Source organism: Podarcis tiliguerta (genome assembly GCF_965153285.1).
Source record: "Podarcis tiliguerta genome assembly, chromosome: 11".
NCBI classification, from domain to species: domain Eukaryota; kingdom Metazoa; phylum Chordata; class Lepidosauria; order Squamata; family Lacertidae; genus Podarcis; species Podarcis tiliguerta.
Genome location: NC_139544.1, coordinates 26,900,850 through 27,023,254, shown reverse-complemented (window position 1 = coordinate 27,023,254; position 122,405 = coordinate 26,900,850). Strand labels below are relative to the sequence as shown.

At 41.5% G+C, this 122,405-nt stretch overlaps 2 protein-coding genes across 3 annotated transcripts; one reads left to right on the top strand and one right to left on the bottom strand.

Annotated features, from left to right (window-relative positions):
• Positions 1-805: 805 nt before the first annotated feature.
• On the bottom strand, positions 806-12,846 carry RIOK2 (RIO kinase 2). Of its 2 annotated transcripts, none has more exons than XM_083404066.1 (10): positions 12,604-12,846; positions 11,783-11,921; positions 11,134-11,250; positions 10,807-10,982; positions 9,597-9,685; positions 6,938-7,129; positions 6,599-6,691; positions 4,698-5,219; positions 3,659-3,755; positions 806-1,038 (listed from the first exon to the last, which is right to left on the bottom strand). In XM_083404066.1, exons 1-10 carry the CDS (start codon positions 12,667-12,669, stop codon positions 877-879), a joined length of 1,653 nt encoding a protein of 550 aa, XP_083260192.1. In that variant the 5' UTR covers positions 12,670-12,846; the 3' UTR covers positions 806-876. The 2 variants fall into 2 exon arrangements, with proteins under 2 accessions (XP_083260192.1, XP_083260193.1); XM_083404067.1 differs by lacking the exon at positions 12,604-12,846 and adding an exon at positions 12,408-12,562.
• Positions 12,847-13,233: 387 nt separating this feature from the next.
• On the top strand, positions 13,234-72,608 carry LOC310659940 (uncharacterized protein). Its single transcript, XM_083404150.1, has 14 exons — positions 13,234-13,288; positions 19,578-19,646; positions 21,292-21,407; positions 23,608-23,745; positions 24,771-24,820; positions 25,377-25,476; positions 26,505-26,593; positions 34,320-34,434; positions 38,508-38,627; positions 48,644-48,874; positions 59,064-59,222; positions 69,593-69,740; positions 69,933-70,076; positions 70,914-72,608. Exons 4-14 carry the CDS (start codon positions 23,620-23,622, stop codon positions 71,381-71,383), a joined length of 1,752 nt encoding a protein of 583 aa, XP_083260276.1. The 5' UTR covers positions 13,234-13,288; positions 19,578-19,646; positions 21,292-21,407; positions 23,608-23,619; the 3' UTR covers positions 71,384-72,608.
• The last annotated feature ends 49,797 nt before the right edge of the window (positions 72,609-122,405 follow it).

Genomic DNA, 122,405 nt, shown 5'->3' with positions numbered 1-122,405 from the left:
GAGGGTCGCACAGAGCTGCGCGGAGCCCAGGAGGGCAGGCAGCTCTGCGCGACCCTCCGGAGGCTGGCATGGCTTCGCGCCGGGCTCCGGAGGGTTGCGCAGAGCTTCCTGAAGCCTGGAGAGCCAGAGCATCTCACTCTCCAGGCTTCAGCGAAAGCCTGTATTCGCCCCATAGGACGCACACACATTCCCACTTCATTTTCGGAGGGGAAAAAGTGCGTCATATAGGGCGAAAAATACGGTATTTTACGCCTCATCTAATGGACCCTACTATCTGAAAAGCACGTTTAGGTGGATTGCAGGCTTACATGGGCATCTAAGCAATACAAATCCTATGCACCTAATCGAGGGAGTGTGCTAAACTGAACTCACTGAGCCTTGTGTCTATACGCATAGTATCAGATGGGTTATATTTTCAGTCTAGCCACCTGAAAACTGGGAGTTCGCTGCCCTAAGTTTGCTTTCTCTGACAATTTTATTGCCTGTGGAAGTATTTGGGCTTCTGTTTCTGAACGAAGCGGCATAGTAAATTGTGAGTGGATTCCTCTAGAAGCGGGCTTCCTGAAAGCCAAGTAACATAGCCAGCTGGCTCCTGGGGCAGGCAGGATCTGGGCCACCATTCAAGATGGGAGCCTCCTGCTCTCAACAGGCATAGTGAAACACTCCAGTACGTGTGAACCATATCAAGGAAAAAAAACAAAACTAAGAAATCTCACTGGGCGCATCTGAACTTGGGTCTGCCAGAGTGTAGGCCTTGAAGTCTTGTCTCAGGCTACAACAGAAAGAACACAACTTGACATGTTGGTTAAGCAGAAAGCCATCTCTTTCATTGATTTGCAAGGCATGGGGAAAGAAGGAAGATCTTTCTGTAGGATGTCAGCCCCAGAAGCTGGCTGTGTCCAAACTCGACTTGATGTTGTGCATGTGTTCCCGTCGCTGTTTTGTGTAAACGTTTGCTTCCCCTTTCTGCAACCGCCGTCTCAGAGCAGCTTTTTGCTGTTTCGTCAGCTGGCGCTTGATCTTTTGTTTTATCAGCTCCTGCAAGACATTTTCAAAACCCAGACGTTAGGTCTGGCTTGCAAGTCAAGTGACCCTTTGAGAACTCAAAATACAAGGAGTGACATGGCACAAAACAAATGCACGGTTTAACAAGCTTTAACAGGCAGCGGCTTTTCTGGAATTAATGAACAATAGTTTCTCAGTCTAAACAACCTGGGCAGGGTAAAAAAACTGGCCAGTGGCATTGTGCAACGACAGAGGGAAGACACGCAAAAGCAAGCTGGAACATTTTCGGAATCTTGAGAATTCTGAGCTAGTTTGGAAGAATACTACTCCCCCTTGTGGCTGAGACAAGTAATGAATTCCTCACAAACTGCACTGATCTACGGTAACTTGGACATTTGTTTGCACGTGTCAGAGAATCAAGAGTTGGAAGGGACCACAAGGGTCATCTAGTTCAAACTCCTGCCATGCAGGAATCTTCTGTCCAATGTGGGGCTCAAACCCACGACCCTGAAATTGAGAGTCTTATACTCTACCAACTGAGCTATCCTGAGTTGAATGTGTCAATAGAAGCTTTAGGTTGACTACAGAGCCGTGGTTCATATATGAAAAGGACAGCCCTACACAGGCAGGAGCCAACGGGGCATAAATTATCAGCATGCAAGACATTGGGCGGCTTCAAGGCCCCACTGCCACAAAGCTCACAGGGTGGCGTGGCGTTGGGTCCAATCACCTTCCTTTGCAGGCAGCTGCTGCTCATTCACTGCCTAGTGCTCCTTGGAGGAAGGATGTGACCTTACAGTGAGAAATAAATTGATATAAGCATCCCTATCACCCACTGATGCAAACAAGAGGATTGGGGGAAATGCAAGTGACCCAGCTGTCAGCTGGACCTGTATCCAGAATGGTGAGAAGACGGGCACTTTGCTGGATGGGGTTAGCAAGAAAAAACTTATTTCAATATAGCTTGCCATATTCCTCAGGCTCACAGGGTGGTTCAACACAGGTGTGGACACATGAGCATGGTTCAAGGGGTAAAATCCAGCTCGCAACACAACCCCCCGTTCATTACAAAGAGGACTAAAGGAAGGTATTTCTACAGAGTGAAAGGGAGGGGAGCATTTGATAGGGCAGATTCTGTGCCCTTTGCCTGCATTTTCCCAACCTGCCTTTCTGTCCCAGTCTTTCCTTAAAAAGATCTGGTGTGCAAGCAATTGTTTTTGAGTACTGTTTTAAGGACACTTAAGAACAGTGTCTATGTGCAATTAGAATTCTAATATTTTTGAGTTGTTGCTTTCCCCTCTTTCTGCAGAAATACTTCCCTCCTTTTGGTCAGTCTAGCAGCAACCATTTACTAGGAATTTAAAGTATTTGGAAGACAAAGAATTGTTTTCAGACCATCCCTTTTGTCAGCAGATTGCTGGGCTCCAGGAGTGGAATGCGCTGGCCCTTTCGGATTGTACTCTTAAGGTCTGGTATACTATTCCCAGTTGGTAATGAAAAAAGAAGACAGCAGTGCCTTTGTCAGACAGAGTGCTCTCAATCTAGTGGGGGGGGGGGGGAAGTGTCCTGGTGGGTGTCCAAGAAAATAAAGAATCAGATTCTTCCACGCCCCTCGGATAAAGTGGAGATTCAATCTGACCGACCAAGGTGTGGGACCCTTCTGTTTATATTCATGATCTCTAATTGCAAAATTCAATTTAGCTTGGATGAAGTGGGGGGGCTCAACAGAATTCTCCTGTTACAACTATGCAAGGCTCTTTTAGAACCTGTTAACAAATAAAAATATTGCTTGATAGCCTATGTTAAAAAAGATAATGAAATATGAATCTCCGCACCCCATGTTTTCTATAACCTTTCTCCACCCAGTATCCCAATGTGCTGAATAACTTATACAAGCCACATAGAGGCATTTTAGGATAAATGAAACCACTACAGCTCAGTAAAGACCTATGGGAGTATACACATGAAGCATCAACCAAAGCTGCTAATATGCTGTTTGGTGTCTGGGGAAACTCCCCACACCCCGTGATTGTATGCAGTATACCAGCTGCTTGGAAAGCAGAGGTGGCAGTGATTCAAAACTGGGTTACACACAACAACGGCTGAAGCACTGGAACCTTGGTATTATGCTTTAAGTGGAGCAAGATAATATTTTAATTTTTTTTTATATCTTTAACAGCAGAAACTAATGACCTTCAGAGACAATGACAACAGTTCATTATCTTAGGCTTTCAGGAGAAATAACGGATTTGACTAGAAGGTAACAACTTTTGCAAGTTTTAGAATAATTCTAATTGCGCTTTCAAAAATCCCCAGCCATTTGCACTTATGAATACAGAGAAAGAACCCTGTTTTTCTTCACCACCTGATCAGTATCAGGTGAAAGAAGGGCCATAGCTCAGTGAGAGACATAGCAAGTTAACTGAAGGCAGAATCCACTGGCCTGCAAAGTCCTAATGAAATAAACAGCAGCCGTGCTGGGGAAGATTTTGTGGGCCTGAGCTCAAAGTCTTGGAGCATTATATAAAGTAGGAAGGTGATGTTGAGCTACAACTTCCACCAGCCCCAAGCTGCAAGGCCAGGGATGATGGGAGCTGCAGTCCAATGAATTTCTGGAGGGCCACAGTTTTCTCATTACTTATGTAGGACTTACTGGAGGAATTGTTGAACGACTTCCCATACTGCCTACTGAAGTCATGCTAGTAGTTCTTGTCCTGTGGTCATTGATGTGACATAGGCTTTCCTCATTTCTGCAATACAGAACAGATGCTTGTAGTCAGCCATTTTTAATCCAAGTTTTACCAATCAACTCTTCCAAGATGATTCAGTTGCAACATTTACATTTAGAAACAGCAACTATTTCACCCAAACAGATATTGATAATGGACACAATCCGTCAGGATATTCACCTACACAAAACTTGCGAGAATGAAATGGGTTTGTTCCACAGACCTTCCAGTCTCAAGGACGTTCGTTTTGTATGGCATGAATATTGTTGACCCAAAGGGGCTCTTGAATCTTTATTGCTTGCAAACAGCCACTAAGATTGACACAGGCTCACTCTCTGCCCTAGCCTGCCATGCATTGAGCGACTTTACTTCCAACAAAGGCAGCGTAAGGACATGTCAGCCTCCTTTTGCAATCTGTTTTCTATGTAAGAAGCCAATAAAAGTCTCATTTCATTAAACAAAATGCAGGCTGGGCAGTGTGGTTAACTACTCAGCCTAGGCAATTTTGTTAGCGAAGGTTTTCCTGGCCAACAGAACTGATGAAGAGGGAACAGTATCTGAAAGCAGCAATAAGGCAGGGCCAGCACAATCTGGTGCAATGAATAATTTGTGCTCCCTCCACTAGCAGAGCAAATCAAGTAGGAGCAAGTTTACATGAGTACAAAATGTACGAGAGATTATAGCTGTATCATTTTAAAATTTCTCCATGAGGGTCAAAGCATGCCAGTGATGAATTAAGTAATGTATAACATTTCTGACCAATTAGTCCCAGAATATTACATTGTAATAAAAAGGTCATTACACATGCTACTATTTAAAATGCACCCACTGCTTTGAATCTGATGGAAGAGTTTCGGAAAAGAAATATGCTCAACGCTTGGGGAGCTTCCGTTTTGGAAAGAGGAAAAACAAGCCAAAAACCCAGTATCTGAAGAACCCTGAATGATCAATATAAATTCATACCTGAAAGGCCTGAATTCTCTGTTTAATGCTGACAAGTCAACCAGATCACGGCATTCATCTTCGCAGTCCTTGTCAGCAGGCTCTCCTCCCTGACCTGCTTGATCTTCAATTTTGGTAGATTTTTCAATTTTCTTTTCATCCTCAGAAAAATCAATTGCAGAGCAGCCTGCATTAGCCCTGTCTTGAGCAGCAATAATTTGCCCTTCAGCTTGTTGTAAGGCACAGGCGAACTCCCGCAGATCTAAACTCTGCTCACTTTCATCTGCGCTATCATCTTCTTCTTCGCTGCTTTGCCCCAAATCTTCGGTGGCATCTTCAACCTCCTCTGTGAAGTCCCCTTCGGTCTTTTGATCTGTGCCGCTACATAGTGTTTCTCCCCCTTCAGAACCTTGCGCATCAGGGGAACACGCAGTTTCATTGCCCTCATCATGAGGGCTGGCTGGGTGAAGAAGCTCATCATCTTCCTGCATTTCTTTGGTGTAACCGCTGGCTGCAATTTCGACATCAAGAGAACATGCCCTCCTGGCAATGCGGGAAAAGAGAAAAGTCAAGCATGAACTGAGTCTCCATTTAATGCAAGTACACTTGTAGAACAAAGTTATCAAAGTAACGCTGGACTTGTGATTTTATACCCATACACTGAAGCACATCCTGATGTGATATACTTTGACAAAAAAATGCCCTCCCCCCTGCCCCGGTAGAACTGGAATCCTAAGGTGCGATTCTGAAGCAGCTGTGTTCTGTAATCCAATAAAAAGATTAGCTGTCTGTTGCAAATAAATTCAGCTCTTTTTTAAAAAGGAGGGAGAGGAGGATCAGATGCTGGAAGGGATTGGATAATAACTGGAACGAGGAACAGTAGGAGACATCCTCCAGAACTAGAAGAGAGCCTTTATTGAAGAATAAGACATTGAAGAATAAATATGAAAAAAGATGGCAGTTCAGTGGATTGAAGCGCATCCATCCTTTCACGATTATCAAACAGCACATGATGCAAAACAATTGTCTCTCTGCCATACAGCTTGATAGCATCAGAAAATGACATATATATTTAGCGTAAGACAGATGCATACACAAATAGCAAACATTTATCTGATCTGTATCTGGCACTAAAGTGACTTTACTTGTACTCTCTCCAGAGACACATTTGGATGGGAATTGTAATGCGTGACTCAGGCCTTCAAATAGAAATAGTTAATGCATGTTACTGTGATAGTCAGTGGGACCCGGGTGGTGCTGTGGGTAAAAGCCTCAGCGCCCAGGACTTGCTGATCGAAAGGTCGGCGGTTCGAATCCCCGTGGCGGGGTGCGCTCCCGTCGCTCGGTCCCAGCACCTGCCAACCTAGCAGTTCGAAAGCACCCCGGGTGCAAGTAGATAAATAGGGACCGCTTACCAGCAGGAAGGTAAAAAGTGTTCCGTGTGCTGCGCTGGCTCGCCAGATGCAGCTTGTCACGCTGGCCACGTGACCCGGAAGTGTCTGTGGACAGCGCTGGCTCCCGGCCTCTAGAGTGAGATGAGCGCACAACCCTAGAGTCTGGCAAGACTGGCCCGTACGGGCAGGGGTACCTTTACCTTTACTGTGATAGTTAAAGACATGCTACTGCGATTGCAGAAATCATGGCTGTAAACTTGTGTTTCTATCCACGAAGCCTTGGTTCAGGCTTAACTTCCAGGAGAACAAATGCCTCTCTGGGAACAACCTGAATGCATTGTGAAGAACAGCGTTTCCTATACTTGGGTCTCCAGTTGTTTTGGGACTACAACTGCCATCAGTGGTCAGGGATGATGGGAATTGTAGTCCGAAAGCAGCTGGATACCCAAGTTTGGGAAACACTGGTGTAGAGGTAGAATTTGAGGTGCGAAACAACTCTTGGTTTTCTAAGCAGGCCCACAAACTTACCTAACGTCCTTGAAAGTTGGATAGAGTTCACTTTCATAGCTGAAACGTTTCATAAAGAAGTCACGAATGCATTTCACATCTCTGTCAAAGTACCTGAACAAAAGAAGTTTCACAGATTACTTTAAAAAGGCGTGTTCAATTTACAAACATCCCACTACTGTAGGTTCTTCATTACTCATGAATCAATTCTGCTTTTCATGTTTTTGAACTCTGTTCTGGAATTCGTAAAACAGCCTGGTTTGCACGACATGCTAAGCCAGGATTACCAGGACCCCACAAACCTGCTCAATGTCATCAAATGGCCACACCTTGATAATACAGAGGCTGCTCATCACATACCATTCAGCATTTGGGTGAGATGTTGACACCATCTGCGGGAAATCAATCATTGTGACTCGATCTTCACTATCCAACATGAGATTGAACTCATTGAAATCACCATGGATCAAACCGTGGTTGGCAAGTTTCACGATTAATTCCATTAGCTCGCTATACAGGGAGGCAGGGTCTTCAAGATGATGGACTTGACACCTACGTGATAAAACAAAGCCACCAGAATATTACGGGTACGATCAAATGGATGCCCCAACTAGGAGGGAAAAATCAATAATATAATGCCAATGTGATCTATTGGGTAGTCCACTGAATTTGCGTGAGATCAAAGTCTAATTCGGCTGAAAATTCACTCATAAAACCTACTCAGTAGCTGGCCATCTGGAAAGTCAGGCGAAAGGCCCCACAAAATCGCACTTTCATGAAGAAGGAGTGTTAGGGTTACATGTGGGTATTATTTGTTGATTTCACTGATCTACACAGCATGCCTGAAAAAATGTGTGCAATGACAAATGTGTCCGCAATGACACAAGCTACTTGTAAACATTTCTCACATTTCCCTGGCATACTCCTTTGCTGGAAATAAGGCATGTTTGAATCTCTCAAAGAATGAGTAACACAAAGACACCTTAAGGCACAAGTGTGCAGCATGGGCTGCACCAAAGAAGGCAGTTGTGAAAAGAGAGTTCCCCACACCTTCCTTCTCACTGCACCACACAATATGTGTTAAAGATGCATCTCCTGTGCACATGCTGTTTCACACGTATTGACCTTAATCACCTCTCTGTTGGGGGTGGGGTGGGGAGCTGACTCCACAGTAACATAATTACTGACTGGCCTCCGAGAATTGGGAAAGTCAACAGTTACGAGTTGGACATCTTCCTCTGTGGAGAGGGGCTCCTTTCATTTGCTCCAATCCAATGGAAGCTTTAATTCCCATTGACAAAGGAGAGAAGAGAGGAGAGACCATTTTTAGTTATCCTGTTTCTTTCTGCAGCCCCTGTGCCATGTACTATTCAGGAAGGTCCCCAGCCCTCTGAAACAGATTTTGGGCAGGGAACAAGGGAACTGCAGAGGGACTTGAAAAATGCCCCCCTCCAGTTTGTGGAGTTCCATCAGAATCAAGTCAGGATCCAACCCCGTATTTTCACCTAACAAAGCAGTTTCTTCAGCTGATGACTTTGGATGATTATGGCTCACAGGTAACAAAGGTCTCTTTTTATGCTATCAAGTCATCCTTTGTCTATTTTGCAATACCTTTCCTATATCATCTTTAAAATTTAGTACAAGAACTGCTGAATACTTCAAAAGGAATGCTCTTTTTCTAATTCATGTTTAATTAATTCAAGTTTTGAAATAGATTCGTTTTTGATTAGGCAGCTCATTTCAGATCCCTTACCATATCACATTTATAATGTGACCTTGTTTTTCGGCTGCAGCCCAATTTAGTTTTGATCCAGGAAGACAAATGAAGGTCAGATTGGACGCAAATGCCTTTAGCTGTGCAAATACACGCAGTCAGCACGTTAGTGGGCAAACGTCAGTGATCTTGTATTGTTTAAAAAATAATCATCCAAAAGACAATTTAAAACCAGTGGTAAGTATTATAATTTATTGTCTCAGTAATAATACTAGTTATAATAAAAAAAAATGCACAATGCAATAAAATTCCAAAAAAATAAGATAGTTAGCCCAAGATTTCATAGGCATATGGTCAGTGTCAGAACAGGATGATTGGCTAGGCGGACCTTTGAGCAGGGCCCTTCTGTGTTCTTACAACAGTACATTTCTGACTTGTTGTGCCAACATCTAAATGTGTAGAACAGACATACCAACCACATCAATTTTTGTAGATTGCAAGGCTATGGGTAGAGGTTTATTTAAAGTTTTTAGACATTCCAATTAATCAATCAATTTGAAGGCATGATCTACCATTACAAAGAATTATATTGATATTACTGACAGATGTGTTGGAATAACTGTTTTTTAAAATACCCCAGCCTGGGGTTGGGGGGGGGGGGCGTGCAGAGAGAGGGAGAAGAAAAAAGTAATACCATGCTGCAGTCAGAATTTCTTTGGTAGTATTTTGCTCAACAGGGAAAGAGCTCCATTTATTTCAAAAAGGAAATTACTTCTAACACATGTTGCTTTATATGGCCAAGAGAGATCGCCTAGAAGACCCCTTTAAACCAATCTTTTCTGCTTTCCTTAATCATCCAGGGCTAATGGAAATAATTACATGCTTTCTTAAGGAACTGTCTCTTCTGCATGCTTTAGTATGAAATGTGAATATTTCCAAGTAATCAGCAATTTCAATAGTGCTTAGATTTGGGTAATTCTTAGTTTTATTATTTAAGAAACGGAAGCCAAGGGAAATATACAGGTACAGCTTGCTTCCCAGTTATCAAAAATATAAATAAGGCCCTGTCATGTACAAACTCAGACCAATGGCTTTTAACGAAAACCAATTACAGTACTGTCAATCCCTGCCTGCAGTGATGTCTAAGGTCTTTCCTACAGGGGTTTTCTTAACTTTAATACCTAAGAAAGTTACTATTATACAGCTGCTGCTTTGTCCAAACATCTACTACTAGCAATCTATAAACTATAAATCTATAAATCACAGTGAACAGAAGCACCCCTGAGAAAATACCTCCATACTTACAAAGGGTAACCATTGACAAGTTCCATTACGACTGCGTGTCTATTGTAGTCATATGGTTTTGGAACAGGAAATTTTCTATCATGCAAAGCCTGGCCAAAAGAAGGGAAAAAGGTATTTTTAAAAATCAGTGCATGTCCTTCTATTTGAGTTATGTATTAATATTCAAGTGTGTTAATGTACTCACTCAGCGTTTTAATGCTGAGTACTAGTTTATGGCACAAATGAAATGAGCTTCATGTAAAACAAATAAATGCACACCAGATAACAATAAAATAAAATCCATTATATTCTAAGAACGTGATGTGGAAATAAGAGGCCTGCAGGATCCGACTACAGTTCAGTATTCAGTTTCTGACCAAATGCTTTGAAGAACCGCAAGCAGGCCACAAAGGCAACAACTCTCCCTTTCTCATACCCCTTCAGAATGTTCCACTTAAAACATGGAGGTTCCACTTAGCTATATGGCTAATAGTCACTGATAGCTTTATCTTCCATGTCTACCCGCTTTAAAACCACCTAAAACAGACTAGGTTCAAAATACCTGCTCAGACATGATTATCAGAACTAGGCACACGATCCCCAATTGTAGTTGCAATATAGACTTATGTACGGATAATAGAATGCTGCCAGTTTTAATTTTCACTGCCTTTTCTGGTAACCCTTATTACGGAATTCACCTTTTTCGCAGCCAACACATATTGAGTTGCCACTGGGCTAGCTGCTGCTTCAAAGATGGTACAGACATTAAAAAGAGCCCATGGGTAATCTTAGAAATTGGATGGGGACATGTGGAAGTAGTACCGTATTTTTTGCTCTATAAGACTCACCTTTTCCCTCCTAAAAAGTAAGGGGAAATGTGTGTGCGTCTTATGGAGCGAATGCAGGCTGCGCAGCTATCCCAGAAGCCAGAACAGCAAGAGGGATTGCTGCTTTCGCTGCGCAGCGATCCCTCTTGCTGTTCTGACTTCTGGGATTCAGAATATTTTTTTTCTTGTTTTCCTCCTCCAAAAACTAGGTGCGTCTTGTGGTCTGGTGCGTCCTATAGAGCGAAAAATACGGTAATCAGTTAAAAATGGGTCACGCCCATCATCTTGACAGGTGAGAATAAAGTTAGAGGAAGCCTGTGTAGACCTTTCTGTAACTTCTGGCTGAAGCCTAGTTACGATGGGCCCAGATTTAGGAGAACCAGGGGAAAAACAACCAACAGTACCTTCATGTAGGCAAATTCCTTAATTGCAGCAAGACGTGAAAGGTATAGCCAGGACATCTTGTTTCTGTGCTTGTGGTAATCACGCTTGTTTTTTAAGTTCCGAAAGGATGTCCTCCCAAGTCTATGCAGCTTCAATGCAAGTTGCTGCTCTTCTTCATTTGCAACAATATAAATATCTTTAAAACAAAGATTCAGTCCAATTAGAAGCATGATAAAAAAATTTAGCCTTTAACACATTCAAAATTTACACTTTAGTACTTGCCTACTTTTTTGATATATCTGCTGCATTTCATGACCCCGTCCCCCAATCATGAAGCTTGAAAATACCTGATTCTTTTCCAACGCCCATCTGGTTTCCAACAGAACAGATAACTTGTCGAGAAGAAAGAGTTTTCAAGGCTAAGTAATCATATCCTGCATTAGTTAATCGATAACCTTGGACAGCTGCAGAAGTAAAAGAAGTGCATCACATCACACTGTATTACTGTGTGCTTATCACCATTATGCAATGTGTCCTTTTAAAACACCAAAAATACTTAAGGAAAGTCAGCAGTCCTCTAAAGAGAACTTTCCCCCCAACAATCCCTGTGATCCATATTGTTCAGGCAAGAGGAATTCTATATTCAGAGCAGCAACCTGGAATTAAATGTGGGGATGAGTTGAAACAACTTATTTAAGGCACCTCGGTTGGCAACCAAATATTGCTGGTTTCCTCTAGTTTTCAACAGGTGATACCCAGTGGTTCCTGTCTGCAGGTAGAACAATTTCTGCCCATGCAACGGGATCTCTCCTTCCTCTCCTTCCCACTACATGTGCTTGGGGGTGTTGGAGAACTATTTGCCGTATGTTTACGAGAGGGCACAGTGGGATGAGAGGAAGGGGAATTTCACTTGTGCAATGTTGGCTATCAACCAATGGCGGCATTCATAAAAAATGCACTGAAACAACAGTGGGCAGGAACCCCATTTATACTCACTTTTAGTTCGTTCATAAGCCAAGAGCCTGTGCTTTGCTAATTCTCTCAAAATTTTATTACATCCCCCATGTTTGAGACTAGCAATGGAGGCAATCAAGCTGGCAGGGACTATTTCATGGTTCTTCATGCCCATTTCCACCTGTAACAGCAAAACATAGCCTGATAAATACTCTTTATTTTGATAAGCATAGTTTCCTACATCACGCCTCCTGTTTTTGAACATATAGCCTCCTTTCTGGTGCTTGCATTTAATACTTTTAAATACTGGCTCATGCCCTCACAGAACAGGTGTTAATATGGATTTTTCAAACATGAAGACATATATGCAGTTCTGAAAAGTTTGTCATCTAAAGGCCACCCCATGTCTTTCTTCAATTAGATGCAGAGAAGGGTCTCATATGATGATTTTAAGATTCAGGCAGATTCAAGTGGGAGCAATTCTGTAGAAAGACCACAGAAAACAAAATAATAAAGTGGACTTGCACAAGGTATTGGAAGAAGAGAGGAAACCACTTGGATGAAAAACTAAAGTTAAAGCATAATATTCAGCAAGATAATTAATCGTCGTATTTTTTTTTATTTACATAACATTTCCTTATCTTTGTTGCTTGATGGATAAACTTACCCATGTTGAATGTTAATGTCAATTTGCGTGTTTTCAGAAGCGCACATGAGGTTTGCAAAGACACCCGCGGAAGCCATGATTTCCCAGATCTCTACCACCCAGACCCGGCCTCAACCTGTTTTTGGCCACCAGGGACCAAGCCCTGGTCCAGGCCTCTCTTATGATTCCTTGGAACCGATCGCCATGTGATCCTTACCGCAGTAAGTACTCTGAAGTGTTCTCGAGAAAGATAGCGAAGCAAAACGACGTTCAGCTTCCCCATGGTTTCGTCCACCTAAGCACCCCCTCTTGAATGGAATGTCCCAGCCACGCTCTGGACCCAACCCGCCTGTGAGTCGGCCCGTAGCTTTTCTCCTCGTTGTTCCGCTTACGCACACACGCAGCCTCCGTCGGCTGTTGCGCACGCGCAGAAAGACGCACGCAAACCGCCTCCTGCCATCAGGGCGGAGTTAAGTTCTTCGATGTGGGCGTGGTCTCTCTCTCTCTCTCTCTCTCTCTCTCTCTCTCTCTCTCTCTCTCTCTCTCTCTCTCTCTCTCTCTCTCTCTCTCTCTCTCTCTCAGGTCCTTGCAGCTATGTAGACGCTATATAGACGCTAATTCTTTCCCCGCATCGTTACCACTGTACGGCACGTTTATAATTCGAAGTTCTGGAAATATAAGTACGCGGGCACCTCAAACTTCCCGAGTTCTGTCCCCCCTTTAAATACGCCGCGAATGCTTGTATGTACCTGGCAGGACCCGCTGCCTAGGAAACGCGTCGCGCGGGAGGAACGGGCTGAGGAGAGGGCTTGTTGGCGGTGGCCTCTTTCGTTGAGAGAGCCATGGATTCGCGCGGCGAGCGCCCAGTCCCTTTGCCTCGGGCCGCGGCCAAGGTAGCGTTCGTGGGAGAGTGTTTTGCTTCTTGCCAGGAGTCGGTGGAGCAGGCGGCGGCGTCGCTTTCAGTGACACAAAAGCTGTGACTTTACCCGCCATCCTTCAGGCGACCCGCTCGTCTGAACGATGGACACGTGTCAAGAGGCAGTCCAGCCCCTGCGCATGGGCTCACAATCTAATAAGCACGATATAAAAAGGAAAATGAATGGAAAGGGAAAAGGAAAGCAAGCTGCACCTTCACTGGCAACAAGGGTTACATAGGACTCCCTTTTTTCTGTCAGGTGCATCCTCAGATGCAGGGAATTGGCACCATTATTATCTCTCTATTTATACCCCGACCTTTCCCCCCGACAGTGAATGCAGCCTCCATGGGGCCCTAGGTTTCCTGGCCAATGGCAGAGATCAGGGGGTGCCTCCCCTCAGCTCTGTGGTGCCAAACAGAGGCAGCAGCATGTGAAGAGAAGCATTCTCTCTGGCGGGTTTTCTTGAATTTCTGAAACAAGTCAGGTATGGATGGAGTGCTAAACTCAATAGGAAGGGAGGCCCCCTTTAGCTTAAAAAAATATAAATTACCTCCTTTCGTCTTCTATATGGTGATCTTTGCATCTTTGTGTCCTCTGGTTGCTTCCCCTTCCCCCAAACAAAGTTCAAAGTCAAGATTTGCTATGTATGTTTGTTTGTTATGTATTGTTTGAGAAAATTTCAGTAAAGAAATCTTTTTTTTTTAATGAAAAAGGTACCCCCTCCCCCGCAAATGACATGTAGCACCCAGCACACACTCAAATTATGGCTGTTGTTCATTGTTAAGCAACAAGGCTAAGAGGTGAGCCAAACGAACATGACAAATAAATCTGAGTTGTTCTGGAACCTGCTGTAGGCTATATAATGGTGTGTGTATTCATATAATATTTTCATTAGAATAAAAGTGAAAACCCAATTTAGAAAGTTAACTCACTTTTAATTCCTAGATACTCCCTGCTGGCTTCCAGTGCAGAGTTAAACTTGCTGTGCCAGAAACAAGTCCTTTTAAGTTCAATGGGGCTTACTAACTAGTAAGTTGAAAATAGGGCAGCAAGTGCAAATGAGGGGAGTGCTTCATTCAAGCTAAAAACAAAACAAAAAGAGGGTTTCAACTTCAACCGGTTGCTTGGCACAGCTATAGTTCCTTCCAGAGAACAGACCCAGGGGCCTGGGGTTGTGCATCCTGAGCGCTTTTGTGCTACGTAGGAGAAGATTATTAAATAGCAGAAGGTAGATTATGTAGGATGTGGTCCCCAGAGAATGTGGCTGCTGTTCAAAGTTGCTTCTGTCACACCAGCAATGCAAGGTTTGCACTAGTCTGCATTCTGTTTGAACTGTGTATCTTGATGCCCGTATTTCTCAGTTGATACTCCTGCTTTTTGGTCACAAAAAATGGAAAGGAGAAGCAGGTTTGTGGTTCCACTGGCAATACTAAAACTGCTTAGTGTTGCTTCTCAAGGACCATCGTTCAGTGGTAGAGCACACACTTTTAAGAACATAGTAGCCTTATACTGACTCAGACCATTGTTCTTCTAGCTTGGCAGGGTTTCAGGCAGGAATCTTTCCCAGTTTTACCTGGAAATACAGGGGATAGCCATTTTCTGAACCTTTTCCAACTTCGCGATATACTTTCAGAGGTGATGTTACTAGATTGTATACACCATTCTAAATGCAGCCGCACCAAATCTATGGTGAGGCTGCGTTACAATTCTAGTTGCATCATTGTCCTAGGTTAGGATAATAGGGTTTGGTTGGTTCAGGCTCATCCAGTGAGCTTTGTGACTGAGGGTGATTTGTATTCAAGTCCAACAATCTAGCCACTCATTTTGGAAAGAGAAATATTGAAGAGTGGGATAAAGCTCTTTTAATAAAAAATGAGAAATAAAATGCATTAATAAAAAACTGAGGCTTGCATTCATATTCCTATTTTAAAATACTGTTGAAGGTATATTTGGCAATGCAGTTTCTATTTGATTGGTGAAAAATAGAAAGTGGTTTGATCAATTCAGTGGTTTTGGGCACAGTGTAAATGCATTTTTTTCTGGTGCTGCAGTAGGTCAACTTAGAGCTGTTTTTTCTGGCTCAGCTGTCTGATACATTGAGCCAATTTTTTTTGTATTTTCTAGCATTGAAATGAGAACTACTTCTGCCTTGTTATTTAATAAAATCCTCAAAATAGCTTTGTGTGTTAAATATAACTTGCAGGTGTCGGGCAGTAACACAAATTGTGTACATAACCTTAATTCAGAAACATTGAAACACACTTTGGAAGCTATTTAAAAGAATTGCATGATTCCGATAACAGACAAGATACACTTTACCATACTGTTTTCTATTCTTGTAAAAACAAAAATAAAAATAAAACTGACAGTATCATAATGTGACTATACAAATCTATGCTGTGACCACATTTGAAATAATATGTAAAATTCTGGTTACCACACCTCAGTATTGTAGATATCGGGAAAGGTTCAGAAAAGGGCAGGCAAAATGCTCAAGGAGATGGAGATAAAATACAGTGGTACCTTGGTCTACGTACAGTCCTGTTAATGAACGATGCGGACAAGAAACTTCACAAAACTGGAAGTAGGCATAGCTAATTTTGCCCCAGAAGATGAACAGAAGCTGAACACCGGTGGCGGGAGGCTTCAGTAGGGAAAGCGTATGCCTCGGTTTAAGAACTGACCTCCGGAACAGATTAAGTTTGTAAACATAGATATCACTGTAAAGTACTTCTTCATACAGTGTAAGACAATCTTTGTTTTTCACAGGGGTTCTGTTTCGGAGCCCTGTGTATGTCAACAGAGCATGTATGCCTGCTCTGCCCTGTTCCATTCCTTTTCATAACAGCTTTGATGTTTTGGGGCTACTTCTGGGTTTGGTGTAGTTGCGCATCATTCAGACATGCCTAAATCAGGAGTTGCCTCTGTAGTTAAACTATGGAACTTACGCAGGAGGCAGTAATGACCACAAACTTTGATGGCTGTAAAAGAGGATTACACTAATTCATGGAGGACAACCTATTAGCTACGATGGCTACGGTATGTTCTACCTCCACTGCCATTCTGCCTCTAAATACCAGTTGCTGGAAATTGTAAACGGGGCAGAATGCTGTTGTGTTCATGTCCAGCTTCCAGGCTTCGCACAGGGATCTGGTTGGCCACTGCGAACAGGATACTGGACAAGGTGAGCCATTGGTTTGATTCAGTAGACTCATTTTTTATGTTTATTGATTGGCGCATAGTGCTAATAACACCAAGGTTGCAAGTTTGATCCCCGTAAGGGACAGCTGCGTATTTCTGCAGTGCAGGGGGCTGGACTAGATGATCCTCAGGACCTCTTCCAACTCTACAATTCTATGATTCTCCTATGATTTGGATGGCTGAGAAGGCTGAGCTTGATGTACCACTGGTCTACACTAGAATGACAGTTCTTTGTTAACAAATTAGGTATCAGTTTTTACGCAGGTTGGGCCAGGAGCTACTTCCTGGTCTACCCATGAAATGCAGAGGAAAACACGTTCATATTTAAAATGCATAGTTAGTATTAAATGCATATGAGAATTAGTACATAGAAGACAAGATAGATTAATTGTTCCATAATCAGGCTTCTGTTGACCTACAGCTTTGCATCTTCTTATAAATTCTTACTATTTAGTAAGTATAGCAAGTTGCTAGGTTCCAGTGGAACAGTAGCATTTTTTCTGAGTTGAATGGATACAGATGCCAAGGACTGTAGCCTAGACTTATGTAAGCTGCAAAACTTGGCATGAACACCAAAGATGATTTATAACCTTGTTATTGAAAGTGGCATCCATAACTGATATAAATCAGTTTCTACTGGTTTAGAAATATTTAGTCAGCCTGATATTTAATCACACTAAAACTTGAGTGTTTTGACAATCTGGTTCTGTGAACCTAGGCAAATTTTATTCATAGTATAGTTATCTTTTCATTTAGCTTACTGAGAATAAGCATTTCAATCATTAGTGTACAGCTGTCAATAAAAATCTAAATATGCAAGGTAATGAATTTATTTTATTAAAGTACTGTGAACAGATATATCCACAGTTCAGCCAATAAGGGCACATTTAGACATCTTGGACTCAGGCCACTGAATAACATTTCTGTATTGATGTCTCATGTGGTCTGCCAGAAGGCATTGAACCTGTGGCACAATCACTGCCAGAGGGCTGCTACCCTGCTTTGCCTCACATGGGACTTAAAAAAATAAAATAAAATCTAAGGTGTTGAGCACCCGCAGTCTCTGTGTGAGTGGCTTAAAACTCATTTCATAGGTGAAGTGGTAATTAACTTTTGTGTAACTTCTCCAGTGCATAATATGCAGTATACCTTAGAAATGTATGGTGTAAGAGCATGGGGAAAAATCTGTCCCAGTCTGCCTTTGATTTGGACTTCAGTATGTTTAATAGCTGACAAGGTTTTTGTTTTGTTTTGTTTCCGCAAGTTGGATGTAGCTATGAAGCAATTTGGAGGAAACAATGTCCCTCTAGGGATTCTGATTTCGTTTAAAGATAAGGAAACTATGACTTCCAATGCTTCTGGTGGTACAGAACCGAGCATCTTTTCACTGCTTAATATTTTTGAAGAAAGGATGAAGCAAGGCATCCTTTGCAGTTATTCTTGTAGCAGGATTTAGGTCTAGCAGTATACCTTATTTGTACAGGAAATATATTGCGTTATCAAAGTCAGATGGTTTGTCAACATGTCAGAAAACCCTTAGCCAACTAATGTGATACCAGATGGCAAAAATTGTAGTAGGAAAATTTCCTGAACCATGATCAAAAGTATGCTGATATAATTAATAGAATTCATTTCTAGAAAAAATACTGTAAACTGCCTCTCTCCCTTCTCTACTCTGGATTTCTTCCATTAGTGATAGAAAGTATTGGGTACCATTTGATATATTTTTGAAGAGGTGACTTGATAGCCAGTATTCCAGTATTTATAATCTGGGCATGTGCTTTTGTCATTGATTGGAAATTATGGCAAATTAAGCTCTAATACCTCTTTGAATTGATGATAAGTGATAGAATCTCGAGGTTTTATGGGGCAAATATATAAATGATTATTAAATGTGTCAAACCAGTCTTCTGATTCTGTGGAGAAATGGGTAAGATTCTTAGGTTACTACTACTAATATTAATTCATTTTTGTAGCACACCCATCTGACTAGCTTGCCCCAGCCACTCTGGGTGGCTTCCATCAAATTAGAAAACCACAGTAAAACATAGTGAATGTTTGCATTTTGGTTGTTACACTTTTATCTTAAGCTGCTCAGAAATTTTATTATATTAAGAAGTACGGTATATTTAAAAATAAATAAATAATAAATACTGTAAAGTATTTTGGAATTCCCTGTTACAGTAAAAACAAAGGAGCTGAGAAGGTTACACAATTTTCCCTTGCAAAATATTTCTCTAGAGGGCAGCACTTCACTCTTTAAGATTCTACTGAAGGATGCGAAAAGCATAACCTAAGAAATGCTGTCTGACTTCTGTATGCCGAAAATAGAGAAAATATATTAAATGCAGTGTTAATGACAGAAAGATACGAAATGCTGTAATGCTATGCTGCTTTCAAAAAACAAAGCAAAACCTGGAATGAGAAGCTAGGATTTATTAATGACCCCAGGTCTGAAAGTGTGCTGCTTCAAAAAATAGTTAGCTTATCCGTGTTCAGACACCATCATAAAGATGGTGCCCTCTAAGCCCCCTTCACTCAGTTACCTGGGATTGGGGCCATGCTGATTGTCCTATTGCTGGGTGTGCCACTGGCTTCACCTCCTGGATGTGAACATGACAGGGCAAGAAACAGCACAGATTAAGCCTATGTGTGAGAAATCATGCAGATTATCCTTCATGTGATACAGTATATTATACACAAATTTCTGTATTCTTCTAACTTTTCCTTATGGTTTAAAGAAAGCAAGAAATGTGTGTATTTGACCCTCTGTGTTTTAAGGTCCTATAATAAAATGATTGCTGCAATTAGGAACCACAGTTACTTATGTAATGTCCAGAACAGCCTTTGCCAAGATGGTGCCCTCTAGATGTTTTGGAATACAACCCGCCTTAGCTACAGGCAGCTCCAGTTAAGGATAACAAAAAAAACCTGAGATAGGTATAATCATATTTCACAGCTGGACAGCAGGAGTGGGAAACCGCTGATTAATTATGTTGCCGCTGCAATTTTCTGTTGCTGCGCTGACCGCAGAGACAACATGTTCTCCTTTTCTTTATGCCGGCAGTGGTAGGCCTCGTTCTGAGGCTGCCTCTCTTTGACATCCAAAGTGAACTGGTTTTGGCTGCAGTCACATGTCATGGTAAGTGAAGGTTGCTAGCTTACCATGAATGCGCAGGTTGCTCTCCCTTCACTTCTCTCTGCTAGTGAGTGGGAGCATCAGACCATCATCCTTGGCTTACCTTTGCATTTGAAATTGAGAGCATCATTTGTTTCACTCTGGCCAAACCACAATCTGAAGCCAATTAGAACACACCCTGAATGTTGGGCCATACTTAGCAGGTTTGGATAGTGTTGGCGTATGGTACCTCGTAGAGTTATACAGTTGGAAGGGACCCTGAGAGTCATCTAGTCCAACCCCTGCAATGCAGGAATCCTGCCCACAGCTGTCCCTGGGTGGGCTTGAATTACCAACCTTCTGATTAACATCTGGACGTGCTAACCCTCTGTGCCACCAAAGGGTATCTTTCTTTGAATTGTACTTGTACGACACAAAGCATTGTGGCAGGTAGAATGCTTTATTCCTTATTAATTGTTTTTCTTCCTTCCACACGTTGTTCAGCTCTTAATAATATGTGTGGAGATTCTTAAATGTTTTGATGTACACTATTTGACTAACGACATATTGGACAGTTAGAATCATGTTCAAGCTTCTACCTCTTGTTTAGTCACAATGTTAATAACTTGCCATTCAAACTGTTTCTGGTGCTACCCTTCTATTAAAGTCTTGTCTTTGCTAATGAGCTTTTTATAAATGTTCTTTAAAAACAGAGTTTGTTATGATGTTCAGGGAAGTTGCCACATGCTTTCATATTATAAATACTGTTAAAAGGACAAAGGTTTCAGACAATTATCTGTATTCTACAAATCTCCTAGTTTTGTTTTAAATAAGTCTACCAAGTAATGTGGTCTATCAGATTTAGTCCCGAGTTGAGATGCCCAAGAGAAAAAACAAAGAGCAGCACCCTTTCCTATAGCAGGCATTTTCCTGTTCATTGCCAAGTGTACGGTTCACTGTTCGGTCACTGATGTCTGTCATTTTAGCACATTTAAAGCAGTTCTCAGTGCCATTCTTGTTCACAGAAGCTTATTTGGGTGCTTCAGACATTGCCTAGCTCATTATTCCCTGTGGAAGGTTAAGGCCTTTTCTGTCAGACCGGAACTATTCACTAATTAGAGACCTTCGTTTGACACTGAATGTGTCATGCCTGCAAGCCTTCCTACTGGGATCAATGGCATTTGTGTTCACTACCATAAGTGTACAATAGATGCAGACCTCAGTGAAAAACTACCTACATAGCTTATGGAAATGAATATGCGCCCTTCTAAAATGGAGGCATTCTCATAACGAGCAAAATAAAATAAAATGCAACAGTTGGTCAAGATTCTTGCAGGGCTTGTCACTAAGCAATCTGAATTATTTTCTGTATTCAAGTTTGTAATCTTCTGTTTTCCTGATCTCCTTTAAATTCTCCATGTCTTAGATCACTGTGCAAATGTCAGATTGGTTTGTGCTACTTGCTAAAGCGTGTCAGCATCTGAACAATACTGAATGCTTTGTCCTTTCTTTACAAGGATAATAACTGCTCCTCAGACTCCAGTTCTCAAAATTCAAATTAAGTCTCCTTAAGCTGGTTAACTTGCTAGTGAAGATTTGAGTCTTTCCTGATTATTTTGCTCTGAGAAGTAAACACTTTCATCCCTCTCTTTAACCTCCCTGTAACTAGGAAGAGCCAGGAGCTTCAGACTCTGTTTAAGGAGATGCACTGTTCTCTCAGAGACTGAAACAGCTGGTACCAACTTTGAAGACCAGCAGCTGGAACAGTCATACAAGCAGCTTAAGGTCTCAGATGCTTTATTCTGAGCTCTTCCCTGCTTTCCCCATGAGCCTTTATAAATTGCTACTGCTTTTTAATAGAAATTTATTATCGTATTGTTATGTATCAGTTTTCATTTATTGTTCTTCGTCTTGAAGACCAATCATCATTCAGAAAGGTGGGATATGAATATTGCAAATAACGTTGGTTTATTTGTTGAATTAACTTGTTTTTATCCTGTATTCTGTGAACCGTCTTGAGATCTTATGGTGAAGGGCGGTATAGAAATCTAATAAACAAGCAAACAAACACATAAATAAATAAATAAATAAAAAAAATAAATTATATCCAACAAGGAGCTCAGGGTGGCAAACAACAAGCAATAATAAAACAACAAAAGCTTCTTAAAAACAGTACCAATACAGATGTGGACTGAGAAAGCTTTCAACTTAAAAGTTGTGTTGGAAGAAAAAGGGCTTTAGTAGGCACCAAAAAGATAACCAATAACACTTGTCTAGTATTTAAGGGGAGGAGACTCCAACAGATAGATGCTAAAGGCCTGATTCCTATATTATGTGGAACATGAGGCCATTTACCTGCAGAGTACAGTGATATATAGGGATGAGACAGTCTTTGAGGTGTCCTGGTCCCAAGCTGTCCAGGCCTTTATACACCAAGACCAGCATCTTGAACCTAGCCATGTAGATAATAGGTAAATGACTTTAGAGTAATTCTCTACAGCAGGTCCAGAGAGATGTGCCATAGCCCCAGTGCTCCGTGCTCTAGTCACATCCAGATTAGACTACTGTAATGCACTGTATGTGGGGCTACCTTTAAAGCTAGTTTGGAAACTTCAGCTGGTCCAGAGTACATCTGCCACAGCCCTGTTGTATCCGCTCCAATGGTTTCTGGTTCATTTGCACAGCCAGTTTAGAGTAACATTTAAGGCCTTAAACATTGGGTTCAAGCTGTTTGTTGGACTTCCTGCATGTTTACCATCCTGTTTGCATGCTGAGATCTGCATTGGGACCCCCTCCTGGTGGTCCATCCCCTAGGCCAGTGAGGCTGGTGGCCACAAGGAAGAGGGCCTTTTCCGAGGTGGCCCCATGGTGGCCCCCAAGAACTTCCTTGTATCAGACCTGCAACTAGCTTTCATTTTTCAGGGATTCTGGAAAGCTTAAAGACCTGTACTGTATTTTCCAACAGGCCTTCAATGAATCATGGTTAATTGTTTGTAATCTTTTTCTGTTTGTAGGTAATAATAATTGATTGTGGCTATTTTCTAATTATGTTTTATTGGCTTTTCTGATCTTCTGTGGTAATTGGGTGCTTTCTTTTTTTCTTTTGCTGTGTCACTTTTTCCTTCATGCTGTTTATTACAATTTTAAACCATTTTGGAAGGGCATCCTCCAGAAAAGCATCCTAGGAATACCTTAAAATAAAAAAAGCAATTATCCATCTTCTGATTGAGGAGCCTTCTATGTTTTTGAGGAATCCAATTTCAAAACCACTACTTTAGGGACATAAAAGGAGAATTAAATGATACTTTGTTAATCTGTAATAGATGAATGCACATCCATAGGCTTTCTCACTCCTTTTTTGTGATCTTGTTAGAAGAGATTATTCTCATTATTCTCAGTTTTCCTATCACCGTGGATGTGGCTACGGCATGTCTGCTTAGTAAATTGTAGAATGATGTTAACAAAAGAACTCAGTGCAAGGATGGGATGAGCATAATATTCTTCATATTGAAGAAACCGTAATACATTTATGCTGGTGGGGCTCATTAGTAAAATTATTTAGCACAATGGTTAATCCAGCCCTGCTCACTGTAGTTGGTAATCCTTCATAGCTGCAGCACAGAGCTAAGTATGGCTCAGTCATTGTTTCAGATAAACGTTTATCAGGATTCTTTCACTGATCTAAGCAGAAGATTATTACATACTAGCAGAATAACTAGCCTGCATTTTAAAACTGATACGATGTGTGCATATTAAGGTTTACTGTACAAATTTTTCAAGAAATGTAGCAAAAAAGAAATGGAGACACAAGTCATTTTAAAGAAAACCCTTATTAATTTCAGGAGTACAATTGCTTGAAAGTGCTCCCTACACAGATTGGCTAATGTTGCCTACTTTTCTTGATGTCTGTGTTTGTGAAGTCCAGTTGTTGTTGTTGTTTTTTTTTAAAAAAAACCATTAAAATGTGGCTGTGTTTATTTTAAAGGTTGGAAGGCCCATGGCCAAGCTCCCTGCAGGCAGCCTCACGTCTCAGGGTTCAGCATGTCAAGATAATTCACTGTTGAGAGGGGACAAACAGAACAATGAACTTCACACTCCTTTTATGAACAGGAGTGAGCAAAAGGTAAAAAAGAAAAAAGTTTGTATTTGTATACAGTTGTTTGCATAAAAAAGCATCAGGGCTTGATATTTTAGCAAAGTAGTATTTTCAAATGAGTTGCGTTTCAGCTGGGTTCTTAAAACATAGGTTGAGATCCTACTGAGGATTACTCAGATTAGACCCATTGAAATGAATGGTTACTTAAATCTATTTATTTCAACAGGTCTGCTTTGAGGATTAGATGTCACCCATAATATTATGGGATTGCAGAGATATCTGGTGTGCATGGAAGGAGATCCAAGTGTAGATGTTATAAATTATTAGGATTAGGGCAACAGTTAATTATACTTCTTTTCCAAGTCTTCTCCCTGCAAGAACTTAATACATGAATTGTTCTCTGAGAACGCAGATTTGTATCTGCTTTATTTTGAGTTATCATTGACATTAAAGTAACACTGAGGTCTTCAGCAAATCTTTTTAGATGGTGCTTTATGGTGTTATTTTTTATTTCACCATATGTGCCATATTTCTCCAGTTTGTGGCTCACCCTTCATCTTTTATTTCCTTCTATTGGGTGAAATCCAATGGTATCAGTAGTGTACAAGCAGAATGGATTTCTGTACTGCAATAGGAATTCCCTTCTTCCTGCGTTCTTCCTCTGGAACAGATTTGTATGGGTGCAGGGAGGAGACAGCAATTTTTGTTGCATGGGGGAAGCTGGAATACATGACGTTGAACTTTGATGATTAAGTTTAAACTTCTTTTATATAAATCTTTCCCTTTGGGATGAAATAAGGGTCTTTATAAACTGTTAACACATGCTTGTGATAATAGTTATATGTGATGCAGTCATGATTACATTCATATAGCTTTGAAATCTTAGTTTACAATACTAGTTGAAATAATTTTTTTGAGTGTAAAACGTTTCTGTTTATACGTGACAAATGTTTATATATAAATGAATATAAACTACTGTTTGTGTAACTTAAAAATACTATTTACAAGTCCTAATAGTATATTTAACCATAGTGTTTTTTATTTCTTCTTAGAAACTGCAAGAGGAAAATCTAAGATTAAAGTATGAATTAGAAGATTTAAGGTACTGAAAGAAATTGATAACAAAGCCCTGGATTTATGAAAACAGCTTTTGTTTTATCTGTGAGGTCATGTATTGAAAGCTAAGGATGACAAAATTATAGCAGAGAATACTGAGAAATTTATAGAAGGAAAATTAGTTATTCCGTTCTTGTGTGAGCCCATAATGTTAGAAATCGGTTTGAATCTCCCTGATCTATGATTTATATAGCTGCTCATTTCTTTGCCAGCATGTATTTGAGGACAAAAGTAGTTAGTATTTGTGTATTCAGAGTTGCTTCCCGCATGGAGGTGGTGAGAAATGAGCAGATACGTCAGAAACATTTAAGGCTTTTCAAGGCAATAACTTATTTGTAGTACAATAAAACAGATAGAAGGCAATTTTCAGAAAAATAACAGGGTTTTGGAATAATTGGCTAAAAGCAGGAGACAAAAAGAAATCTCTTTTCTGCGTTTAACATCATTTCCAGTTGTTCCAATAAATTGTACTTATTAAATATCAATGTAGAATTATGCGTTTGTTTGATGTTCTTTATAAGGAAATACATTTTATTTCTTAGAAGCCAATATGAGCAGCTCATAAAGGAAGGGAAGAACGAATGCTTTGAGGAAAGACGTGTTAATTTTCTGAAGGCTCAAGTACTACAGCTAGAAAGGCAGGTAAAGTGGTATACAAAATTCACCTCAGTACTTTTTGAAAGTTATCAGCATATATATATGAGACTGTGAAAAGGGCTCCCCCCCCCCTTTCAAAAATAGGTGTTCAGATTTCCTGGAGCTGTGTGTGTGTTTCACTTCACGTACTTTCCCCTAACCTACCAACATACATTGATAATTTGATTGAGGGTTTGGTTGGTAGTGGGATGAGAGAGGGAGTAGTTGAGAGTTTCTTAACTTTTTGTAAAATACACCTTGTTAAAATGTATGTTAGAAAGTAAGTGTAAAGCTCTAATTGAGGGGAGTGCGCATTTTAAAGGGGCATTTGGGTCAAATGCACGAACTTAAAAGGTTTGCATATAGTGCAGGCATGAGATTAAAAGGAGGGTATGTAAACAGGACCCACCATTAAGGAAGTCCAAGTGGAGTTGCATAGGAATTGATTAAAGAAGGCAGATATGTATGTGCCTGCATAACAATTCTGTTCCAATATTGACAGTTGTAGGGGAAAATCCCCCGTATTTGAGGACACCCATCTTTGGGTCCTTGTCCACATGGTTTCCCTCTGCTAGGGCTGTGCTGTAATCTGGGCGATTATCGTTTTGCATGGAACATTTCATTAGTTCACTTGATTTGTTTCTACTGAAGCCAGACCCAGACATTATGGAGATTTCAGCCCGAAATAGATACCTGGGTGCCTACATAGAAGGTTCAGTATGTAGAATTGGGCGGAGTAGACCAGAAGGTTATATGAAGCATTGAACACAAAAAGTCGAACCCAAAGAAACAAAGTGAAAGACACATAAATCACCAAGGGCAAAAACAGAGATAGCACAGGCACACAGTTGCAGATATTCCTCCACTCTCCCATTGTACGGTCAACACACACCTTCCATTTAAATATCATTTTTCTTTTGCCAAATGTCACCATAGTGTGTAACTTCATTTTTTTTTAAAGTAAGATTTTAACAAAGAAGAAAGAGAAACTGAGGTGATTTTAGGAATAATTTTGTATATGACTTCTTCCACAGGTGCTGCTGCTTACAGAAGGATTAAGTTCTCGAGCTGCTCTTATGTTGCAGTCAAACAATTCTTTAGAAGCACTTACTGACAAGCTTAGGTAAGCAGTAGAGAGACATTTGATATTGTGAATGAAATTGATCCACAAGGAGATAACCTGAATAAAATGGTGACCAGCATCTGTGTTGTGTTGAGGATTAGAGGATTATGGGGTCCTGTTTTTTTATTTATATAAAAAAGTAAACTTACATATCATTCTTGAAAGCTACCAAAAATACTCAGAGAAATTATATCTCTTACTGCACAGATCCTTAAACTTGTGTCAAAAGTGACCCACAGAATTGAGGTACGTGGTCACCATTCCTTCAGTGTTTTGATGACAATTGAGTGCTTATCCTACCCTCCTGCCCCAGTTTCCCTTTTTCCTTTCTTAATATTTCCCCCCTTTGCTAAAAGTCTGGGAATGAATGGGGCTTACTGAGGGAAAAGTGGGACTGGGAGGTCTGGTCTACTAAATGGTCAGCATGCAAAATAAGGAGTAGGGGGTGGTGATGAATGGAGAAAACAATGATCTATGAATACGAACTTAAATGTGGGTTGTCAAGTTTCATTACTGCAAATCCTAAAATGATATGTAGTAAAAACCTTTTGTAATAAATGGGACAATTTATTCAGTTTTGCTTGTTCTTTGGACGGCTGAGAGGCTTGCCATTTAAGCACATCTCGCGTATTTGATTTCTGTGAGCATTATCTGACAAAGGTATGAGTGAAAGGAGAACAATGCACACAATGGGAATTATTTGAAGCTTCTACTCTATTTTTTATATTTTTGAATATAGTCTGAGAGTAAACCTTTGGCTGCAGGAAATTCCAGATCCTGAGCCCACTTGCTGAGAAGGCTCTGTCTTGTGCCCTCATTCACCTATGTTTTAAGGGAAAGGGGGGGGTGCAGAGAAGGGCTTTGATGGTCACGAGCAGGCAGGTTCATATTGGCAAAGGTGGTCCTTAAGTTACCAAGATCCCTAGCTTTTTAGAGCTGTTTCATTACGCTGCATTAAAAAATTAATTGGAGAGGAGAGAGAAAATAAGAAAATGAGTTTCAGGTGTTGTGATGGGATGAAGAGCTGCTTGTGCGTAAACTGCAAGTCCCTCAGAGTTTGATCAAGTTCTCAAACCTCTGCCTGTGACGGAGCCCCTCCAGCATGGCTGCGTCAATCGCTAGCAGAATCCGAAAGTGGTTGCTTTCGGAATCGTTTCCAACATAAAAGCTCCTTAACGGAAACACGTCTTCTGGACTCTCGGCGTGACAGTTTCCGGCGGGGAATAGGTGTCCCTATGGGAGGTCCTGAGACCTCCCCGCTGTTTTCGCTGGAAGCGTCTCTGAGCCATTCCTCCAACTCATCTTCCCTTGAAGTTCCTGCTCTCCCCCTACTGGTTCCCTCTTCCGCTGCTGCGTCTCTCTCAGCCTCAGAGAGCCCTTGCACCTCCTGTCCTTCCGATGGCAGTTCCCTGACATCCACCTCCCCTCCAGGGCCCCCTTCACCCCCTCCCGTCTCCTTCCCTACGGGTTGTGAGGAGGTAAAACTCCTGAAAGAACCTTCCTCATCGTCCGAGGTTTCGAACACCTTCCTCCACTGGTTGCTGTTCCTGGTCTCTCGATACTCCTCGTCATCGGAGTCCATTCCCTCTTCCAACTCCGACTCCGCGAATCCTTCCAGTTCCTCTTCCTCGTCGGTGGTGCCGAAATACTCCCTCCTAAACCTTGCTACCGGCTGTGGTTTCCTCGGGAATCTTTGGTGGAACGTTTCTGTTAAAACCTCGTCATTAACCTCCCCTGCAGTCACCCAGGTGTTTTCTGACTCCGGTTCCCCTTCCCACGCCACCAAATACTCCACCTGATTTCCCTTCCACCTGGAATCGAGAATTTCCGCTACATGGTTGCTTCTTTCCCTTTCTTCCAAGGGTGGTCCCCTGGTGTGCTCCCCTTCACGTCCCCCCCTGTACGGTGACAGTAACGACCTGTGGAACACTGGGTGCAATTTCATGTGGCTGGGTAACCGGAGTTTGAAAGCCACTGGGTTGACCTGCTGAATGACCTCAAAGGGTCCCAATCTCTCGGGTCTTAATTTTTTACAACCCCCTTTGAACGGCAACCCTTGGGTTGACAACCACACCTGATCCCCCACCCTTATGGTTTCACCTTCCCTTCTGTTCTTGTCTGCCTGCTTCTTATATTGAGCCTTGGCTCTTTCTAAGTTGAGCTGGAGCTGACGATGGATCGCTTCCATCTCCTCTACAAAATGTTCGGCCGCTGGGACGCTCCATCTCTCGCCTCCCTCCCCTGGAAAAGCCCTGGGGTGACACCCGTAATTAGCCAAAAAGGGGCTCATCCCTGTGGACACATTCTCCGCATTGTTGTAGGCAAATTCTGCCAGCGCCAACTTTTCGACCCAATCGTTCTCTCTGTCATTGACATAACACCTCAGATATTGTTGGAGGATGCCATTTGCTCTTTCCGCCTGCCCGTTGGTTTCAGGGTGCCGGGCAGTCGAAAAATTGACTTCCACGTGCAGTAAGCTCATGAGCTTCCTCCAGAACCTGGAAGTAAATTGTTTTCCGCGGTCTGAGATCACCCTCAAGGGGGCGCCGTGCAGCCTAAAAATGTGTTCAACAAACAACTTAGCTGTCTCTTCCGCTGTGACTGCATGTGAGCATGCTACAAAGTGGCACATCTTGGTTAACAGGTCTACTACTACCATGATGGCTGTTTTCCCCTTGGATTTTGGCAGATCCGTCATAAAATCTATTGATACCGCTTCCCAAGGCCGTTCTGGTGTGGGTAATGGTTCTAATAACCCTGCCGGCGCCCTTCTTTCCCCCTTGGCTCTCTGACATTGGTCACACCGTCTTACATACTCCTTTACATCTTCCCTCACCTTGGGCCACCAAAATTCCCTGGTAACCATCCACATGGTCTTGTGTTGTCCAAAATGTCCCGCTGTGGGACTATCGTGCAACTGCTTGAGTACTCTTCCCCTCAATTCCCCTCCTGGTATATACAGGGCCCCTTTGTAATACAGTGCCCCATTTCTTTCCTCAAAACCTTCGGGACTCTCCCCCTCTCCCCTGAGACCTCTGAGCTTATCCTGGGCATACTCATCATTTTCCGTTTCCTCTACCAGTTCTCGTCGCCCCACCAGCGCCGCCCCACACACCCACCGGTCCTCAGGGATGATATGTCTTTCTTCGATTGCCCCCTCCCCCTCTAAATACTCTGGTTTGCGTGAGAGAGCGTCCGCCCTGACGTTTTCTGGGCCTGGCACATAACAAATTTCAAAGTGGAATTTGGAGAATTCCTGTGCCCATCTCACTTGTCGTTGGTTCAGTACTCGAGCCGTTCTCCAATACTCCAAATTCTTGTGGTCGGTGCACACTTGCACCTTGTGTTGTGCCCCAATTAACAAATGTCTCCACCTCCGGAACGCTTCGTGAATGGCGAGTAGCTCCCTGTCATACACCGTGTAGTTCCGCTCGGACTTATTCAGCTTCCTCGAGAAGAAGGCGCACGGTCTCCACTCTGACGTATTCCTTCCTGGTTGAAGAAGTACAGCCCCTACCGCCCGGTCAGACGCGTCTGTCTCCACTCTCATGGGTTTCCGTAAGTCCACATGCAGAAGTTGTTCTTCCGAGGCGAAAGCCCTTTTCAATTCTTCAAATGCTCGCTCCGCCTCCGCCGTCCAAACAAATTTCTTCTTGCTACTGAGGCAGTCGGTGATGGGCGCCGTCAAGTGTGCAAAGTTCTTGATGAACTTCCGATAAAAGTTCCCAAACCCCAGGAATCTTTGCACATCCTTCTTGGTCTTCGGTGTCTTCCATTCCAGTACCGCTTGGACCTTGCCGGGATCCATGGCCAATCCTTTGACAAGCGGTACCCCAGGAATTCCACCTCCTTGGTATGAAACTGGCACTTCTCCAGTTTCACCCACAGCTGATTGGCTTGTAGCCGGCCCAACACTTCTCGCACGTCCCTCACATGCTGCTCTTCATCTTCCGAATACACCAACACGTCATCTAAACAGGCCACACAATTCTTGTAGAGCAAAGGTCCCAAGACGTGGTTCATAAAACTTTGAAAACATGCTGAGCCTGCTTGGAGACCGAAGGGCATTACGAGGTATTCAAATGCTCCCAAAGGGGTGAACATGGTGGTCTTCCATTCATCCCCCTTCCTTATGCGTATCAGATTGTACGCCCCCCTCAGGTCCAGTTTTGTAAAAATCTTCCCCTTCCTCACCCTGGTCAGAATGTCATCAATTCGGGGCATAGGAAAAGCCAGGGGGTCCGACACGGCATTTAGGGCCCTGAAGTCAACTACAAGTCTCGGCTTATCTGTGCTTTTTTTGTCCACAAAGAACACTGGGCTGCCCCCCACCGCTCGGGACTCTCTGATGAAACCTCGCTTCAGGTTTTTGTCAATGAACTCCCTCAACTCCTGCATCTCCCTGTCTGACATGGCGTACAGCTTGCCCACTGGGAGTTGGGCCCCAGGGAGTAGGTTGATTTGACAGTCAAAGGGTCTATGCGGCGGCAGTTTGTCTGCTTCCCTTTCGCTGAATACGTTGCTCAGATCTGTGTATTGCGGGGGCACCTTCCCTTTATCCATTACTTCCATCCCGGCTAGGGTGACTCTGGCTCCTCCCGGGACCTTCCCCTGCTTGCAGTGTTCCAGGCAATGCGCTGATCCAAAGGAGACCACCCTCTGATGCCAGCCCACTAGCGGATCGTGTAGCGCCAGCCAGCTCATCCCCAAAATGATGGGAGCTCCTCCCAAGGTGGCCACATTAAACGCTATCCGTTCGGTGTGCCTTGCCACCCTCATTATCATGGGGACTGTCTGTTGGTTCACTTCTCCTCCCAACAGCTCTCTGCCGTCAATCGTGGTCACCTGCAGGGGGTTACTTAAGGGGATGGTCTGTATCTGGTGCTCAGCTGCAAACTCCTTACTCATGAAATTACAGGAGCTGCCTGAATCCAAAAGCGCCTTGATCTGTAGTGGGTGTCCGTTTGGCAGCTCTAGCAACACCTCTATCACTAAAGCAGGTCTGGGAGGTTCTGGTGTGGGCACTTTCACTGCTTTGTGGCCTGGCTGCTGTGCCCCGACGGTGGCAGCCAGGCATTGGCTTTTACTTGCTCCTTGCTTTCCTCCTCTTCTCCCCCAACAGCTCCTGCCATCCCTTGCCATTCCTTTCTCTGTGGACAGACTCTGGCAAAGTGTCCTGGCTGTTGGCAGAGATAACATTTCTTGGCGCTCTTTCCCTCCTTCTTCCGCCCTTCACTGAGGTTTGAAACTGCGCGCGCCCGCGCTGTTCCAACTTCCATCGGCTCTGCCGGCGGGAAAGGCGGCTCTGGAATGTCTGGAATGCGGAGCTCCCTCCAACGTTCTCCTTTTCCTTCCCGCCTTTCCAAAGCCCTCGCTTCCTGGCGCGCTCCTATGGCCAGCGCGGATTTAGTCAGCTGGTCCATAGACTCCGCCCTGGGGCCCCGGGAAAGTTCATCTTTAAGGGACGAAGAGAGACCCTCTTCGAAAAGCATCTGAATGGGCTCCGCTGATAGGTCCCACCCCAATCTATGAATCAACATAGTAAACTCAGTCCAGTACTCACGGACAGACCGGCTTCCCTGTTTGCAAGCCATTAACTGCCTTCGCACCACCCCCTGCTCAATGTCGCTGGAAAACATTAGGTCCATGGCACGAAAAAACTTCATCGTGTCCTTTAGGATCTCATTATGCGCTGCCATCAGGGGTCTAACCCAGTCCTTCGCCCCTGATTCGAGATGGCTAATCACAAAAGCCACTCGCGATTCCTCGTCGGGGAAGTCATCAAACTGCAGGTTGAGAGCGTATTGCATCTCTGTTCTAAAGGCATGATAGTTTCTGGGGTCCCCCCCGAATTTCTGCACCAATCCTGGCATCTTTCTGGTGAGCGGGGTGGTTTTCTCCTTCCCCTTTCCTGCATCCTGAGCCCTCCTCTCCTCCAGCCTCGCCGTTTGCAAGGCAAGCTGGATCTCCAACGCTCTGTACCTTTCCTCCAGGCTTGGACCTCCTCCAGCTGCTCCTGCTCCTCCGGTTCCGGCTGGTTCGCTCATGATGCCTCTCCCTGTCACAAGCTAGCTTTCGGTGACTTTCGGATTGCTGTGATGGGATGAAGAGCTGCTTGTGCGTAAACTGCAAGTCCCTCAGAGTTTGATCAAGTTCTCAAACCTCTGCCTGTGACGGAGCCCCTCCAGCATGGCTGCGTCAATCGCTAGCAGAATCCGAAAGTGGTTGCTTTCGGAATCGTTTCCAACATAAAAGCTCCTTAACGGAAACACGTCTTCTGGACTCTCGGCGTGACAGTTTCCGGCGGGGAATAGGTGTCCCTATGGGAGGTCCTGAGACCTCCCCGCTGTTTTCGCTGGAAGCGTCTCTGAGCCATTCCTCCAACTCATCTTCCCTTGAAGTTCCTGCTCTCCCCCTACTGGTTCCCTCTTCCGCTGCTGCGTCTCTCTCAGCCTCAGAGAGCCCTTGCACCTCCTGTCCTTCCGATGGCAGTTCCCTGACAGGTGTGTTGCAGGGTGTTGTGTTTAAAAATAAATGAGACGTAACTGGTGAATAATTTTCTTAGTGTATTTCATGTTTCCAAAACTTGTTTTGCTGCAGTTACAAAAAAAGAAACATTAATAATAACAGCAACAAAAACATCATTCTGAAATGCAGGAAGCGAGGATTGGGATGCCAAGAACTGTATTTTCTTGATGCGCTGTAGTTTTTAAAATCTCCTGTTGCTCCCTTAAAAGCTGCACTTGAGGTTTAGGGGGTGGGAATCTTCCAGATTAATTTACTATGCAGTAAATTATTGCATTTCTTGTGTTGGTATTTGTGTGTGTATGAGGTGGGGGGGAATGTAGTCCATTAGTGGTGGTAAATTGCTACCTCTCCTAGTTGTGTGTAGAAGTGTACTGCCCACATCTCTTTGCATCTTGGCCAAGGGAACTATTCTTCAAGATACCGGAGTATTTTTATTTCCAATTAGTATAGGTATGCTAGCATATAGTGGTAAAATATGCCTGGCACTAAAGGAAAAAACATTTCTTAACTATTGCAAAGGCTCAAGGAGATAACTTTTTAAATAGTAAAGGTAAAGGTAAAGGTACCCCTGCCCGTACGGGCCAGTCTTGACAGACTCTAGGGTTGTGCGCCCATCTCACTCAAAGAGGCCGGGGGCCAGCGCTGTCTGAAGACACTTCCGGGTCATGTGGCCAGCGTGACGAAGCTGCTCTGGTGAGCCAGAGCCGCACACGGAAACACCGTTTACCTTCCCACTAGTAAGCGGTTCCTATTTATCTACTTGCACCCGGGAGTGCTTTCGAACTGCTATGTTGGCAGGCGCTGGGACCGAACAACGGGAGCGCACCCCGCCGCGGGGATTCGAACTGCCAACCTTTCGATCGGCAAGCCCTAGCCGCTGAGGCTTTAACCCACAGCGCCACCCGCGTCCCTTTTTAAATAGTAGTGAGGTATGTTTTGAAAGCATGCTTTCATAATTGGTATTCAAGTTAACTTAAAACACTGGCTATATAAATGTGCTCTTTGAATTCTTTGTTAGTGCCTATTTCACTATTTCACTTTGTTAGTGCCTATTTCACTATTTCACTTTGTTAGTGCCTATTTCACTTGCAAAATAAGCAAGTAAAAAGCATGCAAATAATGAAAACAATTTGTGTTTTTCTTTACGGTATTAAAAAGTAAAAAATGTGACTATAATAATGCATTGTACTTTACATAGTTTTTTTCTCAGTGCTGAAGGATCTGCAACTGAAGTAACTATTCCACGTCCAGAACTTCTTCAAGTAATCGAGATATGTGAAGCAATGAGACTAAAACTTCAAAGAAACCAGCAGGTGAGTTACGACAACATCAGGTTTATATATGTATATTGTTAATGATTTTTTAAATGTGTGATTTCCTATCTTTCCCTCATCCAGCTGGAACTCCCCTACCTCTCTTCCTCCCTGAAGCTCCCTGTTGTTCTGGAGGGTTGCCTGACCCTCTGGAGCAGATGAAGGGTGGTATAGTACTACTACTACTACTACTAATAATAATAATAATTAATAAAGAGTGAGCTGTAAAAACACTCTTCTGCTCATGCTCTCCAATAACTGGTATTCAAAGGCAGGCTGCCTCGTAACAGTGGAGGGAGGACATAGCCAATGTGGTTAGCAGCCACTGACAGCCTTACCCTCCGTAAATTTGTCTTTTCCCATTTCAAGCTGCTTAAAAGGTTTTTATATTCTTTTACATTAAGCAGTCTATAAATAAATATTCTGTTTCCTTTACCTTGCCTTTTTTGCCAAACTAAAACAGCTGAATGCTGAATTTTTTCCTCTAGTTGCTTGATCATTTCAGTCGCCCTTTACTGCATTTCTGAGCATGTAGTCCATAATCCAGCACACCTAGACATAGGGGATTATCTTGCCTAGTGTCCTTGCAAGCATGGAAATACAAAAAGAAATCTATTCATTTTGTAGTGTCCTCTTTGTGGGCTTCCCATAGGCATCTGTTTGGACATTGTGCCCAGACTACCAGACTATGGTTTGATCCAGAGGGCTGCAAATTAGTTTGCAAATAAATATTTTTTGTTGGGTGGACTGGGATCAATCACTATCTCATCCTAGGCTACTATGGTTGTTTTGAGGATGAAATTGGATAGCTCCCATATACACAGCTCCAAGAAACACCTTTGGTGTGGATCCTGTGGCTCTCTAGGAATTGCTGGATCACAACTCCCATCAGCTCTAGCCAGCATGGCCTATGGTCAGGGATGATTGGGGCTGTAGCCAATAAGATTTGGAGAGTCAAAAATTCCCAGCCCCTGTCTTAAAGGAAGGGATAGAAATGTGGTAAAGGAAAGAAAAATATATTAAGAATACAGAAGGAAAAAAACAGGAAATATTTTTAATATAAATCTTAATTAGCTAGCCTTATGAAATGGTTTTGGAGAGAGCCCATTTTAGTTCCTTGCTTACATTGTGCTTTTTCCTGTTAAAAGTTTTATAGTTTATCATAGTACAACACATAAACTTTAGCGTTTCTAGCCTGACAAATTTTCATTTCTCTGCTGTCAATCAAGCAGGAACAACTGTTGTTGTTTTTAAAAAAGAAAATCTAGATTTCTTTCAGGAAACCCAGCTCAGTTTACTCTTGTCCTATACTGGAAATCACTTTTTCATAGTCTGTGTCAAAGTAATTGAATTCTTCAAGAAGCAGCAGGAAATGCCTGGTGGTTCTTGTGTAGGTTAATTTGGTGTAATATCACTTCTCGGTGTATTAGAATCTCTCATATCTCAAATGCACCCCAAAAACTCAATTAGAAAAAGAAAATGGAGACTGTAGATGTTAGTGAGCCTATAGGAAAGGGTGAGAACTGAAATAAATTAAATTCTATAAAATCATTTTACAGAAGCCAGTCTTTCTTCAGAAGTGTGGGATGGAAAATGATTAAGGTGATACACATTTTTAGCTTATGTATAATAGAGAGATACAGAGAACTCCAGACTAATTAAGTGTAGGCTAGGATAACTGTGCTTTGAATGTTAAATTTAGGTTTTTTAAAAAAATGTAGCTATACATAAAAGAAGAGGCTAGATTATGGACTAATTTGTATATAATTGTTCTTGTGATGTACATATATGTAGTTCCATGTGCTGAGAATCTGAGAGCATCTTTATCTTGGTTATTAGACAGTTATTCAAACCCGAGCTCAGAGGAATGTCTGGTACAGATGTAACAGAATGTCACAGGACACGGGGGGGGGGGGGACGGGGAACTGGTGCACAGAATGCAGTATTAGGAGTGAAAGCCTGTGGCTGGGTAGGTCTGAACAAGCAGAGAGCTTCTGAAGACTTCTTTCCTCTCCTCTCTTGACCCAAGTGGTCCATGGAAAGAGGTGCAGTGCCAGTGGCATAGCCACAGTTGCAACCTGAGGTGGGCAATCTTGAAGGCAGCAACTGGAACCTCATTTGGGTTCCAAAGAGCTATGGTACTAGCTCGCAGGAGGGTTTGAAACTAGTTCCTATGAAGAATTAAGCAGGCAGTTTGTTCCTGTATTGTGGGCAGGTGTCTGGGTGGGGTGCTGTTTAAAGAATAAAAGTAAAAAATCAGTTGGATAAACCCAAACTCCTGGGCTGGCTGAAAGTACATTTTGGGTTTCACCTTCATCTCCCAGCCTTTCTGCAGTTTTCCCCAACCCTCATAACTGGCGCTTGGCAATATCCTTTCTTTTCTGGGGTACAGAAATCCTCTTGATTTTTGTTGCAATGAGCTCTGGTTATCTTGCTTGTCACCCACAGCTGAACCTCTCTGAGACCTGTTCCTCCATATTGTATTTTTCTCCTTTATAGCAGCGTTTTTTACTGCTACTTCGCCTGAGCTTTTAAATCGGGTATAAGCATTTTCTACATGCTGTTTTTAGTCACAGAAATGTACAGGCATTTTCATTACTGAAGTTCTTATTTTTCATAAAATCAAAGAACAAAAAAGTCAGCATGGACATCAGTGGACCTAGTGGGAAAATGACAGTAGTAAAGATGATTAGCAGGTTACAAATTATCCTAATAAGTTTTAAAGTAAATACCACTTTATTAAATGAGTCTACAAAGAAAAAGTACTACAAAAACACAGCATGCCCTATTTCCTATCACATAATAGGGCTGATATCCAACATTAGCCACGCTTAGAGTAAACCCATTGATACCAATGGACTTATGATGTTAGTCTATTTATTTCAGTGGATCTACAGAGAATATGAGTCAGTTGGAAATATTAAGTTTGGAAATACTCAAACCTACAATGGTGTGTTTGGGTGGGGGAACTTTTTAATAAAAATAATAATGAAGTGATCAAAATTGTTAGATACAAAAAGTTCACTTTGCCATGAATTTAGGAAGTTGATCCAACCATCTTTTAAATCCTATTTTATTTTCTACAATAATAGTATATCAGATATATTATTTTGTCTTTCTTTCTCCCTTTGAAGCAGCATGGCTGTTGCCATGGTTACAGCTCTGACTTGACAATGTGGTTGTCTTCAAGGTTTGAGTTTCACTTGCCCTGATGCATACTGGCTAGCATAATGACTGTCATGCAGTCACATAACAACTAATTCCAGTTCCGCAGGCAGAAGCAAAATAAAACACAATAGAAGCATATGTTCCACTTACATTGGCCAGGTAAACACAGCTTGAGAAACCAATGCTCCGTATGCCTACCCACAGCAGCAACAGTCCCCACCCCGCTAGGAATAAGCACTTGGGCAGTGGAAGTTGGTGATTTTTATATTTAAGAAGCAATCCAACAGCTTTGGACTTGTTCAGGAACTTCTAACTATAAAGGGCCAGACCAGATGAAACCTATTCCTGGATCTATTCCATGCCCTCATGATGCTCCTGCCTTGCTTCTGATAACCCCAGACATACACCCAAGGGTATAGCATTTGGTAGGACTTGTGTGCAGGCCTATTTTATGCATTCAATACTCCTGATGCATCGGCCGATCTGTAGCGGGCCTCGGTCACAACCTTCTCTGGCTGCCACTTGAGCTGGGCGATATATTGGTAAATTGTCCGAAACCGGTATGGTATTCAGGGTCGCGATACCGGTTTCAGACAATTTGAGCTGGAATACATTGCACCAGCTCAAATTGCATGCAGGTGGCAAAGGGGGTAAGCAGGCAGGCAGGCACAAGGAGCCTGAGAAGAGAAGGTTCCAGGCGTGCACCGTCTCAGACTCCATCCTGCCTGCCTGCACCTTTTTAGGAAGCCTCACCCCATTCTTCTGGCTCCTGTCAGCTGGAGAGGCATCAGGGCTTGCTCAGCTAAATTGAGATGAACTAAACTTTGGGAGGGTTTAGCTATGAAATACAAACTTAATCGATGTAACTGTTTTAAAAATTATTTCCTACTGTCCCTCTTTTTCAGATTTCTGATCTGTCCAAACTTGCATTGCCTTGGACTATGGGAGGGAACCTTGTTACACAGCCAATTACCCTTTTGGACGTCTGCTATGGCAAAATAGAAAATTTAAATCTGAGATATGTGGTAAGGACTTAATGAATTGAAATACAAGGAAGAATGCTTCATTTCTTCCCAGACTTTTACTTTGACTGTCTTCTTTTATTCCTTAAAATATTAAAATTAATTAGCATTCGTATGAATCATTTGCCCCTCTTACTTTCAGACTGGTTAATGACTAAAATCCCATATGATTAAAAGTATACTTGAGGGGATATTGATTTCCATCAAGGGATGCTCAATTAAAGGCGGAGCTATTTGCCTTTACAGAATAACATTTTGACTAGAACAAAAAAAAAGTGACTTATGCTAGTGTAACTCTTTTTTACGTTATTACTGTACAAGACATATCTAAGTGCAAAAGAATACACAAAAAGATAATCTGCTTTTAGATATCCCAGTCAGAACCTTGTTGTGATGTCAGCATGAATATGCTGGAAACCACATGACAGGAGGAGGGTAAGTTAGGCATCTTGTTCAAGAGCATTTCTCATCGTAGCTCTGGGGCTGCAAGTGTGATGATAAACTTCTATACTGGCTTGGCACCAAATCAATGTCTGTATATTGACAGTCTTTTGTTTTCTGAATTATTGCTACAGTGTTGCCTGATAAGATTTTTGTGTGCTCTTGTGTACAATGGGATGTTAAGTATGATGTGTTGGATTCAACCATATTTGCCATGCCATATTTCATCAGCCACCGCTGAGCAATGGTTTCATAAAGGAACACTACCACCACTGGCTGAGGACAAAGACATGCTTGGCAGAAGTATAAATAAAGAACTGGTGCAAGTCAAATCAAAAGATGAGAAAATATTAAGAGACACAAAGTGACTGTTTTCTGCATCCCTCTTATTCTCCACAGTGAAGACGTTCAGAATTTTTGTATCTCTATATAGTGGTACCTCGGGTTACATATGCTTCAGGTTACATACGCTTCAGCTTACAGACTCCGCTAACCCAGAAATAGTACCTTGGGTTAAGAACTTTGCTTCAGGATGAGAACAGAAATCGTGCTCCGGCGGCCGGGTGGCAGCAGGAGGCCCCATTAGCTGAAGTGGTGCCTCAGGTTAAGAACCGTTTCAGGTTAAGAACGGACCTCCGGAACGAATTAAGTACTTAACCCGAGGAACCACTGTACATTTTATGTCTAAATTTAAACAGGTTTTGGAAGTGTATCTCTAGGTTCTGAATTCTGTTTAATAGCAAAATAAGAAAAACCTGGTGGATGAGGTAGAATCCTCCATTTAAATATGGCATGTGCTTGTTTGGAGGCAACACTAAACCATAATTTCATGTTATGCTGATGTGTTTGCTTGAGTCTCAGACTTTTACACACTCCCTCCTGGGTGACCATGTGAAGGTTTCAAGCATCTGCTTCCCTTTTAATGTCAACTATGGTTTAATGAAACACTGGAATCCTGAGCTATCATTTCATCCTGGCCTGTTATAAGTAAACTGTAGTTTACATTAACAAGAGTTTATTCTCTATGGGCATAATGATAAATCACAGGAAGTGGATGCTTCCAGTCTCCACTCTGTGGCTGTGCCAGAGGGGAGAGGGAAGGGTTGAATATGCAAACTTGACATTATAAATGAACTGGGCCAAATATAAGATGTTTCGGGGATCTGGTTTAACTTCATGATTCAGAGCAGGAATACACGTTTGCGAACAGGAGTAGCAAAAATTTATTCAAATTTGACAGAAAGCTCTGCTTTTCATAGCTTGGTTTTTTTTTTTTTTTTTTTTTGGGGTGTGAACTGTCCGGATAATACCAGGCATTCTAAGTTCTAGGGAGGCAAGGGTAGAAATAAAAGTGTATATGATGGCTGACATGTAAAAGAAGAAAAGGGCATTTCTAACCTCTGTTGCGTGTCAAGGGTGTGACCTTCTGAATCTGGACTGAAACAAATTGGCAATGACAGCTCCTGATTTTCACTGATCTCACTTGAAAAACATTGCAAATTGTATCTCGGCAGAAGTGGCTCTTGTGATGAATTATTCATGAAGCTAACTTCATCACATAGAACACCTGCTGAGAAGCGCTTGCGTTGCATATTAACATACATGTATTAAGCTTTGCAATTAAAGCCCCGGTATCAGAACCCCGTTTGCTATGACAGTTGTTATAATGCGCCCTGCTAAAGGCAATGACAAATACGGGTTTACATTCTTGGAGCATTTCACAATTTTAATTGGTTCTGGGGAAAGGTCACCTTTCAGCAACACAAAGGGAACTACATTCAGTCTTTTTCCAAAGCATATCAATAATTCTCACACTTCCCCTTTCATTTTAAACTCCCTGTCCTGCAAATCTGGCTGGTGCGTGGTACTTGCTTAAGTAGAACTCTGAAGATAATGTGCAGTCTTTAGACCAACAGTTGTTGTTGTTGTTTAGTCGTTCAGTCGTGTCCGACTCTTCGTGACCCCATGGACCAGAGCACGCCAGGCACTTCTGTCTTCCACTGCCACCCGCAGTTTGGTCAGATTCATGTTTGTAGCTTCGAGAACACTGTCTAACCATCTCGTCCTCTGTCGTCCTCTTCTCCTTGTGCCCTCCATCTTTCCCAACATCAGGGTCTTTTCCAGTGAGTCTTCTCTTCTCATGAGGTGGCCAAAGTATTGGAGCCTCAGCTTCACGATCTGTCCTTCCAGTGAGCACTCAGGGCTGATTTCCTTAAGAATGGATGCGTTTGATCTTCTTGCAGTCCATGGGACTCTCAAGAGTCTCCTCCAGCACCATAATTCAAAAGCGTCAATTCTTTGGCGATCAGCCTTCTTTATGGTCCAGCTCTCACTTCCATACATCACTACTGGGAAAACCATAGCTTTTACTATACGGACCTTTGTTGGCAAGGTGATGTCTCTACTTTTTAAAATGCTATCTAGGTTTGCCATTGCTTTCCTCCCAAGAAGCAGGCGTCTCTTAATTTCGTGGCTGCTGTCACCATCTGCAGTGATCATGGAGCCCAAGAAAGTAAAATCTCTCACTGCCTCCATTTCCTCCCCTTCTATTTGCCAGGAGGTGATGGGACCAGTGGCCATGATCTTCGTTTTTTTGATGTTGAGCTTCAGACCATATTTTGTGCTCTCCTCTTTCACCCTCAATAAAAGGTTTTTTAATTCCTCCTCACTTTCTGCCATCAAGGTTGTGTCATCTGCATATCTGAGGTTGTTGATATTTCTTCCAGCAATCTTAATTCCGGCTAGGGATTCATCCAGCCCAGCCTTTCGCATGATGAATTCTGCATATAAGTTAAATAAGCAGGGAGACAAAATACAGCCTTGTCGTACTCCTTTCCCAATTTTGAACCAATCAGTTGTTCCATATCCAGTTCTAACTGTAGCTTCTTGTCCCACATAGAGATTTCTCAGGAGACAGATGAGGTGATCAGGCACTCCCATTTCTTTAAGAACTTGCCATAGTTTGCTGTGATCGACACAGTCAAAGGCTTTTGCATAGTCAATGAAGCAGAAGTAGATGTCTTTCTGGAACTCTCTAGCTTTCTCCATAATCCAGCGCATGTTTGCAATTTGGTCTCTGGTTCCCCTGCCTCTTCTAAATCCAGCTTGCACTTCTGGGAGTTCTCGGTCCACATACTGCTTAAGCCTGCCTTGTAGAATTTTAAGCATAACCTTGCTGGCGTGTGAAATGAGTGCAATTGTGCGGTAGTTGGAGCATTCTTTAGCACTGCCCTTCTTTGGGATTGGGATGTAGACTGACCTTCTCCAATCTTCTGGCCACTGCTGAGTTTTCCAAACTTGCTGGCATATTGAGTGTAGCACCTTAACAGCATCATCTTTTAAAATTTTAAATAGTTCAGCTGGAATACCATCACTTCCACTGGCCTTGTTATTTGCAATGCTTTCTAAGGCCCATTTGATTTCACTCTCCAGGATGTCTGGCTCAAGGTCAGCAACCACACTACCTGGGGTGTACGAGACATCCATATCTTTCTGGTATAGTTCCTCTGTGTATTCTTGCCACCTCTTCTTGATGTCTTCTGCTTCTGTTGGGTCCTTACCACTTTTGTCCTTTATTATGGTAATCTTTGAACGAAATGTTCCTTTCATATCTCCAATTTTCTTGAACAGATCTCTGGTTCTTCCCATTCTGTTGTTTTCCTCTATTTCTTTGCATTGCTCATTTAAGAAGGCCTTCTTGTCTCTCCTTGCTATTTTTTGGAATTCTGCATTCAATTTCCTGTATCTTTCTCTATCTCCCTCGCATTTTGCTTGCCTTCTCTCCTCCGCTATTTGTAAGGCCTCATTGGACAGCCACTTTGCTTTCTTGCATTTCCTTTTCATTGGGATGGTTTTCGTTGGATCACTGCCTTGCCGTGGCGAAGGGGCTTGAAGAACTCAGAGAAGCTATGAACTATGCCGAGCAGGGCACCCAAGATGAACAGGTCATAGTGGAGAGTTTGGACCAAACGTGATCCACCTGGAGCAGGAACCGGCAAGCCACTCCAGTATCCCTGCCAAGAAAACTCCATGGACAAAGACAACAGGCATATAAAAGATATGACGCTGGAAGATGAGCCCCTCAGGTCGGAAGGCGTCCAACATGCTACTGGGGAAGAGCGGAGGACAAGTACAAGTAGATCCAGAGCTGATGAAGCGGCTGGGCCAAAGCCGAAAGGACTCTCAGTTGCGGATATGCATGGAAGCGAAAGGAAAGTCCAATGCTGTAAAGAAAAATATTGCATAGGAACCTGGAATGTAAGAACCATGAACCTGGGTAAGTTGGATGTGGTCAAAAATGAGATGGCAAGAATAAACATTGAGATCCTGGGCATCAGTGAACTAAAATGGACGGGAATGGGCGAATTCAGTTCAGATGACTATCATATCTACTACTGTGGGCAAGAAACCCGTAAAAGAAATGGAGTGGCCCTCATAGTCAACAAAAGAGTGGCGAAAGCTGTACTGGGATGCAATCTCAAAAATGATAGAATGATCTCAATACGAATCCAAGGCAGACCTTTTAACATCACAGTAATCCAAGTTTATGCACCAACTACTGGTGCTGAAGAAACTGAAATTGACCAATTCTATGAAGACTTACAACACCTTATAGAAGTGACACCAAAGAAGGATGTTCTTCTCATTATAGGGGATTGGAATGCTAAAGTAGGGAATCAAGAGATAAAAGGAACAACTGGCAAATTTGGTCTTGGAATTCAAAACGAAGCAGGGCAAAGGCTAATAGAGTTCTGTCAAGAGAACAAGCTGGTCATCACAAACACTCTTTTCCAACAACACAAGAGACGACTCTACACATGGACATCACCAGATGGGCAGCATCGAAATCAGATTGATTATATTCTCTGCAGCCAAAGATGGAGAAGCTCTATACAGTCAGCAAAAACAAGACCTGGAGCTGACTGTGGCTCAGATCATCAGCTTCTTATAGCAAAATTCAAGCTTAAACTGAAGAAAGTAGGAAAAACCACTGGGCCGGTAAGATACAATCTAAACCAAATCCCTTATGAATACACAGTGGAAGTGAGGAACAGGTTTAAGGATTTAGATTTGCTGGACAGAGTGCCTGAAGAACTATGGATGGAGGCTCGAAACATTATACAGGAGACCAACAGTAGAAACTCAGTAATAATGAACACATGTACTTGAATTTAAATCCCTTTAATTTAAATGGAACTTGTTTCCATGTAAATATTAGGCTATTTAGGTGCATGCTGGAGTTACAGTCAAGAAGCATATGCAGTTCTTCATTGTGGTCTCTGTGTAGCCCCTCATATGTAGTTCCATGTGTGCACATAATGGAATGAAACCTTCTGCAGCTCTCAGTAGGACAGAAGGTAGCAAATGTTCTTAAAGAGGGAAAATATTTTCTCTAGCCTGAGTAATTTATTTTCCATGTACAGTCGTGCCTATTTTTCACGATAAATATTACACACATCCCTTTATTGAGATAATGTGCTAAAAAGCAAAAAGCAAATTCATGCAGGCACTTGTGTAAAAAATAAAACTTGCTTAATTTCTCTAATGAAGGCTGTAGTGAGAATTGGCTGTTGGAAACATTTGGCATGAAAGAGCAGCTTTTAACATGGAAACTCTTAGATCTTTGTTTGAAATCATATAGTGAGAAACTTCAAAAAAAAAAAGCCTTCAACTAGAGTGAAATACGCTCAAATAGGTGAGCCAACACTAGATGTTATTTAGAAGCTCTTGAAAAACCTTTTGTGATGCTAATGAAAGCTGATTTGATTGGGTAACCTTTCCTACTTGTTCTTTGTAGATCAAGTGTGGTTCTGCTTATTATGCTCCATTGTTGTTTTTTTCTATCAGTTGAAGGTTAAATCTATTTGCTCATCCTTCTCCACTTAACCAGAGCTGGAACCCTGCAAATGGAGACATATTAAGTTAGAACTATTTGGGAAGAACTTTGTTAATAAAATAGTAATAAAGCACAATGTTGAATGAAGGAACTAGAATAAAATGCAGAGACTTCAGCATCCTTTCCAACTCAACAATTCTATGATGTAAGTGTTTCAGAGGACAGTGAGATAATTTCTAACATTGCCTAGGTTTCTAGAAAGTACAGCCCCTCATGCTTAGGGTGAGTCACAAAAAAAAAAAATCAAAGATATTATTTAAAATATAGACTTCTAGATTATCCTGATTCTAACTGGAAATGATTAAATCAGGGGTGGTTGCTGTGGTGTCCACCCTCTAGAAGTTGTAGCATTCCAGCTGTCATCTGCCCCATCCACCCTGCTAAAGGTAAGGGATGATGGGAGTTGTAGTCCCAACAGCATATTGAGGACACAACCTTGGTTACCCTTGGCTTAAACAAACATGTTTCACACTGCTTTTGCAGAATGCCTTGGTTCATTTTCTTTATTCAACTACTAAATCATGCAGTTTGTCAGAGAGCCTGGAGATGGCTTCCAGGTGCTATCTCAACCGCAAAACATAACTTTAGCTGTAGCAATGCATAACATACCATCAAACCATCATCTGTTTTTGACTTTGATGGGCCTTAGGGAGGAATGGAATGTATGCACACATGTACATTTTGGAATTGAAGATCAGTCAGTGAAACCCACCCCCCTCTTTTTTGGTAGTTAGAATTTTTTCTCTGTAGGCTTCCCATTCTAACTTGCTGAGAATCATAGAAGTGCAGAATTGGAAGGGATTCCAAGGGTCATTTAGTCCAATGCCCTGCAATGCAAGGATCTGTTGCCCAACATAGGGCTCAAACCCCCGACCCTGAGATCAAGAGTCTCATGCTGTACTGACTGAGGAGAACAGGGGAGGAGGCAGCCTCTTAGCAGCCATATATCTCAACCTCTAGACTGTAAAGCCAGGTGCAGTCAGACATGAACATACTGAAATCAGTAATATAGTGAGAACTTGGCTTCAGCCTCCAAGCATCTATAAATACAACAGGTGTTTTCTTAATACTTACGTGCTTACTTGAAACTACAAGGGCAGCTTGACATATCTGAATAGGTATGGTTGGAAGGTTTTTAGCTGAGGCAATAAGAATAAGATCCACTGTTTGACTATTGATTCAAAACCTAAAATGTATTTTAGATAGTTGACTTTTTATTTGTGTATATCGTATTGTTGTTTTATTGCTATGGCCCGATGGCTGACGCAAATAAAGATTCATTCAACATCTGGATAGGTTTCACTGTTCGTTTGGTATGCACAATCCCGTCTAGAGAAAGAAAAGCATTCACTGAAAACCTTAGACAATGGAAGGACACTATGAAAAATATGATCATATCAAGAATATTTATGAAAATCAAGGACACTTGAGAAAAATAATAGAAGTGTCAGATATTTAGTCTTCAAATTAGTGTAAAGCTTATATATACTGTAATGCTTTCAAAAATATTAATAGTATTTTTTAAAATACAGAAATATAGTACAAAGTACTCTTTATCCATTACAGATTGCAAAGTCTGGAATAATCTTTCCCTGTTGAGGTGTTTTACAGAAGTTACTAAATAACTGAGTGCTCTTTAAATGGGACACTGTTGGTTGTCAAGTACTTGGAATTTTAAAAGCATTAGAGGACAGAAAAAAAACTTAAATTCAGATATCGGATCGCGATGTTCAAGCTGTGTACTGGAAAACCTCAAAGTTCCTTAGAGGCTCCTTAGTGAGGTTCCTTAGTGAGAAGGTCAGTAATGACAGATAAGCTTCACTAATAGACAGTTTGCTTATCACTGTAATCATCCACTGGGTAGTGTGGGATGTGCTCTGGAATGCATGCTTAGTTTGCACCCAGTGACAATGACCTGGTCAGTGTTACACATGCACTGACCGCACACCCTAAGTAAGCTACAGGATCCTATGCAACACACACAGGTTCCTCTGTTAGCTATTGTGTTGACGATCAGCTGTTATGACTCATTAGCTGTCCAGAAGTGAATAGAGAGTCTTTGCCTACAGTTCAAGTTTTGACTCTGCATCTAAAATTGAGCCTTCCTCACATCTCTGACGCTTTCCCATCAGCACATACTCCTTTTTTGCTTCTATTTCTTTTCAGATCTGGGTAGCAGTTGCCAGGAGAGAAGGACTGAGGGCAGACAAAAGCTAGCTTTCATCCTGCCTTCATATCTTCTGTAAAGAGCTGAGATGAAATGAGGTTTACAGTTGTGTTCAGGAATTACTTTGATTTCAGTGGAGCCAATTTATGTATGACTTTACAGAACTTAAGCTTGAATTTGTGTATCTAAACTCAATTGGTACTTATATGCAGTTCAGAGATGATGTGTCAGAGGGTTACCAAACCTAGCATGTAATTTCTTCTCTCCCTGTGAGTTTCTGTTGGTTGTTCTTCTGCTCAGGAGCACCATGCAAAGAGATATGCTCGCTCACTTCCAGAGGGATGGAAAATTATATATAGGCAACCTCAGGATGTTTTAAATGCTTTGTACTCTTATCTGCAAGGGACTAGAGTAACTGGGATGAGCTACTTTTTAATTCTGTAGAACCTGAGGTTTTTGCTGGTTTCCCTTTAGAAGCAAAACGACTATAACTACTTCCTTTCTGTTTGTAAGTGCATGCACGCACACACCTGTGTGCAAAGTATCCATGAATTAAAAACCTATTTTTCATTTGAAGTTGTCACTTATATGAAGTTTAGAACGTCAGCTGCGAAATGCATAATCATGTGTAACAGTTAGAAGCATCAGCTAAGTGCTGAATGAAAATGAAGTATTCAAAGTTGTACATAAAAGATGAGAGAAACAGCTCATATTGTAGCATTCAAGATGCTGTGTGTATTATGAAGAAATTTGCATGAACACTTGCATCCAAATGTTTTTGTCTTGGCAAATTCTTTTAAGATGTGAATATTCTCAGAATGTGTACCAGTCTTATTTGGGGGTGTTATTTGGCAGTACAACTGCACATTCTTCTTCTTTACCTTAGCATTTATACATTTTAATCTTTTTATGCTAATTGCTTCAAAATGAGCGCTTGATCTTAGCAATGACTTCTTAGTCTATACTAAATGAAAACATGCTGTTCAATAAATGGCAAATACAGCTGGCTAAAGGTTTAAACAGGAAAAGGACACAGGATTCTGTGGTAGGTAGAAGATAAACATTGGCTTGTTTATGGTTTTCTAATACTCTGTTTAGAAGTTTGATTCCCTCACCCTCTCCAAAAAATCCTTTTTACTACTCTAGCTCTGAGCTGTTCTTTTGGAAAAACAATCAGCCCTGTTTGGAGGATAGCTTTGATCTCTGTTTTCTTATTTGTTTTAAGAAGCTAGAATTCTGGCAATTTGTTGTGTTTCATGCTTTGTCAGATCATGCCCCCTCAACACATGTTTTCCACAAATGGCTTGGAAGGGCGGGGGGAACGGCAGTGGAATGCCTGGGGTTTGATGTCTCCACTACAGTTCCCAAGTGATTGTTTTGGAAATGTCAGCCTACCCACTGTGGTGCCTTGCAGGTACCTAGTGGGGGCATGTGGCCTTTCACCTGGCATGCTTAACTTGTTTTTCTTTCCTCAATGTTTACCATTTCTCGTCTTAACCTCTCTTGTTTTCGCAGAGCGCTCTTGAAGGAAAACTTAGCAAGCTGCGGAGACACCTGCTTGCCATGAGGCAAAATCTGGGTTTTGTTCTTGCCCCAGGACAGATGTCCTCTGAGGCAGCTCAGCACATCCTACCAACTGCTGTTTATGCTCGGCTGATAAATCATGCAACTCAGTGTCAGCAGTCTGTGGAGGAATGTTGCAATGATTTGCTCACTTTGACGCTTCTGGTACCTTCAGCACCTTGGGTGAGTGTTGTGTTTGGCAGGCTGGAGAGGGATTGTTTCAGAACAATTTTAAATGCTAGCCAAAATGATACATTGTCCTAGTTATGTATAATCAAGTTCTAGTCTGCCTCTCGCTCTTATTCATACTTCATTCCTGTTTATTCGATGGAGGGGAAAAGTGTCGTCCCCTCCCCATTCTTTTCAGGCAGAAAATTAAATAAATTTGTTGGTATCTTGTAGTTATCATCAATTCATAATATTGCACAGGCATCTTTTGCAGATGTACCACTATGTACAGAACTATTTGATGACAAGCAAATGCGTCCAAATATATTCTTCACTTAAACCTGTTCTTACTTGTGTACCGTGGGAGCCACTGCGGGATTATTCCTACTCACACCAGAGTCTTTCCAGAAAGTGGGACAATGAAGTGTGAGCTTCTCATAATTCCTCAGTGATGCAGGCAGGAGCTAGACTCCATCAGATTCCATATTGGCAGTATGATGTGGAAAGGGGTCTCTCTCTCATATTTGATGTTGAACAAAGGATCCCTGTAGAACAGGAGAACAGCTGCCAGTTAGAGAGTCAATACCAAACAACCTACCATTAGTTAATGTTTTTTTACTGAACACAGAAAGTTAAACCAGCATCAAAGAGAAAGAATAAGCTGGTGCTCCACCTTTCCCCACAGCTGCTGCTAAAGTTCACCAATATTTCCTGTATGATTCCAAATAGAGAGTCCTTCTGATGTAGTGGTGCCCATTTGTTTACTGCTGGAATGCTAAAGCAGGAAAATGAAAATGCACAGAAATGAAATCAATTTTTCGCCTCTGTCTTCACAGCAGAAGATTTAGGGCAGACCCCTGTATCTGAACTAACTTCCTTAGAAAGGGTGTCTGAGGAACTGAGGCAAATAGTTGTAACAAGAGATGATGTTTCAGGCCTTATTGACAAACTGAAAACTGACAAATCACTTCCACCTGAGAGTTCTTAAAGAACTCAGATGGCCAGAAATTTCTCATTTAACAATACAGTGGTACCTCAGGTTACAGACGCTTCAGGTTACATACGCTTCAAGTTACAGACTCCGCTAACCCAGAAATAGTACCTCAGGTTAAGAACTTTGCTTCAGGATGAGAACAGAAATCGTGTGGTGGCGGCGAAAGGCCCCATTAGCTGAAGTGGTACCTCAGGTTAAGAATGGACCTCCAGAATGAATTAAGTTCTTAAGCCAAGGTACCACTGTATGTAACTTGTTCCTAAGATGAGCTGCCATAATGGCGGATTGGAAAATGGCCAATATAACACTATTTTATTTTTTTTAAAAAATGGGATCCAGAGGAGAACCAGGACATTTACAGGCTGGTTAGCTTAATGCCTCTTTTGGGTGAAAAAACGGTGGAAACAGTGGTTAATGATATGATTATAAGGCATATAAAAGAACAGAGCTCTGCTGAAACAGAGCTACCATGCTTTCTACAAGGGTAGGTTTGGCCTCACCAATCTTTTAGAGTTCTTTCAGAGGCAACAAGCATGTTGATAGAGGAGATCCGGTTGACATTGCTTACAGAGACTTTCAAAAAACTTTGTTAAAATTATAAGAAGAGGCCTGCTGGATCAGACCAAAGGCCCATCTAGTTCATTGGTGGCACAGGTGCCAACCAGATGGCATCAGAAGCCCGCAAGTGAGACCTGAGTGCAGCAGCCCTCTTGTTACCAGAACCCACCTGATGATTTCTAGTTCCAAGTTCCCCAAGCCCATGTGCTTGGATTTTTTCACTTGTTTTTCATTCTACTCCATTGACAGTGATTGGACTAGATCTGCTCAGGGATCCTCCTCCTTGCTGGGAATTCGACACCATTTTTAGGCTAAACATTTTGAGAAGTTGAGGCACAGGTTGTGTCTTCTCAATGATATCTGTGTTGCTGAACGTGTGGCAGCATATTCAAAACTTGCTGTAGGCGAGAATTCTGAATGAATATACAGGGAATTTTGCGCATTCTTACCTCAATGCCTGCCTGCTGTGATTTATGGAAACAGAAACCTTTCTTAACATTGTCAAATTATATTTTTTTATAAAATGGTGTTTGAATTGCAAAAAACTTTTTTCAAAAACAAAAACAAAACAGCAGCAGCAGCAACCACCCCCACAACCACCTTCACCCTCTGGCAACACCTCTAGAACGGTTTTGCGCTTCTATCAAAGAGCAAACATTGGAATGGTCTCAACACTTCTAAAAACTCAAATGTACATTTAAACTGACAAAGTGCTTCCAACAGCTTCTTCCCTTGAAGGAATGGGATGCCAGTGAAAGGAGTAGCTTGAGCAGGAAAAAAATATGAAATTTAATTGTTTCACCTTTTTATATAGAGATGGGAGGAGAAAGCCAATTGTGGCTCAGGAAAAGGGGATGATAGGGAACTTTGAAGCCTGAGAATTTTCCAGCAAGATTCTGTTTGGTCCTCAAACCAGTGAGACCAAATGAGCATATTGGTAAGCAATTTTCCTTTCCCCCACCAAGGCAATAGAGTGTGACATTATATTAGATTATTATCTTTGGGCATTGTTTAAAGTGTGTTATAATGCAGTCTAATTAGCCATGTGATAATTGGGTGCCTAACAAATGAAGAAAACTAAAAAAGGGCTTTAATAATCTCATTTGAAATTAATTTTCCCCATTTATCTTTACTTTATCTTTATTGAGGCTGAGGCTTTATTACCAACTTCATAGCTAAGCTGCCTTTATTTGCATTTTAAGTAGAATTAAAGTCACACTGTTTCTGTTTTTAATTTGTTTTTTGATTGAATCTTAAATAATGAAGGCTGCAGTCCCAGAAGCCTTTACTTGAGAGTAAGCCCTCCATTTAGTACAATTGGGCCCACTCCCAAGCAGCCATGGTTTGGATTGTATTACAGATCTAATATCTTCCTTTAAGGAAAGAACAGAAATGTCCCTTGGATATTAAACAATCACAGCAAATTTGGATCGACAATGTAACCTACTTTATTGTTTGCAAACACTATGGAGGCCATATCCAGTAAGTTATAAGTAAGCAAATAAACAATAAATGGGAAGAGCAGTTACAGTCCTTTGTACACACTTTAGAAACCATAAATTGTCTAACTCTGGTAGCTTGTTGCAGTAATCTGTAGGCTCAAGACTCTAACACACCCATGGATCCAGAGTTAAATGTGTATAAGAAGACTGATGGAAGCTGAGTTCTTTGCCCCCTCCTCCCCAAGGACCACCCTCCCCAAATGCTCTACTGGGGTTAAGGGAGCCTACTGAATGGGGTGGGTTGAGGGGGCCTTGAAACTAGCTTTTCATGAGTTGAAAGCTTTGGAAAGGAGGAGATGGGGAAGTATATGGGGGTGGTGTTTCTCTGTATGCAGTTACTTTTTTGGTACAAGATCAACTTTATATTTCGTTTTTTGAATAACTTTAATATTATTTTGAAAAAAATATGTTTATTATTCTTTCAGAAGCAAATAGCATAAAAAGCTTATATGATATATAAATCTTGCCTATCTTCTATATTATATATAATTTTGCTGGCGTTTATTCTGAGGTTGTATTTTGAATCAGCTGACCTAGCAAATAAAATGTATTAATGAATAATTAAGAGAGATGCAGGCCTAATTATCTCTAATTTGTTTTCTGAATGCAATATCCGCCTTATATGAGAACATGAGCACCTAACCTCCTCTAGAGAGCTGCGAACAGATATTTATGGTGTTAGTAAGCAAGGACATTTAGTGCCTTAGGTTAGTGAGATACTGGTAAGTGGGTGGCTATGATGAATTATTTAGTAGTCTCTTTATGGCTTCTTCCATGGAGATGGAGACAAAAGGGGTTTCCTGAAGTCTCATGAATAAGTGTGTACACCGGGGAGTGCAAGAATCAAAGGGAAAGGAATTAGCAGCTGACAGCTGATGCTTTTGGCCACTAGTTTGATGTGGAGATTTAGCAAAATTCCTTGAATTCTGTTGGGTCTTCCAGGAAATTCACCAGTTTGGCTAAATTGTGCTATAAAATATCTTTTCGTTATGTAATTTATCTACGGAATCAAGCTGGCTAAGGAAATTTAACTCAACTGTTAATCAGAGAATATGAATTTTGTATTTTTATTGCTGGAATTTCTAGAAACATTTGCAGTACATCCTCTGCCTGGGTCTAAAAAGGTCACATGTGAGCAAGCAACAGAGAGATTGTAAATGACATTTGTGGATTGTGAGCAAAGAACTTTTACTCAGAGTAGACTCATTGAAATTAATGGACCTTAGGTACTTATGGGCTTTTAATTTCAACAGGTCTACTCTGAGTAAAACATAGCTGACTACAACCCATATTATAAAAAATTGTACATAACATACACATTTTAAAATCTAGCTTCCCAGTTCTCAAAGGTGACACATGCAGTTTGTGAAAGAAATAAACTCTTTTTTTTTTTTGGCCTTTCTAATATTTACTTTTTTCAAATCTGAAAGCAGATTATAAATGGCAACTAACAAGCATTTATTTCTACAGTGGTGCCCTGCAAGACGAATGCCTCGCAAGACGGAAAACCCGCAAGACGAAAGGGTTTTCCGTTTGCAGAGGCGCTTCGCAGGACGAATTTCCCTATGGGCTTGCTTCGCAAGACGAAAATTGACGAAAAATTTTGAATTTTTTCCCCGCTCCAAAACCCCTTTTTCTGAAGCGCTAAGCTGCTAAAAGCATTTTAGCAGCAAAACCGCTAATCCCTTAAGCCTTAAAAAGCCGTTTTTAGCCCTTAAACTGTCAATAGCGCTAATAGCGCTAATCCGCCAATGGGCTTGCTTCGCAAGACGAAAAAACCACAAGACGAAAAGACTCGCGGAATGGATTCTTTTCGTCTTGCGAGGCACCACTGTACAATGCAGCAGATCCCCAAAGAAGACTCTTAACCCCTAACACTTTCTGCTTTATCACATCTCATTCTGTCTGCATCTTAGAAATTGTCAACCTGCCCAGTATTTGTTGCAGACCTCCCCCCCCCCCGATGAATCTCTCATTCATTACAGTAATTCAAACACACTAACATTCTAATGTCAAATCCTAGGCTCTGATTAGACAACTTTCAGCCTAGGTGGAAACTTTGGGCTCACATGCCTGGACGGTTAAGTACAGTCGAATTCAACTATGGGATGCGCCTCTCATCTCTGCTTTCAGGCAGAGGGAGCCAGCATTTGTCTACAGTTTTTCCAGGTCATGTGGCCAGCGTGACTACACCGCTTCTGGCGCAACAGGACACCTTGATGAAAGCCAGAGTGGATGGAAATGCAGTTTACCTTTGCGCCGTAACGGTACCTATTTATCTACTTGCGCTGGTATGCTTTCGAACTGCTAGGTTGGAAGGAGCTGGGGCAAAGCAATGGGAGCTCATCCTGTCATGTGGATTCAAACTGCTGACCTTACGATCAGCAAGCCTAAGAGGCTCGGTGATTTAGACCAACACAACAGGTACTGCGGTGTGAAAGGAATGTTAGAAAACAGAACAGAAGTGCAAGCACTATAATCAGGAAAACTATCACAATGTTCCCCATGTCTGAATGCACCCTGAGGATAACTGAATTGGGATCTGCAAGGATGCTTAAGCCTGTGAAACAAGAAATGTTCTGGGATTCAATAAATGAAGGGCTCTTTTTACAACATGGATTTTGGAACAGCAAGAAGCAATGGCACTGTTGTTACCCGGATCTCTAGCAATTCTTCTGTTAATGCTTCCTGAAGAATTGCAGCCTCAACCTAATGAATAGAATTCCTATGTGCCATCCAGTATTTCTGGACACCTCCAGAGGCAATTTTGCCTTAGATGATACATGAAAGAATTGTGTTTTCACTTTCAGGGAAGTAATATATCATGCGTATCTATCAAAAGCAGCATGAGCATTTTAACATGAGAACTGTACCGTAAAATAATGTTCTATCAATCTCCCTCCCACCTGCAAGTTATTACTTGGCTTAGCATGGATGCCGTTTCCATGCAGTTTCCTCCTCCTTGTTGGCCTCATGGGAGAATGTTGGTTTTAGTTTACTCTGCAATCAGACATATATATGTTTTTTAAATCTATAGAATATATATATTAGGTTTTTCCAATAAAAACTAGGTTCAGATGGTGCAAACAGATTAGAATGTGTAATCTACTGCAAGCAATCCCAGGAGTCCAAAATAAGGAATATTTAAAGTGGAAGTTTCGCCAAAATATACATATTTAAATCCAGATCACTGGGTTGTAACAATTTCAATGGGAAAATGGTTATATTTGATGGATTTGTTTGATTATTCATAAAAGAGCCTTAAATATGATGTCTGATCCTCAAGGTTGCTAACAGAAACCCATGGTGCTATTACCAGTTAAAATCAGTTGTATGCTCACCAGATAACCTGTTGTATTTGTTTTAAAACCACACAGTTGTAATGCACATGTTCACACTGATTGCTGCTATCTATTGTCAGATTAGTATTCCAGCTCATTTTGTTTGAGCATCAATTTAGGCATGATCATGCTGTGCTAATACCAATGCTACAAGCATATACCAATGCTACAACAACAAAAGAAACGGCATGGTACTATCTTAATTGCTTTTCATCTAGGTTAGAAGTGGTGATTGACCAATGAGATTATTTTTAACCAAATAAATGTCTTCTTTCAATTGATTAAAATAATTTGTTTTTAGAATTTCGTCATTTGACTTTCTGTGAAAAATTAGGCACAATCTAATAACCATTTTAAAAAAGTGGCTGAAATAAGCCCAGCAATCAGTTGATAATTTAAAAGACTGCAATATGTCCCAAAGCAATTGAAAACCCCCAAACTCCATTGGTGAGTTGGTCTTGCAGGCCACTCAAAGTAGCAGATTCCATTGTTCCTGCTCTGTTAAAGTACAACAGAGTACTAGATGAATGTGTGTGTGTGTGTTAGAGCAGGCTGTTATCACCTACATTATCAACTAGCAGAAGTGGTTGCTTGTCTGTGATGTAGATGCTACTTGCTTTGGTCTGTAGATGGCAGTAACTTGCCACCGTAATGGCTTGTACCGGCTTTCCTATTTAACTGGTGATTTAAATGCTTGGACTGATAAAACATATAAATTAAACCAACTCATACGGCCAGTGTCTTCCAAGAGACAAGTGTACTGGACTTGGATACAGGAGGCCCCAATTCAATTTTCTGCTCAGGCCTGCTTGGTGGCAAGTTGCAGGCTGTGATCGATCAGCTTCAGTTCTTTATCTTTTTTTACAAAAATAATGGCAACACTGACTTTCTTCAAAAGGGTTTTCTAAGATATGATCTATTAAGCACTCTGAAGTTTTGTGGACGAGGAGCTCCTCTTAAGGGAAGATGGAGCAGCGGTGCACTGAACCTCCCAAGTCACTGCTTTAAAAACCTGACTTTTCTATAGATAATTTTCAGCACTTCAACCAGCTACATTTCATGGTGTATCAATGTCAGAGCTTTCGACCACATTTTATGTTCTGTTGAAGTGGAGTTTCACTGTTATCGCTTCGCTTCTTATCTCATCCCTGCACTTTGTTCCTCACCGTTCCGAGAGGTGCTTTTGTAAAGCACTGTACTCAAATTTTATCAATTTTAATATGCTCCTGGATCACATGACAGCTATAAGTGGGCTCACACTGCCTACCCAAAGCATTTGGGTAAAAAGTAGATTTGATCATTGCATTCTGTGGAAGCATTACTCTGCAAGACCCAGACAGAAGGGAGAAGACAAGCCCCAAACTGAGCATAGGAAGCTGCCCACCATCTTAATGACTCTTCTCTTTTCTGTCTTGGCAGAAATACCGCCTACATTCCCCCCATCTGAGATCTCAAACTTTCATCTGTTCAGCTGCATTCCTGAGAAGCAGCATTATGATGAAAAATGATGCCCATTGCTTTTTCGTATTGACTGAAATGCCTTACCTGTAAGGGGAAACATAGGTCTTAACATCTTCCAGTGAATCCATTGTGTTGGGTGAGGGATGCAAAGCATAAGCTAGCATTTAATTCGTATCAAGAAAATGCACAGCAAGTCCTTGAAAGTTCAGGTAGATCATTGTTACCTGTTAGTGAAGTGTCTGTCAGGATGATGGACTGGGAGACAATGCCTGTTACCTCCTGCTTGCTGTTGGGTATGACAAAAAGCAAATTTCAACCTGGTTTTCTCAGGGAACAATTGCTCTTGTTCCTCCCTTGTCCTGCACCAGTGGCAGGTGTATCCTTATCTGTAAACTGTCCCCTAGAGGGAATTTAGGGAGAGCAATAATATAATTATTATTTAAATGAGGATGTCGTCATCTGCGTCATAAACTTTTATTGCACTAACCAAAGGCCATGGTATCACGCATAAACATCAACAGTCACTATACATACAGTAAAACCACAGTCAAATCTACGAAAATTCTTTGTTATACTTTATAAGTTACAAGGTCATTGGCATCGCTTTAGCAGCCATTTCACCCTCTTCCCTTTCTTTTCAATCTTGTAAAGGGAATCTTCAGCCTTCTACACACACACACACACACACACACACACTGGCAACAGGTTCCACAGATTCCATAGGAGTCCTTTAGATGCTAAGATCTTGCTTGTTGTTCCACTGTTACACCTTGTTGATGACTTCAAGATCAGCAATGTTTTGTGTTTATTTTAATAGGTTTGATAATAGTTATTTTTTACGTCTCTTGGATGCATACTGTTGTTTATCCATAATGCTGCTTGTATAAAGATGCCAAGAAGCGCTTGCTCAATTTCACACATGGGTAATTGTGGATTGTGAATGCAATCCATTACCCAATTAATACAGCTAAAATGGCAAAAGGAAATGGATTCAAAGGTGCTTTCGATGTGTATTTCGGAAAATGTATTATGCTGTTTCTTTCCCATGCACTAGAATCCAGTGCTGCGGGGGGGGGGGGGTAAAGCTAAATCTAATAATGTTCTTCTACTTGTGGCAATAACTTGCACAATCTCTTTCTCACACCTTCCTGCACCCCCTTTCTGCTTTTGAGAGTCCCCTGGTGGGGCAGGGGAGCATCTCTGACAGTTTTCAATTGGTGTCTTCTGCTCCAATTCGATTCCTCCCCATATCCCTCAATTTTCTCGCCATCTATACCAAGTTTATTCTTTGCTCTTTTATACTTTTACTCCCAATTATTACTTAACATTCAGATCCTTATTGTCCAAGTTCCATTGCATTTGATACACACTCTTCACGAGAGGCTAGTCCTGACTGGGGTTTTCTGTTTTATCACAGAGATCAACAACATTAATCAAGTTGAAAAGATTTATAGTAAATTAGTCTGTTCATAGAGGTTTTGACCTCTGCTTCATGGCACCTAAATCCCTGGCTGAAAATGTTTTCTCCACAGCCTGCTGTGTGGTTTCTCTTATTAATTGTACACTTTCAAAATGTTTTGTAGCACTAAGTGTAGCCATAAACTTCAAATGAAGCAGAGAAGAAATTCCATCATTCTGAACCTGACAGGGGATTATACCTTCTTTTGCAGTGTCTTTTATTTTAACCTTGTACGTGTAGCTTTCAATATAGAAAAGAAATCCTATGTTGAAGGCTATGTGCCAATAGACAATTGTGGGTTATTGTTGTTTTGAAAGGTCTGTTTGAATTATAATTTGGTATTTATTGGCATACAATTCTAATTACTGCTTGATTTCAGGTGATAAGTCAAATCTTAAAATGTACCTCCCTAAGAAGCTGGCAAAACTTGTGTCGTGGCGTATTGTCTACTACACAACTCATCATCATTGAGCATCGTTGTAATTGGTGGATGGTGACTAAAATGCGAGCGACATTGTGACAGATGCTATTTACTCTGTTGCCTTCTCTATTGTTCTTGATGTGCTTTTGGTGTCACTGCTAGGGAAGCAGAGGATCTGAGCAAGCTACCCTGCTGTAACCTCTGGCATTGTGACAACCATCTTAACCATGTTACAGGATCATGTGTAAATTAAGTGGTTTTCAGCTTCATCAGCATGAAGCAAGGTGGAAGAGTACCATCATCACACATGCTGCAGCTATGGTAAAATCGCCTAGCAGTTAAATTTACGCTTTGAGGGTTTTCTGTTGATACCTGTGATTGGGGGCAGAAATTGAATGGCTCCTTTAAACTATCCTTGGGTAAAGTGCTCCTTTTACTACTACTCCCCCCCCCCCCAATGTTTTTCAGGAAATCCTGGAGAATTCCTTGAGCCAGGAGTTCACTGTGGAGAATGTGCTTGCGACGCTTCCAGCCTTCCCCAAGGGTGCCCCTCAGCAACGTGCTAAAAGGGCAGCAGAAGCCCTGGTAAAGGCTCAAAATTATTCCAGGCAAATGGCAATGCAACAGGTGAGGAAATGGGGGAGTTTATTTCAGTTTAACATCCTCTCCCTCCGCCCTTCTTTTTAACAGATTTGACCTACTTTGCAGTCACTGGTCAATTTTCCCCTTGTACAAACCTTATCGCACAGCTAATGTATAAAGGTTAGAATTCTTTTGTTGAGTGGCTGTGCAGGCATTAGTCTCACTTCCTGCTGGCAAGGCCACTTTTTTGTGGGTTTGTACAATAGGAGCTTATGAATGCTTCTATTCATGGCCAGCTCCTGAGGCACACAGAAAAATAGGCAGCCATTCCTTTAAAACAGAAACTTAAATATGATTTGGAGGTTTTCTCGTTCTTTCTTCCCATTTCAGGAACCAAAGAGCTGTATTAAAACAAGCAGGAAGGAGCTTGAAAACTTCCATGGTACAAAAGGCAAAAGTTCACAAGGAAGTATCTTATGTTTCCCAACGTGAAGACAATTCCTGTTCTTACATATATATATTTCAGAAAACTTAGCTTAACATGTCAAGTTCTGCTAAATCATAATAGGCTAATAACAGTGTTTCTTTCCCAGGAACTTAAAAAAGCGTTTATGTAGAAGTTTGTTAGGAGGTCAAATGTTTTCTTTAAAATTTCCCATTTTCCAAGTGATGGATCTCCAGTTATGATTTTGCCCTTTCACATGTTCTATTCTGATTTTTAGATGCTGCTAAAGCTAGAATTTAGACTTCTCAATCTAGAACTTATCCCTTTGGGTCTCTACCAGATGTCTGACAATTTAATGGACCTCTTTGAGGCAGGGATCTATTAGTGGGTCTCCTTTGATTGTCTGGCTTAAGGCTGCTCCAGATCATTAGTGGGAATCTATCCAAAATACAGGCTGCAATGCAAAAGACTAACATGCACATATTGCAGGAGCTGTGTGGGCAGCCTGAGCTTTGGCTGATTCTGTTGTACTTCATTCTGCTGAAGAGACAAGCTGCTTGTCTCTTTAGCAGCAGGATCTGCTGTGGTAATACTAGCAAACAAAGCTCCAGCAATACGTATACTTCTCCAATCTGTGTATCATGCCTTTAAATCATAGCCATTCATTTTTTTTCCTTTGACAAGTGAAGCTTTAATTAAGTATGAATCATGCAGTGCTGACTTTTCTTTTGGGGTGTGTATGTGTGAAAGGAAGTTCTACAAACTGCGTTCTGGTTCCATGTCAGAAAGAAATGTTACACTCTAGCTGATGGAAGTGTGAGAGACCATTCTTTTAAAAAAAAAAAATTGGGAAGGCTCTTAATTTTTTAATTAGATTTTTAATTTTAATTAGATTTTCATAACATAATTTCAGACTTCAAATTTGTTATACATTTCTCTTATACTCTGACATCCCACAGCCAATCAGAAGCTGTGCTTTGATTTCCAAACATTTTAGAAGTCAAATGGACTTCCAGAATGGATTCCATTCGACTTCCAAGGCATGGCTGTATTCCTCTGTTACATCACACATCTAATATATATTCCTCTAGTTCATATATTATCATTTCTTCCCATTGCCCACATTTCAAATCCTGCCCACGATTTCATTTGGTTGTTATATATTTTTTCAAAGAAGCCAAAAATTCCACTCTTCCATAAATTGTCCATCATGTTGATCTCTTATTCTTGCCGTTAGCTCTGCATAGCCCATTGATTTTAGGAGCTATTCTTCTTTGTTGGACTTCTTTCTTCTTTCCAGTTTTGTGCATGGGAAGGCTTGTTCTTAATGGCATAAGTAGATCAAGGAGTTCCAGTCCTCTCTATTTAAGTTAATTAAGGTTAGTAGTCTTCATTTGTGTTGAACAGGGAGAGCCATAAGCCAATTTTAGAGCTCATGCTATGTAAGAAAGGTCTTAAGTTCAGTCCTTGGCATTTCCAGATAAAAGAGTAGGATTGAGAAGAATCTCTGCCTGACAACCTGGAAAACTATTTCCTGTCTCGGGAGAAACAGTTACTGAGGTAGATAGAACAGAGCTCTGACTTGGTATAAGGCAACTCCTTGTGGTATTCAAGGAAGACAAGTTTTGATTAATAGGGATGCCATATTTCTTTGAGTATAGGAAGAAAGCAGGGTAGGAACATTTAAAACTATGCTGAAGTAGCTGGAGTCTCATAAAGCTTGTCAGACCTTGCCTGAACACGTCGAGTCATTGGCTTGTTACTTAGTTAACCTTTGTAATACTACAACAGCTTCTAATAATTTAATTTGCACATCACATTTACTTTTTCTGTTACTCTCTACATTCTACACAAAGATTCAATATTTCCCATCCTACACAAGATGAACTGAGGCCAAGAGCGACCAAAAATGCAGCAGGTCCATAACTAGAGAGAGAACTTTGGACAAAGCACCCACAATTTTAAACCCAGCTCTCTAGCCACTGAGTTGCCTGAGAGCATTAAGCTGCAGTTATTACAGCACTATGTAATAACTGGAAAGATTTAATGTAAGTGACAGCTAGCTGGACCCAAAGAACTCTGAGTGGAAGAACAAGAGAAGAACAAGAGCTACACAGTGTTATGGAGGGTAGGTTCTACTGCTTATCGTTAGCTTCTGCTTGTGCAAGAGGTTGCTCAAGTATACCATCTTCTGGTTTAATTTCATTTCTGCAACACTATAGTGAGACATAAACAGCCAGACTCTACTGAGAAGAAGACACCTGGTGGAGCAGTATCTTTAAGGGCTAGCCTGCTCTCTTGGGATTTCTAGCAGAACAGCCAATCTGCTGCTCTATGTTCATTTTCAATCAGCTCATCTTGGAACAATTTGATCTTGTGCCTGGGAAAGTACATTAGGTCACTAAGATGATCTGGCAGCTAGCTCAGTACTTCTTGCTACAGATGGCCAAAAATCTTGGAAGTTAAAATTATCTAAGGCCCATTTCATAATATTTATGTTTCTGTGGGCTATTGGATTCCCTCGGGGGGCAAGGAAGTGACCATTTAATGAGTTTCCTCAAAAATATGCCTTTGTTGTACTTCACTTATCTCCTGCTACTTGATGTTGCAGTACTAGTGTAAAGGTAGCAAACCACACAAAAAGTAAAACATTTATATTTTCCCAGTACATTCATTATCTGGGGGGCAAGGACTTTGTTAATCTTGTGCCTTGTGCATCATGAAAAGCATTATCAGGGAAAACATGGCCAAAGATTAATGCATGAAAAAATGTCATGCAATAATTTGTACTTTAAAAAAGTATAAATTTGTTTTCGTTGTAGTTCTTGGCTCTCTTTCCCCTCAGCTGTACAAACTGGAGCATGAAACGGGGAAGTGTTGCAAAGATTATTTCTTAGAATAGAAACAGATTCTTGCTGCATAAGCCTGTTTTGCAACCTGTAAAGCAGTCTATAAAGGGTGCCATTTAAAAACTTCATATAAATGTTGTATTTGCTGATTATTATTTTTTACTAGAAAAATACTCAAAACTTATTTCTATATTTCATTATTTTTGTTGTTTTTCTTAACAATATTGCAATGTTTGAGGATCAGAGACATTTGTTAAAGGTACAACTAACTCTTTTAAGAGTTTGATTACTATCACTGCCTACTAGCTCATGAGATAGTCACCCTAGAGGATATACTTCTGTGATGTGGCTACAGGAAATGAGAGAAGGTGACTGTGGGTATCTCCAAAACATACATAGCAGTTCAGAGACATGTCCTTTGTCTGAAGGAAGAGTACTGGGCATTTGGCAAGTAGGGTGGTTTGTTGGGAAGATTAGTAGTAAATTGCCCTTTCCCTTGGTGTCCTCCACATTCTCAATAAGGAACTTCAAACGGTATGGATGGTTTTTTTGACAGTTCCTCTCTTTACTTTCTTAATAGTGGACTCTCTGCATTTGCCCCTTCCTTGGGCTGGGAGACTAAACCTCATCTGCCCAATTCATAATGTATACAGTGGTGCCCCGCAAGACGAATGCCTCGCAAGACGGAAAACCCGCAAGACGAAAGGGTTTTCCGTCTGCAGAGGCGCTTTGCAAGACGAATTTCCCTATGGGCTTGCTTCGCAAGACGAAAAATGACGGAAAAATTTGAATTTTTTTTTTTGCTCCAAAACCCCTTATTTTGAATCGCTAAGCTGCTAAAAGCATTTTAGCAGCAAAACCGCTAATCTCCCAAGTGTTTAAAAGCCGTTTTTAGCCCTTTTTTAGCCAATAGCACTAATAGCGCTACTCCGTCAATGGGCTTGCTTCGCAAGACGAAAAAACCGCAAGACGAAAAGACCCGCGGAACGGATTCTTTTCGTCTTGCGAGGCACCACTGTATTTTTCATTGTGGATATTTTGTGCTATAGGGAAAAAAAATTCCCAGCAATGTGTGTTTGGCATATACATGTAGGAATTGAGTCTTTGATGTCTCTACCAATTTTCCCACTCAATTTCATTGATTGTGCTGTTCAGAAACAGTCACAGCCATCAGGTGTGCTTTGCACAGTCAAACACAGTATGTGGTGCTTACACTTCACAAATAGAAATCCCCAGCCTGTTGTGGCAATGTGGTCTCATTAATCAGTGTCCTTACTATTCAAGGTTTCTATAACAGGTGGACATTCAACAGGTGGTTCTGCATTGGCAAAAAGATCAGAAAATAAAAAGTCTGCATTTTTGTGTGTGTGTGCATGAGAGAGAGAGAAGGAATTGGGAGTCTTGCATACCCCAAGACCTTTCCACTCATCCTGCTACAGTTTTCTTCACTTTTGGTTGCATTCTGTAAAACTCCAAATTTCCTCAGGACTGCAAATACTTAACCTACCTCCAGTGGAGACACAAGAGCTGAATTCTGTGCAAGCTATCAGCATGTCAAAGCCTGCAAGCTGGGCAGCGATTTCCTGTCCCACTCCACCCCCAATTGCTTTCAACTGGCCTTTGCAGCTGTGCGGTTGACATCAGCTTGATCTGCAGTTATCCGCTATAAAGCTTTCCACTGTATGTGCATTAATGTTGCCCACCTGCTAAGTGAATCAGATCAAGACACTTAAAGCTACTAGGCAGGGAGACAGAGCAGAGGATGGTTAGTTGGGAGGAGAACATGCTGTGGAACCACCAGTAAAAGCTGCTTGACTGCTTTTATTTTCCTTTCTAGTAGGACTCCTTTTCTATAGCACAGCAGTATTAGAAAGCAAAGCAAACGGCTGAAGCCATGGTTTATTATTTCAGATGTCATATCAACCGCAATTGGCACAAGTTCAAACCAGGACTGAAACCATGCTTCTACATTCTGGTTTGCTAGTCAGCCACCAATGGTGTTTGTCTTTTTTTTTTTTTTATATAAATATTTATTAAGTTTTACATAAACAATAAAAAGCAACATAAACAACACATAACACAGAAAAAATACACAAACATAAAACACAAAAACAACAGTAATAAACAATACAAATAGAGAAAATTAAAAAAAATACCCTTTTTATCTTCATAATGACCTTGCATTTACTTGTTTCTGCGACTTCCCCCAACCTCCCTACTCTGTATTCCAAATCAAATGTTCTGTCTGCAAATTCTTTCCCTCTATCATAATTTAAATTTCTCATAATCTTAAATCCATATCCCATAATTATATTTCCTTCAATCTAGATTTTGGATCTTTTTCTGTTCACCTTTCTTGCTAAAAACCAGTCACCTTCAGTCCGATATCTTCAAATGTTCATTATCTTGCAGTATTTCTGTAAATAGTCTTTAAATTTCCTCCAATCTTCCCTCACCGTCTCTTCTCCCTGGTCTCTAATCCTGCCGGTCATTTCTGCTGATTCCATGTAGTCGATGACTTTCATCTGCCATTCTTCCAGAGTGGGTAATTCTTCTGTCTTCCAATACTGTGCAATAAGTATTCTTGCTGCTGCTGTAGCATACATAAAGAAAATCCTATCTTTCTTATGCACCTGTTGGCCAACCATGCCCAGGAGAAAGGCTTCTGGCTTCTTCGAAAATGTGTATTTAAACACTTTTTTCAGCTCATTATAAATCATCTCCCAGAATGCCTTAATCTTAGGGCACGTCCACCAAAGGTGAAAGAATGTGCCTTCAACTTCTTTACATTTCCAACACTTATTATCGGGCAAATGGTAAATTTTCGCAAGCTTGACTGGTGTCATGTACCACCTATATATCATTTTCATTACATTCTCTCTTAGGGCATTAGATGCCGTAAATTTTATACCAGTGGTCCATAACCGTTCCCAGTCAGCAAACATTATATTATGACCCAAGTCTTGTGCCCATTTAATCATCACTGATTTCACTTCCTCATCCTGTGTATTCCATTTTAGTAGCAAGTTATACATTCTTGACAAAATCTTAGTTTTGGGTTCTAACAATTCTGTCTCCAATTTTGATTTTTCCACCTGGAAGCCAATTTTTCTATCCATTTTAAATGCTTCCATTATTTGATGATAATGGAGCCAATCTCGGACTTTACTTTTTAATTTATCGAAACTCTGTAGTTTCAATTTGTCTCCATCTTGTTCTAAAATCTCCCAATATTTTGGCCAGTTTGCCTCCATATTGAGCTTTTTTAGTGCTTTTGCTTCCATTGGGGACAACCACCTTGGAGTCTTGGTTTCAAGCAAGTCTTTATACCTCATCCAAACTTTAAACAATGCATTCCTAACAATGTGGATTTTAAACATTCTATGCACTTTAACCTTGTCATACCATAGATATGCATGCCAACCAAAAACATTGTTAAATCCTTCTAGATCCAACATGTCAGTGTTTTCAAGAAGTAGCCATTCTTTTAACCAACAAAAGGCTGCCGCCTCATAATAAAGTTTCAGGTCTGGCAGGGCAAAGCCCCCTCTTTCTTTTGCGTCGGTCAATATTTTAAATTTTATCCTTGGCTTTTTGCCCTGCCAGACAAATCTGGATATATCTCTTTGCCACCTCTTGAAACAATCAATCTTATCTATAATTTGCAGTGTCTGAAACAAAAACAACATTCTTGGCAATACATTCATCTTTATCACAGCAATGCGACCCATTAAGGAGAGTTTCAAATTAGACCATATATCTAGATCTTTCTTTATCTCCGACCAACTTTTCTCATAATTGTCTTTATATAAATTTCCATTTTTCGCAGTCATAGTAATACCCAAATATTTCACTTTTTTCACTACTGCCAATCCTGTCTCATTCTGAAATCTTTCTTTCTCAATTTCTGTTAGATTCTTTGTCAAAACTTTGGTTTTTGTTTTGTTCAATTTAAACCCTGCCAATCGACCAAACTCTTGGATCAGTTCTAAGGCTCTTTTCACACTGGGTTCTGGCTCCTGTAATGTCAGAACTAGGTCATCTGCAAATGCTCTTAATTTATATTGTTTAGCTCCGACCTGAATCCCTCTGACCAATTGGTCCTTTCTAATCATATTCAGCAACACCTCCAGGACTGATATAAACAGCAAAGGAGAAATTGGGCAACCTTGTCGCGTACCTTTCTCTATTCTGAACTCCTCAGTAATTACACTGTTTACAATTAACTTAGCTTTTTGTTCAGAATAGATTGCACCTATACCATTTTCAAATTCCTGACCTACCCCCATACTTTGGAGATTTTTCTTCATAAAACTCCAAGAAATATTATCGAAGGCCTTCTCCGCATCCACAAATATTAGAACCGCCTTAGTATTTATTTTTTCTTGTAAAAATTCCAAAATGTCTATTATATTCCTTACATTATCTGATAAATGTCTTCCTGGGAGAAAGCCTGCTTGGTCCTTATGAATCTTCTCTATTAAAACCTTCTTGAATCTTCTAGCCAGAATATCTGCAAAAATTTTGTAATCCACATTAAGTAATGATATTGGGCGGTAGTCTTTGAGTTGGTGTTTCTGAGTCTCTACCTTTGGTATAAGTGTAACAAAAGCTTCTTTCCACGTATCTGGTGCCTTCTCCCCCTGAAGTATTTTGTTACAAACTTCTTTCAATGGCTGAATTAGCCAGTCTTTCAGTGCTTTATAATATCTAGCAGTCAGTCCATCGGGTCCTGGAGACTTGCCCAGTTGCATATTCTGAATGGCACTCTCGACCTCTTGGTCTGTTATGCTATAATTCAATTTCAATCTATTCTCTTGAGATATTTTCGGTAGCCCATTCGCTTTCAAGAATTTCTCTATGTCTACTTCCTTCTGGGGTTGTTGAGAGTAAAGCTGTTTAAAATATTTTTGAAAAGCGGTCCTTATTTCTGTAGGATTCTGAATAGTTTTTCCTTCCACTTCTAGGTTTGTTATTGTATTCAACTTTTGTCTCTTCTTAATTTGCCAAGCCAATAATTTCCCACACTTGTTTGCAGATTCAAAAGTTCTCTGTCTCATTTGTCTGATCTTCCACTCAATCTCTTGATTTACCATTTGCATATATTCCACTTGATATAATTTAATCTCTCTTAGAGTTTCCTTTGAATTTGGCTTTAATCTCAATCTCTTTTCTCCTTCATTGATCTTTTCCAAGATCTTTTCCCTTCTTTCCTTTTGTAATCTCTTTTTAAGCGTATTTTGTTGTATCAAGAACCCTCTCATAACAGCTTTACTTGCATCCCATACGATTCTTTTCTCCACCGTCGTGTTCAAATTTATCTCGAAATAGTCTTTCAAAGTTTTCTGGGCCTTTTTGTTCACTTCCTCATCCCTGAAGAGAGAGTCGTTCATTCTCCATCTGAAAGAACCAGTTGGTAGTAAGTTCATTCCCATCTTTACTGCATTATGGTCGGAGCAAGTTTTTGGGCAGATTTCCACCTTTTTTATATTTGGTGCCAGTCCTCGGGTGATCCATATTTGGTCGATTCGTGTCCAAGTCATTTTAGCTTCAGAATAGAAGGTTCCCTCTCTTCCTAACGGGTTTTTGGTTCTCCAAATGTCAATCAAATCCAGGTTATCAGTCAAATCAAAAAAGGTTTTCGGTAGTCTACCATCCTTGGTGACCACCTGTCGTTGCGCCTTGTCCATATTTGTTAAACAACTCCATTCATATCTCCCATCAAAATCACACTGTATTCCAAATATTCATTCAGTGTCTCATGCAGCTTCTTAAAAAACTCGGATTTTCCCTCGTTTGGTGCATACACTCCTACTATCAGATACTTCTGTCCATGGTACTGTATTTCAATTGCCAAATATCTTCCATGTTCATCCTTAAACATAAATTTTGGTGTAAGGCTCTCTTTGGCATATATTACTACTCCTCTTTTTTTGACTTTGTCAGATGAGATAAATTCTTGACCCAATCTTTTGTTAATTAAAATTTTCCTATGGAGCCTGGTCACATGTGTTTCTTGTAAGCAGATCAAGTCCAATTGTTCTTTCTTTAAAATATGGAATATCGATTTCCTCTTTCGAACTGAGTTGAGGCCATTATAATTCCAGCTTAGAAGTTGCAGAGACATGATGAATTTATTCTGTTATATTCCTCCAGATGCTCCCTCTGTCTTGTCTTTATCTGTCAAGTCCGGCGTTGTCCTCTTCTTTCTGTTTCGTTTCGGCCTTGCTCCTGTCTTGTCTTCCTCTCCCTCCTCTGATGACTCCAAGGAATCTGCTACTTTTAATGTTCCTTTCTGTAGGTCCTCTCCATAAACTTCTAAAAAAGCGTTCTTGTCTTCCACTGATCTTACTTTTGTCTTTCTTCCCTTGATACTGAAGGAGAGTCCTTCCGGAAATTCCCACCTGAAAATGATATTGTTTTTTCTTAATTGAATAACTAGATCTTTATAATTCGATCTAAGGTCCAGAAGATGCTTTGGAATATCCTTGAAGATCTCAACTTTGGATTGATTAATTATCAATGATTTTTGAAAATGTAGTCCCAAAATCTTGTCTCTTTCTTCTTTGGTTCTAAATGTAACCAAACAATCTCTAATTTTGATCTTCTTGCTTGTTCTTCCCAGACGAAAGGCACTCAGGATCTTAAATTCCTCCTTCTCAGGCTCCAAAGTCCAAAATTTCTGAAATTCTTGTGTCAGAAGGTCCCGCAGGCTTCCTTCCTCGATCTCTGGAACGTTTCTAATTCTCAGATTAGTTTGTTTATCTTTTAATTCCAGCATAGAAAATCTTGCTCTATACTCCTCCAATTGCTTGCTCATCGGTGGCAATTTCTCCTCTGTGGCAGCTGCAACCCCCCTTGCCTCCTCAGCAATTTTTCTTGTCTCAACCGACGCCTCAAATAATTCCTTAATTGAGGCTGTATTCTGTTTTATACTGGCAGAGTTTTGTTCTATCTTTTCCAAAAGATAGAACAATGGTGTTTGTCAGGTAGATGCCAAGAAAGAAGAATGGTTAAGGTTTGCATGGGTTCATGTGACATCTCATGACATCTGATTGAGCCAATATGCATTAGGCTCATTGATGCCTAATATTGCATTTTGTTTATTTCCCTCCTCCTAGATACTTGCTTTGCAAGCTGAACTTAACTTCCACAGAAATTTGTATAATCTTCAAGTTAAGTACACCGAAGCTGTCTTTGATGGGATAAAGCAAGCATACCACACATTTCAAGATAATGTTGCCATGGTTCTATGTTCACCATTACAAGGTAAATACATGTCTCTAATAGCAGCATAAACAAAAACAATTTCAAAATACTGACAGGCATGAAATACAAATGTTTAGTGTTTCAAACACCTGAAAACAACTCAAATGCAAGATTTTCTCTCTCTCTTGCTGCTTCATACTTTTAATACAGGTCTCCAGGGAGCAATTGATAATTTTCCACTTTCTCTTGTAGATGTTTTTTCTTCTTATACAAAACTTAAAGCAGAAGCTTCAGAGGCAGCTTTGAGAGACTTCCTCACTGCTTTTAGGAACAATGCAGAACAAATCCAATATGCAGTTGAAACTTTGGCTCCACCAGGGAATCAGCAGCACGAAGGTAAGAACCTTACTTGTACAATTTGGATTGGTAAAGGATGCACTTGATAGGCTTGTCTTGGTGTCTTGTCTCTTTTTGTAAAAAAAGGCATGGGAAGAGAGCCACTCTTAGATATCTTGCATCACTGATTTATCCTTAATTTTCAGCATTAGGTCAAATAGAAAATAGCTGATCTAGTACATTCAACCTAGTTCAAGACTTGAGCAGTAATGAGGAGATTTAGTAAAAAAATAAAATAAAAATGAAGTTCCTCCTTTGGTTGGTTCCTGATTTTTATCTTTTACTCCAATGAATGTATCTTATATGGTGTGTTTGAATGTGAATGTATAGTTTATTATGTTGTGAACCAGTATCTTCAAAGTTAAAGTATCAGTCACAGTTTGGAAATTGTAAGGCTCACCTTGACTCAGGTGTTATTGGACTACAACTCCCATAATCCCATACCATGTTTGCTGATGAGTTGGAAGTGTCCAACAACATCTGGAGGGCCACAGATTCCCCATCTTTGTTGCAAGGGATATCCAATATCCCGCCAATGGAAGCTCAAATTTCGCACATGCCAGAAGCACATTTGGGGCTTTGTTTGATAATGAAAGGCATCTATAACCTGTTGATTTTCTAATAGCTGAGAGGGCTCTCTAGTAATGTTCTAGCTTGCCATTTTTTTCTAGGTTCATTGAGAAGCACATTGAGAAGATACAGTTGATCACTGAACTGCATTAAATACTATGTTATCACAAACAGTTTCAAATCAACTGCTTATTTATGCCTTGCTGTTGTTTAGGTTGAATGAATGGTGCAGTATAGCTCCCTACCTTCTTTTAATTTACCCTTAAGGTGATGAGGCCTTGTCAAAGTTTGGAAAAGAATTCTTCCTGTCTTTGGAACGTTCCCTCAAAGTCTGTGGAGAGCAACGGGATAAGGCAGCCAGTGAAATGGAAACCTTGCAAACGGAACTGGACCAGGCCTTCGAAACTCTTCGGAATTTAAGGGACCAAAAAGCGAAGAAAGCGGGAGCCAGCCAGCGTTTTCCAAAGCAGGAAGATGACAGAGCAGATGGACTAGAAGAAAGGGGCTGGAATGTACTTCCAAAACACAAGCCTGAGCCTGAACCAACATCCACATTTCCTGTAGACAGGCATAGCCTCTCGCTAAAACATGCTTCTGTTACACAGAGGGAATCTGCCAACCCATCTTCCAAGCAGAAAATGGAAAGCTCTGATGGTTTGAATGTTCAGCAGAAGGGGAAGCTCCTACACCGGAGCAAGAGTATGAAAAACACGGAAAGGCCACCATGGCAAAGTTAGACATAGCTCTTTGGGCCTGACAGCCTTAGCTTTGTCAACAACTCTTAACTGAATTTTGTGGGAGTGAAGTTGTGACTATGTGGTGTATCCGTGGGATGTAAGCTTATTTTCCTCCGGGAGTTGATTTTATACTCTTTAGTGGCTCCTGAGAGCCATTTTATACATGTCAAATTTCATTCCCTAGAACTGTTTCCTGTTTAGAAAACGGAAAACATTCGGCCTGTTGAAGCAACTTCCACATAATGTTAAAAGACATGGGAACATGCTGAAAAATCACATATCTTTGAAGAGACCGAATGTCAAAGCTGGAATGTGTGCATAGAGAGAAGACGAATGCCATTGGGTGCATCACAACTCTAAAATTAATTCTGCACCTCTTCTGGCACTTTTTTGCAGTGCTTTGTAACCTAAGAAGTGTACTTATCCCTGACTGTCATTGGGTCAGGGCTTTATATGTATGCAAGACAATGTAAGCTAGATAATGGCTTTGAAGGTAATCGAATGCACATCAATACCCCTCTTTTTCCCTCACTTTCCTTCTTGTGGTGCAGGCACATTTAACAGATGGAGAATAGCACTGTGGGACTTCCATGAGCTAAATAAGCAGGACGTTTGGTTTTCAGATATCAGTGCAGAGGGTGTCTTAGGGAAAGACATTTACTGTTTTTTTATTTTTGATGGTTCCCTATTAGTTCTGAAGCAATAACCCAGGTAGTTGCTAAGCAGATGTACCCCAAGCATCCACTGGAATTTAATGGAAGAGACTTTGAACCTATCCCACCTCGATTTTACATTGTCCTTTTCCTACACAGATGCTTTGGCTTGAAAACAATCCTTGAAGCAGGCTTGTGATTTGTGGCATTCCACAAAGCCAAGTCTGGTTCTCTGTAAATGGTCTCAGCTATCTGAGAAACTTGATTGTTCTCCTTGGCTTGCTACCCCTGCTAAAAGCAATACTCTGGGCCTCATGCTTACGAGGCTAATAAAGCTGCTCAAAATGATAGCATAAGGATCAAGGACAGCATTCAAAATGTTTATGACTTGTGAATGGTTTTGACGACCCCCTTTTTTTGCTTGAGAATGATGCAAAATATTATGCTCTGTAGTATTTTTTAAATTGTATGTAATTTATATTTTATCCCCCCCCCAAACCAACTATCAGTTGAAATGCCGAAGATGAAAAGTTTCTTTGTTCTCATTAATAAATGACAGAAATAGAATGCAACCTTCATTTTGTTGTTCAACCAGGTTCAATGGTGGAATGATTTTTTCCTGTTTCCTTCATTTTCTAAGAGTATCTCTTACAGATGCTTCCAAATGTATAAGGACTAAAATAAGCATGTGTCAATTTGCTTGTGACTCTTTCCACTGTCCTTCTAAGGTACGGTAAGTGGCCTTGATAGCTACAGAAGTCTCTTAAAGAGAGTCAATATGAATTTCCAAGTATTATTAAGTTAGTGCTCATCAAATCCTTAGGTTTTTAAATTATCGTAGTTATTCTCATATTTAATAATGAAAATGTTCAAAGTGATTCACATAAATAAGAACACTTACCTTAAAATCCCAGAAAATAGGCAAGAGTTAAGACTTATTTTAATATTTAAGAATATTAAATCAGAGCATGGTTCTCTAATAGCAACAATAAAAACTACTATGAAAGTCTGAGAATAAAAACGATTTAACCTTCTGTCAAAGTGATTGAGAAGGTGTTATTCTGCAAAGGTGGTACCACCATTGGAAATACCCTCTCTCCAGCTGCTACCTACCTAACATCTGCCAGTGTAGGCAGACAGAGGATGGCATCTGATACAGATCTTTAAATTTTGCACAGGTTCATATGGAAGAAGGCCGTCTTTCTGGTAACCAAGCTGTTTAGGGCTTTGAAGTTCCAAAGCATTAAAAGAAATAATCTTTGTATATCACATACTCATTTGGGTCAGGGGGTTAATAAATGATTGATAATGATAAGACTTCTGTTGACCAAAAAGACCATTTGGATTACTTTGGAAGACTTCATGTCGCCCTATTTGATCCAGAACTATGATCACATTCCCCAAGCCCATTTACTGAAATAGAATAGCTGTACTACATGCAGTGACAGGAGAGTAATGTTCTGATGGACATGCCAGGATAAAATCCATATCATGCAAGGAAAATGAATAGTTTACCATCTCAGTGTAACCATTTTATAAATGAAGAAAGAGCAGATCTTGAACTAATCTTTCTTTCTTTCTTTCTCTCTCTCTCTCTCTCGGGGCAGGGGGAGAGGGAAAGAAAAAGAGAAAGAGAGAAAGAAAGAAAGAAAGAAAGAAAGAAAGAAAGAAAGAAAGAAAGAAAAGACAAAGCGCAAGTAGAGGGAGAAAAATTTTCCTTCCTCTTTTGGAAGCACGATCTTTCCCTTCATCCTTTTGTCGTGCTTGTCTCCAAAGGCACCAGATGTAGCAGATTGATCAGCAGGATGGCTACCAGCAGCACAAGTGACAGCATGATTGGTTGCCTATTCCTTTTTAAGGTGATCTTGGCCTTGCTCACAAGCAGTTATGGGGCTGAAATTCATTAGTATGTTTGAAGGAGACTCTTCTGTCAGCTTGCTGGGAGGGGAGAATGGAGTCCCACTGCCAGCAGCTCTTGCTTCATTTCAAAAAATATATATTTGATCTCCTAAATTCTGCTGGTTTTCCGTGCATAATTTATGAGACTCGTTTATTCTGCGCTTTCACATGTAAATAGCCATCCACCCTGTGTCCTCTGAATTGCATTTTAATTACGTTAGGCTTGTGGTTCCCCCCTGATTTTTAAACTAGCATGTGATACATGTTCAGATGGAAATTAATGATTTTAACTACTCATGACTAAAACTATAGTTGCTGTAATATTATTGGGTATTTTAAGCAAGGAGGAGGAAAAGTAGTTTCAAAAAGAAAGAAAAGAGATGCTAGTTTGCCGATTGCAAAGTCATTTTATGTAATATTACAAATCATTGAGATTTAATTAATCTGTATATTGGAAACATGTGTTTGGACTCCCAACATTTAGTTTATAATAACCTTAACATAATTAATTTTCAAAGCGTGCAAACGACTTTCTTTGAAAATGATCTGCAGCATCCATATTAATAATAAAACAAACCATGGTTTGCTATTGAATTAGGCATTTCCTTTGAAGTGAGTCCAGAGAAGCAATATGCCGTCCTCAGTCATGTTAATTCTCTGATGCAAGGCTTATGGAAATATAGTGCAATTAGCTACATGCTAACAACCACCTTGCTGCACTTCCCAAAATACCATTTCATGAAAGGCTCACCCAGAAGTCTGGAGCAGTACATTTCACTAGTGTGGCGGTCCTATTTTGCAAATTAGTTGGCATTGTAACTATGGACCCTTTGCTTTTTCCTAGTCTTATCCCATTATCTATAGGGCTTCAGAGCAGACTAGTATAAACAGAATTCAATATTTTGAAGCATTTAGAGGGGCCATGATGGTTTTCTTTGTGACAAAGCACTTGCGTCTTGGTAGAAGTAATATAATATACCGTATTTTTTGCTCTATAAGACTCACCTTTTCCCTCCTAAAAAGTAAGGGGAAATGTGTGTGCGTCTTATGGCGCAAATGCAGGCTGCACAGCTATCCCAGAAGCCAGAACAGCAAGAGGGATCACTGCTTTCGCTGCGCAGCGATCCCTCTTGCTGTTCTGGCTTCTAGGATTCAGAATATTTTTTTTTCTTGTTTTCCTCCTCCAAAAACTAGGTGTGTCTTGTGATCTGGTGCGTCTTATAGAGCGAAAAATATGGTATATATGGCACTGCCCCCAGTTCAGATAATGATGACTCTGTACATCCTTACCATCCCAGGGATACTGAGATTCAGCGGCTGTGCATCTCTTGGCCCTCACTTTAGAATATCTAGCCGCCTTCTCTTGGCCAAGGCCTTTGCTCTGGGAGCAGAGCACAGCTGTGCGTTCTGAAGGCAAGGTCTTTAACCTCATGTGAATGGCCTGCGATATCACGTTGTACCTTAGGCAGCTCTGCCAAACATCAAGATGGAGAAGAGTTAAGCAACAGCCTTTTCTGAAAGAGATAACAGAACCAGTTTAAGCCAGCTATGCCTCTCTGAAGGAATAACCCAAACATCACGAACCTCCTTCTTGCTTCTTTCACACAAAGAAGCTTCCAGAACCCTCTTGAATTAAGTAGAATAGGAGAGATCTCTACACATTAGGTCAATACTTTCTGTACTAAGAAATGCAAACTGACACACTCTCCCCCCCCCCCAATTTATTAGGTGCAGGAAGTATTGATATGCAAAATACCTATAGAAAAACTTTGCATGTGCACCTTCTTTCTACAAAAATAAATCCTAGCCTTGTGTTGCTAGACCTGCAATTCACCAGCAGAAAATAGAGTTACCATCTGCTTCTATGACTAGCAGAAAGACATCCTGACTCCTAGAAAAACAACAACTCAACCTTCTTAAACTAAATGTAGCCCTTCACATTATAAAACAAAACACTACCTATGGAACCTGACACAGTCAGGGAAAAACAACAACAGGCTTTTATGATTATAGTTTATAACTTGTGGCCTTGTACAGAGAAAACTTGGTGGGGAGAAAACTACAGTAGGGTAAGCGAGAAAGGAATGTGTGGCTGTTATACAGAAGTACTAGAGTAAAAATTCTTAAGTGACCACTAGAATCCGGGGCATAATCATGTTATTCTTTGTCTATAGCACCACAGAGCTCATCATAGAGCTCTTGTGCTATTTTTCTCTCATTTCCCTCATGACAATTACCCATTTGCTGGTTTAAAGGGAAAGACAAAGTCAGTTGGCTTCATTGTCCCAGAGATTAGTCAATACTGCTGGCCGCTAGGCTCCATTGCCTCTCTCATATTTTCCCAATATTGAGTAGCTGCTACAACTCCACATTTATGCTGAGCCCTGCAGTGGCATGCCATGAACTCAGGTGGGTTTGGGTGTCTCCTGGTAGAGAATCAGGAGTTGGCTGGAAGCAGATTGCTATTAGGGAGAACCCATAGGCTGAAATTGGAAATAGAATCATTGGTCAAGACTCATGTGTGTGCATCTCCATTCCATTAATAAAAATGACTGTAATTTTGTGATCAGAATTATCCTTATTTTACCACTGATTTATCTGAGCCAAGATTAGTTAGGTCTGCATAATACAAATTCAATACAGAGCTGTATGTGCTTGATTACATGCTAATGATGTGTAAAGAAGTTCCTCTCTCGATTATATTTTCTAATTATTTCCTTCTCTCAGTTTATCTACTACCAGAACTTCTATCAAAGTCTCTCTCCCCCTCGTTCTAACACATTCTCCTTCCACTTTGAATATAACATTCCTCTCAATTGTATAACTATAGAAATTACTAATTTGCTGTTGATTTAACAACTCTACAATGCCTTTATGCTACTCCCTTCAACATTTCAAATATGTAATCTCAATGGTCTTTACACCAGTACTGAGCCTAATATAATTTTCTGCCATTATCTGAGTATATTCTGAAAATTTTTACTGGAGACTTCCCAGTTTATATCAGCTTCTACATTCTCTCAGATCTAATGACATTATATTGCCCTCTTCCTCTACAGAGGTTCACTATTGTTTTCCACATCTACTTTAAGCTCACATCCCTTACATTTCAAGGTTTGCTATATCTTCATGCCTTCATTGTCTCTACCTATGGATGTGAATGTTTCTCAAGGAGGTATGCCTTATTGGCCCTTGTTAAAACCACCTGAATGCATGAAGGCTATATTCACATTAAATTCTTTCATTACATATCCATTCCCTGAACCACCATCTTTAAAACGTTGCTAATAAATCCTCCTGACATAAAAACCAGTTGCATTTGAAGCTGATTTGGGGTTAAAGGTTGTCATGTTACAGTAGTTCAAGGCGGTTGGTAATGCAGCCCTCGACTACTATATTTTCTGCAAGCTTAGTAGAACACTCTTTTCCCAAGCACTTTTCGAACTTAGCTGAAAGGTCCCTATGAACATCTTCCATTAGCCATGATTTACAGGTGCCCTTGTACCCCACAGCAGCAAGTTCAGTAAGTTTATTCCAGAATTTGATAGCTTGGATAAAGATAACAAAAGAAAACAGCTGCTGTCAGCTTGTAAGAAATATATTCCTTTTCGGCTAATACCCAAGTTTCAGCTAGAAAAAAACATTATTTTTTGGCAATGTTTTATTCCCATTCAATAAAAAAAGGTAATGACAGACCCATAGTGAACCAATAAAGTCGTGAATGTGTTGTGGTGATATGTGGTGTGTATTAGATCAAAATATGAAACCTAAGTGTTACAGAATTATAAACCTGGAAAGGACCACCAAGTCATGGAATCCAGTCCCGTGTCCTCCACACCAGTTCTCTGCTGTTTAGACCACATCATTCAGTTCACTGGGAGAGAGAAAGAACAATGAAAGTGTACCTGGATGCACAGTTACCACCATGAGAAAATGAGGCAGATCACTCATTGTAGAGCAAAGTCAATATAAAACCAAAATGGCTGATGGGGGAAGATGTTAGGTATAATACATGGGATTTCTTGTCCATAATGTATACAGTTTGGCCAGAAGTGCAGTACAGCAGTGGATAGTATCAGCATCAACTGTGAGAGTTACTGTAGGCCAGGATTCTTTGGTAGTAAGAAACCATTTTGCTTATTTGATTGGACCAGCAAACAGTTGCAAAGCCATCTCAAGTAGAACATGCATGGCATTCTAGACAAGGAATGCATTTTTTTCCTTTTAAGAAAGCCACTGTCTGAATCAACAAGAAGTGAACATGAGATGCAGATAGGTCCCTAAAGTCATTAATTGAGCAATAGTAGGCTGTGCATTACTTTATTAAAATATAGCGGCTCTTTAAAAATTGTTCATTAATTTACTCATCGTATTTAGGAGCAGTGACATGTCTGTCTGCTGAGATTTCTTTAAGTTGACAGCTCTCAGGCGCTCCCCATAGATCGGCCTTCATGGTTGGATTTTTAAATGGACTTAATTAATTCCACCCTATTATGAGAAAAACAGAGAAAGGATCTCTTGTGGGATAATTCTTGACCTCGGGCAACAATGGAAGAATGCAACTTTTTGTACAATCATATCAAATAAATAAATATAGTGCGAAATTTCATTGTTGGAGCTCTTATAATCTGTTATCTTCAGGAAATACCTAAAACGACCTATTTTTGAATAGGATACGATCTGCTGCAGCACTGTTATTGCACTAATTGCTGGGCCCAAATATGAAAAACCACTAATTTTTTTCTCACACTAAAGAACATATAATGTAGCTTACCTTCACAGGTTGCTGAAAGAGATTACCCTGGAATTGGATCACACGGTCCAGGTGCTTGGTCACAGAACTGCTATCTGCCACCTGAAAATCCTGCCTGGTTTTTTGGGACACCAGCAAGCCCCATACTCAAACAGGGCCCATCCTTTGACTACCATCACTGTTACCTTGGCTGAGCAAGGTTCAGTTTTGTTAATCCTCACCCATCTGAGCTTAATAGCCAGGCACAACCTTTGCTGCCTCAGTTTGGAGGAACAGTATGGAGGCATGAAATTCATGGTTGCAAATTAAGGCACCTATTTTTGTAACTTTTGGCTTTAAAATGTTGGCAGATGCATTGTACTAAGGATTAGTTTTAACGTCTTAGTAGTGCATTGTCCAACAGTGCCCCACTACTTTCTGTTTATGAAAGATGCAACATGTATAATGCATGTCCATGAGAGAATTCACTAATTTGCACAAATGTTATAAAATGAGACACTGTGGGCAACTGAAACAAAGAAAATCAGTGCAGCCTGAAAGCAATGTAAACCGCTTTTTCTGACAGATTGAAAACAAGAAGCCGTAATTGGCAACGTGGCTCACAATGACAGTTTTCTTTGATCTATGTAATTTGCAGTCATGACCAAATATGCAAAGGGACCAATCCTTTTAAATAAAAGATCTTATAAATGTGGGTCATTAGTTCTGAAAAATGCAAAAATATTTAAAAATATATATTCCTTAAAGCATATTCTAGGCACAAGGTTAACAGTAAGGCAACTCTGATTTCATTTTACTTTTATAAGACTCAGTTGATGTAATTCACTTTCTTTATCAGAATGAGTTGAGTACATGAATCCAGTGCCTTGATTTTTTATGGGATTCCCCAGCTAAACAATTTTGTTCTTCTGAAGTAGACCCATTTTTATCTACCCCTCCCCCTCCCCCTCTCATGGGTGTGTGTTAATAATAATAAAATATAAAATTACACCCAAAAAAATTTCAGTAACACCAGGATTTAAAAAATAGTCATCATTGCTATGCATGCAATTGTCTCCAAGAAATTGTAATAACATCCACTGTTTTGTTGTATACAAATTGTGGTATACATAATAATGTTTGCCTATTATGGTATACAAAAACATATATTTGACATTCATGATGGGATTTGTTGTTCACTATTTACCCATTGTCACAGGAAGTATTATTTTCATTTAAATTCTGAAATATACCTTGTCCCATTCTTCTGCCAAAGAAGGCTCCCAGAGCAGCTTAGATCACCAAAACATTTTTATTTTTTAAAAATGCATGTCATAAGACAAAAGGAAAATATATTGGTAGGGAGGATGACTATGAACAAACTCAGATACAAGTTCTTCTCATGACCTGCCAAGGTGGAAAGTTAACCAAAATTGACTGTACCAAAAGTTCCTGGCTACTGTGTGGATGGAGTGGCTTTTCACTACATGGCAGATGAAGGGCCTTAACTGAAGATCTTAAGGCATGGAGAAGTTGGAACGAGAGGAGGCAGGTTGGGCATCCGTCAGGAAGTAGGCTATAGACAAGAAATGAAATGAAATGGTCTAATGAATTTCATTTATTAGGGTGCATTTGCATAGGTGGAAGCTTGAAAGTTGCTTCACTGGAGTCAAGGCACGAGGGCAATGTTTCCCTCACCATTCAGTCACTTGATGTTTCACTTTCAGATATTTGAAAATCGAACGTTTACCTCAAGTCTGGCAAAAATAAAAGCATGAACAGTGGGTGCGTGAAAAGCAAACCTTGTTCTTCAGTCTAATTCGGCAAACAAATTACTCCCTACATTTTTAGTTTCCACTTAAAAACAAAGTTCACAGAAGCATAATCTCAGCCTTTTCACCGACCAAGTAACCCTTTCCTAGGGGGCTAAAGGACTATTTAGACCAGGGGTTGGCAAACTTTTTCAGCAGGGGGCCGGTCCATTGTCCCTTAGACCTAACCCTAACCCACAAATAAACCAGAGATGCATTTTAAATAAAAGCACACATTCTACTCATGTAAAAACACGCTGATTCCCGGACCGTCCGTGGGGTGGAGTTAGAAGGCGATTGGGCTGGATCTGGCCCCCGGGCCTTAGTTTGCCTACCTATGATTTAGACCTTGTGGGGCAGGACTGTGGATGCTCAATCTGCCCCCGCCACATTCAGGCCTTCAGGAGAAGGTCTGAACAAGCGTACAGGCATCCAAACCATCCACAGGCAGGCTTTATCATTCTCATTACAGACCATGCTTATTGAACACAACCATGAATCCAGTTGATATGTTCCTGCTCCTTTCTGTATATCTGTTCATATGAACAGCTCAAGAAGCTAGGGATAGTTTTGGGAATGGCTTCTCTCACAGATCCTGCATCTGGAATGCTGTTTGATAATCCACTAGCATAAAACACGAAGAGGAATACAATACATTCGAAAACAATACCTCCCAAATTGCCACACGTCCTTATTACGTTCTCTGACTTCTTTTCATTTTTCACTGACATTGGTTTAATTACTCCTAACAATGTTATCGCCGATTTTAATTTGTTCTTTCATATTGCACTTACAGCTCAATTAATTCCAGGGACTTTGTTCCCCCTCTGTTGTGTGCTTTAGATGTGTTTTGAAAGGTTAGACCTTGTCATGTTTTCTGAAAGGCTTTTGTGGTTGTGGGATATCAGCTAATTGCAGGACACACAACATGCGGTGACACAACAGTAAATGAAGGAATGCAGGTTCTAAATTACCTTTGGTGAATACAATTGCTCTCTTTTATGTCGGATAAATATTTTATGCTGAAAGAGATCTGGAATATGGATTATTTTATTAAAGTGACTGGGAAGGATCAATCTGCTGTTGTGTGATTTCTATCCTACTAAGTTCAGTCAGCGTTTGCCTCCTATTTACTCTTTGATTTCCCCATGCTTTGACTGACGTTTTACGATTTATGTTTATATTTATAGCTGGGATGAGGAACCAAAATGTGTCCCTCCAGGGATTTCTTTCTCTGGTCATAGAATCATAGAATCATAGAGTTGGAAGAGACCACAAGGGCCATCGAGTCCAACCCCCTGCCAAGCAGGAAACACCATCAGAGCACTCCTGACATATGGTTGTCAAGCCTCTGCTTAAAGACCTCCAAAGAAGGAGACTCCACCACACTCCTTGGCAGCAAATTCCACTGTCGAACGGCTCTTACTGTCAGGAAGTTCTTCCTAATGTTTAGGTGGAATCTTCTTTCTTGTAGTTTGGATCCATTGCTCCGTGTCCGCTTCTCTGGAGCAGCAGAAAACAACCTTTCTCCCTCCTCTATGTGACATCCTTTTATATATTTGAACATGGCTATCATATCACCCCTTAACCTCCTCTTCTCCAGGCTAAACATGCCCAGCTCCCTTAGCCATTCCTCATAAGGCATCGTTTCCAGGCCTTTGACCATTTTGGTTGCCCTCTGGTCCTTGGGACTCTTCCTAGCCATGCCTTCTCCTCAGGCCATGCCACTCACCAGCATGGCTCTGCACACTCCTTGAGTGTCTGCTTGGCTGGAATGTATTCTCAAACTATGATGAATGCCTTTTGCTTATTGGGATGTTTTGTGTGGCTGGAATGTAGCCTACTGTCCAATGGTAAAAGTAAATTCTGTTGCCCCGCCCACTTTTGCCTCTGGCCCCACCCACTCCTGGCATGGAAGGTTCCCTGTAAAATAATGTGGCATTTGAGTCGACAATATTTCCACCCCTCTTATTTATAGTATATTCTACTCCACAGCTGGGAAACCTGTGGCTTTCCAGATGCCTTGGACTCCATGTTCCCACAGCCACAGCAGCCTACACAGCGGTCAGGGAGAATGGGCACTGGAGTCCAGCAACATCTGCTCTGCTCTGCTTAAGAGTTCAGGTCAGGTAATTTCATCCACTGAACAAAATCACTCTGACAGGCTCTTTATTGTTTCCTTGCAGCTGCCTCCTCTTAGCGCCTCAATTTCTCCCTCCTTTGCCTGACTTCATTTTACAATTTTAGGTGGTATTCATAGCTGGAGTGGCAACAGAAAGTCCAGGAAAAATTATGGTGTGGGTTATCTTGAGTCAAATGATGGTGACATCTACAGTAGTGTCAGGCTTCAGGGAATCTGATACCCCTTCCTCATGGCTGGCTGCCAGAAATAGGAAAAGAAGAAGTTCTTACCAAGATATTTTGTTCATTATTCACAGAGAGAGACGTAGGATGTTGCCTCTTGGATAATGGCATTGCTCTGAGTAAAGTCCTACCCTCTCCACCTCTCCTTTTTATTTATTTATAAGCATTTTATTAACAATTTCAACATAACAAATTATCAAAACAAGTCATCTTCATTATTTCCCCCCTCCCTCAGCTCTTCTCTCTGATTTCTCAACTCATGTTGTTCTCTGCATACTATAAAATTATATACATCCTTTTATTATCTATCTACTATATTAACCTTCAATAAAGTTGTGTATGTTTATTCAAAACCTGCCAAGGAGTCCAGTTCATTTTGTTGTCTTTTTAAATAATTTGTAAAAAGTTCCCATTCTTCTTTGAAGTCACAGTTATCCTTATCTCGCAATTTGTGTGTCAGTTACGCCAGTTCTGCATAGTTCATCAATTTCTCTTGCCACTGTTCTTTTGTCGGGGTTTCCTCATTCTTCCATCCTTATGCGATCAAGACTCTTGCTGCTGTAGTAGCATACATAAATAAATTCTTTACCCCCTCCATCTCTCCTATTAAACGCCATTCCTATGTCGGCTAACCTGTGCTTTCTGCCTCTGAGCTTTCTGTTCTACTACCCTCAATGCCCACCGGGACCTGGATGGGGGGGGGGGTCTGGCATGCTTTCCAAAGACACTGAGTCTGTCAGCTGTCTCTCCCCTAGTGCTGCTTCTTCCCCCTTCTCCTCTCCCAATATTTCCTCAGCTTCTCCCCTCTGCAGCCTCTGAACTAAACCACTGTTGTAAATCTATACTGTCTCCCTCTTCCACCATTCCCCCTCAGTCCAGCCCCTGACAGGTAGCAACTAAATTGAAAATGAAGCAAGAAGATACTTCAGCCCTGCTTCCTTGGTCACTGCTAGTGGCATGGATTTGGGGGAAGGGTTTAACAACACATCTTCCACAGGAGATAATTATAGGGAGGGTTGTTAATTCTACATAACTGTTAGATGTGGCCCTTTTTCCACACCAACAGATAACATTAATTTTAACAGAACGAGCTCTCTTTATTTGAAGCATCCACCTGCCAAGTAGCAACACATATTGGGTGAGTGTCACCTTTGAGCTGCATATCGGGAGATAATCTTAGTATCTTCTTGATTATTGAAGTGTCTGGCACAGAAGGATCCCCTTTTTTGAGAAAAATAAATATTGCTGGAGCAGGGTTGTCAACTTGAATAAAATACTTTGTGTGTCAAGTAAGCCCTGTCCTGCATAACTGATCACATGATGCAGTGCAGAGACACCATTTGAATCAACTATGGGGTCCCATCCCCCTCAAATATTTTATTGAGGGGCCAAAGACCCCTCAGCCCCTAGGAGTTGGCTCCTCCTATGTGCTGGAGAGTTAAGTCTAAGAGTCCGCTGTGACAATACAGATCAGAGTAGGCACCATTGTGCCCTCCACATATTGTTGGACTATAACTCCCATCATCCCTGGCCATTGGCCATACTGACAGCAGATCTGTCCTAGCATCTGTGAGCCAGGGGATCAAACCCCTTTAAAAACAAACAAACAAAAAATTTATACTCTACTGATGAAGTACATGGGGAAAGAACCATGCAATAATAACAGATCGTATTCCCCTTCAGAAATGCAAGGTGTTGAATGATTCTGTTTTCCAGACAGGGTGATCTATGAAATGTTTTCTCTCTGTTAACGTGGAGTTGGGAAGAGACAGCAAGACTGCTTCTTTCTACAAGAGCACCACTGTGCTCCATGGTCATTATGCTATCCTGAACTCAAATAGATTTGACCTCTTCATGTCTGAAGACCACTTATTCCGGAGCACATTAACTTGGCATCAGAGATGCTGCATTGGTACCTGAATGCTAATGCCCAGCCAATCTATTCTGGAGCATAAACTGTAAATGTAGCATTTTAAGTTGCTTGGAAAAGGGGTCCTTTCCCCCTTCGGAGTTTTAAGGACAATGGGTTGAAAAATTATTTCAGCTCTTCACTGTGGTGTTTTGTAATAGAGAAACTCCTGTTTTCCATCTTATGAGTTGATGCCCTGCTCTTCCTCAAAAGAACAGATGTTGGGAAGTAGCTTAGGTCTGGCAAAAGACCCCATAGACAGCTGTTTCATTGCCTATAATTACAGCCGTAATAAATGAATCATTTCCTTTGGAAGGCAAGTGTTGGGGGCTGATCACACCATTATGAGCATTAGGAGTTCTGGAAATCTTCCAGTGGTGTCTACTTTTGGAAAGAGGACTGAGAATTTTGAAAAGCAGTAGGGTGGTTATTAAAAAAATAAATGATGGTTTTTAAAATTTGTTTTAAGAATGATAAAATCTCTGTACAAATTAGTTGGGTTTATTTGTTTTGCCAAGGATAAGGTATGCAATATGGACTGGATGCTACTGTGATATTAGTTTCTGAGTCTTGTTCTTCCTGAACAAAAGGGATATTTAACTGTTCATTGCAGGCTACATTATGATATAGTCGTTGCTCTTCAGCAAACTCTAAGCTGCACCTCACTTTATAGGACTGAATATAACATAGCAGAAAGAGTTCTCACCCAAATTCTTTATTGTCCCCAACACAAATAACAATTAGAGCAGATGTAAGCATCACTGGTTGTGCCAGCTGGGGAGAAAGGAGTTGAGGTCCAACATTATCTGGAGTTGAATCCATCTGTTCAGGTATACATTGGTGCATGGATGTAATTGCATAAATTCTGTATTTTAGGGAAGATGCATGTCTTCAATTCTGGAAAAATGAAGTATGTATGAATGGGGAACAAATGAATGGGAGAACAATAGACAAAGTTGGATGAGTCTGAATGGGGACCCCACAAGAAAACCAAAACAGTATTGCTTCTCTCAATTGATTTTGCTTGAGGTCATTATTAAGTTTTCTAGAGTAAGAAGTGACTAGATGGGTGATATCATCTATATATAAAGCTAAAAATAATGTTAAATGCTCAGTTCCAGTGTCGATCAATATGTATATGCTTGAATTTGGGAGATTTGGGTTCAATTTCACGTCTCCCATGGACTTATTCTACAGCCTTGAGCAAATCACCCTTTTTTAGTACTGAAAACATCAACTGGTGATAATATCTATGGCACAGGGATGTTACAAAGCTCCAGTGAACACATAGTTCAAAATATAGCAGTGTTTTCAGCCTTGAGATTCTGACCCACAATAATCCTGCTTAAAAAACAATTCAGTGTTTCATGTTTAAAAATTTAAACTAAGTGTTTTATATGCACTTGCTTGCTAAAGGTTTATTGCCATCTATTCTGTTTCATTTATAATTCTGAAGCTAGCATTTCTTTCATTTTTCAAACACTTCCCGCAGTCACAGTCTGGTAAGAAATCTCCTATGTTAACACCTCTGTTAATCACCTTGGTAGTGCTCTGTAAATTCTAATCTGCCATGGTTTATCTAATTCCTTTGTTACTATGGAATGGTATTGATCAAGGGCTTATTTGTGTGTGTTCTTTCTTTTGCTTGAATAACGTGGGTAATTTGATTTTGAGTTCCGACAGAGAGTTTTTCGATTTATGGATTTTCTATCAGGTAAAGCTAATGCCAAATATTCAAAACAACAAGCTTCCTATCTTCCAAACTGAGAGTAAAAATGAATTTGAGTTTCTGTTTGTTTGGGCCCAAGAATGCTGCATTTTAGATCTGTGGCAACAGATTTTTGAGCCGGAGAAAAAAAAGCAACATTTTACACTGTTGCTATAAATTTTACAACCAACATAATCACTCATGTTCTAAACTTATATATTTTAAGCACCTGATAAATGTGGTGGTTCTTAGTCCAGTGCCTGGTAATTATTGAACGACACATCTACTGTCATGATATAAATTCCACATGGTTGAAGGTCTTGTGTTTATTTCTCATGAAATTGGCTTGCTTTGGTGGGCAGATGTACTGGAGACCCATATTCACATATTTGGCTGCTATTCCACCACTGAGGTTTCAAATTCCCCATACTGACATTACTAAAAGCCAGAGCTTTGCAAGGATCATAAAGGTTGGTCTCGCTCTTGATGGGATTCAGCATAGATTTGGCTCACCTCCACAACCACACTCTTCTGAGGCCTAAGAAGGAAATGCAACTTTTGTGTGAGCAATTCTTTAAATGTTGCAGAATACGGGGCTGATTCACACTTCTCAGCAGTGAGGTGGGTGTGGAGGAACTTCTCTGTAGCCGCTTCCCATGTCAACGTAGTAATGGAGGAATGACTTGGGAAGGACTACCACAACGTGCAAGTCCCATTTGTGCTGCAGGACATTAGGTTCCAGCATGTTACTGGAGTGGGGTGGGAACAAGTCAAAGGAAATTACTCCCATATGCATACCTTCCAACTTTTCTTTGATGAAATAGGGACATTCTCTTCCACATCAGGAAGTTTCTCCCACATTTGATCTCACCACACACATCGATGTCATATACATATACAGTACGTTTCCGAGCACAATTCAAAGTGTTGGTGCTGACCTTTAAAGCCCTAAATGGTCCAGTATATCTGAAGGAGTGTCTCCATCCCCATCGTTCTACCTGGACACAGGTCCAGCGCCGAGGGCCTTCTGGCGGTTCCCTCACTGCGAGAAGTCAAGTTACAGGGAACCAGGCAGAGGGCCTTTTTTGGTAGTGGCATCTGCCCTGAGGAACGCCTTCCCACCAGATGTCAAAGAGAACTACCAGACTTTTAGAAGACATCTGAAGGCAGCCCTGTTTAGAGAAGCATTTAATGTTTGATGCATTACTGTATTTTATTATTTTGTTGGAAGCCGCCCAGAGTGGCTGGGGAGGCCCGGTCAGATGGGCGGGGTATAAATAATAAATTATTATTATTATTATTATTATTATTATTATTATTATTATTACACATATACATTGGTCACCTTGAGCCAGTGACTACCTCTCCACTGCAGCGGCAGAGTAAACCCCAACAGCGCCTGGGAAATATTAAATTGTTGAGCTTTTACGGCAGCCGGCCACCGGTTTCAAGGATGGGAAATGGCTCCGCCCCCCTGCAGCGCCCAAAACACCCAGCAACTGCTGTGATTCCTCAAGCTCTCCTGCCACCCAGAATCCCAACCCCCTACACACAGCAGCCACCGTGTGGCAGTTCAGACCCCTGTGGCACCCTATCCCCCCAGTGCCCAGTGCAGACCACCCACCCCGCCCTGGCTAGCTATGCCACTGCTCCACTGAACCCGACCTACAGGACTGTTGTAAAGAAAAAATGTGTGAGGGAAGGGATCATGTACAACACCTTCCATAGATAAGTGGAATGAAATAAAATTCAAGCTGTAAGCTGCCTTGAGACCCTGTCAGGAAAAAAGGGATAAAATGAATGAATGAATGAATGAATGAATGAATGAAACTTTGAGAACAATCAGGAACATATTAGAGCGTAAATCCTATTGAACTCAGTGGGACTTAGATCTGAATAAAAATGCTTAGGGTTGCAATGTAAGGCTGCAGCGTCTTTACCCAGTTACCTGCGAGTAAGCTCCATTGATTATGGCGGGACTTACTTCTGAGTAGACAATATAATAAGGCTCAGTTTACTAATAAGGGAATAAACGCCCCACACATTTCCTAAAAACTGGCTGGCTGCTGAAGCATTGCAACGTAAGAATTTAAAGTGGATTGGTTACATTTTCCTTCAAAATTATAGGAAGGGCTTCGTATGACAGCTTTACCATTTCTTTCCTTTGGTGTATGGAGGTTTTATTTTCAGACACTTACCTTATTTATTTATTTCATTACACCCACACATACCCCACTTGATTGTGAAAAAAAACAACAACCTTAAAGCAGTTTACCAAAAACAACAACAACCCACAAACCCCTTATAGATACTTATTTGGGAATAAGAACATAGTAAGAGCCTTGGGACGCGGGTGGCGCTGTGGGTAAAAGCCTCAGTGCCTAGGGCTTGCCGATCGAAAGGTTGGCGGTTCGAATCCCCACGGCGGGGTGCGCTCCCGTTGTTCGGTCCCAGCGCCTGCCAACCTAGCAGTTTGAAAGCACCCCTGGGTGCAAGTAGATAAATAGGGACCGCTTACTAGTGGGAAGGTAAACAGCGTTTCCGTGTGCGGCTCTGGCTCGCCAGAGCAGTGATGTCACGCTGGCCACGTGACCCGGAAGTGTCTCCGGACAGCGCTGGCCCCCGGCCTCTTGAGTGAGATGGGCGCACAACCCTAGAGTCTGGCAAGACTGGCCCGTACGGGCAGGGGTACCTTTACCTTTACCTTTAAGAGCCTTGCAGTGTTGGAACAAAGGCCCGTCTAGTCCGGGAACTGTTTCTCACTGTGGACAACCAGATGTCTATGGGAAGAAGCCCACAGGCAGTTCCCCTGTGATGGGTGTTCAGATGCATGTTGGAATTTAATAGGATATACTTGTGGAATAGCCATGTTTAGGGTTGAATTCTAAGCTATGAGTTGCTTATTCTTATCTACATACTCTATGAGTTACTTTATTTTTTAAAGATGATCATTTACTTAGCTCATCAAGAAAGGTTGTCACTGATCAGTCAAAAGTTGGTTGCCAAATTGGTAACAAGTTAGTCTAAGACATTCCAAGACACACACATGTCAAGTGATGGTCGGACTGAATTAGTCAACCGCAATGAAGAAATATTACATTAAGATGAATTATTTAGATTTTTTGTTTGGGGAAAAAAATATGCCTTTGACATTATTTTTCAAACCAATAAACTGCTTAATGACCAAAACAGTTTGAATCATGGCTTATTTCATGGTGTGCCTTTTCAAACAGAGTTCATTATTCAAAGAGGGACTCTGTCCTGCCGTTATCCATAGGGTGTCTGTTTGGATATCTTAATTTCCCTGTAGCTTGAATTATTTTGTATCTCCTCATCTCTGGAAAAGAACTGTAGAACTAATCTTGATGCCTGTCAAATAACTGGATTTTTCTGACAATTGCATATTTTGCCAATATATTTTAACACAAAGGAGTAATTGCATGGCTTAGGCAAAGATACAGTTGTTGGTGAACTATGAACCTCATCCTTCATTTCCTAAAAACATTCCTTATTCTTTATGCATAATTAAACAGTACAAACGATTGAATTCCTCCCCCCTGCCCACACAAATAATCCTGCTATTCTTTCTGGAAATATATACTGTATGCTGTATCAACATGCAAAAAGATTGGATCTGTAATTTGCTTTTAGGAAGTGAAAGATAGAGCCATGTCATATGAATTAAATATTGAGGCGCCTGTCAGTCCACTGTCCAAAATATGCCTCTCTTTTTTAAAAAATCCCATTTCCTATGGTATAAGGACAGCAAATGGAAGATAAATAATTGAAAGTTTGTGAGCTTTGTTTTCTTTTTAACACGTTTTTATGGCCTCTGTGACATTTGCTTGTTTTAAATCTCAGATGCTGACAAATTGGGGGGGGGGGGGGACTTCATTCTCTCATCCATGCATGGTCCTAACTCCATGTTTACTGAGATAATGGGAGACCCAGAGGTGGGAAAGATGGAGGCTTATTCCTGTCCACATAAACCAGTTTGATTTAGGCATCATGGTTCTAGACCAGGGGTAGGCAACTTAAGGTCTGTGGGCTGGATATGGCCCAATCGTCTTCTCAATCCGGCTTGCAGACAGTCCAGGAATCAGGGTGTTTTTACATGAGTAGAATGTGTGCTGTTATTTAAAATGCATCTCTGGGTTATTTGTGGGGCATAGGAATTCGTTCATTTCACACACACACACCCAAATATAGTCCGGCCCACCACATGGTTTGAGAGACGGTGGACCGGCCCATGGCTGAAAAAGGTTGCTGACCCCTGCTGTAGACCTTAATATGGCTCCACTAGTGGTGTTTTTGAGCTCAAGCTCTGTACACACACACACACACACACACACACACACACACAGGCTTACTTTCAGTTATGCATTCAAACTCTTCAGGGGGAATCATTTCCAAGTGGAAACAGGGGCTTAGAGAAAGGGTTGAGGTGAATTTCCTGTCTGCATGTTCTTCCCACTCAGCTCATGCATTAGCACTGTGAGATGCAAATGAGGATGGATGGGATGTTTTTAATGTCTTTCCTCTTGGTTTTAGTGTTATCTATGTAGGTAAAGGTAAAGGACCCCTGGATGGTTATGCCCAGTCCAAGGCGACTATGGAGTTGTGGCGCTGATCTCGCTTTCAGGCCGAGCGAGCTGGCGTTTCTCCACAGACAGCTTTCCAGGTCATGTGGCCAGCATGACTAAACTGCTTCTGGCGCAACAGAACACCATGACGGAAACCAGAGCGCATGGAAACGCAATTTACCTTCCCGTCACAGCAGAACCTATTTATCTACTTGCACTGGCGTGCTTTCAAACTGCTAGGTTGGCAGGAGCTGGGACAGAGCAACTGGAGCTCACCCCATTGCAGGGATTCGAACCGCCGACCTTCTGATCAGCAAGCCCAAGAGGCTCAGTGGTTTAGTGATTATCTATGCAGGGTTTATTGTCTGTTTATTTGGTTGTAAGTTGCTTTGGTTTGCCCTGGGCAAGATAAAGCGACCGACAAATTTAATAAAAAATAAATAAATCTTCTCTGAAGATCTAATGGTCAAAGGCCTGGAAACGATGCCTTATGAGGAACAGCTAAGGGAGCTGGGCATGTTTAGCCTGGAGAAGAGGAGGTTAAGGGGTGATATGATAGCCATGTTCAAATATATAAAAGGATGTCACATAGAGGAGGGAGAAAGGTTGTTTTCTGCTGCTCCAGAGAAGCGGACATGGAGCAATGGATCCAAACTACAAGAAAGAAGATTCCACCTAAACATTAGGAAGAACTTCCTGACAGTAAGAGCTGTTCGACAGTGGAATTTGCTGCCAGGGAGTGTGGTGGAGTCTCCTTCTTTGGAGGTCTTTAAGCAGAGGCTTAACAACCATATGTCAGGAGTGCTGTGATGGTGTTTCCTGCTTGGCAGGTGGTTGGACTCGATGGCCCTTGTGGTCTCTTCCAACTCTATGATTCTATGATTCTAATGTAGTGTTATAGTAGACTAGAACCTGGGAGACCAGGAGTCAAATTACTACTTGGTCATGAAGCTCACTGAGTCCTCTTAGGCCAATCACTGCCTCTTAATATAATTTACATCACAGGTTGTAAGAAAGTTAGGATAAATTGGGGAGTGGGAGTGTTGTGTATGCCACTTTGAATTCCTTGGAACAATGGTGAGATAGGAAAGTAGTACTAAATAACATTCCTAGAGTAGTTTAACAATAAATTCCACTCCCCTGGGTGTTGTAGCTATGGGAGGGGAATAGTAGTGGTCTAACAACTTTCTGGACCCTAAATAGACTACAGCTCCCAGAATTCTTTGGCAGAGAAGTCATGACTGCTTCAAGTGGTATCATAGTCCTTTAAACATATGGTGTGAATGTCGCCCAAATCTGGCTCTGAAATGTTGTAGCGATTAAATGCATGTACAATAACTAAAAGGTAACCTTGCACATTCATTATTATCCCTTCATCCTCTCCCTCTCCTATGGCATTTCTGGCAGATTCTGGCAGCAGGTTTTCGCAAGCAATTATTTATTAGAAGCTGCCATTCCCTGAGCAGCTTGGAAATAAGAAGTAAGGATGGCGTTTGGAATTATGCAGCAAATGGGGTGGGTTCAGCAAATATCCCATAATAGAACGTTGGCTACATCAATAATTGATAGCAAGGCTGTCGTTCTCTTTGGCTCCAATTAGCAGGGCAGTTTTAGAGACTTGGAATGTTCATATACTGACAGCATCAGTTTCATAATCAGTGTTGGGGGAGAAATCACTCTTAATTTATTATCTTTAAATGCTTCTAATGGTTTTTAACGGTTTTCCCTGATAATTTTTATATTTCTTGTAAGCTGCTTTGAGGTTTTTATCATGATATATCAATTTTGTTCAATAAATAAAACAGAAGGTCACTCTAAATGCCTAGGCGAATAATGTTTTCACTCGATGGCATAAAACTCTTCTGCTGTCTGAGCTTGTAGGGATTGTTTTCAACAGTTGTGGGACCACCACTAAGAAAGCTCTGCTACTTTCATTCCCCCTCTGCATCCCTTCTGTGAAATGGTAAAGGTAATTAGTTACCAAGCAGAATTTTTGTGGAGATAAATCAAGGGTTATAAAGCATTTCCAGTGCTTCGGGTATAATGTGAGTTCTATATCAACCCGAAAACACCAGAAATAGGCCATTTTAAGGCCTATTTGCAGTGCAAATTAGAGATTTGAGATTCCTTGCCTCTTCCTCACCCAAAAGGATAGCAGTGCCCAACCTGGTAGAATAAATGAGACAAAGAGGGAACTGCTGCTCAAGATAGGAAAATAGGTGGTAAGGGAACACCTAGCTATTTTAAATGAAGTCAAATCTCAAGGGCCTGATAAGCTGCACCCAAGGGTACTAAAGGAGCTTGTAGATGTAATCTCAGAGCCTCTGTCTCTAATATTTGAGAATTCTTGGATAACAGGTGAGGTCCCTGAGATGGGAGACAGGCAAATATTGTCCCCATTTTCAAAAAGGGGGGGGGGGAGAAGACCCAGGTAACTACTGACTGTTGAGCTTTATGTTGATACCAGGAAAGGTCCTAGAACAGATAATTAAACAGTCAGTCTGTGAGCACTTAGAAAAGGATGCTGTAAGACCCAGCATGGGTTTGTCAAAAACAAGTCATGCCAACCAATTCTCTCTCTCTCCCCTCTCTCTCTCCGTCTCTTTTGATGCAGTTAAAAGCTTGGTAGATCAGGGGATGCTGTGGACACTACTGTAGGTTGCATCAATAAAAGTCTAGTGATAGTACCGCTCTATTCTGTCTTGGGCAGACTACAGCCAGAGTCCTGTGTTCAGTTTTGGGCAATTTAAGAAGGATATTGAAAGCTGGAATGTGCAGAGGAGGGTGACCAAGATGATCAGGGGTCTGGAAACCAAGATTGGTGAGGATTATTTGGGCGAGTTGGATTTGTTTAGCATGGAAAACAGGAGACTGAGAGGAGATATGGTAGCCATCTTCAAATATCTAAAGGGCTGTCACATAGAAGATGGAGCAAGCTTGTTTTCTCCTGTTCTGGAGGGTAGGACATGAATGGCTTCAAGTTACAAGAAAGGAGATTCCGACTAAACAAGAACTTCCTGATGGAAAGAGCTGTTCGATGGTGGAACAGACTACAGTGGTGGACTCTCCATCACTGGAGGTTTTAAAGCAGAGGTTGCATGGCCGTCTGTCATGTATAATTTAGTTGAGAGCTCGGCAGTGCAGGGGGTTCAACTAGATGACCCTGGTGGTCTCTTACAGCTCACAATTCTATGAGTCTGTGATTCTAAATCCCCGCTAAAATTCATATGTTCCACCATTCCTTGGTTTTCGATGGCTATTATAAACAGTTGTTGATGCTTCATTTCAACTATGTAGGTGAAAAATCAGGATCTTGACACCTTTTAGTAACAATTTAATATTGAACCAGTGACCTAATTTCATATCTTTCCCCCCAATTCTAAACCTTTGAGTCACCCATACTCATAGAAAACCTGATTAGGTTATTACAGCTGACCTTTCTTTCTGTTTGTAAAGAATAATTGATTCATTTAAATCAACAGAAGTTTGCTTTACAGTGTGAGAAATCAATACACACAGGGCTGTATGTGATGCTTTCTCACAAACATAAAAACCCTAGGTGAGTATCAAGTAAACCTTTTTTTTAAAAAAAACTGCATTATTTTTGTTAGAAATCAATGGGATGCTGAAACGGGTGAATCAAATACACAAATTGATTTCAATCTATGAAACTGGAACTGAGAATAATATTGTCAGGCGTAGCATTTCAGAAAGAGATCCATGAATATTTAGGATGTTGTGGGCACAGCTAGCCTAGCATGATCAGGAAGTCGTCTCACACTGCAATCCCATCTCTGTTCAGAAGTAAACCCTAGTGAGTTCTGAAAACGTATATAGAATTGCAGAATGTATTCAGCCTAGGTAAATACAAATAAAAAAACCACACACACGTTGTCATAGATTTGGAGGAGACTCCCCTGAACCCTAGAAATTAATAAATGATAGGATTTTTATTATTTGGGATGTGAAGAAATGCAAGCTGCAGAGGAATTCCTGGGCTAGTCTATGTAAAACAACCTGGCCAAGGTAGGGCCATTAAGAAACAATACGTTAAGGGCCCTTGCCAATGAAAGAGAACTGTCCTCCTCCCTGGCCCTGAGGTGTGAACAGAGACTGCAAATTTGGAAGGCTGCCAGTATAACTGGGTGTGAGGTGACAGGAAAAGAATGTTTTTATCAAGGTGTGCTGAAAAGAAGAAGGGATAGAATAAAGACCGGGATCCATCTTGGGCAGGTAGGCTGAAGGCTGATTGGGAGAGATGCCTTTGACTCCAGGGCTTCACTGCTGTGAGGGACAAGCCCCTCTTGAAATGACCATGCTGTAAAAACTGGACTCTCTCCATGTGCACTGAAGGTGTAAATAGGTGAATAAACCATACTCCTTAAAGCTACGACAGCCTCCGCCATGTCTCAGTTCTCCAAAGGAACACTGACCCAAGTTCCTTGATCAGCAGACAACTTGTTGAACAAATGTGGTGTGTGTGTATTTTTGCTGATTCCCACTTTATACCCCTGAACTTTCCCCCAAATCTGCAAGGGGACTAGCATGGTAGATTGAAGTTGAGGCTGCATGAAGAAGCAGGGCTGGGAGATACACAAAAATGGGCTTTGCTTCCCTGGATCAAACTGCCTTCCATGAATGGGGCAACCCCACGGATGCTTCACTGAGATTATAGCATTTCATGATAAAGTCATTTTTAAATATTTCAATATATGAATAGATAAATCAAACAATTTCTTAATTAAGCATTAGCTTTTGTTTTGTGAAGGATATGCTCATTCCGTTAAGCACATCCCTGATATTCACAGCTCTTCTGGTTTAGCAAATGGGTGTTTCCGTAAGGTGGCCTGCTGCACTCTCTGTGCATTAATACAGAAATCCAGAGTTCTTATATCAAAGGAATAAATAAGCAAAACTCGGTGGCAATTATTAAAATTTCATGCTCACAAATTGGTGCTTAGATGGCAGCTGAAAAAGCTGACATCTGTTTGCGCTTACGTTGGAATCCATTCCTACATATGATTTTCTTGCAGATGGTTGGGCCTATAAACAGCATTTGAAAAAGGCACATCATGCAGCAATTTGCATTTTTATTTTATGGTAGCTTGACAAAGAAGCCAAGTGTTTCTAAGCATGATATAAAATTGTGTTCTCATTATCTGTGAATAATTCACCATTGTTATTTCCCCCTAAAAATCAGCAACAAATTCTAATTAGTGTTTGCCAAAAATTTTGATTTATTTTCAGTTGATATTAGCATAGCACTAGTATCAAATTGGTGTGAGATCAGAATGAGCCCTAAAGTCACTAAATTGTTTTCTTTATGTGCTGTTGACAGAGTTGGGGCAGATTCAGTTTTAACAGCAACACTTATACTGTAACATATCAAAGCTCTAGTCTGATAAGAGCATATAACTAAAATAGTATAATGAAATGAGAACATCAGTGTGAGAAATTTGTGTGGAGATAACTTGGACTCCCAAACTATGCAAATAGTACCCCCAGGATGTCACTAAGTAAAACTGCCGACCCTCTCACCTTCTGGAGTCTGCTAGATGGATGCAGTTTTCATTTCTGTTTTTACAGAAAACTGTGCTTGTTGACAGAATGATCAAACACTGTGCTACCACAAATTACATAGGTGATAGTGAACACTATGGCCAGTCCTACCATTGGGTAGAATGAGACAGATGTCTCAGGCAACAGATACTGAAGGACATGGACTGACAACAAGGTGTTGTTATGTCAGTCCGGCAACCAGCCCTGTACTTCCCAAAGCTAGCCTGGTAGCCTAGGGCGTGTCTATCAATTTCTTTCTTTCTCAATAAGACTTTGTATTTGTATGCACGGTAGCTATGAAAACACCCCAATCTTTATTATCTGGAATAAATCAGCATGTGAACATGTATAATTCTTTTTTCACCAAAACCTTTAGTTTAGACACCAGGATCTGAAATCCTTTAAAAAGAACCCCTTGATAAATCTAGGGCAATTTTCTTTTCTTTTTGCATGTATGGTGCAGAGTCTGTCATTTCCATTCATGATAGCCGTGACTTATTCTGAAATAAGTCATTCTGAACCAAGGATATGCTCCCCAGCAAATGTGTGGCATAGGATTACAATCTTGGAGATGCCTTGTCCTGAATACAAATAGTCATTTTAATTCTCCAGTATCAGAGGGACACGGGTGGCGCTGTGGGTTAAACCACAGAGCCTAGGACTTGCCGATCAGAAGGTCGGCGGTTTGAATCCCCGCGACGGGGTGAGCTCCCGTTGCTTGGTCCCTGCTCCTGCCAACCTAGCAGTTCGAAAATACATCAGAGTGCAAGTAGATAAATAGGTACCACTCCGGCGGGAAGGTAAACGGTGTTTCCGTGCGCTGCTCTGGTTCGCCAGAAGCGGCTTAGTCGTGCTGGCCACATGACCTGGAAGCTGTTCCCTTGGCCAATAAAGCGAGATGAGCTTTATCAGGGGTCCCTTTACCTTTACTGTTACCTTTACCTTATCAGAGGGAAAGGCAGTTGCTTTCATATTTTCATGCCCTACATCCTGCACAATTAACAAAGATGCTGCTTTTGTGCTGGAGTTACCATTCCCTTCTCAGGCTTATTTTTTTGTCCATGATATTTATTGGGTGGGTGCTGTGAGGTGGGAGATGCGGACACCCAGACTGCCAGTGTCATAGTTTAAATCTCAAAGGGCTGTAGAGCCCTAAGGATTCAGAGAGTCAAAAGCTTTGTCAAACAGGGGCTTTTCTCTGGATAATATATACTGAAAATGAAAAGCTGCTCAAGGCTTCAGGGTGCCAAGGATGGGCTCCTTTTAAACGAGGGCATGTCATCAGCACTGTTCTTTAAAAAAAAAAATCATAAAAGCGAGTGCTTTGGCCCTCTCTGCCACTTCAGAGGACTTGACATGAGCTGGTTTTGTAGTTAAAATCACCTTTAGCCGAGTTGAAAGAGCACAGAGGTGCATTAGAAATTCAGCAAGCAGCTTGGGGGAGAAAAATCCTTTCAATATGTATAGATTTCATTTTTCCCCCCATAAAAAAGAAGAAGAGAAGAAACCCACTTTGAGTGACTATCAAAGACATGGTTCAAAGGCAAGGATGAGAGTAGATGGGTCATTTGGTTATAACCAGTAAATATTTCTGTGTGAAATATAAATGACATTAGGCAACCTGATGCTAAAAGCAAGCATCCATTTGCAAATGTTCTACATGGCAGACACATTTCGGGGATGATTGCTGAGTATATTTAAAATTTGCTCATTATTAACAGCAACATAGCTTCTCGCTGCAGTTTCTGCTTTGCACATGGAACTGTTTCATGGAAAGCATATCTGATTGTTAGTGACCACCTGCTATTATTATGGAAGAACCCATTCAAAGCAGAAGAAAATTGACCCTTCAACCCTATACTAGTTACAACATTGTCTTACATTGAATGTAACTAAGAGACTCTATGATCTGAAAAAAGAGACATTGCACATTCTTTTGTAATTCAAGAAAATCTTGAATAAGAATTTAATAATAGTAACAACAACAACAACAACCCCAATAATACAATAAGATGCCCATTTTGGTTGATGACACAAATGCCCTCAGGGGCGCAAGTTGAAGGTCTGATAAAGATCCCTCTTCCTTGGTGCCATTTTGAGACTTTTCCTCTTCTTTTGCTTGCCCAAAAACTCATTGCCACAATCGGGATACCTAGATTAAAAAAAGAAAAATCAAGGATCTAGAAATACTGCCTGATTAAATTCTGAGGTATCATAAAAGCCACATCTGTTGCTACCATTCCGTGATGCAATATTACTAGGGGAAGATGGCTAGAATAGAAATAATGAACCTAGATTAAAGCCAAACTATTCATCACATACTTCAAGCAACCTGATATTAAAAATCTAATATGAATCCTCCCTGGCAGTTATATATACACACACATAAACATGCCTGTGGTACTTCTTACCCTGTTCTAGCTCTGCTTAGACCCACTTTACATTTTGTAAAGGGATCCTGGAGCAAAACCCTGAATGTTGTGCGTAAAATGCCGTAGGGGTTTCTGAATGCTGTTAGAGTGCTCTCCAGCAGCTACTGGGGAAAGATGGGGCCACATCTTCCAAGTATCTTTAAGGGGCACAATTCCACTTATACATGAACAGCAGAGAGGCACATGCGTTTTGTGCTCACAGCTCCATGGACAATAGTCAAAAAATAGTTGTGTGCCCCCTAAATCTGTTCTGGTGTTTTCCCTAATCCTCCGGAGCAGATTGGGGTGTGCTGTGGGAACGCGCAGGGGGAAGAGAAGTCCCAAAGCACAAGGGGAAGTCATTCTGTTCCTGCAATTATTTGGTTGAATACTTTCTCATGTTTTTCTATGTGTGAATGTGGCAGTATGGGACTGACCCTTTCTCTATCAGTCTCTTGAGTTTCTGTTAGTCTCTCTGAATTTGGTTACTCACATGTGCTGTGAAGGTTAGGAAGAAGGATAAATAACAGCTATAGCGCTGAATTTCTGGTTGATTTTGAAATTATTGATCCAGGCACCACATGTAAAATGAGAATTTCCCCTCAAAGTTCTGAATTGAAGCCATTTTGTCCCATCTTTAGCTCGCTGACCTTTCTGTGCTCAAACAACTTGGATATACTTCACATTTCATACATGGACCTGCCACTGCTGTGTTAGAGAAAGGAGGCCTCCTGCCTAGAATAAGCAGCAATAACCAGCGGTGGAGCAAGCTGATTGGGTGCCCAGGGTGGCGGGGGGGGGGGCAAGTGGCGTACGGGGCTGGGGCCAGTGGGGGCAGGGCCTGCAGTGCGCAGGGGTGGGACCAGCTGCTCCAGTGCTCCGAGGAGTCTGCCTGCCTCCCCCCCCTACAGCTGGGAGGGATGCAGCAGGCGGACCTTTTGGGTAGCGAAGCCTGCACATGTCCAAGACACAGCGTCTCTACCAGGAGACATGTGGCTCAGGCGTGCTGCAGGCCCCACACAGTGAGTGCCGCCTGGGATTTGTCACCCCCCTCAGTGGTGGCACCTGGGGCGGATCACCCCTACTACATCCTCGTCGCTCCGCCCCTGGCAATAACACAGCACCTTTTTCTTTGTACATAAGCAAGTGTCTAACATGCCGACATAAATATAACAAAATATGCCATTTCTTAAGAGGGAAGGAAGAACGTTATAAAAATGTGATAGATTAATCTGAGGACCACAGCATTCTACAAGGTTTTTATAGGGTGCCAACTGCAGTTAGTTGGAGGGACGCGGGTGGTGCTGTGGGTTAAACCACAGAGCCTAGGACTTGCCGATCAGAAGGTCGGCGGTTCGAATCCCCGCGACAGGGTGAGCTCCCGTTGCTTGGTCCCTGCTCCTGCCAACCTCGCAGTTCGAAAGCGTGTCAAAGTGCAAGTAGATAAATAGGTACCGCTCCGGCGGGAAGGTGAATGGCATTTCCGTGCGCTGCTCTGGTTTGCCAGAAGCGGCTTAGTCCTGCTGGCCACATGACCCGGAAGCTGTACGCCAGCTCCCTCGGCCAATAAAGCGAGATGAGCACCGCAAACCTAGAGTCGGCCATGACTGGACCTAATGAGCAGGGGTCCCTTTACCTTTTTTAACTGCAGTTGGTAGACAGCTAAATACAAAATAACCCCAGATGCAATTCCTAGAATGTTTGCTTTTCCCATAATGGTTAAGAAATAACTCTGGCTTGTATCCAGCTAAATGACTGCATATGTGGATGACTTCTATGAGCCAACGGATCTTTCTCTCCTTCCTCCCATGTGTCCCCTACACTGCCACCACAATCTGCTCTGGGGTGCTGGTGGAACCCCCAGAACAGATGTGTGGGGCACACAGGGAGGGAGAAGAGTGGGGAGCGTTTCATTGGTACTCACAGAAGTCGTCCTGCACACACAATGATTTTGTCGGATGTGACCTTTTATCTGAACTCTTTGTTTTCATTCTCTGTCATGGCGCTTTTATGCTGAATTAATCTCGATGCCCTGACATTTGCCTCCAATTCAAATGAGAGATGCTGAGAGCCACGAGTGCTTCTCACTGTGCAAACATGGCAGTTTGTGAGAGTGACATTTCTTCTGAGTTTAGGTACGCATAGCTGTTAGCGATACGGATAAATGAGAGAGACGTGGTTACCTTTAGGCATTTTTTTTAAAAAAATGTAATTTTGTTAAAAGCCAAGCCATATTAGTAAGGGAAGTGTAATTGGTGATGAGCTTATTTCTCTTCTTGACTCACTAAACACAGTCTCTGTGATGGGGGGGGGGGGGAAGGAGGAAGAACTGGAAAAATAATAAAAAAATACTAAAAACAATCAGCAGGACAGAAGAAGCTGCAAGACAGGAATACAAAGCAACTAATCACCTTCCAGTAATATACCAACAATAGCATACTTCATTAAAGAGGGGGCATGATGGAGATGAGAGAGTTTCAGAGGCTAGACATAACCACTAATCTCGTCTCTCTAACAACTTGGAGGGTGACTCATGACATGCCCTCTTCTGCAAGGGTGCCTGGGGTGGCTTTCAGAGGCATTCCCTGGCTCCTATTCCCCTATGAAATTGGGTTTTATTCTGTTGTAGTAGCCAGCAGAATAGGCTGCAGTGTGTGGTTGCTTGCGGTTGGTGATTTCTCTGATGTGTGGGGTTTCTCAGGTTTCCATTGCCCCCAAAATGTTGATGACCTTCCTTTATTCTTCTGTTTAATACTGTACTCTTATTCCAGGTCTATTATTACTAATAGAATAGCACAAGAAAGCTGAACTGTATATAGTCCAATATGTTTTAGACTGGGACAGACTGGGACCCATATTAACACCAATGATACTTTGACCCCCTTTAAAAAAAATTAATTAGACAGACCTGAAATAATTAGAGTATTATGACTCCGAAAGAACTCTCACTGGGTATTTAGTTCAGAAGTGAATTGTGTTTCATTTAAGTCTGGTTAAGAAATGCTATTTGAAAAGACGTATCAAGTTGGAGCACTTGGCAAAGGTTTTTCCTTAATATCATGGATGCCCCAAATGCCTGAGGTATTTTGACGCATGCAGAGCTTATCTGTGCCTATATGACATCCTTATAATGCTGCCCAGGAGAGATAAGCAGTTTTTATTTACTGCAGATTGAGCTGTGTTTTGTATTAAGGCTATATTAGGCAGAGTTGGCATTTGCAAAATCAGATATGACAGAGCTTAAACCTTGAGGGAGCTTGTCCTTAAAAGATGAAATGGATCTGTTTGCTCTTCCCGCAAGCGGAGTGTTGCTTTTGCACAAATGTAGTTTGCATTTCTCTCTCTCTCTGTGTGTGTATTTATGATAATTAGAATTACTTTTGTATAGTAATTCTAATGGCCGTGATGTTCGGAGAAATGGTCAAAAGGATAGGCACCAGCGGCTTAAGAAGTACCGGTAACTATCTGCATTCAATCAGATTCTAGCCAAAGGATAACTGAAATGATCTCCTCCATTTCAAGGAGAAAGGAAATTCCAATAAGCTGTATCATTGCTGTACATCTTTAGAAACTAGTCCAATTCTTACTGTACTTAACCTTTCTACCGGCTGGATTTTGCATGCTCAAGATCCCTCTCAGAAGACAAAGAAGACAGTGGGTTAAACGCCAACTTTTGTTTTCCCGGTTCAGACACTGGACAAATAACGATAACTCAGTCTTGTTTATATGCATTACAGTATCCCAACCCACAAGAAAAGCCTTTGACAAGCTGCTTCCATCCAGATGTTTTGAACTACAGCTCCCAGCAGCCCCAGCCAGCACAGCTTTGAAAGCTGTAGTTTGTCAACCTGGCAAAAACTGCACTAGAATAACTTACCGAGAAGCAATTATGTCCTGTAGAGTTTGCTTTACTTATTTAGAACTTTTCTATACCATCCTTCATGAAAAATTCAAGGGCAGTTTACCACATACATACCGTCTCATTAAGATCGATATACTCTGACCAATACCTTAAAAACAAATACATCTGGTAAGCAAGATAAATGCTAGGAAAGACAAAATGGGGAAACACATCAGGCTTTAGCAAGGGCTGGAAATGCATCAGAGTTGGAATTTGCCCTATTCCAGAAGAGGGGTGGACACCATCAGAGACAAGGCTCTGTGTCAGGTTGCTGCAAGGTTAATTTCAGCAGCTGCGGAATAACCAGGAGGGACTCATCTGAAGATCTCAAAGAATAAGCAGGCCTATAAGAGAGATGGTCCCTCAGGAAACCCAGTCCTAAGTTGTTCACAGCTTTGTAAACCAACAGCAAAAATTCTAAACGTGGTCCAGCAATCAGATTGCTAAAAGAGAGAGAGATGGAGGGACTGTGACCCTGTTGGATTTTTTTTTATCTCTCAGTGGATTTAGTACCATCCCTCATGCTATCCTTCTTAATAAGCTTCTCTGAGTTGGATTAGAAGTCACTGCTTGTAGGTAGCACTCCAGCGTGGGGATCGATCCAGAAGGCGGTGCTTGGAGACAACGGCTCAACCTCCTGGCAAATATGCTCTGGTCTCTCTCAGAGTCCTATCCTTTTCCCCATGAAACTGCCTCACTTGCTGGATCATCACCTTGTCGTGGCTTGCACGTTCCTACGACCCTTGTGAGCGAAGCCATCAGGAGTCTTGTACCCCCAGCAGGGTCACCCAAGACATCCTGAGGGATGCGGGTGGCGCTGTGGGTTAAACCACTGAGCCTAGGGCTTGCCAACTGGAAGGCCAGTGGTTTGAATCCCCGCGAGGGGCTGAGCTCCCATTGCTTGGTCCCAGCTCCTGCCAACCTAGCAGTTTGAAAGCACGAAGTGCAAGTAGATAAATAGGAACTGCTCTGGCAGGAAGGTAAACAGCATTTCCGTGCGCTACTCTGGTTCACCAGAAGTGGCTTAGTCATGCTGGCCACATGACCTGGAAGCTGTACGCCGGCTCCCTTGGCCAATAAAGCGAGATGAGCGCCGCAACCCCAGAGTCATCCGTGACTAGATCTAGCAGTCAGGGGTCCCTTTACCTTTATTAACCCTGAAGGACAACAAGCTTTGGTTAATATACATTTAATGTTGATTCTAGGGTTCACATGCCTGACTGATTAATTTGTATCCTGACTTTTCTCCACATGGTGCTAATGGAGGCTAACAACAATAATACAAATAAAATGCAATAAAATCTGCCATATGTTTTGGAAACTTGTTTCTTTGATGGGCATCCGAACATCTCTTAAAACAGCATAACCAAATTTTGCATGATGGTTCCTGAAATCAAGGAGCAGGTTTTTGTATGGGTTTGGATGCCATTTTGGATCAAGGCCTGCACCTTTCAAAACGGCACTGATTTTAACCACTGATTTCAAAATGGCGTTGTTGTTTTCGAGTTTCTCATAATGCCCAAACAGCGCTAGGTACAAGGCTGCTGGCATACAATAAAATACAATGTAAAAACAAAAACAGAGAAAGGCAGGTAAGACAAGCAGCTAATTAAAACCAATTAAAAAACCAATTAATATCTGTATTTTAGGATTCTCTTACAGTAAGGCAAATAAATATTCAAGGCAAATAAATACAGTAAATAAAGGGGGTAAACCTACGAAAGGCAATTCTTTAGAAAACTCTCCATAATCATCCTAAGGGTGGTATTGGTCTGGCAAAAAACAGTATTAACTTACTTATAAACTCTGAGCCGTGTAAGATGTGCACAGTATTACTCTAATGGGAATCTATGTTTGCATATATACAAGCCAAGGAGGAGTTCTTTTATTGCAGAGCTGCTTGATACAATAGACTGTAATGTGTCCTTAAAGTCGCTTATGGGTTATCTTGTGAAAGCCTGTGGGGTTTGCGTTTCATTCTTAATATACATTCGAAGCAGCTGCTGTAATGGTTCCTTTGGAGCTGTTTTGGTGTTCACAGTAAAAACGTTTATTACAAACAGTAGGACTTGCTCATGGTACCCTTAATGATTGGTGTAGATTGTGTTGTGGGAATAGAGGCAGATAATATTTCTGGTGGAATTTGTCAAACGTTCGAGGCAGATTGTCACTGACGTATAAAGCAGTAGCTTTCAACAGAGGCAGAAGGTAATTGGAGAGCTCTAATTTCCTGGACATTGATAATCATTTCAATTGTGCAGAACCTTTTGCAGCCCTTCTCTTGTTCACCCTATATTATAGGGCATAAAGCGACTATTATTCCTATTTTGCATCTAAGGCTACTTGGTGAGTTTCTGGCTCTCTGTTGGAAGTCTTCCGGTTGCACGCCCCAAAGTTATTGCACTGGCATGTTAAAGACAAAACTGTGTTCAACATTGGTCCTCGTGAACACTGAGAAAGGACCACGCCCTCTTCTCCATGAATCATGCAATAAAATGTGGCCATTGAAGCTCCCACTAGAATTCCATCAGAATTGTGGTGATCACAGTTTTCACTTTTTCTCCAAGGAACTCAGCCAGGGTAAAAGGTAAAGGGACCCCTGACCATTAGGTCCAGTCGTGGCCGACTCTGGGGTTGCGGCACTCATCTCGCTTTATTGGCCGAGGGAGCCGGCGTACAGCTTCCGAATCATGTGGCCAGCATGACTAAGCCGCTTCTGGCGAACCAGAGCAGCACACGGAAACACCGTTTACATTCCTGCTGGAGCGGTACCTATTTATCTACTTGCACTTTGACGTGCTTTCGAACTGCTAGGTTGGCAGGAGCAGGGACAGAGCAACGGGAGCTCACCCTGTCGCGGGGATTCGAACCACCGACCTTCTGATCAGCAAGTCCTAGGCTCTGTGGTTTAACCCACAGCGCCACCCCCATATCTCGGTACAGGTAGGATAAGGCCCAAGATCACCCAGTGAGCTTCATGGATTTGAACCTGGGCCTCTCAAGTCCTAGCCCAACATTCTCACCCTGACCTTCAGCCCATGGCAAATAAATTACAAGGAAAATTGGCTATTAATTATGAATTTTTGCTAGAAGATTGGCTGTCTTTATAAAAGCTATATTTATAAATGGGAAATGTTGGAAAAGAATTAGTGCAATTCCTTCCCCCCCCCCAAAGCAATACACTGTCTTCCATTAGGATTTCTACATTTGAAAAAGAGTCTGCACAGTGTTTTGCACCACAATGATAAAATGTATTTAGTTTGCTGTAGCAGTAGTTTAAAGTATTGGGCCCACTGGTAGAGGAAAGGGGGCAGGGGGAGCGCACTGCCCCATGCACCATCGGGGAGGGGGGGTACAATCGCGGCTGCCCCCCTGGACATGCGCCGTGCACCCCCCACTGCACCGGGCGCCATGCCCCCATGGGCAGCACACCATGCACCCATGGACAGCGCACCACACCCCAGGATGCGCACCATGCCCCCGTGGGTGGCATGCCACTCCCCCGGGACACGCACCAGCCCCGGCCTGCTCTCCGCTCCCGGTGCCGGAGCATGCAGCTTCGCCACTGATTGGACCAATTGGTGGATCATGCCCCATAATGAGATCATGGCCCATCCTAAAGTGACCACAACACCCACACCGTAACTGGCTGTGTTTAACTGTATTATTATGTTTATCTGTATTATTTAGAGTATGCTCGGCTGACGAAGACCGGCAGGGCAAAACAAGGTATTATTCTGGGAATCCTTGTCTTAAGTTGTTTTGTCTGATTCTTGCATACAACAACTATATTTTGCAAAGGCATATGTGGAACATAACAAAGAAAAAGTTCGTTTTCTGCATGTACTGCTTCTTAAAGTTGTCGCGTCTGATGAGGTGCCAGATAAGGGGGATAACACCTTAAGATGTTGGAATATGCAGAGTTAGCAGGACTGACCAACAGGATAAGAGATCAAGATGACAGAATACACAAGGAGGATATTTGTGGATTATTTGAAATGTTAGTGTAAACAGGTAAATAGGATTAGAATAGATTCAGCAGTATAAATTAAACAGAGGTAAAATGATGGGGGGGGGGGAGAGATAGGGAGTATTCAGAATATGCAGTGATGATGGAAAACTGAAGGGAAGTCCTAACTAATGTGTTGTCATACAGTGGTACCTCAGGTTAAGTACTTAATTCGTTCCGGATGTCTGTTCTTAACCTGAAGCTGTTCTTAACCTGAAGCACCACAGCTAATGGGGCCTCCTGCTGCTGCCGCGCTGCCAGAGCAAGATTTCTGTTCTTATCCTGAAGCGTATGTAACCTGAAGCGTATGTTACCCGAGGTACCACTGTATTGGTAAATAAATAAATGTGGAACATATAATAGAAAAGCAAATAATTTTTTTTAAAAAAATAGAATTGGGTCCCATTATTAGGATGGGTTTAAAGGAGGACTGCAGGTCTGAAAAGGATAGACTACTAAGTTAGTGGATTGCAAAGGATAACGAGGATTGCTTTTTATTTCTCCTCAATAGAATAATAAACTTTCTCATCCTCTCTAGGTCGGAAATGGTTACTGAGATTGCCTTTCCGAATTTACTCTTTGTTTCAATTTGGACAGTCTCATTGCACTGAAATGTGTCCCGAGCCAACTTGTAAGGAAGATAGGTTGTTTGTTTATTAGGTTCCAGGGGCGCTGGGAGGACGACACAACAAAAGCCACGCCTGCCCACCTTTCATCCAGCAGGAAGTGTTCTGTGTGTCTCATTCCATTCACAGGAACTCGGGACCCAAGCCCTTGTGGATCGGATCGATCAACAGCTTTGCAGTAAGGCTGTGCACACACAATACATTTGAAGCACATTTAAAGGCATATGTTGTTGTTTAGTCGTTTAGTCGTGTCCGACTCTTCGTGACCCCCTGGACCAGAGCACGCCAGGCACACCTGTCTTCCACTGCCTCCCGCAGTTTGGTCAAACTCATGCTGGTAGCTTCGAGAACACTGTCCAACCATCTCGTCCTCTGTCGTCCCCTTCTTGTGCCCTCAATCTTTCCCAACATCAGGGTCTTTTCCATGGAGTCTTCTCTTCTCATGACGTCCATGGGACTCTCAAAAGTCTCCTCCAGCACCATAATTCAAAAGCATCAATTCTTCGGCGATCAGCCTTCTTTATGGTCCAGCTCTCACTTCCATACATCACTACTGGGGAAACCATAGCTTTAACTAAAAGCATATGGCTTCACCCAAAGAGTCCTGGGAACTCCCGTTTGTTAAGACTGCTGAGAACTGCAGCCCTGATGGAAACATTTTGGAAGTACAATAGGAATAATAGAATAATTGGAAGAGACCCTGAATATGCAGGAATATGCAGCAGCCCCATATGGGGATCGAACCTGCAACTTTGGTGTTGTCAGAACCACACTCTAACCAACTGAGTCATATCCCCCCAGCATGTTTTCCATAAATTTGTTGCATTTGGTGTTTCTAGCTAGATAACCTGGGAGATCTCTTGGTTTTATGAGTCAAATCATTTCATTCTTTGCTATATGAATGCCATAATCAGGCCTCTTTGTTTTTTATGGCCAAAGCTGTAAGTGGGAAGTGAGGGTGCAGTTCCTTAGCAGAAGGTGTATTTCATATCCTCTGCAATGTCTGGTTGTAAATAGCCATGAATAATTAAGGGTGGGTGAAATTAGTTCCTGCCACTTGCTGAGTGACTGGCTTGAAGAGAAAATGATGCGGAGCAAGCAAAGGTGAGATGCATAAAACAAAAACATTGTTAACAAAGGGAAATGATGCAGGCCTTGGTGACAGGCTCTCTGGCTTTAGAGGACAGCTGCCAGGAATGGAGGTGATGTGTGTGTGTGTGAGAGAGAGAGAGAGAGAGAGAATGAGAGAGAAAGTTAGAGAGTTCAGCAAAGGCCTTTTGAAAGGGAGCAAGAGAGAGAGAGAGAGAGAGAGAGAAAGTATCGATAGCTAAATATTTCAATTTCGCTTTCTCACAGTTTCACATTTTCCCAATCATAAAGTTGCTTCCCCACATTTCCACATCAGCTTGCATTATTATTGTTTTTCAAAAACTCATTGGTATTTTATTGCAAATTCCTCCAAAGACGCACATTTTGTACACATTTTTGCAAAGCAGTTTCTTCTAATATGCATTTTGAATGTTATTTTTTATACAGTGGTACATTGGTTCTCAAACTTAATCCGTTCTGGAAGTCCGTTCCAAAACCAAAGCGTTCCAAAACCAGCGTGTGCTTTCCCATAGAAAGTAATGCAAAATGGATCAATCTGTTCCAGACTTTTAAAAACAACCCCTAAAACCGCAATTTAACATGAATTTCACTATCTAACAAGACCACTGATCCATAAAAGTAATAAACAATGTACTGCAGTCACATAATCAGTAGCTAAACTGGGTTCCACACAGTCACAAAAACAAAACAAAAAGAGCTGCAAAAACAAAAAAGCAAAATAAATAGCAAAATAAGACGGAACTCAGCGTAACATTCAAAATGGAAGTGTGGCACTCAGATCGGAAGCCTAACACTCAAAATGGAGCATGTTCGGCTTCTGAAAAAAGTTCGCAAACCAGAACACTTCCAGGGTTGCAGTGTTGGGTTCCAAATTGTTTGAGTACCAGGGTATTTGAGAACCAAGGTACCACTGTATATTAAAACATAGAACATTATTTCATTAAAAAAGCATCAAAGCAGTTTACAACAAAAATGCATACAAACAATATGAAAGAAGTTAAAAACATGTACATTATTATGCCTTATTGTCCATGCTGTTTGACTGGAGAAGTCAGCAAAATTTGGGGAAGAGCTAATTGTTTCAGACTGCATCTTGTTATGGATGGTGTGGATGACGTAAGTTTGCCTTAAAATGTGGACCGAACTGAATTCCTCCCGCATCCCTACATCATAGGAAGAGGAAGTGACATGAGCTTAGGTGACAGGTGATGGCAGCAGCAAGGTCAGAAGGTGGGGGCAGTGATGCCACAGTGTTCTTTGTGTAAGCAGTAGAAGGGGTGGTGGTAGAGATTACGGTGGTAGAGGTACATTTCCAAGCACAATTCAAAGTGTTGGTGCTGACCTTTAAAGCCCTAAATGGTCTTGGTCCAGTATACCTGAAGGAGCATTTCCACTCCCATCGTTCTGTCTGGACAATGAGGTCCACTGCCAAGGGCCTTCTGGCAGTTCCCTCGCTGCGAGAAGCCAAGTTACAGGGAACCAGGCAGAGGGCCTTCTCGGTAGTGGCACCTGCCCTGTGGAACGCCCTCCCACCAGATGTCAAAGAGAACAACAACTACCAGACTTTTAGAAGACATCTGAAGGCAGCCCTGTTTAGGGAAGCTTTTAATGTTTGATGGATTACTGTATTTTAATATTCTGGTGGAAGCCGCCCGGAGTGGCTGGGGAAACCCAGTCAGATGGGCGGGGTATAAATAATAAATCATCATCATCATCATCATCATCATCATTGATTTGCCTCTTCAAAATCTTGTCAGTTTTTTTTAAAAATAAAAAAGCAGGTAAAAAGCAGGTTGTGAAGCCAAACACTCTTTTTTCGGGCATTGTCACGCCCTCCATAGCCATCACAGTGGAATTTTGTGAGACAGCCTTTTGCTGCTCTCTCACAGTGGCTGCTGAATGACAGCTCAGCAGGCAAGTGCTACATTAGGCACATCCCAGCTGTCTTCTGAACGTGGCATCTTATTCCTTGTACTTACAAAGGCGGGGGCGAAAACTCTGGAGTGTGCCATTAGGCAGCCTGTATAGCATTCATTATCTTTCACCTGAATCTTTCTCTCCCCTCCCCTCCAACCTTTCCTCTTGGAGGTCCTCAGCTCCTAGACACTTCTTGCTATTTCTTATCCCCCCCTCCGTAAGATCTGTTGTTTCCCGTCTCGTTCAGTGCGGTTGGGGATGGCAAAATAGCACCTGTCCACAGCTGCGCAGCATATATAGAGAACTAGGTGCCTCTCCCAAATGATTACCCACAAGACTGAAATGGAGATGGGAGTCGTTTGCAGAGAGAGGATGCAAAGAATTAATGAATCCTGAAAAGCACACAGTGAAACTGCATGGTGCTTTTTTTTATTGAAGAGGAGAAGCCAAGATTCTCCTGTTAGTGGGTATGTATAATGATAGGCTATTAAGTCTCCATGCTAGCTCAGCCTCTCTGGGGACCCAGGCTGACAATTACAGTGTAATAAATGTGATTCTTTTGTGATGTGAAAGGTTCAGCGTACAAACAGCTCTTGACAATTGGAGCTGTTGCCTATAACCTTGAGTTGAGTCTTAGTCACAGAGGATGGGCAGTACAGGGTGCACATTATATATGGCATATGAGCTCATCTTCCACTTCCCTCAGCTGCCAGGATTACAAAGATAAATTGGAATATACAAAAGATTTGAGGGGGGCGCATTTGAAAGAATTCCCACAGATCAGCAGAGCCCCCGTATCATATAAAAAATGTTTGCACGTTACATTCAACGAGTGTGTGTCCCTGCGCACTCGACACTTGAGCTGCATAAACAGGCAGGTGTACACCCTTTCACACAAACACTTGTAAATGTGTAGAGGCAGCTTGCACCTGTGTTCCCTGCAATATGTGAGCAAGCCTGTGCACTCTGCACATAAGAGTTTGAAAAGTGATGTGCCGCGTGAGACTGCTGTTCCAAAAATGAACCCGAGGCCTGGCGTGCTGCGGAATCCATCATCTAAAAAATGAATATTGTTTGCAGCTGATAATGGAGCCATTAGGAAGCTGCCTTATGTCAGATCATATCATTGGCTCATTGAACCCAGCGTTGTCCAATCTGTCTGGTAGTGGCTCCCTGGGGTGTCTGATAGGGGTCTTTTTCAGAACTTTCTGAAAATGTCAGAATCTGAACCTTGGATTGTTTGCGTGCCCTTCCCCAGCCTCATTGGAAGGAAGGATACATAAGCATCCCAAACTGACAAATGCTTCAGAGGTTTATAGGAAAAAACTACTGCTACAGCAGCAGCAGCGGTAGCAGCAGCAGCAGCAGCAACAACAACAACAACAACCACACACACACAGTTTTTTGAGTTCAGAGTACTGAACTGCAAGTGAAAGATGACGGCTTGTACATAAGATTTGTCCTCTCATTTAGATGACTCACACAGTGTGCACACAGAACACATCGTCTTGGTATTGTATCCCCTCATGGCTGTTTTCAGGCTTCCTCCCTTTGCTTATTTTAAAATATAAAACTCTGGGGCTCGGCAAATTGCTTTCCCTCTCAGCAGGCGCTCGTAGAATGAAATAATGAAATTACTGCATTCCTCTTGCTAATTAGCTATTCCGAAATGCATTATTCATTTTATATAAATTACTTGAATGCCCTAATGCGCTTAACTGAAAAAAGTATGCACACATAATACTGGGTGCATTTCCCCCCCCCCCTAATTATACAAAGCTTGAAACCACCTGCATATAAATATGGTCATTATTCAAAATTTGGGGAGGGGAAACCAACAGATGAGAGGCTTCAGAGTTCTCTATGTTCTTTACATTGTGTCTGAAGGTAAGGTGTCGTCACTATTACTTCGGAGACCTAATCAGATGCTCTAAACATTTGGGGAAGCAGAACTGCAGGCAATGGGGCAGAATGAACCGAGCTTTGCAGAAGTCTGGCTTGTTTGACTTGCATATAAAACGTGAATAGTCAAACATTCTACCTTTTGTGGCAATAATATGAAGAAAGCCGCTACACAAGTTATCATCCAAAGCGCAGCATGCAGTTAATTTAATTTCTTTTGCAAATAACCTTTTGGCTGTAGAAGTACGATGTGATTTAAATCCCGATTGGTGTTTCCGTGTAAATAGTCTGGACCTGAATTGTCTTTGGCAGGCCGTGTATGTCAAATAATCTCATTCCAGCACAACAGCAGCCAGTTTAGATACCTGTATGTATTAGGGGTGGTGCCCCAACCCCAAGATTCAGCTCAGACCTTGGTTTGAGACTTTGGAAACTGGCCCGGTTTGTCACCTCAGTTCTGGACTTATTTATTTATTTGCCCTCAATACAGACACGGGCAAGGTTCGATACAGAGCACAGAATTAAAAGAGCCAACCAAATAATGCAATAAAACAACGATATATGCTAAAAAAAAACCCCACCTCCCACTAAATACAACAGAGCAAGAAGATCAGTTTACAAAACTTCAAAGGCCTGGACATATCAATCAGACCTGACTGGTGCAAAAATGATGAGAATGTTTCTGATGATTGTATCCAAGCCATGCTCGTGTTCAGCCTCCATGCCATCAGTTGCGCACAGTGGCGTAGCGTGGGGGGTGCAGGGGGGGGCCAGCCACACCGGGCGCAACATCTGGGGGGGGGGGCGCTTGCACTCGCAGCTCTCTGCCCCTACCTGGCTCAGTCACTCTCTCTCACTGCAGTGCTGGCTGTGCGAATCCGATCCGAGCCGCCAGGTCGCCGCCCACTGTGGAGGGGAGGGTGCCAGGCGTGCGGTGCGGCGCGGCGAGAGAGCGAGGGACTATCTGGGGGAGGGACAGTGCAGCGGGGGGGGTGTGCAAATTACTTGCCTTGCCCCGGGTTAGGGGGTGCAAATTACTTGCCTTGCCCCGGGTGCTGACAACCCACGCTACGCCACTGGTTGCGCATAAGAGACAGAATTGAATGTCATCAGCGTTGTGGTGGCATGCACCCCCCCCAAAAAAATTGATGCCTTCTCACAGCAGGGAATTATGTCACATGGAACAGAAAAGAGTCCCCAGAGGTCCCCCAGCAACTGGGGATCACTCCTCCTCCACCAGTTTATGTACCATATTGCCCCAAATATAAGCCACACTTCCCCCCTAAATTCTGACCGTGAACAGTTAAAGTGCAGCTTATATTTGTGACATTACAGTATGCAGCCAGGAGCGTGGCAAAGCAATGCACGCCCCACACGTAGTCCCCCGTCCTCTCCCCCAAGGCCGGAAAGGGAGAAAAAGCGAGGAAGGGGAAAGGCTGCCGCCAACACAGCGCAGCTCCCCTCCCCCCAGTATGCAGCAGGAGCAGCGGGGAAGGAAGTGGCTTATATTTCAGCATTTCCCCCTTTTTTCCTTTGCCCCCTCCAATTTTAAAGGTGTGGCTTATATTTGGGTGTGGCTTATATTCAGGCTAATATGGTATCTTCCGCCGATGGGCTGTGTGCATCCAGCCAGAGGCTGTGTCTGCATGGATGCTTCCTCTGCTCATCCCTTTTCAATCTTCTGGTTCAGGGAGATAGTGGTGCAGAAGAGGGTGAGGAAGCACCTGGCCCTCCATTTGCCTGATCTGCCTTTTCTTCCAACTCCACCCTCCAGCTCGAAGCTTCCCCCGGCCTCCAACTCTAGCCTCTATTTTTCTAGAAAAAGAGGGGCCAGAACTCACCACAAATGCCTCCCTTGTTCTCTTATAATGGCAACGATGCCCAACTGAGAGGTGCTGGAACTGAATTCCGGTGATTTCCGGTTCATAAAAAGCCCTGTCTGGAAGAGTTCCCCAGAAATCACTCACCCCCTCTCCAGAGAGTGGTAGACTCGTAATCTGGTGAACCAAGTTCGCTTCCCTGCTCCTCCACATGCAGCTGCTGGGTGACCTTGGGCTAGTCACACTTCTCTGAAGTCTCTCAGCCTCACTCACCTCACAGAGTATTTGTTGTGGGGGAGGAAGGGAAAAGAGATTGTTAGCCGCTTTGAGACTCCTTAGGGTAGTGATAAAGCGGGATATCAAATCCAAACTCTTCTTCTTTTTCTTCTTCTTCCTTCTAGCATCCTTTCAGTCCCTGAAAATACTCAACTAGATAGGACTGCAGCCATCATAACAATGGTGCCTCCAATCCCTATTGACCAGAATCTCCAGAAGGAAATAATAATAATAATAATAATAATAATAATAATAATAATAATAATGGTAATAATTTATTATTTATACCCTGCCCATCTGGCTGGGTTTCCCCAGCCACTCTGGGCGGCTTCCAACAAAACACTAAAATACAATAACCTCTTAGACATTAAAAGCTTCCCTAAACAGGGCTGCCTTCAGATGTCTTCTAAAAGTTTGGTAGTTATTTTTTTCTTTGACATCTGGTGGGAGGGCGTTCCACAGGGCGGGTGCCACTACTGAGAAGGCCCTCTGCCTGGTTCCCTGTAGCTTTCCTTCTCGCAATGAGGGAACCACCAGAAGGCCCTTGGCGCTGGACCTCAGTGGCCTATGTTATCCAAGCAGAAGCCAAACTTGGCAGCCATGGGGTCTCCATACACCTCTTGTCATCCACTCCACCATTTGTTGTAGTATACAAGGGTACTGATGTGCCACACAGTAAGACGATAGGAATAAAGAGGAAATAAATCACAGCTCTTAAGTCTCCTTGTATGTAAGTGGCTGGTTTAAGGGCAAAGAGTGACTCTCCAGATTGCGACCTGGCAATCTTAATTCTAAGTAACTGGAATTTCCAATGGACCATCCATTTATAAAGCTCTCGTCCTCGGTGTGCCAATGATGGCAACCATTGTACGTTTGAACAACATAGAAAACTTCCTGTACTTGCCAAAACTGATCCTTCTAAAAGCGGCATAACATAGGATAGCCCAAGTGGTTGATGACATGGCTAGCATTTCCAACATGTATGGGACTATATGATCAATTGGACTGTGATTTTTTTGGCTCTGGATTTGCAAAGCGATCTCCTTCATCTGCCTGTAATCAGACCTGGCTGCCACTTGCTAAACACACAAAGCAAACTTGCGTGCATGAAAGCAGACTAGTAATGTAAAAATGGTAGAAGAGGAAAGTCAAGTGCTCTAAAGTAGCTTGAATAATTGCAGACTTCTGTAGAATCAACATTCTTTCCAGTTTTTTTTAGTGATGCCAGGACTGAATAAAAATGCAGGATTTCTGTTTTTCAATCCCTAGGCGTGTTAAGTGCCTGTCTAAATTTAGTACATAGGTTTAACAGAGGTTACACCACTGAACAGTTAGTTTTAAAACTTCTTCTTCTTACTGGAAGTGGGAGCTTTTGTTAACTAGAACAATTCATATTACTAAGGAGAAGAAAAACTCAATCTTCTAAATGTATTTTTATGGAATTCGTGGAAGCTTGTTCTCTGCCCCCCGCCCCACACTTAAGATAAAAAGAATAAATGACCACCGAAATAGAATTAAATGTATAAACATCTTCTTGTAACGGCGACAGTAGGGTTTGTTTGCCATCTTGCTACTCCCCACCCGCTTTGTAAATTCACTGTTTTCATAAGCAAATAAGAAGAGCCCGGCTGGATCTGGCAAGACACCCTTTCTGGTCTAGTTTTCTGTTTTCACAGTGGCCAACCACATGCCTATGGGATGCCCACAAACAGGACTTGAACACAGCAGCAATCAACCCAGTCATGACATCAAAAGACATCAGGGACAGGGCACCATATGGCTCTGCCATGGAAACAAGGGTTGTGTGCCAACCACTGTATGTTTTCAATGTGTGCCCAGTTGTTTGTTGTGCATTTTACTGAATTTCACTGGTCCCTGTAAAGTCTTTTCCTCTTTTGTTTTATGTTGCTGTTGCTGGCATTCACTTGCTCCATTTACAAAAGTATTTTTACACCATCCACTTGCATAACATGTCAAGGCAGTGCACAGCAGCATATGCAAATATTGTAAAAATAAAATACTGTAAAATAAAACTGTACAAAATAATAATAAGAAGAAGAGTTTGGATTTGATATCCCGCCTTTCACTCCCTTTAAGGAGTCTCAAAGCGGCTAACATTCTCCTTTCCCTTCCTCCCCCACAACAAACACTCTGTGAGGTGAGTGAGGCTGAGAGACTTCAGAGAAGTATGACTAGCCCAAGGTCACCCAGCAGCTGCATGTGAGGAGCGGAGACGCGAACCTGGTTCCCCAGATTAGGAGTCTACTGCTCTTAACCACTACAAGACACTGGCTCTCAATAATGACTAAAAATAATCCCAAGAATGACTGGCTTGAACCTTGTGCAAAAAAACCCCAACCAACAACCCCAGAAGCTTTTCTCTTGGGAATTATAGATGTAGGACTACCCAAACAGTATAGAAATTTATGTATGTATGCAACTACAGCTGTAAGAATGTTACTTGTCCAAAAATGGAAAGAAGAAGAAGTCCCGATGAGAGATGAGTGGATACAAAAATTTATGGATTTTGCAAAAATTGCAAAACTTACCAGAAGAATGAGAAATCAAGATAACAAACTTTTTATAAAAGAATGGAAATGGTTTATTGAATATTTACAAACAAATTGTAAACAGATAAAGACAGTGGCAGGATTGCTGTAATGACCTGCAATTTCAAAAGAATATAGAATCAAAACAGATGAATAAAAGAATAAGTTAATTTAGAATATGCAGGATATGATAAAATAAATTTAAGGAACAGCAGAAAGAGGAGGAGGAAGTCGAGGTTTGAAATGTTAGAAATGTTGTTAAACTAGTGAAATGTATATAAATGAAAACTATTAAAATTTTTATAAAAAAATAAAAAGAAATGACTGGCTTGTCTAAAAAAACGGGGATTAAACAACTAGGTAGGTCTGGTGGCATAAAAAGGACTTCAAGAGTTATCTGCCGGTTAACAGGGAAGTTGCACTGTCTGTCTTTTTTTTTATATACCACTTTTTATTATATACCACTTTGAGATTTTTGAATGTTAAGTAGTCAATTTTAATAAATACTACCGAGTGTAAACGAACTATGCAAAAAGACTCTATGAACTGAAAGCGGAGATGCTACATGTACTTTTTTTTGTTTATTTATTTGTATCACAAAAAATCTTTCACTACCACTTGGTGTACTAATACTGATCAAGTTACAAGAATCACGTATAATTTCTAGAGTTGGATTGCATGAAGTTTCTATTTATATCTGCTATCCAAGAAGGAGAGCAGGAATTGAAAAAGGATAATTATTGTGTAAAAATGTAGACAGGAATTTGCCTTATACTAGTTGAGACCAATTGGTCCCCCTTCTTGCTCAGCTTTGTCTGGCAACAGCTCTGCAGGAATTCATTCAGCAAATCTTTCCCAGCCCTACCTGGGATCGCTCAGGGATTGATCTGCTGTGAAAAAAGCATTCCTTTGTGCGACAGTCTTGTGGAGCTGTTTCACAGCAGCAGAACAAAGTTTCTCTCATGCCTAGACCTCTGCTCTAGCATGTTGTATTTTTTAATTGATGTAACCTTCCCTGGAATCTCGTAGCAAAGGGCAGGTGAGGAATCTAATAAATGATTACGGCTATGGTAATTTTGCAACAGCGTATTCAAATTGAAGTCTAACGAAAATGGCAGCTCTGTGATGATATGAGCAACCCATGAGATGATGAAAGCTGCTGGCTCAAAGATTGCTTAGTAAAGACTTGACGATCAATTGCCATAGGTACAGGGTGTCCTTATGACAAGGTACTAGACTTAAGGATGAGTTTCATCCTCTTGCATTTCTCTGCACCATGGTTGGACAGCTTGCAATGAAAGCACATTTTTTTTACTCACCGATATTGTATTACTACTTCAAATAAACTGAAGTGATTATATAGAGGTTAAAAAACTTGGGTCCGTGTTGGCTGAAGGATATGGTGATATGACAGCTTTCTACAAATATTTGAAGGGCTGTCAGATAGATGATGGAACAATTTTGTTGTTGTTGCTCAGAACGGTGTTGAATGACAAGAAAGGGGTGTTCGGATAACTTCCTGATAGAATGAGCTGTTCGATAGTGGAACCAGCTGCCTAGGAGGGAGATGGTGTTTAATTAAAGGTTGTATGGTGACCAATTAAGGATGCTGTAAGAGTGACTTTCCTCTTCTTCAGGGCTTTGGACTAGATCAGCTTTGAGGTTGCCTTCTGATTCTATGATTCCATAGCATTGAACTTCTGGGGCAAATAGTTCAGCCAGGAGTTTCTGCTTTTGCCTCTCTGCAAGCTCGCTTTTATTTCCCTCCTGTTTTTTATTTTTTAAAAAAACCTATCCATAGTAAAGGTTTTCTGTGTCTAAGAAGCACAAATTCGTTTTAAAACCAAGTGCACTGTTAAACAGAGGATGCATAAGGGTTCTTTTCAGAGGGAGTAAAAAGACGGGAAATTCCCTCAAGCCAGCTGTCTTTACTGAAAGGGCTTTCAGCATGCTGGCTGTAGTTTTGCATGTCTGCCACAGTTAACACTCAGCACCTATGGGGCTTGCTGGTCCAAGATCAACACACTGCAGCCGTACCATATGCCCGAAAGGTTGCGAATTCGATACCTCGTGAAGCAACTGGTGAAAGGGCCCCATGCTGAACAAAAAAGGCTACTATGATCTGAAAGTATATGGCCTTTCCCTGGCCTTCCATAGACAACACAAGATACTTTAATGATAGCTTTGCATTTGAGCACCATCTCCCAGGAAGCACAAGAACTGAATGGAAGATGCTCGGAAACATAGTGGTGTTACAACAACAAAGTCCTCTCACAAAGCTCTCCCTCTCCCTCATCCCTAACAAACCTCCAAAGAAAAATATCCTGGTGGATTGTGCTGTTGATCTTCACAAAAGCATGCCCATGATAAAATAACTAGCCTGAAGCAGTTTGTTGAATGATGGACTCTGCGGCGAATGTTGCTTGGATGAACTGTGAATGTACGGTTTGACTTTGGAGTCCCTTGTGCACTGAGACCAAGTAATCCCACTTAATTGTCAACACATAGCAGATGCAAATGTCAGCACATGTTGTAGGGCAAGCTGTTTGCCCAACTCCTCCAACAGAAACCAGGAGAGTAGTACCCTTTGTTTCATTCTGTTGCTCCCAAATTGTCTTACCTGCTACATGTTTGCTCTTTCTTTTGTTAGTCCTTTTAAGATGTTCTACATGGGAGTTAAGTAAACGTGCAAGGAAGGACTGTGGGGACAAGGAGGCTAGCTCCACCTTTGCTGTCCTCTCTGATTTGCTGGTTTTGGAACCCTGGGAAATCAGGGTGTCTCGTCTACTTTGAGTTTAAGAAATTACTAATTTATCACACACCTGTCTTATTTATTTATTTAAGGAATTCATATCCCACCTTTCACTATTTGTCTCAAAGTGGCTTACTGAACGGAAAATATGCAAAATATAAAAACTAGATATAAGAAAATAAAAACATCAAAACAATGTTCATAGTGCAAGGCCTCCTGAAATCTCAGAATTGTAGAGTTGAAAGAGACAACGAGGGTCATCTAAACCAACCCCCTGCAATGCAGGAATCTTTTGCCCAATGTGGGGCTTGAACACAATCCACTGAGGTATCGCAGGTCCATAACGTTTGGAACCTGAAATTTAGCAGGGATAGTTCCTGCATGATTCAAAATATAAGAGGGATCCATAGAACTGAGCCCACCAGTACATTGAAGGCATGGATCCTCATTGACACGGAGTCTTGTTTCTGGTCCATATGGGACCACTAATCATGCTTTCCCAAATGATCTCACTGATTGACTTGGGACACAGGGGGTAAGGCTGTGCTTATGGTATTCTGGGCCTAAGTTGTTCCTTACACTCATACCATGGGAAAGGTTATTAGTATTCCCACTTTTGTTGGAATTTACTTGAGTCACCTTGTCAATCCACAGGTGACTAGAGAATGGGATGCTCCAAAGTCTGATATTCTATTATTTCCTGAGGCAAGTAAGCTAATCCGTACATAGAAGCAAATTTATGCTGGTATATCAGGAACTATGGCTATAAATTGCATGCACATCTGAAAAAGGAAGTAGGAACTAATGGCTGGATAAGGATGGTCATGAGAATGTGCATTGAAATGCACATCCAATTGAAAGAAATGCAGCATGGGAAGTCGGTTTTTGCACACAGGTGGGCATCTGATTTATACGTACAGTTCCTGATGTGTATGTATAAATCTGCCTTGGATCAGGAACAGTGTATAGCACTAGCAGTAAAGATCTGTTTATGATTTCCAGAGAACTTGCTGTTGTGTGCTCGAAATATGTATATAGTATGTATAGCTTTCTGTTCTATACAGCACTGAACGCAATTGTTTTTGCTAAGTGAATATTCACCTAAGGCGAATATATATATTATTAAATGGTAGACCATCCCTACAAATCCACACACCAGGCCAGCATAGAACCACCTGCAGTTTTAGAGTTCCTGTGGGGTGCATCCTGGATAATTTCCTTCTAATGCATGTACGATATGCGCTCCGTATCAAAGACAACATTGCAATTCCTAAAGGTTTCTGAGAACCAGCACTGGGGCCAGGGGACCATTGTTATTTGTAGGATGATGTACGGACGTGTTGTATAGGATCCCAAGTGGCAGGAAATGTGTGCTCAGGCCAAGCAAAACGAAGACACACATTTGTTTTAGTTTATGAGCAAACTGAGGAAGATTTTTCTGGAGAGAATTATCTGAAGACTTCAGCACATATAGCAGCTGCAGTGCTCACATCAGGGTCATATGGTTGTTTTATCATCCTCTTGTTTTTAAAAAGTCCCAGAAAAAAGGATTGTCGTTTGCTGTCTTTATTATTTACATTTCAATCCATGTTCAAAATTCTAATGTCTAAAGCTTCTATAGTCTGCTCATGAATGGTTTTTGATCCAGCAGAGGCATCTATGTGTGTAATAGAAAGGTGTGTGATTTTTCTCTGATTCAACCTTCCCCCTGCCCTCCACACATGGAAAAAATATACCAAAAGAGCAGATAGAAATGGTAGTCAGTTAGAATTGAAACTACTAAACAACAGCAGGCAAACAATCTGCCCATCAAGTCAAAAGCATTTCACAACAAGGAAATCTTGTGTTGGGATTGGACCTTCCTTGAGTAAAAATGAGCAGGTGAATGCTGGGTTCTTCTTCCTACAGAGAGTCAACATTTGTCTGTTTTTTTAAAAAATAATAATAATGCAGAAATGTAATATATATCTACTTTATAAGGAGGTGTGGCCTATTTCACACCCTATTGTATTTTTAAGACAATTGAAATGTCAAATAGAACTACATGGCACATTATTTTTTTCCTGTCAAAGTTATTATTTTTAAAACAACATTATGATAGAAATACAGAACATTAGTAAGTGGGATATTGGTTACGTAGATGTGTTTTCCATAACTGACATAAATTACTTAATAAAAAATTATTACCATATCTCTTAGCTGCAACAGCAAAGAGCTTTCTTTTCTTAATGCATTATGCAATAGTTGGGTCATGTTTGAGATTAATCCTTTCAGCATGCTTATTTCCTAAACTGGATCTTAATATATTAAGCACTGAAATTATGAATTAATTACATCTGCTCCAGATTTATAATTTGGTCCTGAGTAAATTTTGAATCTAAACATTACATGGCATGAATCTAAAGAGATGTTGTACTCATAAGTAAATGCTTAAAGACCGATTTCCTGGCAATACAATGTTCACCATCCAAGATCTGTTACTCCAGAGTTACAGACATATAGGTTTAGATGTGCTAATTCCCTGCTCCCTA

Coding starts and splice junctions, on each gene's coding strand:
- RIOK2 (XM_083404066.1), bottom strand. CDS start 12,669: ATGGGGAAGCTGAACGTCGTTTTGCTTCGCTATCTTTCTCGAGAACAC. Junction 11,922..12,603: donor ACTTCAGAGTACTTACTGCG/GTAAGGATCACA, acceptor TTGCTGTTACAG/GTGGAAATGGGCATGAAGAA. Junction 3,756..4,697: donor AGAGAATTCAGGCCTTTCAG/GTATGAATTTAT, acceptor TCTGTATTGCAG/AAATGAGGAAAGCCTATGTC.
- LOC310659940 (XM_083404150.1), top strand. CDS start 23,620: ATGGCCAAGCTCCCTGCAGGCAGCCTCACGTCTCAGGGTTCAGCATGT. Junction 48,875..59,063: donor TGGTACCTTCAGCACCTTGG/GTGAGTGTTGTG, acceptor AATGTTTTTCAG/GAAATCCTGGAGAATTCCTT. Junction 70,077..70,913: donor AGGGAATCAGCAGCACGAAG/GTAAGAACCTTA, acceptor TTTACCCTTAAG/GTGATGAGGCCTTGTCAAAG.